Source organism: Zosterops lateralis (assembly GCF_965231275.1).
Source record: "Zosterops lateralis genome assembly, chromosome: 3".
In the NCBI taxonomy this organism is placed as follows: domain Eukaryota; kingdom Metazoa; phylum Chordata; class Aves; order Passeriformes; family Zosteropidae; genus Zosterops; species Zosterops lateralis.
The window spans coordinates 64,641,346-64,769,638 of record NC_139764.1 but is presented as its reverse complement, the minus strand read 5'-3'; the positions used below and the strand labels follow the sequence as shown (position 1 = coordinate 64,769,638).

Below are 128,293 nucleotides of genomic sequence, written 5' to 3'. Positions count from 1 at the left end.
ATCCAGTGAAGCTTAGTCTGACCACCAAACTGCTGCACTAACAAACGCTCTGTGTTATACTATCTCTTCTCTCTGCCTTATACCATCATCTAGACATTTTAGTCTAGATTTCAAACTCTCCTTTGAAAAGGGTAAGTCTCAAATACTAACAACGTGTGTTAAATACATATACCAAGAATATAATGTACTGGGTACATGGCAAAAAATATGCCTGATCACATATGGTGTCTGAAAAGTTAAAAAACAGACATTAACACTTACAAAACAAGTGCTCAATTAGAATAAAGGTTTACCAAACTCGACTCTTTCTAACATATTATAAAATCTAGCAATGTTGTCTCTGACATACAAGTTAATTCTGTACTTCCTCTTAGCACAGAGGCACAGTGTTCCTGACCTGCCAGCAGTGTGGATCCACCTGCCTCGCAGCAACCCATCCCAGAGGAGACTGTACAGAGACAGGCAGCCCACCTTCCATCCTCCAGCATACTTTTAAAAGGCAAACCACTGGAGCCTGCTTAACATTCGGGTCTCCTGCGGCTGCTGGCACTGTGTTCTCCATCGTGCATCTGCAACCCTCCCTGTGCCACAGGTTTCCTCACAGCCGGACAGCCGAGGTCGCACCCAGAGGGAGAGATGCCCACAGCACACTTTGGACAACTCCTATTTAATTCAGCCCGTAATTGTAACAAACAACGCTGGCACAGGTTACCCACATGGTTTGCAAACATGTGTGGAGATGCTTCCTCAGGAGCGAGCAGCGCGACCGCGTCCCCGGCTGTGCTGAAGGGCCGGACACTCCCGCCCGCCCCGCGCCCCTTCCCGCCCTGCCTGCGGGAGCGGCGCCGGGGAAAATAATCCTGTTTCCTCAGGAACATACATGTATATACGCCTGTGTGTATATATATATATGGGCACGTACACGGGGGCTCGCAGGCGATGCTGGGGGCCGCAGGGGTTTGGGGAAACGCCACGACCCCGGCTCAGCCCCCGGAGCAGCGGTGGGTGGGTGGGAGCGGCAGCCCCGGCGAAGGGAGGGGAGGGGAGGGGGCGGCGGGGCCGCGCCGGCCCCTCGGTCCACGGCAGGAGGAGGAGATACCCCGAGCGGCAGCCCAATGGGAATAGTGGCGCTTCCCCTTCTCCCGTTTCCTCTCTCCACCCCCAGCCCCAGGCCGGGGAGGCGGGAGGCGGCAGCGCGGGCACCGGCGGGGCAGGGGCAGGGTCCAGAGGCGGCCCCGCACGGCCCTTCTCCGCCTCCGCACAGACACCTGCGGGGGGAAGGATGCCGGGAGGGGGCCGCCCCCCTCCGCGGGAGCGCGGGCTGGCTCCGGAGCCGCCCCGCCGAGAAGGAGGAGGAGGAAGAGGAGAGGAAGAGAAAGGAGCAGGAGGGAAGTGGGGAAGTTGTGCCTCGCCCGCCCCGCCGAGAGCCGGAGCCATGGGCCGGGCCGGGGGGGCGCGGGCCGCCCCCTCGCTGCTGCTCTCGCTGCTGCTCGGAGCCTCGGCCCCGCTCTGGCTGCGGGCGGAGACGCTGGGTGAGTGCGGGGCCGGGCCGGGAGGGTCGGCGGGCGCGGCCCCCCGCGCCGGGGGCGAGCGGAGGGTACCCAGGGCTGCCCCCGCCGGGCTCGCCTCGCCGCTCTGCGGGAGCGTAGCCTGAGCTGCTCTCGGGGCTGTATATAGCTGACCTGGTTAATCCTCGCCGGGTTTATCCCTGTGTCTGAGTAGCTGCTAGATTAAAGTGGTAACCAGCCTTACGGTAGATGTATACTACGACTTTCTAGATTTTTTTTTTAATTGGGACTTTTTTTTTTTTTTTTTTTTTTTTTTTTTTTTGAAAAAGTCTTGGGCAAGTTGCGTGCAGGAGGCAGGGGGAGGCCACCTGGGCGCCGGCTGTGGCCGCGCCTCGCCAGCCCCGGCGGGAGCCCCGGGCGGCGCTCGGGCAGCGGCTGCTCCCGTCCCAGTGCTCCGGCCGGGCTGGGGCTCGGGCAGCCCCCGTCCCACAGCCGCGTACAGGCAGCTCTGCTCTCCCATCACCGAGGGGAGAAAGCAGAGTGCCCGTACTCGTGCCCGGACAAAGTTTCGTGGGAATCTCAAGGGGGTTTTTTTGTGATAGTGCAGTTGGTTGCAAATACAGTCGGGGTACCGCTCTCTTTGCCCTGTGTTTTTAAGCTCCCTGTGTAAATCAGCAGTACAGCTGACATCGGCCGCAGGCTTGCAGCCTCTTGGCTGTTGCATTGCGTGGCCTGATGCATCTGTCTTAGTAGACCTCGTTGGCAGCTACCGATAAAATAGCTAATACTGGAAACTAAGCATCATCATGAGGTTGACAGCGCATTCAGATAACTTAGAAGTCCCGTATAAATGTTGCGTCTCGGCTGCAAATTCCAGAAGCCAGCGCTGTGCATTAGCTGTATATAGGCATTGGCAGAAAGTACTTCGGCTTATTTATATCTGCTCTTCCTGTAACCTCCTATTAACAGAGATTTCTGATGTGCATCTCCACAAAAGGGAGAAGTTGGTATGAGACTCCACTTGGCAGCTTCGTGCTAGCTTTGCTGTTCTGTCCTCCATGTGCTGGGATTCCAATTTGATATGTTCCAGGAAACATATGTAGCAAAGAAAAAACATTCCCCTAATCCCCTCTTTTCATCAGTGTTTTGAGGGGGTGTTTTGTTTGTTTTCTCTTTCACCAATGCCTGTCCCTCACTCAATGGCGCCACGGAGAAATAAGTCGTTTGGGAAGCAAGTGAGTAATAGTAAATCTGCTGGGATTTCAGGGGGCTTTGGTGCATACAGTAACACAGCAGTAAGTATGGATGTCCCTTCTTGTCCATAATCCAAATTAATTGGTAAAAGCACTTTTGTCTTATTCACGTTAAAAATGTTTCTACTGTCAAATCAACAGAATGGAAGCAGAAGTATTATTTTGCCTAGTTGTCTTTGGACCAAACTCAGACTTATAAGATTATCTGTCCAGTGTCTAGAAAGCAGAATGATGTTGATCCCCCCCCACTTCATTTCTCCGCCGCGGAAGTTCTTTTTTGTTTGTTACTGTTACCCTATAAATTAGGGCCTAAGTGTTCTAAAGTCACACCAGTGGAGAATGGAGATAAGGATAAGTGGATACAAACTTCCTGTTACACAAGCTTCTTGACTTGATTTAAAAGTTGTAATGGAGCAGAAGTGCCAGAATGAATCAGGCTCGAGTTTCAGATAATTCTGTATCTCGTCATCACTGGTGTTTCCCCCCAGCTGGTTCAAAGAAAGATGCATTGGTTTAAGTATATTGATTTTAAGATATCCATTTTTAAAAAATGAAGCATTAAATTTTTCTGACTCCTCATAAGCTGACTGCCCAACATGCAGCTTTTACCTTCCTCTTAACTTTTTCTTGAGGGGCGCTACAGAACAAGGATGGAATGGCTGTTATATCTTCTGTTCTTTTACTTTGGCTTCAAATTAAGGGAAGACCCCTTTTTTCGGTATGGCTCAGTTTTTTCAGAAAATGACTCATATCTGATTTTGATTGTGTAGAGTCCAGGTGTAAGCTCTCTTTCTGTTCTTGAAAATGTGTCAAATGTGTGTGTTGTCTGAGGAATCTATGAACGTGGGATTTTGTTGTCCATAAATAGATAATAAGAAAGGCTGAGTGTTAAGGGAAACTATTTTAATTAAAAAATATTTATAGGCTGACTAGGTCTCACCTGAGAACAAATACTACATCTATGACTGCCCACGAGTAATAAATAGCTTTGGGATTTATAATAAAAGGTGGTTAATTTCTCTTTTTATTCTGCTGCACACTGATCTCTTGGGGTTTCTGTTGCCAGTTCTCCGCTGACAACTTCAAAATGTACCTTGTTCCCTGTCTGCCAACCTCACACAGCGATCCCGTATCCTGTTATCTCTTCTGAAAATCTCTTCCAGGGTTTAGAACCCAAGGCAGAAGGGAGGCAAACCTGAAAACTTTATCCTTGCCTTTCACCATTCCCTGTTTTTCCTTCTGGTGTTGTTGAGCAAGACCTTGAACCATGTAATTGTGGGCAGCAGGAATCAGAGTTGAATCTGAGTCTTTCAGAGTTTTGATTCATTTTCTATTGCATTTTGGCCAGTAGGACTTAAAACTGATCTGAAGGTTGTTTGTTTGTAGGAAGGCATAAAAGGAATGGGGATTTTAATCTATTAAGCACAAGATTTAAGCCACTGCTCTTTCTGTACCTCATTTTTCACTTCAAATAAAACACAGCAATGAAACTAGTTCATGTGGGATTTGCAGATCAGCATCCATGAGTGAGCTTTGCTTGCTGTATTCCTGGATCTGTTGGCAGTTGCACCCAATGCCCAGTTGGAAGAATCGATGGGGAGCAGACTTTTATATGTTTTGAGGAAAGACTGTTATTCAATGTGACAACAGTGTATCCAGTAATTACGAGAGATTATGCCTGTTCTCAGGGGCTTGCACAAAACCCTTGCTGAAGAATACTGGTGTGATCATGCTAATCCACTTTGTATGCCCATTTCCAGCAGTTTGAAATGCAGATTGAGATGAGTCTTTCTTGTACCCAAACCCCCTCCCCCTCACTTCAGTTTCTGAATATAAGTGATTGGTAAATTTTCAGTTTGTTTGCGTTTTGTCCTTATGTCTGTTTCCTTCCTTGGCTCCCTCTCTCTTGCCTTGGGATTGCTGACTAGAATTGCTAAAGAGAGAGGCAACAGTTTTCCAGTTGCAGTTCATAAGCAATGCATGCACCCACCACAAGAAAACTGCAATGTTTTCAGTCACACAGACTTTGCTATAAATAGCTCTAAGCTCTTCCTCAGTACTTCTCTTTAGGTTATCAGGGGATGTATTTCAAACAAAATCAAAGATAGGGAGGGCAGCAGGAGTCTCTCTGACAATGCAGGGAGAAAAAGATGCTTTGGGAAAGTTGTTACCTGCATGGCTGTTGAATCATATTTCATTAAAATTATTTGTTGATTTGCATATGCAAAAATATATTAATTTATATTTATCAAAACAGTGTCACCTTTAGTCCACTTAAGTTACATGAGTAGCACAGTAAGAATTAGTTTGAAAAAATACCAATTTCGAGGACAGTCATGCTACTGTATAGAGATACCTTAAGTGTAGGAGCATCCCATCTTTCCCAACATTTAAGATACCTATTTAAAAGTATCTTAGGTACCAGGACTAGTACAGTTTTGAAAGCCCATCTGAGCTCTCACAGCATGCTGAGAAGCGTGGTCCTGTAAGCACTGAAGTCCTCAGCACAGACATCACTGTAGTTTGGGGCTGGCTCTATCGGATCAGATGCTCTCCTGTGGCATGTACTCATCAACATATGGGTTTGCACCATCTGCTAAGAATAAAACAAGCCAGACAAAATCAAAATAAAATCCTTCTGACTGGATTCAGTGGAATGGTGTTGGATCCCAACTAACTGCAATAAAAAATATTAATAGCAATGCATAAGAATGAGCACACAACTTCCCCAAAAGGTTTAATTAGTGTTACAACTGGGAGTGGGAAACTTCAAACTGGGACAAGCTAATAGTGATGCTTAAATAAAAAATGGGTAGTGGTTTGACTAGTTTTAAGAGTGTACAGATACCTTCATTTTTGCTTTCAAAAGAAATTACAAACCATCTAATTAAACTGATTTTTGTCTGTGAAAATTGTGTGAGCGCTAAAGCCACATTTTTGAGGTTGGCTGTATGCTTATACATAGAGAGAGGCTGCCAGTAGCTTTGGTTAGGATTGTTGATCCTGTATAATTAGGCCTCGGAGCTGAGTGTTTTTAGGAGAGGAAGCATGTTGGTCTTTTATTGCCTCTTTCCCTGTCTCTTCTTTTGACAGAGCCAGGACTTGCCTCTCAGGAGTTTCCTTCCAAGACATGAAGGCTTAGTTTGGTGGTGGTGGTACTTTCTCATCCTCTTTGAGCAAGGTTTCCAGTCCCAGTGTGACCATATTCTTTATTTCCTTTTCCTCGATGGGACAGGATTGCTGTCTGGTGGCAGCTCCATTCTGCTCCCCCACATTGGCACAGAGAAGGACGAGTGCGCCTGTGCTGTGCAGTATTTGCCCATCTCTGAAGAGCTTCAGTGAAGGTGTTTTCAAGCCAACCATAATGAGTGGCAGGAGAATAAATGTGGAAAGCAGAGCTTTCCAGAGGCTAGAAACCCAGTCCCCAGGCCTCCTACAGGACCAGGATGTTAATTTTTATATTTAGTGTCACATATTTCAGCCCAAGCTACATCTGTAATTACATTAGTGTTCATCAGGCATTTAGTTAAGCTCTAAAACATTGTTTCTTCCCTCAGTTGCTGCAGAAACCTCATATCCATCACAGTTTTATTCCATGATGTTCAAGTTTCTGGCATTTCCACCACAAATTGTTCAACAATATTGGATTTCAGTCTAATGCTTTGACATTAAAGTTGAAGTCATGTTGATGTCATCTTCCAGATGTTCATGTCTACGGAATAAAAATTTTGTTTGTTTGTTTAATTTCAAATTACAAAAACACATGGGGAATTCTGGATGTGATCCCTCATGCTATACAAAGACCTATGTGTGTCCTGTCAGAAATCAAACAAAACTTTTCTTCATGGAGTAGCAGCAGAGACATCAAAAAGCTGGAAACATAGGTGGATTTCTTCACCCACCCGAACAGAATGGCTTTGTTACGTGCTGAGCCTTGTTGTTGCAGCTGCACTAACTGTGCAGAAAGGAGATGTGTGGCTTCTGCCTGAAATTACTCGTGCTTTGCTCTCGTACCACACCAGTTCTGTGTTAGTATGTTGTTTTGCCTCAATAATCACCAATGCCTCACTTGTAAAATGAACTCATAACAACAACAAAAGTCCACACTTTGTTGTCCAGGTCTGCAAAAATATATTTTTACTTGCAAAATAAATTCAGTTATCCTGTGGGTCTCCCTCTGCTGGGACACTTTAGCAGTAAGGTCCATGGCTCACATCTGAGCTGTTGCCTTCCCTGTTGTCTCAGTTTCCTCCCAAAGGCAGGGGTTTGTATTATCCCATGTTTCTTGTGTCAGCATGCTGCAGGGGAATTGAAGTTCAAATGCCTCAGCTACTGAAGGCTCTTTGAGTGGTCGTAAGTGTTAACATTTTCAAACACAAGGAATCAGCACTTACTGATCAAGTAGTATTTTAGCACAGACAGAAGAGACATGTTTAAACTTGTGGTCTTTGTTAATGCTTGTGTTTTGAAAATTAATCCACTATTTTTTTGAGATGAAAGTTGCTGTGTTTTGTAGGTGGAAAGCAAAATAAAACTATATCAAAATAAACTAAGCAGTTACACTGAGAGATTCACTCTTGAGTAAAAAACTCAGACCTTCTTGCCTGTATCCTGTTTCAAAAGTTGAGAATGTGATTGTTTAATACTACTGCTAATCAAAAACATCTGGTCAAAATGGAATTATGGAGTTTCAGTATAAGTGGTGTACACAGTGTGGCATAAAATATATTCCTCTCTGCTGTTTTCCACATCCATAAGCAAATACCTTTTATGCAGTCTCATTAATGTGTCACAGAAGACACAGAAATGGTGCTATGGGTCACTTGTGGTGCCACAACCAACACTGTAGTACTTAAGTAATGATGTAGCTGCTTTCCTTTTTTTTTTTTTTTTTTTTTTTTTTTTTTTTTAAATTTAAGACATCTTTCAGAGCAACTATATGTAACCGCAATGAATTGAGAGAATCAGAAAAGCTTATGGAGCTTATGCATGTACCATTTTGTTTAGTACCATGAGGATGAGTATCAAGCAGGCTGTGGTTGTGTGACAATACTTACAAAAGGCATTTCTTGCTTTCAGTGCATCAGGTTAGAGTAGTTCTTTGATTGTTTCTTCAAGAAAACTTTTGTTGCTAGTTTGCAGTTACCACAGAGGAAATAGTTTCTTAGACACTGGATTCACTGAGTCAAAAGACATTAATTTTTTTTTGTGCTGATAAATGACAATTATTGTTTCCATCACAAAACAATTTGTTTTCTCTTGAGATATTTGTTGATTTACACCTTGGGGATAATGGGGTGTTTGTACAATTCACTTTGAGAAAAGTAGCATCCTTTCTCTTGTCCTTTCTTATTAACAAATTACATATTCCACCTAGGTGTACAGGCATAAAAGGTGGATGCAGGATTTTTCAAGTAAGTCAGGGCAAGTTTGATTTCTAGAAAAAAAGACCATCCTCCATCATTGATAAATGTCTGTCTTGCTTGACTTGTAGCTCACTAACAAGGTAATTGCATATTAAAATAAGGGGAGTGTGTGGTTTCATTCTATCATGTTCAGCCATTTCCTCTTGCCCAAATTAAAACTGTTTTGAAATCTTGCCTTCCCACCTGCTACTGTAACTGGAACAGCTCTGCTCCAGCCTCTTCTTACCCTGGTGTCTCTGAATTTCCTGTCCCTGTGGGTTTGTCAGTCCTTAGCACTGCTGTGAATATTCCTATTCCTGTGCAACCCAATATTCAAGTCTGGCCTTGAGCTTGCAGCATATGTTTCCCACACAGTCCAAATTTGGTGCAATATACTGTAAGTTAATCTCCAGTAAAGCATAGCGCAGAGAAAAACCTGGGAAGAAAACAGATGGAGAAAGTAGAGCAAACAATTTGCATATATATGATATGACTCTTAGTTAAGATTAGCATTTCCTACTTTGCCTGAAAAGCCCTTAATAAAAATCCAACTTCATGTTTGCCTCAAGTCAGCAGAACTGGAGGAGATGTCCTAATGGCAAAATGTTCCCCAACCCAGAGACAGCCCAGCACAGGGTGGGAGGGAGCTCCATCTCCTCCAGCCCTGTATTGTTGACACATTTCTGGGATGTTGTAGGCAGGGAAGAAACTACTGCCTGTTGGATATTTGCCCCTTGTAGCCTTCATAGCTCTGAACCATCACCAGGGTCCTCCATTCTGCATGGAGGAATGGAGGAATGTGGCCATCTTCCCATTTATTTATAGTCCTTCACGGTTCTTTCTGAGCATGCAGGTACAAAAAGTGCTTGGCAATGGACTCGGTGCCTTCTCTGCACTTGAGGTGTGTAATATGGACATGTATCTCATAGTAATAATTTATTTATTTAGAAAACAAAAAATCAGTTTCTCTTTTGTGAAAATGAGACTCTGATTCCTCTGAAATTTCCATGCATGTGTAGTTCCATTCTCACATCTGTCCAAACCCACACAACAATAAGATGTTGAGGTGGTCAGTCACAGCAATATGCCACTTTCAAAAAAGGAAAGCACTGAAAAATATTTAAATGAAGCTATGCAGTAAGTGAATAAATTACAAATCTCTTTTGTTTCAGCAGTTAAAAAGGCATAGAAGTTTTCTCACACCCACAAGCTCAAGAGTGCTGTATTTAGAGTGCTGAAAAGCAAATTCCAGTACTGAAGCTTACTTCTGTGGCGGGCTACATTTGGGTATAGTGCCTAAGTCCTGGAAGCAGTGACTAAAACATACTTATTTTTGACATGTACTCTGGTGCTGCCTGTCTTTCACAGATTGCAATGGAACCAGATCGTGATTCACATTTGTGTCAGTGTAAGACTTTACTACTCGTTCAGGTTTCAAACCTGCATGCTGAGTGTAAAGTTCTCTCTTAGTGGACATGGCTTCCTGTTGGTACAAGAATTTGCTTTTAAGGAGATATCTTCTTTCTTTTGACCTTTTAGCAGCTAAATAAATAAAATCTCAGATGTTGGTACGTATTTGTCTTTGTGAACTTCTGCAAAAGTGAGAGTTTTCTGGGGTAGTAAAGGCTGCCCAGGTCAGTTGTAGCAATCCTGCAAAGTCACTGCCACGTAGCTGGAAAGATTTTCCTCACTACTCCCAGATGGCTGTGCTGCAATGGCTAAAAAACTCAGACTTTGAAAAAATGGTAGTATGGATGTAGCTATGTTTCTAGATAAGACATTCAGAGGGGTTGTCAGGGTTTGTTTTTTTTTTTTTTTCTTTACTCGATGATGGCAACCCAACTAGTTACCAAAATAACTTTTCATATGTTTGAGGCAGAGCATCTCCTGAGGCTGGCTGCAGGGGACATCCTGAGGAAAGCCAGTTCCCAGCCACAGTCTCTGAATGGCTGTGGGGGTGATTGCAATCGGGCGTGTGGTGGGAATTTGTGATTTATGGAACCGCCATGGAACCAATTGGAGGTCATTTGCTTCTTTCTCATTTTTGCTTTAAGAGGGACATTATAGTAAATAATGTCTGTGAAGAGGAGGGGAGAACATGCCATGTGGTTTGTTTGACCTCCTTCTCCTTTTGCATGCCTTTGAAGTTGGTAAGTAAATAATTTGGGTAACAAAATCAGCACTCCACAGTGTTCCTTTGTTTCTTCTGCTGCTCTACCTTTCCTTCCTGCTCTTGGCCCTCCTGCCAGCCACCACTTGGTTAGCTTGGGCAGCAAAATAAGTGTCCTTAGGAACTGCTGCAGCACAGAGGATGAAATGTTTCCTGACTTCCTAATGGAGTTAAATTAAAATGCAGCTCAAAGAAAATATTTATGTGCTATTTGTTTTTCCTTTTGCAATAGGGCATACTGTGATGTGGGAAACTTTTTCCCTTAAAAAGATATTAATACTAATTTGAAAGCCACAGAGGATGGCAGTCACTTTTTTTTTTTTTCATTATAGACTTGCCTTAATTTTTAATGGGTTTTTTCATTATTTGAAAATAGGTTTTTTTTCTGTATCCACAAAATATTGTGAAGAATGTAAAGCTGGACTTATGAAAAAATCCTACTGTGGATTTATATACTTTTGAAGCAGGGCTCAGCCAGTTGCTTGGCTGGTGTAAATGGCATCTGCCCTGAATCCAGGGGCTTGTGGAATCCTCAAATGTGTGGCCATTTCTCCCTTTACCTCCCCCATGGTTCCTATGGCTCTGGGCTCCAGCACTGCTGGGGAGGAGGACTGGGGTTTCTCACCTGCCCAGCAATGCCTCAGGGCTGTGGTGTTGCCCTTGTTTGAGCTCACTGCTAGGAAAAGCACAAAGCTCTGACATCTCACCATTCTTTGTGGAAAAGTTAGGTTTAGGTCCTCATTACATGGAAGTGTCTCCTCTGTTATAATGGCACAATCAAGAGCTGATGATCTTGACCCGGATTTGGCAGCAGAGAGGTTAGAGATGAAGCACTTAGCTCTGCATTTTACTCCATCACCACAGAAAGCAGTGAAGGCATGAACCCATTTGCGTTTGCAGTGTGCATGGTTCTGTTATTGATGAAGGTTTGAGTTGCTGTATGAAAACCTAAAGTGTTTTCAGACCACATCAGTGGATTTGGATGGCATCTGGCAAGAAAACGGATTTTCTCTCTCCTGTCCCACATGAGCAGAGAGGGCACAGGTTTGACTAGGAGTTGATTTATTTTTTAGATACTTGTCTGTTCTTATGCATAACTCAAATCTTATTTCAAGCACAGATGCAAAACTCCTTGACTCAGTTATTGTTGTAGCTTTTAATAAGCTGGAGCTATTACTTCAGTGAAAGCAATGTGGAAGATAAGACAAATCTCTTTTCTCCTTGTGGGGCTTTACATCAGAGCTCTCAGAGACATAGCCTTGTCTCAGTGGCATTCTCTTCCCTTTGACCGTACCCATTTGCTGCAGTGGCTCTTCAGAAAATGCCAGGGGCTTTGGCTGAATTCATAGTTTAGGTATTCAAACCCAACTTTCTGCTCTCCTCTCAAAGGAGTGGAAAGGAAGAAGGACAGGCCATGAGGTCCCAACAGCTCTGTTCCCTGTCCTCCATGTGGAGTAGGGGGAGCTTGCCTTCTCCCAAGCACCACCATGAAAATGACCTTCAAAAGGATGTCAGACTGGGAGAGGGGAGGCAGCGAGGGAAGTAAGGTTGCTTTGTGGGACTTCATCCTGGTGGAAAGAGCAGGTAGCCGAGGGACAGCAGGTAGCAGTGGTCTGTAACCAGGGAGACCAAGTGGGAAATGCTGGGGCCCCACAGGGCTCGTCCAATGGAATGGAAGAGGGCAGGGAGCCGCAGGCTGAGTGTGTGATCACGCCTAGGTATAACACATATTTAGCACTGGAGTGACTCCAAGGCTGTTGGGAATTGCTTCATGAGCGTGAATCAGGATGAAAAGGGCAGCTGTTTGCTGCCAGGATAGTGTAGCAATGCTTTTGAAAATGCTTTGATATCATACTCTGTAACTGTTTTGTAGCTGGCCGAATCAACATGTTTCTGAAAGGTGCAGCACTTGGAAACTTTTTACAGCACTTATTTGAAATACAGTATCCTTTTCCCTGTCTCAGAAAGGAGTGTGCTGAGTGGTTGGATGAAGGCACTGTGGGCATCCACATGTGTGTGCTGCCAAGGGGTGGAGATGCCCAGGGAGCAGAGGAGTGAGACACCATGGCTCAGCTTGTGTGCTGGGCCTAGGAAGGGATGGAAGGAGAGAGTCCAGTCAGGTGGTTCTGGGTGACAGGAAGGTACCTGAAGGAACCAGCATCATCTTCAGGAATCTCTGTGTTTCTTCTGGCACCACCAGCATTTTGCTAAAGCTCCAGTATTTCTCAGGGGCTGTGTCCCAGGCAGCTCACAGGATGGGGCCAGAGCTTGTTTGTGGACATTGATTTCACCACCTCTGTCCTTCCTGGGCAGGTGAGATCCTGAAGGGGGCCCTCCTGCCTGTGTGCCAGCAGCCATGGTCAGACCCAGCCCAGACACAGCTGCTGGAGATATTTCTCCACCTTGTCCCACATGCACCCATTACATGTGTGTCTGAGGGTGGGGATACCTGCCAGCCCCTTGGTATCTCCTCTTGCCCTCTCTACAGCCACAGGTACTGCTGTCTTCAGGTTTGGGTTTACAAACATGTGCTGCTCTTGGCAAGGACCGTGTGAGAGAGGGCAAGGTGTGAGTGGTGTGCCTGCTGCTGTGGCAGAAGGTGCCAGTTTTGGTTCTTTCTGCTTGGGGAGATGTTTCCATCATCTACCATGGGAGATTATTTTTATCTGTGGTAAACAGCCTTGATTCCAGTACTGTGTGATCTTTGGTACAAGCTGCATGTAGGCCAACAAGTGGTCGCCCACGATTCAGAGATCATGATCTTGGGCTTGATTCAAATGCCTGTGGGAACATGTTCTACAAAGCATGTTTGATGTGTTTTCAATAACTCCTGGTGCTGAGAAGAGGTTTTACTAAATCTGAGTAGGTTTAGATTCTCTGGTTGTTTAGTACCTTGTGTTCAAATATGTTGCTTTGCTCTGTCCAGTGGGAAGTGATGAAACCTGGATGTCTGGGGCAAGACTGCCAGCTTCTTGCCAAATGGGGTGATAGAAAACAGTTCTCAGAAGTAATGATAAGTGAAAATTCAGTGTCAGCAAGAAAGTCTGTGTCAAACTGACTCATTAAATAAACATATTTCCATGCAGAAGAGCTGTGCCTACAGTAAAAAGAGTGTGACATCAGGTGTTTAAACCAGTTTTCAACTCAGTGTATTTTAAGTTTGGCCAACACATTTCTACTGAAAATCAAAATTTCCTGTGGAAAATGATAAGAACAAAACTAATGGTAGTATTGTTCATATTTTACATTTGATAATGTGACTAGGGATATGCTTTGAATTCCTTACAACTTGCCTCTATTTCTGAGCCCTTGTTATACAGTGATATTATATTTGTGAGTTTTTTACTAATGTTTAGTCATTAATTCACTCTTTGACTTGTCAGATCCTGAGCTTTATTCTACCTTCCCTCTATACCCTCTTTAGGGTGTGTTTTCCAGCAAATTTCAGTGTACCAGAGCAAAGAAAAGTCTTAATCTTGCTGAGAAACTCAGAATTCAGAGCTGCCAGAGAGCCAGCCCTCTCTGTAAGAAGAAATAGTTACTGGGATTTGGTCTGACTTTTTGGACATTACTTTGGTTCCTGTGGCAAACAAGCTTTTATCATTAGCTTTTGCTTCATGGCAGGCAGGCAGAACTGAGGCAGCAAGGGATATTATAGGTGCAGACTGATGCTGAGCCTTCCTCTCCTCAGCTGGAGTGTTTGGGTGGCCATGCTCCACCATGGTTTAAACTTTCCACTGGAAAGTTTAACCTTTCCAGTGAAAAGTCAGAAAATAGCATTTATGCTTTCTTAGCTTGAAAGATGTTCTGGTGTTAATGCTCTCGCTCAAAGACAGATTTAAGGAAAAAAAAACAAAAACCCAACAAGTTTCCCTGGGAACAAGACCTTGTATAACCTCAACAGAGGAGGATGGCAGGCTGAGGTCTCTCATGCACAGTTTTGCCTGTACACTTCCTGCAGAAATATAAGGCTCTGTGATCTGGACAGTTGTGAGGGTCTTATCATGATAGCAAGGTCTTCACAGTTTTTTGAGCAGCATTTTGCACCACAAAAGATCCTTGGCGTTGAACAAAGGTGACAGAGGCGAGAACATAGCCCAGTGAGATGAAGTCTATGTGAACACTAGACTTTCCATTTTAAGGAGTTCATCCCCATGTGGTTCTGTAACTTTCCTTTTCTTTCCTAATAAGGATAAGTTGCAAACCAAACTCAAAAATTGTAGTTTCTTTATTCCAGATAAAATAAATGCTCACAGTTGGAAACATGCAGTTTAAATTAAAGGCCATGGGGAGTTCTTTTTACTGCACAGCAGTTTGCTACACGAGCCTCAAGGTTGTCCCATGTCCTGCTGGAAGTGATCTGGACCTCTGTGGACCCCTCTCTCTGTTCAGAAAGCTGACGGCTCATCTAGCATAATGTTCTTTATATCTTCATTCCTGTTGCCAAAAGTTTCCATTAAGAGGTGATTTGCTTATGAGGCCAGCTTGCCTTTCATCTTGAGTATTTTCCTAGGCATCCTAAAATCAATAGTGCTTGGTTAAAAAACTTGAACAACAGATGTTTTTTAAAGCATGTGAAAAAGGAGATCTGAAAAAAACCATATTGAATATGTTTTATGGTGATATGATTTTGGATCTATATCTCCTATTCACCTCTATTCCCAGCATGAACCTATGACAAAAATAAATAGCAGGCAACAAAGCTAGTAGTAATGCCAAAGCTTCAAAATAAATGTGGTTGCTTGTGAAAAAGCAGTTGAGTGAGTTGGATGAAATGGCAGTGTAATTATACGGTAGCAAGTCAAAGTTTGATAGCTTGGAGCTTATCTTAGCACAGCATGCCACTTCCCCCCCTTGGTATGGCATACTTCTTTTTCAACACTTTATTCCTAGTTGTTCCTTTTTAAATAATCCTATCAAACCTTAAGTTTTTTGTTAGTAATGATTTTGAAAGGAAATTCAGATAGTAATTAAAATGGCACAGACCAAAACAGTTTAACCAAAATATCTCCAAAAAGGAAAATTTTGAGTAGTTAAAATGAACATTGTGAATTTCCAGCTCTGCAGGATTCTTTATTTTTTAAACACTTCTTGGATTAGCTTCAGTTTTGCCAAGATAAAGGATAACAGTATGCAAGACTCCAATGGAAAGTGCGCCTATGTCCTAAACGATGTGAAACTGAGGACTGCCTGTTGGACGTGTGTATGATGCTAGTCCACTGTCACAAATGTCACTTCCATTATTTGAAAGATTGAGCAGAACCAAATGGCTTAAGTTTTAGTATACAAATTTAAAGTTACTAGTATGCTTTTAAATAGTTCAGTAAAAATTGCTTCCTTTAGTAGTCAAGGTCTCTTATCTGATACCTGCTTCCTTCCCCCTCTGTGAATGCTTCCTGTTTTCCATGTCAGTCCACACATCCCCCCGTGTATTTCCATGTGCCTTTTCCTGTTGTCCTCTGATCTGCTGCAGCTGCTCCTCAGATGCCTCTGCACCAAGGAGAGGTTCCAAAGCTGAGCTGGCTCCTATACAGTGCCACGAAGACACACTTTGAGGACTCCTATCCTCACCCCTTGAGCAAAGAGGCAGCAGCATGTACATTTCTGGGCATGCTGCAGCAAAGTAGCCTGTGTACCATTAGCAGTGCACACCCCACTTTGGAAGTCCCTCTTGTGTCTTCACCTTGTCTTCTGTACTGTTACTATTGTTCAAGTGGCACAAAAAAACCCAGCAGGAAAATAAGATGTGTCAGGTCTGTGATAGTACGCAGTTATATCATGTCTGTGCTTTCATGTATGACTCAGTTACCCTCTCTGTGATGGCTATTGCTATGGAAATAAAATGCTGACTGATAACTGGGAGAAAATTACTAAAGGAAGGATCCTCCTTCTTACATATGGAATTGCATCTTCAGGGATTTAGTAGGGTTTGGCTATAAAGCAGAAAGCCAGAGAGACACTGTCTGTACATTAGTGTCAAATACACCCTAGTTCATGAGTCTTTCCAACCCTTCTTTCTACTGCTTTACAAGAGAATTGTGACTGTATTTATTACAGTTACCTATGTTCCAGCAGCAGCAGAACTGAGGTGGAGTATTACAGAATACTTATTTAAAAGGGAAAAGTGCATGAGACATGATTATGTAGCCTGTATTTTCTTACATTTTTTTTCATTGAGTAATACCTTCTATTTCTCTTCCTTTCTGTTCTGCTACCACAGGGGATGGATGTGGGCACACAGTGATGTATCAAGACAGTGGGACACTGGCATCCAAGAACTATCCTGGGACATATCCAAACTACACTCTTTGTGAAAAGAAAATCCAAGTGCCTCCAGGAAAACGCCTGATCTTGAAAATTGGAGACCTGGATATTGAATCACAGAAGTGCGAGTCCAGCTACCTTACCATCCAGAGCTCTTCAACTTTGCATGGTATGTAAGAGACAAAGCCATGGTCAATGCATGAACTGGTAAAAGTGAGTAAAAGGCAGCTTAGCAAAATGCAAGAAATGTCAGCCTTTGTCCTCTCCTCCTTCTTTTTGTGTTCAAGTGTTTTGTTCTCCATGTGGGAAGCCACTGTCCCACTGTGTGCAGTTCTGTCAAGGCTGAGGGTACTGCCATGCTGTGCTGCACAGGGGCTGCTGGGGCCCTGGCACAGCAGTCCTGTGGGCTCTGCCTTCACACCTGCAGAGCTGGACCATCACAGTTTTAGTACAGCAAGTCCATAGACCTATATCAGCCCTGTCCCCTTCTTATGTGGGGAAAGAGCTTCCTCACAAACTAGACAAAGATGAGAAATTGGAGTCAATGATCCTGTGTGTCTCCATTCCTAGGCAGTCCATGGCTCAGAGAGGAGATGACCTTTACTATTGTTAGCTGTTAGCCACCTTACTAATGTACAGGCTTTAATACTTGCAGATATTAAATGCATCCAGCCAGACTGCGCTCTTGTGAGAGACTTGCTCAGGAAGATAAGCAAATAATCTGCTACAGCTGTGCACTTAAAACTAATCATAATGGCAACAGGATTCTCCCCAGGGGGAACCCTGAGGCCTTCCTCAAAACTGTTTTCCCAACCAGTTATCACTGAAACTTTTGATCTGTACTTTCTAGAATAGTCAAACTGCTTTCCAAGTCATGCACCCTTTTTCAGAAATCCAATTTAAATTCAAAGCTGCAAGGAGTTCTGCAATGTAGGAATAAACTCCTGAATTGACAGTTCATAAAATTTTGCCTGCTGAGAGTGGGCTGTGTAGCCCTTCAGTCAGCTGAGGCTAAATGTGCTGCACTGGACTTAACAAGCAGAATGGATTCAAGGGAAAAATGTGATGAAGATAAGAGCTGCACAGAGCCTCTGCAGGTTTTCCATCTCCCTGCTTGGCTCCAAAAAGTATGTGATCTCGTAGGATATCCTAGTAGTAAGGAGGGTTGATTGCCTTTCATTTGTCAGCATGATAGGCTTATCACTCATCTGGTAAGAGAAGATCAAGTGAGGTATTAAAGGCTTGCTCACAAAGGAAGGTAAAGGTAATTATTGTTCTTGTGGGGGAGGTATTACATTTTGAAACAACCTTCACTAGGAGTGGGCAGTGACATGCTGATATCTAAGCCGGCACAGAGCTTGATTTGAGGCATAAGGAACATCTCTGTTCATGTGTGCTGGAATTTTTTAATGTTATTCATTTCTTTCTTTACTATGAGAGTGGTGAGGCACTGGAGCAGATTGCCCAGAGAAGTTGTGGATGCCCCATCCCTGGAAGTGTTCAAGGCCTGGTTGGATGGAGACCTGGCCAACCTAATCTAATGGAAGTCCCTGCGCATGTCAGGGAGGGTTGGAATTAGATGTTCTTTAAGGTCCCCCTACAACCCAAGCCATTCTGTGGTCCTGTGATCCATTTCAAAGCTAAGTAATGAATTGTGTTCACCTGAAGCAGTCTGCCTGTACTCAGCAGTAAGAAATAGGTGGTTATTATTGCATTAGCATGTCTTTGAATAATTTTTATTGATACTGTCTTGACATTTCTAATCTGAGGATCTTCTTGAAAGCAGGGATAAATCAATATATTGTTTTTTGAAGTGAAAAATGAAGTTTGGATGTTGATTGAAATTCTGGCTCCTTGCAGATCAGCCTGAAGGCATCTTCACATCAATTATACTGTAGTTATTCAGCCTATACACACAGAATAGCTGTGTATTGTGCAATCAAGTGCACATAATTAATTTTTTTAAAGTATTCCCACACCCATTTTCAGATCTGATTGGTAATGTCTGATGCATGTTGGACTATAATTTGCATTCTCAGTAATGAACTGCACAATTAGCAGATTTTGGTCATATCTGATTAAAGCAGTTTCATAGTTTATGCAGACATACCATCTGTAATGGTTTTTGTGGTCTGCAGTTCACTGTAGACTTTCCCACCAGAATACCTACAGAGTGTCTATTCTACATCCAGGCAAATCCATGCAGAATGGATGTGGAAATAGTTCTATAGGCAAAAATTCATGATGTTGCTTATGTTTTAAAAGACACGTGAATTCTTAGATGAGATTAGAGCTTCTCTAAGTCATTCTTTTCAACAGTCTTGCTATAGCTTTGGGTTTCAATATGCATTTATGCAAGTGAAAGAAGCCCCGTGAATAAGCACTGCTACACTCATTCAATCAGTTAAGTGTCCTTTTAGACAGCTGTTTCTGAACTCACATCTCCTCTTTGCAACCCTTCCCTCTTCATGAACATCTTCAGGGAGGTCAACATCTTCCCTCTGGCCAAGGAGATACTGACCTTAGACATGGAAATTCTCTCATGGGATGATGGAGAGTTGAAAATATTTTGCAAGCACTGAAAACATCTGAGCAATTTAAGACTAATCTTTGTGTGTTTTCTGTATTTGACCTGAGTTTAAAAAGGAAAACCTAAAAAGCAAAGTATGAAAGCTGGGAGCGTGGATACTGTTCATGTTTCAAATTAGTCTGAGCAGCCTTTGCTCTTTATTTAGGAGGTTTGCAAGTACAAGACAATAAGGTCCAGAGGGAAATATGTTTTAAATATTGTGCTGATTTCTTCAGATCTACAGAAGACAACAGCATGAGTGTCAGTATGAGTACAAACATCTGTTGAGGAGTATATCTGAAACTTAGAAAATTGGTCAGAGGCAAAATACTAGATTATGCGTACAAATATAAAATTAGTGTGAAGAAGACTCCAGATGATAAAGTATTGTTTTCCTTTCAAATTTCTTCCAGTCTTTACATTTAACTGTGATTCATTCATGATTATAACCATTTGCAGGGATTCTTGCAATACAGAAAGGAGTAACTCAATTTGTCTTTGGGATATTTATGTTCCATACAGCAAAAGGAATCTGTTAAATACAAACGAAGCAATTAATTGATTTACGTTTGCGGGACCATTGATACTATTTTTGTACATTGGTGCCTGCAGATTAGAGCACTTACATGCAAATTTTATAGAAGTTCAGGACATTCCTTGAATCTGCAGACAGACAGAAGAGTATGATTCATTCCTAGGAAAGCATGCAGTGTTGTATGTGCTGATCTACTGAAGCCTTTCTCAGTCTCAGCTAATACACAAATGTGACATTAGAATTCTTCTCACCTTTGGTACTTCTCAGCTTTGATGGACCTGTGAAAGCAGCTATTGAATTTAGATTTCTGCAATATTGCAATTAAAAGATGATAGTTAAATAATCTTGATGCAGCTCTGAAACTGGAGTCATATGGCATCTGAACAATGTATCTCTCAGTTATTACTCTGCAAATGATTTTCTTTAGTGTTCACTGGAGAAAGAAACCTGTAGCAAGCCTTTTCTTTCAAGCTGTTAGCTCTGTATCCAGACATAGCTGTGAAAATATTAATCATCAGTCAGCAAAGGGAGTCTAACACCCGTTTTGGTGAAACTGAGTCACCTTTGTCTGACAAACATTTAAATATTAGCACAGCTTTGCACGGGTTGTCTCTATGAGAAATAAATAGATGATTGTGTTCTGTTTCAAAGGCACAGCTTTTGACCGGATTAAAATATGGTGGTTTTTGTCCCATAGAAAATTAATATGGGCATAATCTCACAGTGCAGACAAGGTGCAGCCTTTACCGAAATGCTTTTCTTCTCGAGTTAATTGCATTATCTGAGCATATTAAAAATACTGAGCTCTGAAGTAGAGCTTCTGATTTTTTAATTAGTTAAAGGGATATGTGAAAACAAGATTAACCATGTCAGCCCTGTAGTTCTCAAGAACTTGCGCTACTTGTGAAGGTGGATCATAAATGTTTTAAAAGTTTGACAGGAACTGCTTTTAGTCTGCTTCTTTTCATGTCTCTATCAGATTTCTGTACCTCTTTTGACCCCTTTTTTGCTATATTCTGTCTCTTCCCCATCTAATGGCTTGGTGTTTTTTTCCTTAATTTTGTGAGATGTTCATCAGTCTTGACTGGAGAGAAAGCCAAAAGAAGAGATAAGTGCCTACTTACTTCCTCATTCACTTGCAGTCAGTAGGAGGTTGATGTGTTCCTCTGGGGTAGATGTCAGAGCTGCTGAGTGACTAGTAATAATTTGGAGAGTTAGTGCAGTTGACTTGTTCTTGCATAATTTACAGCTGGTAACTAATGTGAAATAGAGAATTTACTGAAAATGCTTTTTTCTCCCCACACCCCACCACTAAAGGTACAGAGTGCCTTTGGATGCCTCCTACCTGTCATTGTGACTTGAGAGGATTCATCAAACCAGTCACTCCTTGCTATGTATTGACATAAATATCTTCTTTGAATAAAGGGTGTGTCCAGATTTCTTTTTCATCCCTCAAAGGAAACTTGTTATTACTGTATTGTTTCTGGTATTTCAGGAAACCCAGGGAAATGCCCAGACAAGTTGAGCAGTTTCTTAACAGTCAAAACACGTTTGACAGTTGGGTTTCACCTGAATGGTTGCAGTAGCCTGAGTCTTCAGCTTTGGAAGGATTGATGCAACAAAGAATGTCAGCATTTAATTTTATCAAATGAACCTTTTTTCCTGTTGGCTACCTACAGTGTATTAGTCTCTGGTTTTTGTTAAGCTACAGTTCTTCACTCATGATTCCTAGTTGTTGCTGTGTTTATGTCTTTGGATTTGGCTAAAACCACAACAATGTTGAAAGGTAGGATCTCACCTGAGGTCAAGCAGGCAGACCAGCCTGTGCAGGTGGCCCAGATGCTCCATTTTAAAGTTGTGATTACTTCCCCAACCTAACTCAGATGCCTTTCTCTTTCATTTATTGCAGTCTTTGGCAACCCTTTGGAAATGTTAACCAAATGTTATATTTGTTTTTCCTAAAACAAGAAATGCTTACCACTCAGTCTGAGGTCAGACTGTGTTGCACAGAGTTAAATGCTGAATAACCAGGCTGTCTCATCCTGACCACTCTGTCATCTCATATCTGCAGAGTGTTAAACACCACCTTCCCTGCCTCCTGCAGGGAAGGACATAGAGCAGCACTTTGTGTCCTTGCAGGGTCCTGCTGGTTCCCACTGCACCTGTGCATGTCAGGTTGGAGCAAAGAGGACCTCTCTTGGTAAGGGGGAGAGGAAGAGTTACTGCTTATCAGAGTATTTGTGTGAATGTGGGATGGAGATGAGTTTTGAGACTGAAGGCGTTTTCATACAACAGATCCTTGCTGGTTTTGTGAGCTATTTGTGAAAGACTTGCACTCTGGATGAGCTTTTAGCTCTGAAGTGAAACAAGTGTAATCTGTGTTCATCTTATCCCCTGTCCTTCCCCAGCTACAGAGGTAATTCCAAATTGATTTATTTGAGAAAAGGCAACAATTTAAAACATTGTTTTCCCCAAACAAATGCATTAAGACATGATAATCCTTTAAAGGCCCATCCATGGATTGCTGCTGCATTTTGTCTGCCAATCATGGCTTACTCTGCAAGTAAAGACTGAAAAAGATTCTCTGTTGAATAGAGGAAATCATTATTTAATATCCAAGCCAAGTTTCTTAAAGACATCTGCAAATGTCAAGCTGCAGATTTCAAATGAAGTTGAGGAATTTGAAAGCAGAATGAGCATATTGAACCGGCCATTCAATAGCTGAAGAAGGAAATAGTTGCTTCTAAAAGAGAGAAAAAGCCTTACAGAAGAGGCAGAAAATATTAAGAACTAGAGAAACAAGGAAGCATGTAGGCATTGCCAGCATGTGCATGAAAAAAGAAAATCCTCTGGGCACAGTACTTCTTAAGGGAAGTAGAAAAAAATAAAGGAACATAATTCAACAAAGTTCAGGAGCTGTGCCAGAGTCTGGTTGACAGTAGAAGTAAACTAGACCTCATAAAACCAGACAATGCTGTAAAGATCATCAGATTTGCAAAACAACACTATTATGAAAAAGACAAAAGCAGTAGGCTATTGCTAACATTTAAAAAATAAACAACATGTAAAATAGTCTCTTCAGTCTCCAGAGGGGCCAGCCAAAGGATATCCACAAGACAATTTACTGTGTATCTTGCAGGATGTTAATACTGCTTGGAGACAAAAGTGTTTTATTTAAGCCACCTAAACCATACCAACAGATCAAATGTTCTGTGTGAAGGGTATTAAAAGTTAGTTTAATTATGGAGAATATTAAAATTAGTGTACTTGAAATCCTTAGACCTCTAATATCTCTCCTGCAGAATTTTTATAAATATGTATTAAAGGAATCTGGAGTGAACAGACGGAACCTCAGTTGGGTCAACTTCTTAATGAGACACGGAAAGAACAGGCCCTGGCATCTAGATATAGTAATATTGAAATATGGAGAACACCTACTCAGCTTCATCACATGTAACACATCTGTTTATTAAATCAAACTCTTTCCTTTGTTCTTATAAACAAACAAAATCCTGCCTACTTACCCCAGCAGAGCTCCAGCCAAGTCACTTTAACAGGAAGCTGAGAGAGATCAGCATTCATGACTCGTTTTTCAAGCCGAATATGCAAAACAACCCACCTCACAACTAACATTAGAAGATGAAAAACTGATAACGTGATCTGGCAGTTCTCAAAAGGGATCTTAAAAAACTTCTGGCTAAGTCCCAGGTTTAGGAATTAAATATTTATCCAGAGTTAAGTCCAAATGCTGCAGTAGAGATTAACAGACCCCTATAAGCAAGTTTCTCATTTTCATACCAAGGCTTTCTCCATCATCCCTCATCTTCACTATGGTTGTACAGCCCAGGGAAATCAATGAATCTCAAGTGGCATGGACAGACAAGATGGTAAGCACATATGAATGAGTTTGAAATGTAAACAGTGAAAGTATTTTTGTCACCTCAATTGAAAATGGAAAATACGGAGTAGATTAAATACAGTTTTCAGATGAAGTCTAACCTGTACAGATTCTGGCTGGGTTTAGTCTTCTAATGTCTATAAATTCTCAAAATATATGTATTTGAGGTAATAGTGAGTCAATGGAGAGCAAGCCTACTGGGCACTTCTGTGTCTCTAGCAAGTGCATCTAACCAGGTATGCCACAAGCCAAAATGGAGAGAACCTGGAAGACTGTCCTGTCTTTACAACACGAAAGAAAATAGGAGGACTGATGTATGGGAGTGCATGCAAACAGAGTACATAAAACCAAAGATGTTACTTTTCTAAAGAAAATTTTAAAACAGATGAAAGTGTTATCTCTCATCAGTCAAAACTGAACCCAAAGCATTGTCTTGACCCTGAATCAGTTTTATTTTCGAACAATTGCTAGTTGTCCCCTTAGCAAGTTTCCTGGAAGACCATCAATATAAAGTAAATTGATTAGTGGAAAAATGAGAATTTGAAGTTAAAAAGGCCACTCCACAAAGACTTGGCAAAATGGAGAGAGACGCTGCTTAACCAAACCCAGTATTCTTGGGTAAATCAAATCAGAGGGGTGCTTTTACTCTGGTCATTTTAAACACAATAAGCACCAAAAAGGGTGGATTAACACCTTTTCCTAAAAACCAGACTGTACACATCTCTAGTTCTTTCAGGGAGTAAAGAACCTCGGAGTCCAACTGGTGTCTGATCAGTTTCTCAAAGAGCTGCAGTTTAGGGGTGAGATGAACCATCCCACTCAGTACTTATTTCTGTATTTGATAACATGGAAATAAACTCTGCTAGGTCCCAGGCAAGTCTGAGGACCTGACAGTGTAGTGCTGATATGGTATTACCTGAATTATTGAGAAGAAATATATTGAAATGTTTTGCAAGGCTTCCTCAGTTTGCAACAGAAGAACAAAGTGAGCATTTTGTAGTATTAATAAATTCCATCTGCCTGCCCCCTCCCCCCCATTTTTTCTTACAAATCTTTGCAGAAAACTTATAAACCTTTGGAAAATATTCCTTCCTTGAGTGTATACTCTCTTACTTCTACATCCTTTAAGGAATTAATCCTAGGCTCCCTTTATTTTGAGCTACCTATGGGAATCTCTTGGTATGCTAGAATTGCTCTCAGCAGAAGAGAGCTGGAGCCTGATAACCTTTTTGGATTTATTACTTAATAGAAGAAACTTGTCTTTAGACACTGAATGTTCATTTCTTAAGCTGATTGCTTCTGAATTTCTTGCTTTAATTTGGATTATACAGCTCTGTGTCTAGACTATTTTGTATTTTATTTTATTGGTTTTGCTCATGATGTATGATTTGTTTGTATAATTATCTGGAACGTATGTAGACTTGCTACTGGAGGAGACACTCATCCCCGATCCAGCTGATGTGTGGTTGCATGAATCAGCCATCTAAATTATACCTCCAGAGTAGAGAGGTCACTGCCAATCGCTGCGAGGGAAAAAAGCCAAAGAACACTTGTGAGAAAATATGTAGAGACAGTCCTTGAGAGAAGAAAAGGACTAAAGCTTTCCCAGGTGTTTTATTTTGAAGATATGCAATGCTCCCTGCTTTTTCCCCATTTCTCTCTCTTGAAAAAAAAAAATCTAAGTTAGCACTTCTCCCACTGCAACCTGACACAAAAGACCTTCTCAAATAAATCACTCGTGCAGTTGTCTGGTATGACACAGTGTCAGATGCTGTCTTTTTGATAAGTTCATTTCCTAAGCAATTTGTTTAACCCTTTTTATAGACATTGTTTTCTCTGACTAAGTCGTGAGTCATTTTTCAGCACATGAGTACTCCAGGGAAATGTCACACTTGTCGCTTGTTTCTCTGCCTGCCTGGCTTCACCATACGATTTTTATAAGCCAAAAGGACAAGAGTTTCTCCTTTTGTTTGTCCCATTCTGCTGACAGCTGGCTGTTGTTGGCTCTGATTGGGCTACCCTATAGGCTGACCTTAGAGTTGTTATAGGGCAAATGAAGGATTTGGAAAAGAGCCCCTTCCCTAACCCAGAGTATCAAGCAAAATGAAGAAGCTTTTAGGAGCCTGTTACAATGGGTATCTCTCATCAAATTTGTGTCATGATGTGAATGTAATTTCTTATGTCTCAGAAGTCAGTTCCAAGTTGCCCTAAAGTAGCCGCCACCACCAAGATGAGGTTGTCTAGGAAAAATCAACGTGACCATATTTCATCCCAAAGACTTGGTTTAGGACACAAAAGCTGTCATTCACCTCAACAGAACAGATGGGCTGAGGGCTTGTAAAGGGTCATTTGGATTTTTTTTCCTCTGGGGAAAAAGTCTGTTTGTCGTTTTACAAAAACCTCTTCTTTGCAGTTTATATTGTAAATAGACTTATAAATTTGAACAAGTATATGCAAACTGCTTTGAATTTTCTGTATTATCTCTGCCTGAGGGCAGCTAGGGACAAGTGTTTGCACCCAGGTACAGTGACAGAAGGCAGGCGCAAAGACTGTGGCAGTCTCAAAGGAACACTCCCCTCGAGAACTGACTTTTTGAGGAAGCAAATGTAATTACTAGGAGTCCTGGGCATGCCTGCTGTCACAAGAAAGGAGTGTCCCAAAGACTGTTCCAAGATACTGCAGTTGGTAGCTATAAACCCCTTATCTAATTCATTAAGCACAAGGCTGTTGTCTCCCTGTCCCACTCCCTTCATCTTCTCCTTTCTCTCCCCCTCTTTTTTTGTTTAAAGCTTCAAAGACTCGAACTGTATATTTCCATTGTCTAATGGTGTTTTCAAATGGAAAAATATTAGGAAATGTGATAAGGGAAGCATTACTGCCTTGTAGTACGATTTGGCTTGTGACATGCAGGTTCTTGAAAACCAGGTGCTTTGTTTCTGATCTTAATCCTTTCTGACTGGCTGCTGTGCCACAAGGCCATGAGCTGTGTGTGTTTGGAGGGTTTATCTTGGGGATCCTGCCTAGATTCCCTGGATTGCTTTTGAATGTAGTGTCATTTTCTCTAATGAGTTACTGCTGGTTGTAAGCGTGCTGTACTTCAAAGGTCAAAAGGCATTAATCTTTCTCTTAAGGCTTATGCAATGAGAAATGTGGATGCTGGAATTGCTGCCATGCACAGACAACTGGATCCTGGCCACTCTTTGTCAGGGTAGCTTTAGAGCTCATACCCGTAAAGGACTGAAGCCAAAACCCTTTTGTCAACATTCGGATTGATACTGAAAGAGAATGAGTGTGTTATGAAATTCTTTGCTAATCATGAGGCTTTTCCAGCCTAATTACATCATCCAAACTTTTGAAATCTTCTTTGTTCTGTAGGGCCATACTGTGGTAATGTGATGCCTGTCCCCAAAGAAATAATTCTAGATAGCAATGAGGCAACTATTCACTTTGAGAGCGGATCCCACGTGTCAGGACGAGGCTTTCTGTTGTCGTATGCCAGCAGTGATCATCCAGGTAAGGTGATATCCAAAAGCAGTAGAAGATTAGTGGCATAGTTCCCCCTATTTAATTATCATCTCTACACATATAGAGCTTTAGCCTAAATGTTTGTTCCTAAATATTTCCAGATTAGCATGAGCCATGGTATTTTTAATAGCATGTGTGCAAGGAACAGTTGTAACATTAACCAGATATAATAGCTGCTGAAATCTTTCTTAGACCATTTGCAATACAAGGCCAATTTTTCCCCAAGGAGGGGAAAACAGTGCCTTCTCCTTGAAGCTCCACTGTGCTTTGAGCTCCAGCATCCATCACATTGTGATAGAATGGAGGGGCAGAAGGGATTAAAGTTTTCCTTCCCACATTTAATGTTTAATGTTCTGGAGGTCTGTTCAACTTTGAAGAAGGTGTAAAGCGTAAGAAGAGTAGAAGAGGGAGTTGAAAAGAATTAAAGAAAACCAGAGCTGTTGCTTCCAGTCTAATAAAATTGCTTAAGTATTATACAGAGAGGTCTTTAAATGTAATTTCATGTTCTGGCAAATATTTGCCTGTATTTTTATATCCTACAATGGGAATTGATATTTGTAAACTTTTCACAGATCTAATCACCTGTTTGGAACGAGCAAATCACTACACAAAGGCTGAATTCAGGTAAAGAGAGTTTGCAGCTCTGCATTCTGGCTTTCTTTACAGTATCTGTCAACTGATTCAATTGTTAGAAAGTGTTAAACAGTCTTGGTTTTCTGGAGAAGTGAATTTTTTTGAGGCCCAGTGTTGTAATCATCTCACGCCTGGTTGTGAGAAGCAGTAGTGCAGAGTGAATGACTGTGGCCCAGAAAAATGATGGAATGGAGTTGCAGAGCTCTCAGCAATTCTCATTAAGTGCATACATATACATGGTATATGTAAAAAGAGTTTCCGCTTTGAAATTCAAAGTAGCCTCAAATTCCAGTGCTTCCTCTGGGAGCAGATCACCTCCCAGCTGATACAAGATAATCTGAGGACAAGCTATAATTTCTCGGTTCCTTGAACTTTGTGATAGGTTTGAAATGGTAATAAATTGTGCTCTTCTGGCTGCTGTCCGGATGTGCATATAGGCTTCTTATCTTACTCTGAAAACTTGTGTGGTAGCATTTCTAGAACAAGAGAATTTAACAGAAATAAATGCCCTTGCTAAACTGCTTTTCTGGTTCTTTGTGTGCTACTGTGTTCAGTCCACCTATGAACTCAAGGGCCCATTTACTTAGCTCCTAGACTCACTAACAGAGCATCAGCCAGAAATTACTGCTAAAATATTTATTGGTTTGAGAGCATTTCTTTTATAGGAGTTTGTGTGTATTGTCACTACAGTTCATCCCTTAAACAAGTCTTTATTCTCTCACTACAGCAGATACTGTCCTGCTGGCTGCAGAGACATAGCAGGTGACATTTCTGGGAATATTGAAGAAGGATACAGAGATGTAAGTACACAGGATAATGGGGGAAAATGTATAAAGACAAAAGAATAGAACAACTTGGTTACTTGACTTTTGTTAGTAATTCTTCTGGGCCATTTTGCTATACCTTCCATTATCAGTATATAAGTAAATTATCAGTATATAAGCACACAGAGACACTTTCCAAACAGACAAATCAATTGTGTGAGAACAAAGTCCACTGATTGTTAAATATACATACTGAGTTATGGTTTCTGGCTTTCTGGAAAAAACCTGCCTAGTGTTTGTCCTTCTTGAGGCAGTGCTCATCCAGGTATGAAATATTTCTATGATTTTAGCTTTTACTTGTGTGCTGTCCACATGTGAAAAAGATACATTTTAGTAACACATGGATTTTCTTTAAGATTATACCTGCACTGCCCTAGCAAATGCTCTGAGATGAAATAAGTATTACACACGGCCTAACCACGTCTCATTAGTAACTACCAACCTCCTGGGTTGTTTTAAATTCTTGTTCTTTAAACTGAAAAAGTTAAAGTGGTTGCATTTATCCACAGTTCATATCACTCGAGCTCTGCCCTCTCTGTGCCACTCACCCTGGACTTTTCTCCTGTCATGTGTGTGAAATCTTTACTTCTTTCAGAAAGTAGTAAGCCTAATAATACCACTGAAGAAAAATCCCACCCTATCATAGTCACTGAGTTTCCAAAAGTCAGTGCTCATGTTTAACCTGTTCATCCAGTTATTCAGGCATGCTGGCTCCAGCCTGGAAAGTGGCAGAGCTGAAGAAACAAAGAAATGCCACATTACATTCTCATTAGCTGGAGTTATTCTGCCCTTGGTTCCAATGATTAGGGCAGAAAAGCAGCACATGGCATGACCTCATGCAGATTTTATCTGCACTGAGGAATTTGCAAAAGAAATTTTCCCTCCACCATTAAGGAGTATTTTCTGATGGGAAGAACCTGCAGGGCTCCCCTGGAGATGTGCTGCCTTTGTGCCTCCACTCCCCCCACCCCTCCCCGGAGGGGCCAGCCCAGCACCCCAGCTTGTCAAGTAGCACAGCCCAAACTGGGCCAGTGTGAACCTGACCAACCTCTGCCTGCAGCCCCTAGGAAAGTCTCCTCTGTACCTTTCTCTGCCCCTTTCTTGCGTTGCCCTAGCCCTGTTATTGCCACCTAGCTGGCACATGAGTTGTCCTGCCTGTATTTTCCAGCACTATCCCACCCGAGATACTGGAAAATGGGCTGCACTTAAAACCCAGCAGCAGCTACTCAACACATAGCCAAATCCCCTAATGTACAGCATGACTCAAATCCTAAGGTGCAGTAATAGACAGGTCTGCTTTCAGGCAAGAACACCAAGGAATTATTGATTTATCTTCCCAAGGAAGTGTTGCCTTGCCTTTAACTTTTTTTTCCTGAGGAGTGACAATCTTAAAGCACCTTCTCAGAAGCAGATTATTTGTTTTTTCTTTTGAAAAGAAAAATCACTTCGGAGACATATATTTTTGAAAGATTACTGCTCTTCCTCCCTCCCCTGCCTCTTATTCCTCTGGAGCTTTTGCTGGATGTTATGAACTGTAACACCTGAACACTGGGAAGGGAAGGCATTAGTGGTTTGTCAGATGCATTTCCTGAGCCTTGGCTCTGCCTTTCAGACGTCTCTGCTGTGCAAGGCTGCGATCCACGCCGGCGTGGTGGCAGACGAGCTGGGCGGGCAGATCAGCGTCACCCAGCACAAGGGCATCAGCCGCTACCAGGGCGTGGTGGCCAACGGTGTCCCCTCACTTGAGTGAGTACCGGGGTGGGGCTGGCTCCGGGGCACAGCCCTGGCACGTGGGGCTGGCACTGGGGCACAGCCCGGGCACAGGGCACTGCCACCATTGGCACGAGCAGGTGGGGACACCCTTCTGGGGAGGAAAAGATGTCAGGCCTGCTTCTAGAGCTTTATTAAATTGGCAATGGAGATAGGAAGAGGATCCAGGTTTTCAGTGGCTCTATACCATGTTGGGTGGTACTCTTTTTTTTTTTTTTCACTTCTATTCCTTCCAAAACATATTTGGAAACCACTTTGCTAGCAGATAGATGAGAGTACAATGTTCTGCAACAAACGGCTTTAATCGGTGTACTAATAAATCATGATAAATTCATGTTGAAGTTTAAAGAAAGCTAGGAAAAATGAGTAAGTAAAAAGTGCCATTGAGCCATAGGGGATTTAATGAACAACTTCTTAAACATTGTACTTTTGACATGTTCAGAGTTCTTCTCTTTTTTAGAATATTTATAGCAAGGGTGTTATATTTACCGCTTATCTTCTGACTTTTAATTGTACTGCTGTTGAAGTAGAAATAAATCCTCTAATCTCTATCCAACACAGTAAGACCTTCCAGCAACTGCTTCTGTCATTCCTGTTGGTTTATAGTTTTTAATTTTCAAATGTTATCTGGATTTTACATGAGGCCTTTTTTTTTTTCTTTTTTAAGAAAGGAAATTTCCATCCCACAGCCTATGAGAGCTAAGGCAAAATGAATTTTTATACTATTTTTTCCTGTTTTCTCCATGATTTCTCACAACCTCCTGACAATTTTACAATCATGGTTTCATTCATTAAAAAAAAAGGCATTCATGTATTCAGTTGCTGTGCTTAAACTTCAGCACAGACTGAAATGCTTTATATACAATGGCACTGGAGTATACAAAGCTGGATAGTATGTAGATCATAGCCAAAGAAAATTATTATAAACTTGTCTCAAGCTAAGCAAGACTGAGAACTCTGGTCAGGCACCAAGCCTCTCCATAAAACAAATAATACAAATTCTTTCCATCCCATGTGCCAGCTTAGTGAAACCCTAAATTAAGTACTTTGTGCCTTATCTAAAGATGTTACAGAATATTCACATACACTGGCATGCTTGTGACCCTTGATAATCCCAGTGGAGTAACTCGGACAGTAGCACATAAAATTTTATAATGAAAGGGAATTGTGATTCCCATTTGTATTTTTTTTCCTAGGACAAGAGCCAGTGAGCAAAAAATGAAGTGTATAAGACTGCAAGTGTACAAATGCTGGGGGGTTTAGCCCATTTAATGTAAGGCCCCTGAGAGAGCACCCTAAGGAGGAGCAGACAGAGGCACTCCTAGAGCATAATGCACATCTCCAGGGGACAGAATTGCCCTGAGGAGACACCCTAGCCTTCTACAGGTTACACAGGAAGCCACAGCCTCACTCTGGGCTGTATGCCTAGAGACTAGATGGCACCGAGTTTGATAAAAATGGGAGTGTCAGCACAGCACTTCCTAGGATATGTCTGCCACACCTGGCAGCTGGGACAGTCTCTAGAACAGGTGAACTGTTGGTGTGAGCCCAGGAGAGGGAAGTTGGAGTATGTAGGGAAATGCTTTTGTTTCAAAACATGAAAAAGTGCTCCTATAAACAGTAGGCCTCTTTACTAAGCAAAGAAACCAATGCATTTTGTGTCTTTTATAAGAGGTATCTACAAAGCTGCATGGCTTCCCTGTTCTGCAGTACCTACATGCTGAAGTAAAATCCTGCAGATGAGCCAGTGCCCGCAAGAAAAAATAGTGCTTGAGCAGCAGTGCCTTAAGAGCTTTTTAGATGCTCTTAAATAAGAGCTTGCTCAAGCTTTTAAAATCTCATTTATAGTGGATTTCAGTATTAAAGGTTTAAATTATTTAGCGACTTTAGCCGAAATTGACCTCATCAAAAGCTGCTGCTGGAGCGCATCGAGCTGTTAAGTATCTGTGTTGTTAACGTAGAGTTATGTCTCACCCATCACCCTTCAAGAGCTGACCTTGGCCTCCTCACTTCACTTCTCAGTGTGTTTGTTACACTCCAGCATCTGTGAGGTTTTCACTTCCCATGATCCATGTGCAGACCTGAACCCCTAGATGCTGTAATGAAGACCAAGTGGCTGGATGTATTGGGCAGTGCTGATAACTGAGCTGAAATTCAAATACACAAGGTGTTTTAACATGGCCTGGCCTGTGACTATACATCTGCACACTTGGAATCATTTGCCTTTGAAAATGCAAGGGACTGCCTCCTTGTCAATAGTGAAAGATGAGATTCAGTGTTAACCTGCACTGCTTAGGAAAAGCTTGTGCAAGACCAGCTCTGGCAAAATAAATAAAAGGCAGGATCCTGAAGGTTGTCAGGCAAATGAGGAACATGGGGCAATACCCTTCCTTAAAGGATGAAATGGAACCCGAGTGACAAATTCCAGCAGTCACATTAGGAAACTGATGAATTACCACTTACTGAATTGGCTTGTTCTCTTGAGTGAATTACAGTGGAAATTTATCAGCTTGTTTTCATAGCTTTGTAGGCCTTAGAAATGCTAACCTCCTCTTTTTGCTAAATTTGCAACCCTCTGTTTGAAAGGGTTCTGGTTGACTTTTTTCATTATAAGTATTCAAGGAGCACTGTGATTGCTGTTTGGGGTAGGTTTTACTGATTACATAGGTATTTATTTTCTTCTTTTCTCTTGAAATGAATTGCTTTGCATTCACTAAGAAATCAAAAACTGTTTTGGCTGTGATGTCAAACTGGTTTGAAGTGAGCAGAGTGCATCTGATCGCCCCTGAGGATTGCCTGTGGGGAAGATGTGGGAGGGAGGGCTTGTGTTTCCCCTTCTAGCTACTCAGCCGCCTACATGCCCAAATAAATCAGCTCCCACCCCGAGCTCTGTTTGCCTGTAGTCATTAGTTTTCCCTCAATGACAAAAAAAGGCAGTGTTTTTATTGACCTTGACATGGGACTACTTTCCTATTCCCCATTTGCAGTGCTCTCAAAACATATAGCCCTGCACACCGTGGTAAGGCTGCAGACAGTACCTTGGGGGAAATTTTCCTGGCCAAAAACAAAGAAAGGGCAGCCTGAAAGGGAATTGTCTCTATGCTTAGTGCAGAAGTTGTTTTATTGCTTAGTCACGCTGGCCAAGGCTTTTCAAAAGGGGCCAGTGATGCGTGCAGCTAATTGAAGTGACAGTGGAGGGGGCAGATTTTCAAGAAATCCAAACTAATTTCATGTTAAAACCCTGGCTTTTGTTTTTTTAGGCAGCCAGTTGGAGTCATTGCTTCTGAAATGAAACCTCAGGGGCATCTCCATGGGAGTTAGAGAGCAGCTCCCTGAGAGGCCAAGGAAAACTCAGCTTTCCCTTAGACTGGTGATTTTATCTTGTCCTGCATTGTGCAGGGCTGTGTGGGGTGGCCCAAAAAATGGCTTTTCCCCTGAAGCAAAACAGTCCATGTCAGAAGGAGGAAGAAAAAGGGAGCCATAGATGTGGTTAATGGAGCATAAAGAACCATTCCTGATGGGAGATGTTGGCCGTGGTTATAGCAGAACTGGTTCCCACCCAGATTAAAACAAGGAGTAGTTTTCATCCCATTTTCATCCTATGACACACCTGTAGCCCAAGTAGGAATAGCCAGAGCTGGTGTGGTTTAGCCACCATCAAGTGTAACTCTTCCACAAGCATCAGGATAACAGGATGATGTCTAAGGTTTTAAAAAATGCTCAAAACCATTAAAAAATTACCTGAATTCATTCACAGTAAGAGACTATGTGCTCTTAAAGGGGTCACTATCCAGCCAGCAGACAAAGTGGCTGTCTGGCCAGAGATATTTTACTGGATAAACAGTGATTCTGAAGCTCTACCTCAACACTCCTGTGACCATCTCATGACCACCTTTTTCTTTTCTTGCAGTGGTTCTCTATCAGATAAGCGGTTTACATTTACTTCAAATGGTAAGAGAAATTGCTTTGTTTCTAGCTATTTAAATATTTTCTGTAAAAGTTTTAAAAAATAGTTAGGAGAATGTCAGGCTCTGTCTAGGAAGGATATTTTAGGACAGCAGTTTTTTAAAATTGGCAAGTGAATAAAAAAATTGAAGGGATGTGAAGTGAGCTAGAGAGAAAAACACAGAATATGTGTGGTCATACGCACATAGATGAGAAACAGAAATAGTATTCTGCTGTTACATTTCTGGTGCCAGCATATGAAAAATGACAATCAGATAATCCCATTTTTATGTACTTTAGGCCACAGAAAATGAAAGCAGTTTTTCTTCAGACATTTGTAATTTCCATCTTCATCATACAAGCAGAGAAAGAAAACATAGGAGAAATGAAAATATATTTATATTGCACTGATACAGAAGGAGTTTTTGTTTATGGCTTTCCAAGATGCAAAACCCTCTTTTAATCTGTCAAGCCATTCATTTGCATAAAACACAGCAAAGAGGGGGAAAAGTTCGCATTTGTTCATTTGAATTATATTTCGCTCATTTGAGATAAAATCATTTACTATTCTACTGAAAACTGTAGAGCATGTATAGGCCTTTGAATCTGCCAAGGAATTATTTTTAACTTCATTGAACCATATTCCACTGGCCTGTTTTCTCTGAAGAACCTTGATGTGCAGAGACTTTGTGGGTTCTTTGGTGGAGTTTGTAGTACTTACTCAGAGATATTATCTTCATGATATCACATCTTGGCAGCAGTATCAAGGAGCTTCTCTAATGAGTAACTTTCCTAGCCCTAATTGCAGGTGGGAATCATGAAATATTTACAGTAAAGTATTCCTCTCAGTACAGTGCCTTTATCTGTGAAATGTTTTGTACAGCAGAATTAGTTAATGCCAATCTCAAAACATAAATATTATGTTTCAGAAGGAAATATTTAAAAATAAAAATGTCTTCACAGGAATGAGACAAAAGTGCAGAGATTAAAAAACTAAATGGCAAAAATAGCAGATGTAGTCAGAAGGTGTCATGTATGTAGGAGTTAGACTGGTAAAGGATTGGGACTGCAGCACTCTGGTACTGGATCATACACTACAAATTGACTGGTAAACACCACAGCTAATGGAGAGCATCAGGCTAGCACTAGATTCAGCAACGTCTGACTTTACTGTTGTGGGTGGTCTTCAAATGTTGCTAGCCTAATATAAAAATATCCTGTGAAAATGCAAAATAACTCCTTCTGCCTGTCTGTGTGGGGACTCCTAGGCTGCAACAAATCTCTCAGTCTGGAAGAGGGATTCCTCTCCAAGAGCCAGGTTACTGCATCTTCCTACTGGGAGGAGACCAATGAGTTTGGACAACTAGTCCTGTGGTCCCCAGACAAGGCTTGGCTACAAGTCCCAGGGTGGTCTTGGGCCTCCAACCACAGCAGCAACCGTGAATGGCTGGAGATAGACCTGGGAGAGAAGAAGAGAATAACAGGTATGTCACTCTCTGGTTATCAGAAATGGGTGTTTTAGCTAGAGAAAAAAATGTATGCAGCTGAAAAGCTGATAGTGCACTAATGCAACATTACTTTTGTTAAAAGTAATGAAATGTTCTGCGCTCAGGAATATTATTTTCCTATTTATAATGTCAGCTATTTACAAGACTGGTCTTCCTATGGGGATATAGGATTGAACTCAACTGTCATGCATATCTGATCTGTAAACATGCTGATGGAACAAAATACTTACACAGGAAGCAGTAGAGTCTCTGTGTGGATGATCTGGAATCAGATGCCTTTTAAACAAGGCCTAGGTGAAAGAAATTCCTGTTTCCATCTCCTGGTTTAATTGTAAGAATGTAAATTACAGTTGCTGCTAAAGATGGCCAATACAGACCATAATATCAAAAAGCAATTTTCATTTTGGAGTCAAAGAATTACAGAATGAATTAAATTAGAAGGCACCACAGTGGGTCTAACATATGACCCTGATCACACAGGGTGATCCTAGAGCACACAGCACAGGATTGTGCCCAGGTAGTTCTTGGATATCTCCAGTGAGAGAGACTCTACAACCACTTTGGGCAACCCATTCCAGTGCTTGGCCACCTGCACAGTAAAGTTCTTCCTCATGTTCAGGTGGAACTTTCTGTGCATCAGTTTCTGTCCTATTGCTCAGCACTACCCAGCAGAGCCTGGCTCCATCCTCTTGGCATCCCCCTTCAGATACTGATAGACATTGATGAGTTCCCCTCAGTCTCTCTCCTCAAGGCTGAACAGACCCAGCTTCCCCAGCCTTTTATGCTCTGTTAAAAATATCCATTGCTCTAAGATTTCCATTCTTCACCCAACTTTTAACAAAATTTCAACAATTTAAATTTCAACACAGTTTGAAAAATAAACTAACACCTTCAAGACCAAGTTTTCCAAATTGTTTTGGCTTCTGTGTTTGCATTTGAAAATGTTCCCTTAAAACAGGCACATAGCGAATGAAAATGTTTCTTGTATTTTCCTAAAAGGGATTAAGACCACTGGTTCTGGATCCATGAATTTCAACTTTTATGTGAAGACATTTACAATGAACTATAAAAATAACAACTCAAAATGGAGAACTTACAAAGGGATTCTGAGCAATGAAGAAAAGGTAAGGGAAAGTGGGAAGGGTAGGAAAACACAAAACAATAATGTATATGCTGTCTTGACATTGAAGGGCAGGCTTTCACTGTCAAGAAAGATTAGGTGTTTCAAACTTGTCTAGACTTGGGCTGTCTTTGCCAGTGTAATTTATGGCTACAGAGTAGATAGTAAGCTTGTTGAAACAAGGAAGTTATCCAGGGATTGGTGAAGCTGTGGGACACACACAGGGAGGCATGTGTATGTCTGCACCCTTCTTTAAAAAAAGCTGTGTAATTGGAGCTGTACAGCAGCTGTTGGGGCAAGTCCTTAGCTCAGCTTGGTGTTTGCCTGTGCCAGGGACGCTGTTGGTGTGGCACCAGCAAAGCTGAGGGTCAGCTCCAAATGCATCGGGATAGTCAATCCACGTCCCCCTGCCAAATGAAACACCCCCTCAGGGGAAGGGCAAAGCTGCTGGTGGAGTTTGTCTGAAAACATTTCTCCTGAAAACCTCATTTTTCCTTTCAAACAAAAGAAATCCCAAAAGCCCTCCTCCCTGTCCTCACAGTGTTCAAAGTCAGACCTCCATTCATCATTCCCAAGGGATCTCAGCTTGCCTCAGGAGAAGGCTCTATCTGGTCCTCAGGCCTGATGGCAGCTTTTGAAAACTTGGCAGAGCTGAAGAGAGATTTCCTGCTAGCTCTGATTTTCTCAGCTTGCATGGCAAGGAATTTCACTGCTCAACATTAATGGGGTTAATATTTTTTTTAATGTTAAACTGAGGGGATGCTGGCCCAAAGAGTGACAAATCAGCCTAGTAGTGGGTGAACTGCAAAGGCTAGCACATTTAAAATGTGCAGGCTTGCAGTTTCCCACACTGACTTGTTATATACAAATATGCCTTGAAAGTACTATATATGATCTTAGTTTCAGCTAAGGTACATGACAGAACCTGTCCCATCAGAGCCCCATGTGGCCTGGCAATTTAGCTAAGATATGCTGAGCTCACTTCTCTATCTCATCAGACTTTTAAATTTTCCTATATCATGCTGAAAGATCTCCAAGAACTAATATTGCAAGGACAATTATTAGTGTTCTGCAGAAGGGGCTGAGCTGATCCTGGGAAATACTGTATAAGTGCAGTAACAACTGTGTAGTTAATAGTCATTCTTCAAGAATGACATTGAAAACAGAGCACTTTACTAAAATGTCTAGAAATGGTTCGCCTCTGTTCTTTTTGTTTTTATGTTTCTGTCCCCTTTTTCCAAGAAAGGGTGCTGCAGTGCTCTTAAATAAATAATTTTTAAAAATTATAGCATTTTACCAGCATACATTAACTGGAAATTACACAGTATTGAAACGGTGATAATCTTTCTCCTCTGAGCTAACAGAAAAATGTGATCATCTGGCACAACTAAAAAGATTATTTCTTTCCAGAACTCTCAATTCCTAAAATCTTGCGGCTGAATCCCAGGTTATCAATGTGTTAGGATGAAAATCTTTGAAGCTGGATGTCAGGAGCACTTTGAAGAAAGAAACTTTTAGAACAGGGCAAACCATGTGTGCACCTTTTGTTGCAGGTGTTCCAAGGCAACTCCAACTCTGTGGACATAGTGCGCAACAACTTCATCCCTCCAATAGTGGCCCGCTACGTGCGGATTATCCCTCAGACCTGGAACCAAAGAATTGCACTGAAGCTGGAGCTGATGGGCTGTCGAATAATGCCAGGTATGGGGTGAGCAGTGCATGGGGCCTCTAAAGCCCACTGTGCTGCCCCAGTGCTGCTGATGCCTCCTTCTCTCTTGCAGCTAACAGTTCCTTTACGCATTCCATGTGGCAGAAACCGAGTCAGAGCACAGAAACCTCCCTTGGAAAAGAAGACAGGACTGTTACAGAGCCCATCCCCTCTGAAGAAACTAACTTGGGTAACACTCCCTAGTGCTGCATTTTCTCTAGGATGCATCATGCCTTCAGCCCAGTCTGAGTGAACTTTAAACTTCCTTGCAAATCAAAACTTTTATTCTCCCTTCAGAATTTATTAATGACAGAGAGAAGAGGGAGGAGCAATAAGTTCTTTTTGTCTCATGGCACAGAAAGAGATTGAAAGCCTTAATTTTCCTTGATGTGTTAAACATTGGGCTTTGGTTTCCCTGTCATATTGGTTGATTTGCCATGCTTGGTGGGTGGCTCAAGGGAATACAGTGAGCACTCAGCAGCAATTTTTTGGGAGAGTTCTTCCTCAATCTCATCCTTTATTTTAGAATTTTTTAGTACGTCAAGTAGTTGTCTCACAAAAGTGTTATCGTCTCTCTACACAACCATGACTCTTTCCAGAGTGAGTTCCCAGCTGAAAGCAGCACAGAGTAGTGCCTGATTGTGTCACTAAACACTCTTCCATAATACCTGTGTTCATGGGGGCTCAGACAACCTTAATTTGTGTAATTCTCCCTGAATTTGCAGTCTTTGTCCTTTAATGTTGTGGAGCTACCTTCTTAGACCTTAAAAAGCAAACAAAGTTTGGTGCTTATACTGACTGTTTGGTGGGCTCATAGCCAGGCAGGAATTGCCAGACCCACTGTACCAAATGCTACTACCCATTAGGTAGCTGATAGTTGTAGAAATCCCTCTGTGAAAGAACTAGTTGTAAGAAGCAATCAGTGGAAGAAAAAAAATTCTGAAACTGCTTGCCAAGAGCAAGCAAGCTCAGTTCATCTGTGCAGCAGTATGAGTAAACCATATCCATGTTCACTGAAAATGAAATCTACTGAGATTTCATCTGCTGAATTGTAAATACCCTGTGGACACTTCTACTGCCTTATTCTCACAGCTGGCAAGTGTCTGTAGAAAGAGGGAATGGCACGCTCCTGACACAAGAGCCATCCCACTGCTAATTTTCAAATCCCTGCTGTAAAGCATGTTGTGTTAGAATTTAACAGTGGCTGAACAGATTTTTCCCTAGGTTCCCTCATGGAAATCTTTGAACCATTTTGAGCGGAATGTTTCAGCCAGTTCAGCATGAGCCAGATACTTGGCATGTAAAATTGCAGTCTCCTTTGGCAGATTTATAAGCAACAGCAAACAGAGTGTGTATGAGTGGCTTTTTAAGCGTCATCTAGTGTGTAATAAGAAAGAACTGCTCTTTGTAAGGATGCATATAGATGCCACGCCAAGTCAAGTGTAACCCTTGAGAAAGTATATTCAACTGTTTTGTTTCAACATTGTTCCACACAGGTACATGGCATTCAGCCATGGCTGAGGAGTGGTCTTTTAGTTTTACAGTTGTATATTTTCATGCTCTCTTCAAGAAGTATTCCTGCAACATTATCTACTTTTTGCTGTAGTAAAAATTACCAACTTTAGGGTAATTTACCTTGTAAACTTTTATTCCTTCTTTTTTCTCATGCAGGTTTAAAGCTTACAGCTATAATTGTCCCCATCGTTATTGTGCTGCTTCTGTTCTTGTTCTCTGCAATTTGTATCTGCGCAGCCCTACGCAAGTAAGATACTGGTTTTTGTCAAAGGAGGCATTTGTGGGTACCTAGTTAGCATGTCCAACTCCATGCCCTCTTTCCAGAGCCTCCTTGCCAGGGAGCTGGGAATCGATCATTTGTCAATCATTCTTTTAAGTAGAACTCACCTGTCTCTGTGAATTGTATCTCTTACTATATGCCTCCCCTAGTCAGAGAAAAATGAAGGTAAAGCAGGTCAGAATTGTGCATAACCAGGTGTTCTCTTCACCCTACATACACCCACAAGCATTGAGGTGTAAAGCAGTCAAAGACAGCATACTTTCCACACCAAACCCAAATAAAAATTCAGTGAAGGGAACATTTGAGCTGTTTATCTGTATAATTTTATTTTATTTCCTTCCTGTTGTGTTTGAGCACTTAACCTAGCAGGCTGAAAGCAGAGCTCAGCTCTGTAGAGTCACACACATACACTGGTGTAAGCAGCTAAATCTGAGCTATTTTATCTCACAAGACTAAGGACTGGAAGAAGTACTGCTAACTGTGCTAGATGCCCATTCCTATGAACCTGCACTTGTTGAATCAGGAAAAGCTTGTGTCAGCAGATGGGGATTTGGAAGTGTAAGCAATGCTCTGGTGATGCTGCCTCGTCACCAGTGATACTCAGCTCTGCCCTGGATTCCCAGTAAATCAATAAAATAGCCAAAGAATTCAGAAGAGCAGACCCAAACACAGCCAAGTGTGACACATATAGACACCAACGCATCAAACTGATGAGTGCCAGCCCCAGAAATTTGAACACCAGCACTCACAACTTGCACACAGACAGAGAAAAAGAAAATGTCGAAGTGCTGATTTGCATGCCTGATGTTCTAGTAAACAGCAACCTCCAGGAACTTGAAGTGTAGCCTTGTCCTCAGACACTAAGTAAAAAGGCTCTGCTGGAGCTAAGGCATGAAGCTGAAATGCTGTTAGTACTGATGTTTATAAATCCTTTCCTCTCCTTGCAGGCGAGAAGCCAAAGGACTTTCTTATGGATTATCCAGTACTCAGAAATCAGGTTAGTGGAGAATCATGCACTTTGTCCTGTCCTGTCCACTGGGTCAGCAGGAAGGGGTTTATGCAACTAAGCATTTAATGCTTGTGAAATAGCATTCACATCTCCTCATTCAAATTCACCTCTTCATACAAGGGAAACAGCAAATGATAGTCCCACTTGTGTCATCCTAGCACGGTGCCCTGAGAAACAATATAATTTGGTTTCTATGACAGAAAGGCAATTAACAAAAGATCTATTATACAGAGCGCATAAGTTAGCATGTAAGAGTGCTCCCAGGTGCCTTCCTTTTCTTTCCCACTTCCAAAATACCTATTTTGCACAAAATTGCTGCTTTTCTTTCTTTTCCTCACAGCAGAGGGGATTGCCTTTCTCTTAGAGAGCAAGGGATAATAATTTTTTATGGCTTTAATATTTTCCTCTCACTACCCTCCCTGGCTGAAACTGCATTTATAAAGCCTAACAACAGTGAATTGTATTGGTTGAGGGATTGGCTTGAGCACACTGCTTTAGGATATGACTGCAAATTCCCAATGAAGTATTTTCTTTGTCTCGCTCAATAACATTTTTTAGAGTGGGGTTCCCATCAGCTTGGCAGTTGGGGTGTTTTTCCTGGTCAACCAGTTCTGTAGAGGAATATCCTTCTGAAACTCGGCTTTCCATAAAAAACCCAAACCACTAAGCACTTCATATGTCTCTTGACAAGTCCCTTGCAATAGCTCAGCTCCAAAATTTCATCCCTCAGCAGGTGCTGACGTCAGTGAAAGGAATGCTGTTACCCACAGCAGCTCGCCCTCATTAGAAAATTAATTTGTACTTAACATCATATTTGCTAATATGATTTTTCAAGGTCACATCATAATCCTTTCTCACTTGCTAATGAGGACAAATCCCAAGAAATTGGAGGTAGCCTCTTACCCAGTCAATTCATTTGTTGTATGTCTGCTTCATAAATCAAGCTCCTAAGCCCTTGTGAACCAGGCTTGGGGCTCAGAAAGCTGTGAGTCAAACTCACCTCTCCACAGACCTTCTGGCACAGGCTCCAGCAAGTCCCTGACACTGTGGATTTTTTTTTTTCTTTTCTGTCTTACAAGGATGTTGTGAGAATAAGTCAATTGATGAGTGCAGGTGCTCAGATACCAGTGAAATGGAAGCCACACTAATCTACTGAAGAAAAGGAGAAATTTTAAGCATTCTTTTTGCCACATATTCAATGCCAAGACATAGCTGACTTAAAGTTGGTATTTTATCAATATACCAACTTGAAGCAACACTGTAGGCACCTACAGAGTTTCAGCCCTTCTTGCCAAAAAATCTTATATAAACTTGGAAATCCCAGTTGATGATTCACTTCTTCCTTCACCCTCCATATTTAGGGGGCTTTTTTTAAACAAACAGCCTATTTTAGTCATGTTTTTAAACTATTTCAGTATATTGACAGCAATGAGTATACCAAAAATTAAACTTTCTGGTAAGTCTCCTGATCCTAAGCATTTAACTTGCTGATAAGCCTTCTATTTTTATTTCTTTTTCATAGGTTGTTGGAAACAAATCAAGCAGCCCTTTACCAGACATCAGTCAACTGAATTTACCATCAGCTACAACAATGAGAAGGAGACACCACAAAAGCTGGATCTGGTCACCAGTGACATGGCAGGTAAGGTAACAGCTGCTTCCTCTCAGATGAATTCCCTTTGCTCTGTGTGCCGAGCCAGTAACAAGGAGAGGGATGGCCCAGCAATGTTACAAACTTCAGTTCTTATACAAGCTTAGGCCCAGGAACAGATTTCTTCATGTTCATCCCAAATGCATAGTGAAGCAGATAAATACATTAGGGAGGGAAAGACCCAATATTTTGGAATTTTGTTTTCTTGGAGTTATTGGAGAAATGTCCTGACTCTGAAATAGTTACAGCTGAAGGTAATGATGGAAGGTGCTCTGGCATGAATGAAGTGTAAGAATGTCACTAGGATAGGATTGGTTCCCTTTGCTGACTAATTTTTGTGTTTCTGTTTGAACACAAGTATCTCTGTAAATGGAACAAAATATGATGCCCCTTGCTTGCTGATCAAGTAGAAAAAATTCTTACTTGGTTTATGGTGGGATTTCATGCCTGCTGGAAGTTGTGCTGAGATCCCTGTGCAGCTTTCCTGAACTATCTGGGAGATGAGGCCTCCAGAAGAGGAGGCAGGTAGATGAGAGAGAAGATAAAAGCCAACCACAACATTCCTCTCCTGTGCTACCTTGGCTCCAGGTCACTGTTTGGATAGAGCAAATCCTGGTGAAAGAGCATCAGTACTATTTGCATCCCAAAGGGATGATTTTTTAATTCATCCTCTTAGCACATCTTATCCCAGCCTAGTCTAGTCTGTCTGGTTAGGCTACTGAGACCAGCCATTTCATGGGATCAGTGATCAGCACTCTTGAAGAAAGATTGGTTTGCTGTTTCCAGCCTCCAGACCTTAGAAATTCCTTAGAATTTCTTCATTGTGTTTGGCAGAGAAATACATTTAAAAACAAATGAATGGTTACTGTAATTCAATGTGGTGCTCCTCTCAATATCTTTCAAAGACAGTTTCAATCCTTTATAGAAACTTTCAATATAAATATGCAGAGACCTATAAAGCAGGAAAGAGAATGAATAAAGGTTGCTCACAAAATATGGTTACTTGGTCCCCTGACCATGCTTGGGAAGTCTTTGCTCTCTCCACCCTTCCCTCCTGCTGTGTTTGTGAGAAGTCTGAACTCCCAGCCTGGCTCAGGTATATTCCCAGCCTTAGTATTTCACCTGTAGTCTCCTTAAAAACAAAAAACATGAAATAAGAACGTGAATTCAACCTAGAAATGTGCCATTTAATAATTTAATTGCAGGGAGCACACCATTTGCATATAGGTTATCATGCTACATGAAATTCCTTCACTTCAGACCCCCAGCTGCCTGCTGGTCCCCAAAGGCAGCCAGGAGGATGCTCCATCCTGAGTGAGAGAGATTTCTGGGGATGGTGGCACCGATGCTGGGGAGAGCTGCACTACTTACTTAGTGAGATATCATAACACCTTCACCCTACATGCTGAAGTTTGGGATGCAGCCAGAAACTGCCAAAAAGATTCACAGGACATATGGGATCGAATTCGACGCTCATGTCAGATGAACCGCGATGCCAGAACAGAAACCGAGCTAACTTCTTCACGCCTGCATGGAAACACGATGCTTTAGCAGTGTCATTTACTAGAGCTGTTCAGGCCACCGTATGGATCTGCAGGAGATTGTCACCAGTGCCAAAGCGAGAAAGTTAGAACGTTCACTTGTCTCATAATAGTATTACTTGTTTTCTCAGAAAACCTTCTCGTTCAGATCCCCTCACACGGCAGCCTGGCACCTATCTTAACTAGAGGTGCACTTCTTGCGGCCGTATCTCCTCCATCTCCCTCCTTGCTCCTGCTCAGGCCCTTTGCCTTAGGCTGGCTCTATCCCTGCCATCCCCCTCGACCGTGTGACTGCCCAGTTCCTCTGGCAGCACCATTCCCACTTCTTCCCTCAAGCTCATCCCCCCTGGCATGCCTGCAGCCGTGCTGAGCTGGCTTAGCACATTTCACACTTCCATTGACTCTCTTGGCTGCCGTTTTGCCTAACTTCATCCTCCTTGTCAGTCAGCTACTGTGAGATGCCTTTTAAATAAAGCCGGCTTGTTAAGAATCCTCTGGGCATTTTAATTATTCCAAAAGTGGAACACTCATTTTGGAGAACTCGCTTGTGGATCTTCGTGCAATGTCCTTTGTCCAGTTTGTTGCTAATATTTTGTTGACCTCACTCTTTTTTAAGGCTTTCAAGTATACTCCAGAAATGTTAGTTTATTTGGGAGGGTAGGTAAGGAAAGGGAGGGAGGGAGTAGAAAAAGAGATGGCAGATTGGAGCTTCTCTGTGGAAGAGCTTCTGCCATGTTCTGCTCGCTGAACGAGGTTACAGGATTGGTGTTGGGGAAAGGTTTCCTCACATCCCCAGTAACCACACATTTGATCCAATAACAGAGTAGTTTTTCAACATAAAATGCCTATCTATGCATAGATACATAAGTATCTATGTATTGTATACATAAGATAACCAATCTATGCCTTATTAAGCATTTTGTGCTTCCTTTTAGATTATCAGCAGCCTCTCATGATTGGGACTGGGACGGTAACACGTAAAGGATCTACTTTTCGCCCCATGGACAGCAAAGAGGAGGGAAGAAGGGGGAGTTCTGAGTTCGAAAATCACTATCACTGCCCTCACAGAGCTAACAGGCACGAATATGCTCTGCCCCTGACCAGCCAAGAGCCTGAGTACGCCACCCCCATCATAGAGCGGCACATGGCAAGAGAAGGTAATTTCCCCTCTGAGAACGGCTACAACGTTCCTGTCGCCTCATCACAGATACATTCCCTTACTGCTGGCAGCTTCTCCAGTTCCTGTAAAGCCGACACCAGGAACGGAGACTATCAGACACCCCAGAGTGTCATAAACTACGACAAACCCAAAGTTAATGGTGTTCTGACCTCGGTGAGCTACAGCACAGACTACCAGAAACCCCAGCAAACTGCTCTCGGGGGCGAGGGTTATTCCACGCCCAGAGACTGCCTCAAGCCCATAAGCCAGACAGCAATGACAGCTCTCTTGTGATTTGCCGAGCAGGAGCGCACGGTGCGCAGGAACGTCACTGCACAGCTTTCTGAAGTGAAAACAGAGTTTGGAGGGACTCTGCTGTGGGAGGCAGAAGGCAAACAAGCCCTGTGTACATAATATTGCTGTCTTGCTGGGTTCTGACATCTGAAGAAAGCATATGCTGTTTATCACTGTTTATAGCAAGAGAGATGTTATCAGTGAAGACTGTACATCTTATTTTCTGTAACTGATCTCAGTGCTCCATTTGCAATGTGTGCAATCTGTACATAGCTTTTATTTAAGGAGAATTTCTTAGGTTTCCTTTTCACCTGGGGGTTTGAAAGGATTGCAGGAATGCCTATTTAAGAAAAACAGTCCTCTTTCTCTGTCTATCTTACCTGCTGCTGTACTGGCAGCTGTAAATGGTGTATCTTATGGTTGTGTTGATTCATCTCCTTTCCTATGATAACTAAAGATAGGGCTGTAGTTCTAACTGGGAGGATAGAAGTTAAACTACTTGCTGCATAATGTGCATGAGAGAAGGCAGCTGAGTATTTAAATACTGTGCTCAAACACAACTTCCCAGCTGCTTTTTTAGCAGCAATTCTCACATGCTTGAATTTGATCTAGCATACAAGCTGAGCCCATTTAACTTGCAATTCATGTTAGAAAACAGGTAGGAAGGCTGAAACTGGTTTTGGGTTCAAGCCATGGTTATCACTCCATGACAGGAAAAAAAAAAAAAAAAAGACCAAAAAACCAAACCAATATCCAATACCAGTTAATCTGGAGAAACTATTTTAATTTAATTTTTTTTTTTTGTTTAGGCAGTGTGTGTGTAACCAAAATGTGAATTTACAGCTGAGAATTCAATGCTATTCAAGCCCTAGCTGATTCTTTTGCTGCTAAACTATAAGGAAATTTGTTCCTTGGCACAAAGCAGCAAACTTTCTGAACTCTTCATTTCTCCACTAGGTATTTTTCTGTCTTACAAATTTAGTGTAATATTTCTGTTAGAAGTATTTCAACTAACTAAAACACAGTGTGTGTATGGGTTACTGTTGAAGTTAAATTTGCAAGACAGCAGATCAGCACTGTTGTTTTCTAATAGTTTTTCTTTTGCAGCTAACTTGGCAGTTCCGTTTTCAGACAAACTTGAAAAAGCTTGGGATTGGGTGCAATGTATCGCACAGTAGCTGGCTCCTCTTCCAGCAGGAGCAGCTTTGGAGCAGAACAGCTTCTGGTCGTGACTGGGACCATCCACTGCCCTTCTACCTCCAGTGCTTGGGGCATTTCTTTCAATTCAAAAGCTTGTCCTAAAATGTCAAGAAGCTATATACTTCTGTGAAGAAAGAATGGTGCTATACTTAGAGCACAAGGTTGGGAAACGAGACCAGTAAAACCTGAGCTCTGGGAAAGTCGCTCTTTGAAGGCCCTCCCTTTATTTCCTTGTATATAAACGGGATGATTTGCAAAGGATGCAACAAGGATTGATCAGTCTGTTTGCGGAGTGCTTTCAGATCTCTGGGTGCTGTCAGAGGACGGGCTGGTTGCAGTGGTACTGCTCACAAATACTGCTCACTCCAGCCAGACCTGAACTCACGGCAAGCTGGGAGTGGGTTCTCTGCATCCCCCAGTTTTGCAGCCTCAGGTGGTGCCGTTCCCCGCACTGCTGCACCGTGCATGCGATTCCCGTGCAAAGGAGGAAGAGTCAAGGTAACCTCGTAGCCTTCCTGTGTTTGCTGTCAATACAGTTTCTGTGAAATGTCTAAAACACCTCAGGTCCTGAAGTGAAACAGCAGCAGCCTGTTTGTTAGACCGAGCTGGGCGGTGTTGTTTACCTTCTGTTGTTTACATGTCTGTGTAAATAAAGAACACTGGTATTTGTAAATCAGCCACTCAGGCCTGCCACTTCACTCTGTGACTCGATCATCACTGCACGCCCACTCCCGCCACATACCCTGCAGGGTGAGAAGGAAGTGTTCCTTACGCCCTGCAAAAGTGCCAGTTGCGCTGCTGCAATTCACGGCCCCCTGTGTGACAGGCTAAAAAAAGATTCTCTCAGTGCCCCATTTAGCCCAGATTTTCGGTCCATAAACTCTTGAGAAGAAGAACCCATAAACAAACTCCTGCACCCAATCCCCACTGCTGGATGCATATGATTGAGGAAAGGATGAGGATGCCCTTCTGATGAGCTTGAAACCAATCCTCCACCCACACAACTAATTAGCCTGACTTGTCAGTTGACAAACAAGTCAGTAATCAGGCCTACTCCCCACCTAATGAGGTAGCTAAGTAAGACAGCAGTGCAAGGGGACCAGGCAGCAGATGACACTACTTGTATTATAATGAACTTTTTGCATATTTCTGCCACATGCTTGGCACATCTGCAGTGTGGTACAAGTGTCAAAAGCTTCTTGGCAGCATCTGCTTATTTCTGCTGTCATTCAAACCCATCTTAACAGCTAGTTTAGCCTAATGGTAAGTCTGGTCTCAATTTGCACCTTGCCTTCATCCCCACACCCCTCAAAAGAAGCCCAACAAACCTGCAAAGGTGGCATAAAATAGATCCCCAAACATCTTCAGCCTTCCTTCACAGTGGCTTAATGCTGACAGGGACAGAGGCAGCAAATGTCCTGGTCACTGCCATGGTGCTCCATGGTTCACATTGAGGGATTGCTGAGTGTGGTTAACAATAAAAGCTTTGGGCCTCTCCACCTTGGCCTAGGAAATTTTTAGCAACCCTAGCAGCAGATACTCAAGAGAACTTCCTACCCTAAGTCTCTGTATCTAATTAATGGTGGTAGAGATACAAAACCCTGGTGTAGGAATGGAAGAAGATTGCCTTAATCTTACTAGTGCCTGTGCCATCCTCATGTCCCTCCTCTGAATGGTTTTTTACATACTGATACATCAAACTGCAGCTTGTCTGCACCAGCTTGTCCTCACTGCCAAAGCCAGATGCAGGTATAACACAGGCAGCCTTATAAAACATCACAGGTTTAAAAGTCTTTGTTCCACAGTGAAGGTTAGAGTGAATGCACCATTTTGGGATATTTCCACACTCAGAAGGCCTGTTAGCTCTGGATCTCTCAGCAGCATCTCTAGAGATTGGATGAGAGCAGAGTCTGATCCTCTGGTCAAGGGAGACTTTCAGTGGTGTTTTGGTACCAAACTTCCTCCCCAGGCAGGCACTCCCAGTGGGTTGGAACAGAAAAGCCAAGTCAGAGTCCACAGGAAGGTTAAATATTAACTGCTCCTGGCACTTGGGACCTGCCTGTCTCATTGCTATTGACAGCAGGTGGCTGACTTTGCTGGGAACAGGGGCAGGTCTGTAACTTCATGTCTGACCGAGGGAACTGAAGGAAGTGGCTCTTGAGGTAAGTGTGAAAAATGGTGTCAGCTACCTACAACTCAAACTAAAAATGACAGCATGCATTTCCAGCTGGTGCCTTACATTTAAAACACAGAAATTTTACAAAAGAAAAAAAAAAAAAAAACAAATCCACCAAAACCCCAACTACAATAAAGGTCCCAAAAATACCACAGCAAACCCACAAATTTTCTTTGCCCTGACCTCCTTAGACCAGCAAATAGATCACAAATTCTTATTTCTTCTATCAAGTACCTTTCTAATGCATACAAAAGCATTTTTTCCTATCAAGTGTAATTGTAAAGAGTATTTTTCTATTTCTTTTAGTTGCTAAACATCAGATATTTATCTTAGTACCTACCACAATCTTTACATCCAACAGGCAATAGATTAAAATTAGCCCTAGACTAGAATTAGAATTTCCTGACTCAGGGTATGTCCTGCTCTCTTTTTATGATCTTTGGATCAACAATCTGGCCTCACCTCCCTCTCCAGACACCATCCACAGGGTGGGTTCAAGTAGCTCAGTAGCCCACTCATTACAGCAGTCTGCAGAGAGAGGCAGGCAGGGAAAGACCTGAGGCTGATCTGCCCCCCTGGCATGTGAGGAGTATTGTGAGCACTGAGCTAAAACGCATCAGTCACAGCAGTGTTTCTAGCACCTGTGTGTAAATGACAGATCACCTTATTTTGAAAAAACACAGGAGGTTGGATCCCAATCATTCGAAGCAGCTTGTGAATCCCATGGCTGGTCTGCATTATTGGCATGGCTAAAACCTGGGAAGATTAAGTTTTTAATACAGACTTCCTTCAGATTTTTCCCACTGACTGCCAGAGAACAGTCCTTCACTCCATGGGCAGATTTTAGTGGAACACTGTCTGAAGCACAAAATATTCCCTACCCAGGATGGGAATATCAGGCTATAGGTCCCATTACAGGAGCAGATACCTAACTGTGCTTACCAAACTGTGCAGATACCAAACTGTGTTTGGTAGACGACTATCATTAAAACAAAAAGTGAAAAAATAAAGAGAGTTCTAAGAAGGGAGTCTGTGGTCTCACAGCAGTCCTGCAGGATCAGATGTCCACTGAAAAGTAACCTTATAGAAATCCATCTGTATTCTTCTGTTCACCCTCTCTCCTAAATCAGGTTAGCTTTGTTCAGCAAGTGGGCCTCTTAAAGGCTCCCCAGGCTGTAATCAGGCCAGATCAAAAAGGAATGGCAAGGTTATGTTGTTGCATTCCTTTTTCCTTATTATTTTCCATAATAAAAATTGTGTACTGCCCTTTTCTTTCCAATGTCAGCTATGATGTAAGTTTGTAGTGACCTCCAGCCTCTGCTGGGATTAGTACAGTGTGAAAGCAGAATTTACCATTTAATTTGAAACTCATCAGTGTTGTTGATACCTACACTGAAAATTACCCTGTCATAGCTGTGTGGGGTTAACAAGACTACCAGTGCAATGCCTATGAATTATTGAATATAGAGTCAGTTTCACAGAACATACTAATTTAAAAGGAAGGTGCCATTTCTGCACAATCAGTTTCAAATTTAAAATAGAAACCTCTCTTGAGGGCTTCCTTTTTTTGAAGCCCCCTTCCTCCCCCCGGTACAGTCCTACAATCCATTAAGGACACGCGACAAGGAGTCAGATAAAGTATTTCTAAGCTAGATAAAGACAAGAGGGAAGACATCCTTAGTTGGAGCAAATTCATGCTACCCATGATAAGGAGGATGCCTCACATCTGACTTTCTGTGCTATCACATTGTATAGTCTAGACATGAGAATTTGGAGACTTTTTCATTCAAACATCACCAATTTGTTTAGGCTTCACCTTATATTAAGTGGCTGTAAGTCCTGAAAAACCTTTGCCATCTACAGTAGGCAAAGGTTATTCAGTAACCTCTTGTCCTGGGCTGAGTTAATTCATTACTTTGACACTCACAACACAGCTACTGCTCTGCCATGTGACATCCAAGAGATTATGCTGTTTATTTTTGTATAGTCACAAGTATAAAAAAGAGAAATCCAGGAAGAAGACAACTTAATCAAGTTAAAGCACAACATAATTTTTACCATAGTAAAAAACACAAGTCAACAAATATGACATAGTAGTGTTACTAAGGCATTTGTGCCCCAAATAATCACCCTGAACAGACCTCAAGAATCCATAATTTTGACTAGACACAAATTTTTAGCAGACTTTACTGGAAAAGCTCCCTTAGTGTATTAATAATCTGCATTATTGGCTAACCCAAAGAGGAACAGTACCCTGAATACCCAGCATTTCCTCCTCCCAAATCTGAGCTACCAAAAAGAATGAGAAAACTTACAAACATAACAAATTATTCAAAGCTTGTAACATTCTCTCAGCCAAATCAGATGACAACAGACAATAATAAACCTTAAAAACACATGTATGCTGCCTACTAGAAGGCAGGCAAAAAGGTAGGGAGGGAGCCAAAATTCTAGGCTTAAAAGAAACAGCAAGACCAATTTAAAACAAACAATACAGAAACACCCAGCAATGGGTGATGCCTGAGCCATGACAGAGAGCTTATCAGAAGTCCTCCTTCCTTGAGGAGTGCCAGATAGCAGAGAAGATGGCAATGCTTGCCATAAAACAAGGGGAGAAAAGACCCAGAAAGACAGTAATGCTACCCATCACCCCACCCTTGGTCTGAATAATTTAACCCCCTAAGCATACACTAGAAAACAGTCTTTGCAAATGTGTTTTGTGCATCTTAATATCTCTGGCCCAGGCAAACACCATTTGGCAGATGGGCGAACTGAGATAGACAGATATGCTGCCACCTGTCCAGACCTGTAGCAACAAATCAAACCTATCCAAAAATGCAAAGGCCTCTGAAAACACCAACCACAAACCTGTGAAAAGTCCTCTGTTGAGCAGGGAAAGACAGGGGCGATAAAGACTAAGACGAGCTAGCAGACCTCACTTGAAGAGGCAGCTTTTCTTCACATCTATGGCTAAGCTTTTTATCCTTAAGTGACACCATCTGTTCTGACAGACAGTTTTATAAAATTTGAATAAGGTGACCTGGATAAAGCATGCCTGTTATATGGAAATGCCAGTGTCATACGTGGATGTGGAAAGGTTGTGGATGGTTCATGCACCAAGTGCTTTCAGTGTCTCATAATAAAAGGCAACACAAGCCTTTTCTGATACGCCTCAACACAAAGCAAGCCATGCTTTTGATAACAATGCTGCAGTAAGTTTTCTAGTATCTCACAAGGACCTTGCAGATGGCATTCATACTCCTTTAAGGTAAGTATTCAGGTATATAGGTAACTTTTTAACATATGAAGTCATGGTCCATCCTCCCCTCTTTATAATACAACTGCATCACTGGACAAGGACCAGCAGCAGGGACATAAAATATGTCTCTGCTGACAGGTCTATTGATCACCTGGTTAATGACAACAAAACAAGGTCTGCAGACTGGACTATCATTTGGTGGTCTCTGGAAAGGAGCATCAGTAGAGAAAAGACAATGGTGAGTCAACATGAACTGACATTCCTTTCTCCAACCAAGAGGCTTTTGTCTGAGCCTGGACTAGAGCAAAACACAGTTGTCATCTCCTTTTTTTCCTGCTTCTCCTCACCTGACATGGCCATGGGTAGTCTCTGTTCCAGCAAAGATTCCACATTCAAAAGATTCCAATGTCACAAGGCTGGTTCTGTACCATGCTTGAAGGGCACTGGCAAAGTGCAGGCAGGAGTATTTATGAACCTACCTGGAATCTCGCTTCATGTTTGATCAGTGCATTCAGTCCCTGCTTTTGGAAAGCCTTAACCCATCCACAAACAAGAGCTAAAACATTTCACTCCTTGTCTCTGAGCTTGTAAGAGAGCAGAGCACTCATTTTTTAAAGTAATTGATGGGGTAATCAAGCGGTTTTTAGCAAGTCATGAATGCAGAGCTGTAAGTAATTATACATGTCTGTGTTTATGTGTGTTTGGACATTTGCTTCACTGATACATAGAGAGGACAATTTTTAACTGTAATATGTGCCATCTGCAAACTACTTGCTACAGGATGTCAATTAGACTGGATGTTAATTATTTTAAGATTACATGTTTCTAGAAATAGTTCTAATAAGTAAAGTTTTTCTATTCTTTTTAAATTAAAAACCACAACCAACCAACCAAACCACAAAAAACTAACCTATGAAACAAAAGGCTCTGTTTCTCAGAGTCGTTAATGCTGAAGATTGAAAGGAAGCTGCTGCCCCCTCTTGGCACCACATACAAATGCAAATACTTTGCACGAAAAAGGAAGACTGGTCACAAATTGCAATTACTAAGTAATAGACAAGTTTGGACGTGGAAAACAGCATAAAAACTGACACAGCCCCAAGTACACTTGCCTACTTACCCAGACCACTCAAGACAACCCCATTAACTTAGTAAGATGTGGGGTCATAATACACAGAACTGCCATGTCTTTCATTTTTAAATAACTGTTAGTAATATGTGACCTGAACTTAAAATAACACTTCATATAATACTTAAAGGACCACCCTAATTCTGCTAGCTTCATGAACTGCCTTATAACACCCCACATCTCTCACAAATTAGGAGAACACCTAAACTGCCACACTGGATAAAAAAGGAAGATCAAATAAACAGGAAAGACTGGAGCAGCACTCCATCTACAGCTATACAGCTGTCATTTTTCATATATAAAAAGTCTATTTCTCATATATAAAAAGTCAATTTTTCAGTTCCAAGCCCAAAACTGCCACCCTCACAAGCTGAGGGTACCCACTGCAGGATTTAAATTGTAGCATCCATGGGGAATCCCTTGTCACAGAACTGCAGACTACCAAGCAAACTATAAAGTAAACCAAGAAATGGTGTATTTATGGACATAACTCAAAGGCTTCCCTTCTACAAGAGGATCAGCATGGGCAAAATCTAGCAATCTTTTTCCCTAACCTTTAGGAGAAGAGTCAACAGTAGCAAACTCTGTACAGTTTGTTCCAGCAGGGATTGAATAGGGACACTCCTTTTCTTATTTGGAGGGAAGACCTTATTCAAAACCTTATCCAGCAGTGTAAGCGCAGTGGACCAAATATGTAACTATTCCAGTTCAGCAGCATGACTCTGAATGCTTCCATTCCCCTAAAGAAATTGATGAGAGACAGAAACCCTTGGACAACAGCAAGTAGAGTAGCATTAGAAAAAATATTTTCATGGGAATCTGACTTACTTCATTTGACAGAAGTAATATCGATGCAAATATTTAGACAGTTCATAGGCAAATTAAGATTTAATCAACAGGATTTACAGAGATTTGCAGATATATTTGAAGACTTGCAGTCTTAACAGAAAAGTTACCAGCTGTCTCCCAAGCACCCCTGACTTCCAGCACTACAGGCAATCAAAACATGTCTGTGAATGCCTGTAATTTCACTTTACTTGTATTTACATTTTCCTAACCTCCTCACTGAGACTCAGCCATTGAAAACCAGGCAGCCAGAGCTGATGGCCCCACAACTGATGCAGGAGAAGCTGGGGAGCCTGCTAAGGCTCCAGTGCTTTTGCATTTCAAAAAGGAAATTTGAAGAAATATAGAGTGCCAAAAACTCTGAGGGGAATTGTGATCGCTATATATATTTGTTTTAACTCCAGTAAAAAGTTACAAAGAAAAACTATAATCAGTTCTCCTGGAATCAATACACGGACTTTTAACATGGAACTGGAAGAGCATGCTTCTGCAGGGCTTTCAAAACATTGGCAGCTCCAACGCTTCCCTAGGTACAGCTGGGAAACACAAGCCTTAGCACACGAGGCAGAAGGCTGACAAAGAGACACCAAATTATTCAGACAGCTGATTGAACCAAACACTACTGTACAGAGTGTGGAAAATTTACCCAAGTGACTTAAAAGTTTTCACCTAGGAATTGGAAATCCTTGAAAAGTACTACTTGGTCTTTTTCAACCATTTGGCTAAGAAGCGTCACATCCTGCACAGGAGCAGGCACCACGAGCAGATTCCAAGTGCTTCTGTGGGAAGGGAACACCAGGTGAACAGAGTTGCTGGGACAAGACTATTCTGAAGCATTAAAAGCAGCATGAGAAAAGAAAATCTATGAGAAAAGAAAATCCAAAGAACTTGAGTATCTCTCTTTCAAAGTCAGTATGTTTTCCACTTCTCAGCTCCTCACTTCCCTTAGAACTGCAAAACTTCTAAAGAATTGGGTCCTGTTGGAAAAGACACGCTGGACACGATAATATTTTCCGATTGCAGTGTAAATTCAAGCTTATAAAGGCAAGCTTGAAATATGTTAGCCCATTTTTATTCAGGCCATTGAGCTGAGGTTTTAATCAGCAAAAACAGACCTCTTACACATTTCAAAAGTAAGGATGCATTTCTTTTCTGTCACATGTGGGTCTCTGGAAAAAAAAAAAGCAGAGGACTGTTCAGTGACCACTGTCACTGGGAGCAGCCTCTGAGCCCCTTCAGCACCACACTAGAACACCAAGACATTTGAATTATCTTTGACTTCGGGTAACAAAAGTAATTTTGTTTCTCTTCTTTCTATCATCTTCATTCACAGCTGCCTCTATTCCTCTGTTTGTTTTACAACTCAAGCTAGATCTCCCTCCTTTTCCTCTTCCTTCCATCTGCTGAAAGTCACCCATATCTAAACCCTCCTAAAAATTTTAGAGCTAAAAAATAAATAGTTAACAGTTTCAGCCCTCACCAATTGTACATTCTACATCTTTTCATCCAACGTGACTCAGCCTTGTCTATTGAGACAGTTCCTACGCTCACAGTTTTCTGCCCTCTGCTTACACACTCCCAATAAATGCTTAAACACTACCATAATTATACTACTACCAGTTACCACACCATTGCCTTTCCCTTGAGCTCTCTGCTCATTCAGATGAGTGAGCTTCATGCTTTAGGGTGAGATGATCACTCAAGTATAGGTGAGAGATTATTTTTTTTTAAATATAATTTAAAACACAAAACAGTCTGAACAAAAGGACTTAAATATCAGGACTAAAAGTTGTAACTTGAAGGGAAGCATTTTGTAACTTCAGAGGAAAACTTAGAATATTTCAAAATGCATGGAAAACAAACAAACACCAACCAAAAAAACAGAGAGATAAAGGGCAGTTTCCACAATTTTAGCCAGGTGACTTAACCCTTTGACAGGTCTAAGTCTTTACAGCTCTTCCTAGTCAAGGCCTTCAGAATATTTATGGTATTATTATACAGTGAGACACTGCAAATATTTTTAAACTGAAAAACATTCAAGCAGAAAATGCATCTCAATGAAACTTGAGATATGTCCGGTAACTCTATCTTTCAAAACATATATTTTGCTCTTAACTGTTGCCAGCCAAGACCAGATTAGAGTCAAACTTCACATGATGCTGTTTTGGTTTCCCCCATATTAGCTTTTTGGCCAGGTGTGGACTACACACTTAACAGACAAAAAACACACACAGGGTTGGGTCTTTTTTATATATAAAAAGAGAAGAAAATAAAATACAACTCTGAACTGGGTGCAGAAATCACTGCAATGCAGAAGAGTATATTTATTTACAGGCTAAGAAAAATATATTATAATCAGCTTAGCTAGGTGTATACATATTTTGCAAAATGTTCTATGCGCTACAGAAATGAGAGTAACCCATGATGTAATTATGTTTGGACAAATACAATAAATATCTGTATTCTGTTTGACACAACTGTGGATTAACATATATTGAAACGGATACAAACCCTCTTCACTGCCAAGAATACACTTCTACAAAGGAAATACTACATACAACCTTTGATCAGAGTTAAATTTATTGCCATAAAGCACTTTCCTTATCTTACATGCTTTTCATTAACATTGGTCCCAGATGCCAACAAACACTGTCCACCTTTAGCTTAAAATACAATTGTCTTACTGAAGATTTTAATAGGAAAGGAATTAATTATATACCAAAAGAATTGCAAAATTATCTTTAGAATATTATTTTATTTTTTTAAGTAAAAATATATATACACACGCAAGTAAACTGTTTTACACTTTAAAAAATAAAAATGAAGTCTGAACACTGACTTTCCTCAGAAATTCTTCCAAGTCTAACTCACTCAACCTCTGGGAATCAGCAGGACTGAGTCTTCCAGTTACTGACAAAGGGGAGAATACACATTTGTCCATTGAACCTGGAAATCTCAACTTGCAAAACTTTTCTCAGTTTAAATATTAATCTCTAAGCATTTCAGTATGATTGCAAATAAACCAGTACGTTAAATCAGCTGGTAACAAGTACAGTGTATGTGGAGACAGACTGTAAGTGTCTGAGCAAAATCCTCCCATCCACAGCTTCCTAAACAAAGATTATAAAAACTGCTGGGAAGGAAATCTGGTGATAATTTACTGCTACCTGATATGTCTACTCCCAGTCATTTTCCTCAGCAATTGTTCCTTCTGTTGATCTCATATAGAGATAAAAATGAAGAAGGTAAGAGCAGAGAAAAGGTCCAGCAGATGAAGAAGAGAGCACAGCATCATGTGAAACTGGCAGACGAGGAATGTTAGCAAAATAACTCTAGAAACCTTCTTCCACTTCAGGCTAAAACTGATCAACTGTATTGAGCATGAAATACAGTGCACCATGAAGTAAGGAAGAAAAAATAAATTAAAAATTTCACCTTTCCCTCAAATAAAGGGAAACTGTACAGGAAAATTGAATGTCTTTTAAAAAAGTTACAAGACTAGTTGGACAAGTCTAATTTCTAAGAACTGCAAGAAGATTTCATACAGTAATGATTTTCAAAGACAAGATGACCACAACTTAGCTTTGAACTGTTCCTTCCTGACAGAGAGGACACTGAGTGTTCCACAGAGGCCACAGACAGTTTCAGAGTGCACTCTGCCTGAGTAGCTCTGGGAAAAACACAAATCTGGATGCAAAAGTTCTGGCAGTGCATTCATCTGCTAACACAGAGCCAATGTGTCCTCAAGTTTCTGAAGCTTCAGAAAAAGAAACATGCCTGGGGACCTGTTTCTTCTTCACACAGCTTTATTTTTAAATACTCGTTTCTGTTCGGTGAAAACTGTACAGCCTTGACTATTTTAAAAACCTTCAACAGTATGCTGTACGACAAACACTACTATAAAAAATGAACCAAATAATGTTACTCCACTGAGAAAGTGGAACTCATGCACACGCACACACACACACAAAATGATCGTGTAAATAGCGAAGTTAAGGGATTTATAAATAGCAAAATCTTTGAATAAAGTATATACATTTTTAGGCTTTTTCTATAAACATATATATAGTGCTCCTAGGAGAGACAAGGTAACTGTGTTCTACATCACAACTTAGAACATAAGATTAATTGATGTTACTCTAAAGGCCTTTGAGGTTTCTTCTTACGTATTTATACCCTACACAGTTAACACTTGCAAAGATGTCTTTTCAAATTAGTTCCTCTTTCAATGTATAAAATCATCTTACATTATAGTTCAACAGCCTGCAGAGCAGGAACAGGAAAGATGGCACTGCATGCTGAAATAGTAAGTGCGAAGACAACGTAGAGCTTGTCTGTGGAGTGTGCAGCACTTCACCAAGAGAGCTACAAATGGAGCATCAGAAACTGCTCGAGACATCATCCTCAACCTCCCCATCTGCAGCCATGCTAGGGGCCTTTAGATCCACACCAATAAAAAACTATTTTAAGATACGCTGCTCTCACAAAGGGAGTAACATTTTGTTTCAACAGTAAGACAATTATAGGTTAATAGACTACCATAACATAACACAGATAGGGCCAGGCACCGTATCATTCTGAGAACCTTCTGTAAAGTACTGTGCACTCAATTTCTATTTCTTTAAGGATTATTTTCATGTGAAATGGGTATGTTCAGTACCTATCAAAAGCACTCATTTCATAAGGTCAAGCTAACAGCTAACAATGACCAACTCAAACAACTCTGCATTAGCAGTAACCATATCCATTCAAAAAAACCCTGCTAAATTGATGATGCTCAGAAAAAAAATACCAAAGGGCTCACATTAATTGTGAGTAATTTTTCAACTAATTTCACTTTTAAAACCCCATACTACTCTGTTTAACTACTTTTGAAGCAGGTTTCACATGGAACAAATGGTAGTGAATTTAAATAGAAACAACAAATCCAAAAACCTCACTCATAAAATTACATGGGCTGGATGATCATGATTAGCAAGCACTCCACTGCTTACATGGGTTTTGATAGTCTTTGCTCAAATAAAAGCTCTCATCTTTACTATTCTGAGGAAAAAAAAAAGAAAAAAAAAGGAAAAAAAAAAAAAAAAAAGAGGTGAAAGAGGTGTTTTTTAAAGTTACAGTTCAGAAATCCTGAATACAAAACACCTGGATGCAATGGAACTAGTGTCCCCCCCAACCTGTCTAAGGTTAAAGCATGTTTCGCACCAAACTGAACATCAGTTGTCCCTTTAAAACATCCAAGGGTCAAAATTAGGCTGGTCACACATTATTCTGCTTCCTTAGGGACATCAGTGAGATTAAAAGTGGAACATACTGAGGTTATCCACTTTAAAAATCCCATGCTTTGGTGGGACTACCCTTTTATTATTAGAAGAAATTCATTTCACATGCTGCGTGTTCGATAACTACTGCGCGTCACGCAAAAGACAGTTTTCCACATTTAGAATTGCTCACAATGAAGCCCTGAGGTAACCGCCTTTTTTCCAGGCAACAGTAATACAGTTCCTTTTGACAATTAATCATCTTTTTACAACCTACACTAGTATATGTAACTTTAAGCAGTCAATATTGATTAACAGCTGTTCCCAAAGATGGAATCTGTCCAGGTTTTGTTGTTGTTTGTTTTTAGGATAAAGACTCAGCAGAACGGGCTAATTTGGGTGCAGTGTCTTCTAAAGAAGCTTGAACTGAATTCCCCAGGTCGCCATTTTCATGTCCATCAATACTTGGCTTCTTATCAAACACTGCAAGTTAAAAAGAAAATTGATTTAAGGAAAGAAGGAATCTTGAGGACAGATCAGTGATCCTTGTCTCAAAAGCTGAAATGTTTGCTGAAATGACTACTAAAATTAAAGCAGATAGGTTTTTAGAACATAGTATGGCAGGAAAATAGGAACTGTTTCTTTGCTTTTCTGATTTAAAAAAATGTATCTGAAGAAACCACGAACATGAAGTGTGAAGGGGAATTAACAACTCCTAATCAGAGGTAGGAAAAGATAAGAATAAATTTGAATTTCAACCTTTGGGAAAAGATGACCATGAAAAGAGTTCATAAGTTAATTCAGTTAATTTAGTTGTATCTAAGTAAACCAGGGCAAACAGTGAGGGACCAACTAGATGAATTGACAGTCTATTAGTAGGTTAATTGAATTGTCAGCAGATTAATTTTACCATGAATATAAAAACAGTATTTTCCAGAAATTGGTTTGCATATTGAGACTTCAGAATTAAACTCCACGTAACACATTTTAGAAGGTTTACCTTGTGAAGGTTTGACATCCACATTTGCATCCTTCCTATTAGAATTTGAATTTGCACCTTCTTCCAATTCATCAAGGTATAAACGGTAACGGTGTCCACTCTCATCCTCATATTCTACGTTTTCATCATCCGAATCAACCTCTGGAGCAACGTACACTACTTCAAATTCGATTTCACCTCTCTAAAATACAGCCAAAAATACAAATTTACTTACTACTGCACAGCAACCCAAGATGAGCTAGGTCACTAAAACAAATACTTTTTACTGTTGTAAACACACTTACAGTTGTGTTGAATATTTTGGATAGGTATCTGCGTTAAGTTCTTACTGACTAAAGTAGAACAGCCCTATAGCTAAGCTTTGCCAAAACTACCCATATTTCTTATATGCCAGTATATTTCAAACAGTGATAAAGAGGAGGTTTTCTGATAAATTACGCACACCTGTTAACTGTCTAAAAATGGGAAGCAAACGAGGAAGAAGATTCCAGACCACAAAGCATATGAGAAATATTGTTGGGCTGGAGCTATTCAGTCATAAGACTAAAGCATATGTCACTAAATAGTTATTTCTGTGGGGCAATGTAATAAATTGATTTTCCTCAGCCGCACTGAATAATGAATTAGCCAATACATGTTTAACCGAACCACTACTGACACAGCATTTTTGTCCTTAAATTGCAAAACATAAGAGGATTAAGTGTAAGGTGATAGAGCCTCAAGAATCACTGTAACTTAGCATTACACTGTACTTAACAGGAAACATTAAAATTCAAGGTTATTCAACGGGCAGAACGCAGGAAGCACCTAAATGTGCCTATGGATAACAGGTCCAAACTGACCTGTTGGGAAAGAATAGTTACAGCTTCTTTATGCTTGGCATCTCTTAGATTAACTCCATTTACTGCCAGAATAGCATCACCAACATGCAGTCCTCCACATCGATCAGCAGGCTGCCCAGGATGAATTTCAGAGATCAGTATTGGAACACCATGCTCCTTCCCACCCTATTTTAGAAAAAATAAAGCAAATTTTAATTAACTGAGATGCCTTTTAATGTAAATTGACATTCAGATAGTAGTTCCTGAAGTGCTTATTTCAACTTCTATTTTAGAAAATTAGAAATCATTCTTCAAACAAAGAATGTTTAAGAATGTGTGAGCTGCTTCCCTTAATTCTTCTCCCCACAGAAGAATGGAAAATTTTGAATACGTACTCAAAGTCAAAGCACATAATTTTGAATACAAATAAAACTATAAAATCATATACAAACCAATGAAAAGCTGAAAACCTCACTAAAAAAAGCATATCACGCACCACATTGACTTGCAAGAAACAGTATTCATATTTAGAATAAAAGTGTAATAGTCAAAATTTTCAAATTTTGTTGCAAAAAGTATACACAGCTTTTGTTAGGTGAGAGATGCCAATACAGATACTTTAAAAACAGTTATAATCACAACAGCTGAGCTTTGGAAGTCAGGTCTCAGATTGTCTCTTCTAAATACTTACACCTGGAATGACCACTGGCTAATCTGTTAACATGTCTATACCCTACACAGAAGTCAAAATCCTAAGTTTAACATAAAGTAGCAATTATCTATTTCCTAATCTATCAAAACAAGTCTCAGTGTTCTATGACCAGAATTATGGATTGGTGTATGCTTTTTTCTTTTGTTCTAACCACACATTTACTGATCCATGTATTTTACAGAAAAAGAAATACAAAATTGAATTGCTGCTTCTGTGTCATAGAAAATAAATGGAAATATTTACTGTGATAGAAATTCCTAATCCTTCATGGTCTTCTTTAACTAGCAAAACTTTTCTGATTGGACCAACACCTTGACTCTTCTTTAAGGCATCAGGATCCTAGTTTGATAAAAGACAAACACGGCATAAACATAAATGTGTGACCAAAAACTGATGCATTTCAACATTCTGGGTTCTTGTAATTATATACAGGCAGGGTTATGAGCAACAGAGTTTTAAACTAGCTCCAGCCAGGACAAACTTAAGAGTGCCCCTTTACAGAAAGGGAACGAAATCAGAAAAGATTCCTCATTATGCACCCCTTATGAGAATAATTATTTCAACTACTTCACTGCTGATTAAGTTCTGCACAACACAGAACTTAACTTCAAAAGAAGGAAATCAGTCTCATATTAAAAATACTAAGGGACTACACAAAGAAGTGCTGATCACTGCAGAAATGTTATATGATGTAAACTCATCTTAAAAGTAACAAAAGGACAGAAGATGATGTCATATACTCCCAAGGAAGAGGTTGCTTGCTTGAGTTTATTTTTACTGTAATAAAAATAAACCACACCAAAAGCCATTGAATATAAATCTAAAAGAGAGACTAAATAAATCAAGGTTTGTTTTTTCCTTTTGTTAAGTCACTGACGCCATTATGCATACCTTTAAAACCACAAATACATATATTTGTCCACCAGTGTTTTATATGCAATTAGCAACACAAGCAGGAAGACCCATCTGACCAAATAAGGTATTTAGAACATATCAAAGTAAAGCACTTTGCTGAAAATGTCTGGGTTTCTGTACTGAACACTGGGGTGATTAACAGGACTGTGCCAAGCTGGGTGAGTTCTACCAAAGATACCCAGAGTGAAATGCTGTTTAAAGGTTTTGTTTTAAAAAGTACCTTTAGGAGGAAAAAAACTAACTTACAAATAATCATTTTACAGAGTGTAAATTTATCTAGCCTTTCAAAAGAAGAAATTAAAATCAATTTCAGTTCAATCTAATGCTACAAACTTTATTCTTGGTTTTTGTAAATAAGTTAGATTACATTGTGAAACCTAAGTTACAAAATTCTGCTGTTAAATTTGTGTTCCTAGGTAAGTCAAATGAATTGTATCATTTTCCGTGGTCATTTAGAGGGATATGCTATTCAGCATGGAACAGTCCTTCAGCATACAAAAGAACAACATATATACAAGTGATGTATGAAAAAAACACAACACTGAAGTGAAAACAATCACAGAGATGAAGAAGTAACTCATGCCTGGAAATCATGGAGGAATGGCTCATCTTTTCAACTTACATGTCCTGGTGGTGCTTGCATTGGCCGTTTGAGATCATTGCGACCTCGACACGCCCTAATAACAGTTTTGTGGCGGTGAAGGTGTATTTCTGCTTCCAGCTGATTCCACAGCTTGTCGTGAGCCGGTCCTTTCATATCCCGGCCCAGTAACTGAATCTGCTGGACCCTACATAGTGACAAAGAGAGGAAAACAATGAAAAAGCAATGCACTGTAGGACTGACACACTGTGTGGCTACAGTATATGATCACATAGCAACCAGAGCAAGAACCCTGGGGATTTTTGTTCTTCCTTTTGTTAATTAACTGGAAACACAAGACTTTTCCTACTTAGTCTTAACCTTGAACCTGCCTCTGGGGATGCAAAGGAAGGAAACAACAACAGCAAACATCTTATTCTAGGGGACATGGACTGACTTCACATACCTTCCAGCTAGCTCCTTATCTAAATACTTGGCTGCCAATCTTGCTCCATAAACCTCAGCCTGAAGCACAGCTATGTGTCTACGGAGGGCTTCATTCTCCTTCCTCAGCAACTTCACCTCAGCTTCCAGCTGAGCTTCTTTCACTTTTTCCTTCTTGTTAGCTTCAAGTTCTCTCTCCTTTACAATGAGAAAAAAACCAAAACAAACCATCAAACAAGAAAAGAATGTTAAAAAGCTTTTATCCAAGTTAATAATGAAAGAACACTTACTGTTTCTGCATATACAATCTGAATTTATTTTCCTGTGTACAAGACACGCATGCAGGAAAAGAAATTAAAAAAAAAAAAAAAAAAAAAAAAAAGAAAGAAAGCAGGGGTTCGGGCACTACAGCTAGTGGTTTGCATACTAACCTACACAAAGGTGGCAAAATTTAAATAGCCTGAATATCATCCTTGCATTTTCTTGTCTTGCAAATAGGAGATTCAAAGTTAAGCAATACTACTTTTAAAATTAAAGAGTATCTATGAAGCTACTAAATATTTCAATTTAACTAAATTCTTAAACTATTATTATGATGATGATAACATGGAAACGTCAGTCCGTATGGCCTTAAAATGACAATGATTTTCATGCAAACAACCAAGAAATGTCCAGCCAGAGACATTTCCAGATTAGAGTCTGAAGACCACATAAATAAAGCCAAGGATTCTACACATGAAGATGCCCACCCTGACAAAACTAAAAGAAAATTAGTGCAAAATTAAAAAAAAACCCAACAAACAACAACCAAACAAAACAAAGCCAAAACCCACACTAAAACAACACTTTAAGCAAGCTATCTCCCTGTGCCTCACTCCCTGAAAAAGGAATTATGGACATATAAATTAGTCCCACATTGCTCCATCCCAAACGTACAGAAACTGCATGGTCATTACCTTTTCTAATACCAGGGTACTGGTGCAAAAAGAATTAGATTGCCGATCTACAAAACCTACTTTAAGGAGAGTGTGCCTGATAACTTGTATCTTTTATATCTTGCTCTGCATCCCCTTTACAAAGTAGGGGAAAACTCCCACCACAAACCAGGAAAATAGTAAAGGGTCTAATACTGTTTCCTTTTAAAATGGCTGTCAACTGAAACAGCAATAAAAATTAAGTTCACCATAATGCATTTTTGAAGACATCTGGAGTACCCAAAAAACCCATTCTCTGTACCTCTACCAATTACATTGTTAAACAAATAAAACCAAGGAGTGCTACTAAAGAAGCAACAGGACAGATACAAAATTTTACAGAACTGGCAAGACAAATCTGTTATCAAATTGTGCATTTGCCATTCACTATTCCAAGCCTGGATATAAAACCATTAATATGGTTGATATTATCACATTTGAGAAATGACACAACATTGGTCCTTTCAAATGGAGTTACTTTCACAACAGATATATGGAAGCATTTACTGACTTTGCCAGAAAGTAAACTCTGAATTTGATAGACTCTGCTACCTCTCTCATCTGTTAAATACTTTTATCAGTTTAGAAGAAGAGAGTACACACCTATGTACATGTTGGTCAAGAATTGCCCAGCACAGTGCTCAGGAGAAGCAGCTCAAAGATTGCTTGAAATCACTGGCATCTCACTTCCTGCAATTCCCATGATGACCCACCTTCAGATCAAGTTTGGCTCTATAGGCATGTTAGAAAACATGTCACACAATGCCACTTCTCCTCTCTGGCCTTTGGGTTGGAGTTGTCATGTGAGAATGACTCTGCAGCAAACCTCTTTCTGAACTGCAGGATCACTCCTAAGCCAAGAATTATGACTAATCTTACATTTCAAGAACAAGAGTTTCTAAGATTATACCAGTTTTTATATTATTATTTTGGTCTTGGGCTATTTTCATTACAAGAATCCAAGAGCGCCACCATGCTGTGTTGTCTCTGCCACACACTTGAGGAGTAGAAGGGTCACAGTTCAGATCGAACGCCTGTTTTACAGCAGCTACAAAGTCTGTATACAAATACAGTGTTCCTGTTAGCTCTGTTCCTATTGTCAATATTGCATTAAGGTGATCGAAATAGGAATATAGGCTCCCTGTTTGTCCACTTCTAGAACATCTTTTATTTGACAAATATAAAAAGACAAAGACTAGAATTTAAGATAAGCATATTCCAACCTCCCTCAGAAAAGTAAACTGCTGAAGTGATCAAAGATTCTTGATTACAACAGCAAATTTCATGCAGGAAGCCAAATGTTAGTTTCTATGTAGGGTCACTTTTAGTCATGCATTTTAAATGTCACACCTAAAATACAAGGCAAATGCAATCCCACAGAAGTGTTTTCTTCCTATTTTCTCAATTATTATGACTACTCTTTTGTGACAGAGGTGCAAAATTACACCCAGAAGCCAATCTTCTACGGACTGTCTCTCCAACTAATCACCACACAAATTTTAACACACACAAAAAAAAAAAAAAAAAAAAAAAAAAAAAAAAAAAAAAAAAAAAAAAAAAAAAAAATTTTAATAAAAAAAAAAAAAATTTAAAAGGTTTGCAATACAGAATCTCTGAAGATGTCCTGAAAGAGTATGTCCTGTTTTGAATGACTGTCAAAAGATTTGAAAAAAGTCTCAAAAATGTTTAAAGAAATCAAGGAAGTTAAATTAAAGAACAGTTTCATGTTTTTTAGTGTTCATAATATGGCATAGGTTCTGATAACAGAAAATGTATTTATGTATTTTCTGATGGCAATATTAAAAAAAAAAAGTTACAGCAAGGTTGAAGACTAAAGTTTACAGTTACCAGCTATCCTGTGGCTTTTCAAAAAACCAAATACTGAGTAATGATAACAAACCATGTAACATAATAAATGTAGAAAAGTTGTTTAAAAACCTTTCAAATCTATCACTGTGAAAAGATAAAAGTCATGTTTGCTTCACTTTTTCTTTATATCTATGTACTATTGAGTTCATATGCTTTTTGGCTGTTACACCAGCCAGTAAACCATATTAAATCATGCTCATGAAAAAAATATGAGGAAAAAAAGAGAAGCTGACAGGATTTTTAAAAAATACAACATGCAGAATACTTCATATTACACTCATAGATGTGCACAGTGTTTATCTTTTAGCAATTGTATAAAACCTCAACATTTTTTGAGATACTGCCAGAACAATGTTTCAGAACGTCAAGTTGCCAAAGTTGCCAGATATCACCCCAAACTAGCTGTAGCAATAATAAATAGAACACATACAGAATTAGGAAAGAGGGCATCACATCTAGAAAAGAAAAATTAAAATGCAAAGGAAATTCTTTACACAGCATCTTGCCAACTGTTGGGAAGAAGGAACAAGCCAGATCTGTTTTGCCAGTTTCTGAGGCCAACATATATATAAGTTGTTGCACAAAACAAAAGCACTGTTTAAACATTAAAAAAAAAAAAAGGCAATCAACATACTTACCATTTCATCCACAGAAAGGACAGACTTAAGACAGAAGAAAAGAGTTCCATAATTAGAGAAACAGGCAATAGGAACTTCGAGAAAATGCAAAAACATGAATTACTTACGCCAAAAGGACTCAAGTACACTGCAACAATTCTATTTAGCAACAATTTAGGTATTTTGCAGTGAAAATCATTAAAAAACTTATTAAAACTTAATTTTAGTGTAGTATTTAAAACAACACCTTCTCCTAAAATACCAAAAATACCAAGAATCTCTATAAAGAATAGCAAGATATACAATATACATGAAAGAAACAGAAAATCCATTCTGTCATATAAGAATTTACAGGTAATAGATTTTTTCCCTTTCAGAAAGAACATAATATGAGTTACAAGAGGGATATAAAGGACAGGCAGAAGTATCACAAAGGCAGCAAGTGCAAAAATGCAAAAAAACCCAAAAAACCAACTAGGCAACTTCATACTCTCACAAAAAGTTATTATGATTGCACTAAGAAGATTCTCCACTCCTAAAAACAGATCTGGCCTAAACTACACAATTATCAATTGCTTAGCAATCTAAACATTTCAAATGTCCCAGCTCACCACTATGTACAGTTTTACAGATTACAGAGTATACATTTATGCTAAGAGTCTAAAGAGTCTACATACAAAACAAGAGTGTCTGTCCCTCAAGAAAGCAGGAAGTCAGCTAGTAGAGCTTTATTTCCCCATTGCACATTCTGTTGACACAATTCTTCTTTGCCCTCAGAGACTTTCTGGGTGCCAGAAGGTCAGCACGAGTTCCATTTACCCAAACATCAGAGGTCCCATTTTATTGTCATTTAAGCAGCCTCAGCTTTGCTTGTTCTAGCTTTGCAAACTTTCATAGCTCTCTTTATCTAGAAGAGTTTAAATTGAGCTTCTGTCCCTTAAAGCTATGAATTCCCTAAAGACAAAGTAAAACAAACTCAAAACACTAGTCCTCACACTTATAAAAAGGAAAAACTAAAGGAAATTAAGCAGAGAATATCAGTCTAAGGTGTTAAGTTCAATTTGAACACAGATAAACCTGAACCAATGCATGTAAAATGTATTTAATGGTCACCTGTGGGAAAAGGACTGCTGTCAATAGCTTGGAAATTTAATATACCTTTAGAAACCATTTATAACAAGGTAACAAGAAACTTAAAATGCTTTGAAGTATTAATCTCTGTGTTAGTCAGAAGTTAAGTCTAACTAAGAAAATTTGGGGACCAAACTCATTCACAGTGATGTGTTAACTTAAAAATTTTTCTACATGTAAACCTGCAGCTTAAAACTTACAAAATGCTGATGATATTTAACTAATTTATTTAAAAGCCATGAGAATTATTCAGAGCTCTAAATAATAATTTAACCATAATTCAATACAGTATAAATTATGTGTGAACAATCCAGAAAACGCTGCTCTTATACTGAATATACAACTATGTAGCCCTAGGAAGACAGCTCTAATCAATAACAGCTTTTAAATCTGAAACACAAAGAATTCGGGCTACTCCTGTTGTTCAGTGATTAGCCTAGATATCCTTTAAAACTTATAGTCTACTACTGTGTTTTACTGTACATTAATTAATGGGACAAAATAGCAAAAGAGACTAACTTAATGTTCCACATATGTTGGGAGTAGATATTTACAACAAAACTGTGAAGCAATTTTAGAAAGTCAGAGATGACTTTGATTCATACCACCAGTTAGAAACTCCAGGTATGCAACACTACATTTTTAATTTACAAAGTCACAGTATTAGAGCCTGATGTGGTGTGGCCAGTAACAAGGCAGTCTGTGCTTGGGCTATCAGTCAATGTCAACTAACTGCAGAGATTAATTGTTGTTAACTTCTGATCAGCTTTGTCAAGGTCTGAGTTTTAAAAAAACATGTGGTTTATTGAATGCTTCCATTACAGTCTTCTTCTGCTATCTCTTGCAACTTCAGTCTTCAGAAAAGCTTTATAATCAAAAAAACATTTTCTTTTTTACTTTCAGAAACCACTAAAAATGGTTTATTTTTTAAAAACTTCTTAAATCATTATTTTTTATTCTGCTATTACTTATCTTATTTTTAACGGCTGCTAACAACCAACTCTAAATGTTATTTAAAAGCAAAAAAGTTGATATTTTTAACATGAAAATATGTAATCAGCTTATTCACACCTTCCAAGGAAGAACTCCAGCCAGGAGTGGGAGAAGATTAATATAATCCCATACTCAAGTTGCCACACTCACCAGTTTTGCCTTAATAGCCCCAGAGTCAACATTCTGACCAGTCTTGGCATGTAGCTGAAGCTGAACAGCGTGGAGCTGCAAAAGCTGATCGTGCACTTCCTTCTCCAACACTGCTTTCTCTGCCTGAGTTTCTGTCAGTTCAGACTTCAGATCAACCAGCTGCGCCTGTGAAGACACAATCCATCACAGAAATGAGAGCAAGGATTAAATGGGGTCACCACAACTGGGACACGTAATAGCATTTGCTGGTACATGAATGCTACACATGGTGTAATACAGGTTAAGAACACCTGCTGTCACTCATTCCTCTGTAGCACAGCTAAAACACTGGATCATTTGTAGTATTTTCTCCTCACCTTGAACAAAATTCATACAGCCACAGAACCAGCATCAAATGACCATACTGCCAAGAGTAGCAAGAGCTGAGCTTTCCCTCATGCAGACAATGGCATGTGATGCTCATGTCCACTCTAAAACAAGGCAATGGCATTAAACCTAAGTAGAATTTACACCCATAGCAATGTAAATACAATTTTAAATGGTAAAATTATTAAATCTTACTGAAAAAAATTGCTCAAAGTAATGACAATTATTTACCCAATGTCAAAGTCAAATAATCCTATTTACATCTGTTATATTTTCAACAGTTTAATTGAAATAGCAAATTAGTTAGGTAAACCAGGAGCCATGAAATGCCCCTAAATGCGTATGTAGAAAACAAGAAGTAGTTATTAACTCCTGAAAAAAGTGTTTTGAAACATTTTTAAAAGAGTTTTCATATAGAGTTTATGTTACAAAGCAGAAATCTGTAATGACAGAACAAATTCTAACATGTTTACAAAGTTACTTGTTATCCACCTTCACTTAGCATTTTATAAGATAAGTTACATTTAGATAAGCTTTAAAGCTACTAATTGCCAAAAAAACCCACAGAATATGATTTCAGGGGGTTTTTTAGGTAAATTCCCAGAGTGTGTTTTTGCATCCAGAAGATTTGGAACTGAAGACGAAAATGAAAAAGTGACTAATTCTTTAAAAATGCCTTCTCATATTAAAGCCGGGTATTTTAGGTACTTTAACAACATTATACTAACATTCAAATTAACAGTGAAACTCAAGTTGCAAGGCAACTTAGTATAAAATGTTTGTATCTGTTAATGAAAAAAAGGCAAGAAGGATTTGACTATCAGTGGGGAGGACTTACTGGGTCTAACTTCAGGTAGGTATTTTAGATGGAAAGCCTCCTCAAGCTTCCACAGTAATTCAGAGATAAGCAGGGACTTCCAGAGGTGATTCAGAGGACCCAGAGCACAACTGATGAGATGGATCAAGCCAAGCTCCAGCGTGGGGCTGCCAAGAACAATCTCCCTCCCTGCCTCTTGGTTATGCCCTTTAGTCCCACATCTCTGGGACTGAGCAGAGCAGAACTCCCTCCCCCCGGCCCTTGAGGCAGAGCCTCAGCAGATGAGGACAGCACTCACTTTTTGCCAAAAAAATGGAGCTGCATGCATTTTCACCTTCCAACTGCCAGAATGGCAAAAAAAACCTTGAAAAATTTGCAAACCCTTGCAGAACTCTAAAGCAGAAATTGCCTTTTACAGTAAGATGACATTTAAAATACTATAAAGCCAAATAATTTCAGAGAAATAAGTTGCTTACAAAGCTGCATTGTTGTCCTCAGTGACCAGCCACAGTTCAAGTCTCTGCTGTGGTTTACCCACCCTCTAACAAAAGCAGACACACCTGAACTAAGACAGCAAATGAAAATATCACCAGTATAAAAGCTGATGACACAGTACAGAGCAGGTAACAAAGACCTTAATAATGAAGGCACAGTTTGACCCAGTCATAATTTCACATTACAATAACAATATTTTGTTATTATTACATACTGAATATATTGAGCCTACTTTTTAAAAGAAGTACTGTCTTTCTCCTTTCTAACAGCTAACGTGCTGACTTTTATTGCTTTTTTATACACACACACATGCTCTCTCATCTACTCTAATTCAAAAGACCTGTAGAATGGCAAAGTGGCAGAACAGCTAAATGAGACCAATTTAATATTGTCCAGCCTCATCTAATAGAGAAGGGCAATCAGAGTTCCAGTGGAAAGAAAAAACAAGTTTATTTCCCTGTGCAAATAACAAAGCTGCAAGAATGATGACCACCAGATTTGCAGGGTGAATGATGCCCTGAGAGTACAAAAAAACTTGTCAAATGCATAATAAAAATTAAAAATAGTACTCTGCATATAACCTAACATTTAAATTCATATCCTGCTGTTTTAATCACAGAATCATTGAATTACATGGGTTGAGAATGGCCTGGGTTGAGAAGGACCTTAAAGACCTGGTTCCAACCCCTCTGTTTTGGACAGGGACACCTTGCACTAGACCAGGTTGCCCAGAGCTCCATCCAACGTGGCCGTGAAGACTTCCAGGAATGGGGCACTCTAGACAACCTGTTCCAGTGCATCACCACCCTCACAATAAAGATTTTTTTTCCTATTATCTAATCTAAACATACTCTCAGTTTGAAACCACTCCCCCTCATTCTGTCACTACATGTTCTTGTAAAAATTCCCTCTCCCACCTTCCTTGTCGCCTCCCTCCAGGTACTGCAAAGCCTGGATAAATAAACAGCACAAAATTTAAAAAAAAAAAAAAAAAAAAAAAAAGAGCAAAATGAGAAATGGTAAGAGCATATATCATGGAATTAATCTGTTTACACATTATGAAAAGTCATATATCTATCCCCAGGAACAGATGCAGGCACAAGAGTCACACCAAAATGCAAGCACAAGCTGCTTTCATATCCTGTGATCTACTATGAAAGCTGACAAATCTTTATATAACTTCACAGAAGTCCTGCCATTCTCAGCTTGGCCAGCTGACTTAATTTTCCTTTATATTACTCTTACCAGCACTGTTTTTTTTATCCAAATTCCCCCAATTTGTTATAAAGAAAACATATGAAAAGACTGTTGGAAATTCAACCTCTCTCTTCAATTTTGGAAGGTATTCAGTAAAAATCAGGGATGGGGCAGAGAGAGCAGATGAAATGATGAGCACAAACGAGGACTATCAGTAAGGCATTCCTTCCCATACCATTCACTGCACAAGGCAGGGCTCTGCAGGAAAAGATGGTGCCAGATAATATTATATTTCAATTTCCATAAACTTAATAGGATAAAATTTAGGATAAATCAATGCTGCACAAGCAACTGTACTCATCCTTTTATGTGGATGAACTCTCCAATAAGACTGTCAGAGAGAGATGCCATGTATTTTGCTGGTCACCTGCAACTACCCTAGAATTTGCAGAAAAGTCAGCTGAGGCAGAAGTTACAAACATCCACCCACAGGAGACCACCGAGCTTCATGGTTAGGTGAGTTCAGGAGGAGCCACCAAACGACAGAAACAGAAGAGAAACTTTGAACAGGGGACAATGAGGGGCAGAGGTTGAAGAGAAGGTAGTGTGTTCACTTTGATAGCGTCCTCTTAACTGTAACTTGCTGATTCAGCCAAAAAAGGAACCCTTCTGGGCAGAATATCACTGTGCAGATCAGCAATTACCACTCATTAGCAAGAACCACACTGCAAGGTAACACCTTCATTTCTCCCTGCTCCCTCGTCTGTGTCTCTGTCCCAGCCAAAGCACAGCAAAGAGCACGACCAGACTGTGGTCATGGAAGCAGCATTTCATCATGAAAACCTACTCCTAGACCTACATGTATCAAGCAGGCAGGACATGAAGCCACTGCTTCAGATTATCGCCACAAGCTATTTCTAAATTCTAAATAAAAGTGTACAATTCAAGTAAACTAGAGATCTTGATCAAATTCACCAAACAGCAAAACTCAGCATTTATCTTCCACACAATCTAACACCCAGATGATACCAGAAAAATGGTTTAGAAAGGCTAACTAGACATTTAGTCAATTTTGGGACACATTTTTGCCATTCAGCATGTATTCTGTATTTCTCAAAGGTCTTAGAGCAATGAAAATTAAACACCTGTTTCAACTGAAATACCTCAAGAATTTTTAAACTACTCTTTTTATTCCCATAGGAGATAAAAGAAAAGAAATAATGGCATTAGGTAATTAATACTTCTTCCACAGAACATATCAAAATTAAAAAGAAAAACAAAAATCTCTAGGCAAAAGAGTCCAGACAATTTTTAAGCAACAGTTCTTATTTCCTGTTCAAGCAGTTACGAATAATCAAAAAAACATAAAATTAGTTTGTCACAATTATCTTATACTGAATATGTATTTTAAAGTGGCAATAAAATAAATGTCATCTTAAAGGCTGGGGTCAATTTCATTTATAGTCATGGAGTTTTTAGTCTTAACTAGTGTTTTTCATCAGGAGTCTTAGAACAAAATATTAGCATTTAAGCCTCTCTCAATTTATTTTTATAATATTTTTCATATGATGGTCTGAACTCTCATCTGTATATTTTTCACAGAAAAGTGACCATTAGTTATTCTAACAGAGTAGTTAGAATAACTAACCAAAAATAATTTATTTCTATTGGATCTCAGAGACACACGCAAAGATCTTATACTAAGTTTATACATTGTAAAGAACAATGTAGACCTTCCCTGAACAACTTACAATATAAATACATCAAGGGAAGGATGAGTAAATGTAACAGAGAAGTATAATTACAGAGGGACTTTTGCATAGAAGTGAAGAACAGGAAGCAGACATGCTAAAACCACAAGTTACACACGACTGCTCAGAAGCATCACTGCTTGAATGAGGCACTAGAAGATGCCAATACTACAACCTCTGAAGAGCTAAACCATGAGGGAGAACACACAGACACTGAGAAAACTTCAGAAAGTGGGATGATGCTGACTTACATGCCATGGTGACAGGAAATAAGCTCCACCACTGATAGGGAAAGCAGTTGCAGGGGGTGAGGGGCAAACTGAGAGAGATGGCATCATTAGATAAAGTAACGACGAGTTTAGCTCTGGACAAAGCTTTTTCATTTTCTGAGCTATCACTGCAGTAATTTCTGCTACATGGACAAGAGTTTCATTTGAGCAAATAGATATAAAAGATATCTGTGATTTACACATTGCCCAGATGTGAGCACTGAAAGTGGAGCCAAGCTGAAACTGGGAAGCGGGGCCACAGGCCTGCACACTACTAGGGGAAGACCACGGCATTATTCACCACACCGAATAAAAATGAGGAAGACCTGAACTACCTCAAAGTTTAATGGATGCACTTCTCGGTACATGAATTTCTAGCTCAAAAAAAAGTCTAAGCATAATTCAAACATAATAAAAAACCCAGATTTTTCAGCAAAGGGAAGCTAGAAAGTATCCATTACCAGCCTCAAGTGACTGAAAGTCGTAAGTCAAGTACTCATCAAATGCCTTCCGTTTTTGTTTCATTTCAGGCCTTTAGGGTACACCTAATTTATTCTTATGCCAAGCCTTCTAAACTAATAAAGGTGTGAAAACTGTCTTACTAAAGATTTTTTTTTCCACCATATAATCTCTGCCAGAAGCTAAGACTTACTTTCAGAATTTTTTAGTTACCTAAACAAGGCCATCTAGTGCCATCTTTTTATCTGTATGTCTACATTTCTCCCTATTTCACCTTCCTTCCCTCATTTGAACTGAATTAATTTTCAAGATACAAATGAATCTATTAAAGGGGTAGAGGTGTGTATCATTGAAGTTTCTATGACATACAACTTTTACACTAAACAGCTGCTAGTAGAGTGACAGATTAGAGCCCTTTCAGAGGGAGAAGTGGCAAGAGTCAGATCTTTAGCTAATTTGTTTAATCCACACAGAGAGAGAAGCCGACAGCCTGGTGTACAGGCAGCACACGTGCTGTTCTGAGCTAAAGACTGAGCTGCTGTCTCGTGTCCAGACAACTAACCAAAAAATGTAGGGATGAAAAGGCAAAGGAAAGGATGCTGTGATGTGGGAACTCCCAGATCATGCAAGGGAACAGGAACTGCCTGAATCAGAAGGTCTTAGCGACTTGAGAAAGCGCTCAAGCACTTCCTATCCCCAAAATCATGAGACTTCCAAGCTCCATTGATTCTGCTACTAATAAAACACCTCTGGTGTGTATATATATATTTAATAGCTAATTTTAAAGGACAGGTCCTTATGTATCTTGCTATGGGATCAAATCAAAATTCACAGACAAATCAAGTTTATGAGGTGCTTTTATTTCCTCAGTGCCACGTCCTTATGTAATTTATACAAGACTCTATAAATTTTACCCACATATGCATTTATGTATTTCAATATTCACTCCTGATCAGGACTATTAACCTCCTGATTTAAAGGCTGCAGGACCCAGGATCATGAAACACAACAGAACACACTACAATGCTGCAAATACCCTGTGCCTTCTGTCCCAGCATATGCACAAAAAAGCAGTATAAATATCAAGGTATGACACTAGAATATTTGCTTACCATTTCATTCTGATGGCATTTTTTTTGAAGACAGAAATGTCATTTAAAGGCAAACGCAGGTAAAAAATTTAAAATCTTTAATTATGCTTTACAAACAATAAGATCATTATTCCTTAGTGTTCCCATAACATTACACAAGTGCAGGACAGAAAACAATTTTTCAGAACACGACAGCTGCAGCTCCTACAGCCTGCAGATACACACACACTCAGACATCAGATCCACAACAGAGCCTGGCCTGCACAGCCCAAATACTGCCAAGATTTCATCAGGTCCCCTAACTTGGCATCAGCCCCTTGATGTGAAGTAGCCAGAGCTCTTAATTATTACATTTCACTAATTCCTTGAAGAAAGGATTGTCTCCATTATCTCACCAGTATCACTTCACCACTCTGCCTACAGCTCTCCAAAAGACAAGAACATTCTACTCTTCCTCAGCCTCGACTATTTGATTCTTCCTGTCTACTACTAAGCAGCATTTGCTGCAATTTGTCACACAACCCTATTAAGTTTAATGGACTGCTCCGAATGAGAAACCAAGGAACCGAGCAGAGCCTGTTTTATCTCATGGTGCTCCCCACAAAACTAAACAATGTGACAGCGCTGCACAAAACGAGAGTCTGAATAGATGACACATCTGGAAATTGTATTTTTTTATGATAACGCCCTCCCTCAGTTTCACCACAGTGCTTACCACTTGTCAAAGATGAAAATATTTCAAGATATTATTGGAAAAGACTGTACTTACAGATTATTAGATTATATTAAAAGCCTTTATTTTGTTATTATTGTGACCCGAAAAAGGACCTTTGTGACTTCAATTTTTTAGCTAATGCTAAATTTAACAAAACAGTCTTTTTATCATGTGGCTAGTAAGAACATGAACAACAAAATTTATGACTAATGACTCCCTAAATAAACAGTATGGTAGTGCAGCTATGTAAGTAGTCTTAGTAAAAATGCAGTGCATGACACTGAAGACACAAATAAATCACATATCAATTTAATCCACTTTTCTTATGTCCCATACAGAAGACAAAGGAATAAGACAAATGAGTTGCTCCATTTCTCAGGCTCTATTCTAGTCCTGACAGAACATTCAGGGTCAGCAAATTAAAAGGCTGCAAAGCAACACTCCTACATTTTTATCTTCTCTCTTGAAGATCATTCTGGACATTTAATTATCTGCACACTTTTCCTCCCAACAATTAAAGGATAAATAATAATACCACGCTTTAAATAAAGCATCTTAAAATTTTGGTTTCCATTACATAAATGAATACATCCACCAACATTCTTACACCTGCGACTGACCTTTTTCACCTCTATCATTAAAATACCAGCTACTGTTTCTTGTGACTGTTTTACTTTGTGCTTGACTCTTATTCTGTTTAGACCTACTTACAGAAGAACAACTTTTTCTTTTAAATTTTGCTGACAGGGACAAAATTCTGACTTCCTCACAATGACTATTTTTGTCAGGTTGCTCATGCTTCTAGCTGCCTATCAGGAAGACATAAATCTGTTCTTAGAAGTCATATTGATAGTTTTATTATTGTCATTATTTTGAAATCCATACTACCTATGCAATGTAACTCAGTAAAAAAACCTAAGAAATATAAACTAATATACTGATTTCCTTTCACTTTCTCTTTGGCAGCTCCCAACAAATGAGACAGAAAAGGAAAACACTTTGCCACATACATACTGAAAATTAAGTAGGCTAGTTAAATTTGTATAGAAGTATATAAGCTTCTGATATGGGAAATATGAATTAAGTACAGGCATAATTATAATTAGAAAGGGCATAATGATTCTGATAGAAGTTATATGTATCACACTAATGACAACTTAGTATATAAGCTGACTGGAAAAATGCATGTAAATCTATATTTCCTGAATATGTGAAAAATGCTCACATTTTAGGATATCAAATTAGCTGGACCAAATCTTACTCCACTGATATTTCAAAATAACATACTCTATCTAGTTCCAACAGATTTCCATTCCAAAAGAGAGAAAGTATTAAAAGTCCAATAAATAAAACAATGCTTCAGCAACTACTGGAAATATTAATGACATTTGAAAAAAGCAAATTAGCTATTTCAACTATTGTACATGTACATATATACATACCTCACATGGACAAAAATAGATCTTGGTCTTCAACAAGTTCATTTCTCACTACAAAATAAAGGAGAGAGGCAAAAAAAAAAAAAATCCAGACAGACCTTCCTAAGAAGGTGTCTGGTCCTACCCTGATTAAAGCACTGCCAAACAACAGAGCAGGACTGTACATCTGCAGTGTGTCCCATAGGACGGAGTTGGATACTTATGGAAAGTCCCCATACACATAAAGCCACTGCATTTAGCTTTTCTAATTTGCAACTGGGGCTTTGTATATATACACCTTCATATTACCCACATCATTCTATATGTGCTTTAACTGAATAGGTTACAAGTTACGTACAGAAGAATTAGCTTATAGAAACATGCTGATTCCAACCTAATCATGGACATAAAACTAGATTTAACTTCTCAGACATACATGTTTTCCTTAGCTTTAGCACACACGCAGGCTTAACACATCTGCCAAGACACAGGGTGTGCTCCACCAAACATTCCTTTCCAGCTTGTTCATTTAAAATTGCAGAATCAGATTGGCAAAGCACCAGAGTTAAAGTCAAGCTCAGTTTTCACTGGCACATTGACCTATTTCTTCTATTTCTACAAAACTGAAGATACACAGAACTTTTATTTTTTTGAAATGGACATTTAGACAATGTCATAGTCAAGTGACAGTCAAACAGGAAAAACAAAACCTATGAACTGCTTCTCAGTTAAACATTTTCTAAAATCTCACACACTGACCACCAGCCTGCACCTGCTGATTTATATGGTTTTCCAACAGAGAGTCACAAAAAAAATCTCCTTTAAAATGTCTGCCACCAGTTCTAAAACTGAGATCCTCACTATCCTACTAACAAGATACACTTCTCCATTTGTTCACAGTGAATTGAGGCTGATCTCAGAAAAGACAGTGCCTTGTATTGCCAAACACCTTTTTTTCCTCCTCTTTGACAAGCTACTTAATTCAACTCTGTCCTACTGTGACCAGCAGGAAAATGATGAAAACAAATCCTCCCCCCAACACATCATTAGCTTAATTTAAGACTGCAAATATCATTATCACAGTAGTGGATTTATAAACTTTCACCACCCTAAGCACAAGTAAATTTATTTGCATACATCCCTGTGCATCTGAAATACCTTCAGGCTCCTTCTAAAAATAACCTGGCCCAGAAGTGCCAACAGAGAGCTGCCTCTTTGGTAACTACTGTCTTTGTGGAGCACTTCTTTCACTATCCAAGAACATCCTTCCTGCAATATTTTACCTAGACTCCTCTCTCTGGCAGTAGATATACAGCAAGATGGCAACAATTTTTTTTTGGGAAGCCCTAAAGCAGGAGCTTCCATCCACCAAACTTCAAGCTGTGCCTCTTAAAAGTGACTGTACCAATCACTTTATATGTATGAAGCTGACAAAGTGGATAAATCAAAACCTGAACTGCATTTCTTTATTCTTGCCTGCAATGTTATAATAAGACTCAATGATTTTGGTTGAGGAAATGGTATCTTCATACAGCAGAATGACATTCATAACTTTTTGTTGTTTTCCTTTATGAAATAATATTCTTTATTCAGTAATAGTCCAGTCAAATGCAGCTTCAGGAGTAAGCTTAGACAAACTTAGATTCAGTCCAAGTATTATTTTAATCCAAATAAAGGATTTATTTGTAGCATTTCAGTATTTCTAAAGATGGATCTACTTTATTGGCTTGAGTAAGTGTACCTAAGTAAACTATTAGAGAGGACATTTTTGTGACTGTGACAAAAGTTTTGTATTAAAATGTACAAGCAGTATAAAGTTACAATGGTGAGTTATTAAGAAACGATTGCAATCCGAAAAGTTATATGAAACACAATAACTTGCATTATAAAAAATAAGTAAAATCACCAATCACATCCTAAATGCCAGTATTGATGTTAGTGATTTCTTTCAAAATACATAATTGTTCTCTTTTCTATTGGTCACTGGGGCTTTTGACCAGAAATCTGTGCACGTAAGAAGACAAGACACTCATTTTCAACAGAGCAGCTCCATCTTTTGGAGATTTTAAATGGCAGCTTTCAAGTTTATGATTCCAATAAATATGAGGTCCTAAAATTAACAACCTTCAAGGCAATACTAGAGTCTTCTAAAGGTCTATTTGAAAGATAAAAACTCCTTTATATGTATGAGGCCTAATACTACTCACAGTAATAAAAATACTTTGCAAAGTTAGATTTTTATTCACTTCCAAAGCACTCAGTCTAGACTATCAGTACCATTTTTATCAAATAATTACCTCAAGCATGTAGATATACACAATATTTATGCCAATTATTGACAACTGTTAACTGGGCTCCTTTGCTCTTCAATTTCTAAGACATTTAGGCAGAGATCTTCAGTTCTTTAGGTGCTCCTGATGATTTCAATTAGATACAAAAAACCTTTCAGGATCTGAGTTATATAATTTCCTTTCTAAATATTTAAGCTTGAAACAGCTTTTCAAAGAAATCCATTCTCTTAAAATAACCTGAAAACTCACTTGGTTTACAGGCCTGTACACAACAACCCTCCACGCCTGTGCAATATGCAATTAATTCTGATTATCTACCAGAAACTCATAGATGTCATTTTACTATACCCATACTTAAGGAAGCCTACATTATAGGTTGGTACTGTATGTGTGTGTGTGTGTGTATATATATATATATATATATATCTTACCCCAATATTGAAACATATAAGACAGCATATCAACATAAACAGAGGAACATAAACATCACTACAGTAAACATTCTGGGGAAATAAAGAATGAGATGAAAAAAACTCCTAGTTTGACGAGATCTTTGTTCTACTCTGAAAAATCCTGCTCCTCTGTAAAATTCCACAGGTTCTTTTGCATAACAATGTCTTCATACCAGGAAGAAACCTGATTAAAACCAAAGACAATCTACTTTACTTCCTATTGAAAGGCACGCCTTCAGAAGAGCACATTACTGCCTGAAGACTCTAAAATTCTCTTCTTATAGTAAGTGCAACACAAAGGACTGAAAGAAGGGAATTCTGTCTATTGTAGCTCTTACAAAGCCCATATTTTCACGGTGTCTCAGAATTTCCCTTCTTACTCCTATACCCTTACGAGTTAAAAGAACAAACAATGGAAGTCTAAAAAGTATGGCCTACAAGAGACAAGGAAGAAAATGGAAGGCTTTAGTCCAGGGAAAACGTAACTGAGGAAGAAACATGAAAAGCCTTCTAATTGTAATTAAAAGACAAGAGGGCAGCTCACGTTCACACCTGCTGAGGACCCCACAAATAACACCTACTAAACCAGAGACACTCGGGTTGGACAGATATAAAATAACCATGAAGTTCTCCAGTCTCCTTCCAGAGCACTCCAGCTCCTCCACAGGCCCAAGGACCTGCAGCCGCCTCTCTGCAGCATCAGGAGCAGATAACTTGGCTCTGGCTTCTTTTCTCCCAGCTGGACTGAAACTCCCTATCAGGCATGAAGAAAATCTTCCAACAGGAAGGCCAGTTATTATTCTCCTCACAGAATATGTGACCCCTGCCATTATTTTCAGTTACTAAGCTTGGCAAAGAGCTATTTGATCCGCTTTGAAGTGTGAAGGAACAAGAGGACCTGTCAAAGTCCATCCCCAATCCACTTTTCTGTTTCCTTTACAAGGAAAAGAGGAGAAAAAAGAAGGAACAATGTCCCATTTTGACCACTGACTCTAAGCTTTAAGTACCTCGATCTCGTCTTTGTCCCTTCTTTTACAAGTTTTTCCAAATCCAAGGACCCTAGGAATCAATTAGGCTGGAAAAGAACTCTGGGATCACCAAATCCAACCTGTGGCCAAACACCACCATGGCAACCAGACTAAGTCTTTCCTTAAGCACCTCCAGAGACGGTGACTCCATCACCACCTTCGACAGCACATCGCAACGCCCCACCAGCCTTCCTGGGAAGAACTTTTCCTAACGTCCAACCTAAACCTCCCCTGGCACAGCCCAAGACTCTGTCCTCTCGTCCTGGCTCACTGCAAAGAGAAGAGCAGCCAGCAGCATCTCTTGCCCAAGACTCCTGCTTTCAACACCACCGAGAATCCTCTGGCACGCATCGCTCCACGCCAGAGCTGGAATTATCTAACCCAGAGGGAGGATGGCCGCGGCCAGGCCCCAATCCTAAAACGCGGGGCCTGGCGAACCCTCCCCAGACGCTCCGCGACAGGGAAGGAGCAGGAGGAAAGCGGAGGAGGTCCCCCTGTCCCCGGGGCAGGGCAGGGCAGGGCAGGGCCCCTCCCGGCGCCAGGGCAGCCCCTCACCTCCAGCTTGTGGTTGATCTGGGACACGGTCTGAGCCTTGTGGCACAGCTGGGCGAAGCACGAGCTCAGGCTCGTCATCTTCTGCCGCCCCTCGTAGGTGATGTCGGCCTGGTCGGGGTCGATCTCGCCCATCAGCAGGTCCACGTCTACGAACGCCTTGTCGAACTCCTTCTCCAGCACCTCCAGCCAGCGGAACATGGACACGCCGCCGCCCGCCGCCGAGCCGGCCGCGCCCGGATCGCAGGGACCGCCGCCCGCCGCCGACATGGTGCTGCCGCCGCTGCCGCTGCTCCCCTCACCCGGCACTGCCCGCGCCGCTACCGCTCCGGCTCCGCTCCCGCCCCGCAGGACGCGGCCCGGCCCCGCTCCGGCCCCGCTCCCGGGGCAGACACGCAGCGACGCGCGTGCGCCGCAGCCGCGGGGCCGCCTGGCGGTGTGGCAGGCAGCGCCGGCCGAGCGCCGAGCCACCGAGCGGGCCGCCCGCGCCGGCAGGGGGCGCTGCGGGCCGGCAGGAGCTGCGTGTGAGGGGATGGGGTCGGCAATGTCCCCGTGTCCTCCCCGTGTCCTTCCTGCGCCCCCTGGGTGTGCAGGGATGGGGTCGGGAATGTCCCCGTGTCCTCCCCGTGTCCTTCCTGCGCCCCCTGGGTGTGCAGGGATGGGGTCGGGAATGTCCCCCTGTCCTCCCTGCGCCCCCGGCCCGGCCACTGGGAGCGTATCACTGTGTATCCTCGGGCATAGATTATCGCAATCATGGCCATTTTTATGTTGGCCACACAGTCCACCCAGCCCTGTGCTAAATCGGCCCGTAGTAAAGAATGAGGATATGTACGTGGTAAAGAAAAGGAATGCGGGCCTTGCCCTGAACAATTTACAAGGTAAATACGTCAAGGGAAGCGTGAATAAATGTTGCAGAGAGTACAATTACAGAGGTATCTGTGCACAGAAGTGCGCAACAGGAAGCAGACAGGTGCTAAAACCACAACTTGGCTCAGAAGCATCACTGCTTGAATGAGGCACTAGAAGATGCCAGTACTGCAACCTCTGAAGAGCTAAACCATGAGGGAGAACACACAGACACTGAGAAAACTTCAGAAAGTGGGATGATGCTGACTTACATGCCATGGTGACAGGAAATAAGCTCCACCACTGATAGGGAAAGCAGTTGCAGGGGGTGAGGGGCAAACTGAGAGAGATGGCATCATTAGATAAAGTAATGACAGCGAGTTTAGCTCTGGACAAAGCTTTTTCATTTTCTGAGCTATCACTGCAGTGATTTCTGCTACATGGACAAGAGTTTCATTTGAGCAAATAGGTATAAAAATTATCTTTGGCTTACACATTTCCCAGACATGAGGACTTAAAGTGGAGCCAAGCTGAGTTGGAAAGCTGGCTCATTTCTGAGTATAAGTGATCATTTTTATGTATAAGGGAAGGGGAGAGGAAAGAGGAGTCTGCACTACTGTATGCAGCAATGTGCTAAGCATGTGCAAACCACACAGCAGGATTTGCAGTGGCACACCCATTGCTTGTGCTCAGAAAAGTTGCAAGTTTGCAAATATTGTATAAAATCATAGAACCATAGAACATTAAGAGTTGAAAGGGACCTTAAGTATCACCCAGCCCTAATCCCTCTGCCATGTGCAGGAACAGCTCCCACTATAAAACAGGTTGCTCGAGGTCTAATTCAGCCTGGCCTTGAACACTGCCAGGGATGGAGCATCCACAACTTCACTGGGCAACGTGTCCTAGTGTCTCACCAACCACAGGGTAAAAAATTCCTTCTTAATATCTAACCTAGTCCCAAATGGACTGCCGCCAGCACCGTCACATCTCTAGAAGCACCAATAAATGCGGTCGTAACCATATAAAATGTATTTGCTTTTTTTAAGCTCATTCTGGTTCTGAAAATAAAAACAAATTTCAGGGAATAAGCACAAGTGCTTTCTCCATGGCACTCTCCTTGGTTACAGCTCATCTCCTTTGAAATGCTGCAACTCTGCTGTTGATTTCAGTGGGAGCTTTATTACGTTTGTTTCTCTTGTGGAGAACACATGCAGGTTATTTTTATTGCACTGAAATTGTAATTCCACCTCAAAAGAGAAAGCAAATCACATCAACCCAGACCAGGACCCTAATCCTGCCTACACAAACTCTGCCAGCACCAGAGAGGGAGAGCACAGGGAGCCTCCAGTCAGCAGAGGGGATATCAAAATAATGGTGAGGGCACTAGCACCCCTCACACACAGCCCTGGGGCTGAAGGGCATCCCGGTGTGAGCTTCTTTCCTTGCTCCACTTTGCATAAATAATTGATTGGAACATATTGGATTGACAGAAAGGTACCACTTTACAGCTCAGTGCTTAGACCAGTCACCTGGAATGCAAAGAGATATGTCAGAGCAGGAAGCAATTGTACTTCCATCAATCCGTGCTTTCATAAGAGCTTGATAAAAGCAAACTCCACTAGCACTGGGTATCACATTTCCTCTGGGACATGCTATTGTAGGCTTGACAAGGAGCTGACAGAGTTACAAACCTGTAAGTGACAAACCCGTTCACTTGCCCTTTCCTGTTTATTGTGGTTTCCCCACAGCCCCACGCAGCCACTCACTCACTGCCCCAGCAGCAGGACTGGGGACAGAATCAGGAGGGTGAAAGGTAGAGAGCTTGTGGGTTGAGACAAAGACAGTTTAATAGGGAAAGCAAAAGCTGAGTAAGCAAACAAAAGATTAATTCACTGTTTCCCATGGGCAGGCAGGTGGTCAGCCATCTCCAGAGGAGCAGGGCCCCATCACCCATAATTGTTGCTTGGGGATGACAAACACCATCACTCCAAACATCCCCCACTTTCTCCTTCTTCCCCCCACTTTATATACTGAACATGATGTCATATGGTCTGGAATATCCCTTTGATCAGTTGCGGTTAGCTATCCTTGTTGTGTCTCCTCCCAACTTCCCATGTACTCCCAACTTTCCTTGCCAGCATGACAGTACAAAAAGCAGAGAAGGCCTTGACTAGGTGTAAGCCCTGCTCAGCAAGAACAAAAAAAAAATCTACATTATCAACTCAGTGCTCAGCACAAATCCAAAACACAGTCCCACACTAACCACTGTGAAAAAATTACCCCAGAAAAACTAGCACACTGCTCAAATTGTCTGCACTCCAATTGAAGGTAGGTAGTAACAAAATGGGCAACTAATGGGGAATTCTCTTACTTCCACATCCATGGTGGAAACAAAAGCTACAGACGCCTTTACATACCTACAGAAAACATTCTAGCTTTGTAAACCAGTGTATTCAGGAATAGGAGCAGCTGAGAAAAGGCTGTAAGTGCTTTGGAGGGAGCCCAGCTGCACAGAGCATTTGCCTGACCTTCATCCTGATTTTCATTCTTCACAGCTGTATCAACTGCCTTTTTTTGCACAACAGCATCCAACAGAAAATCAAAGTATTTGCTGGATCAAAAGCCAAACTAATTTTATTGTTTAAATTAGTTCACCCACACAGGAGAATTAATTATTTCAGGACTATCAGTTTTTGTGTTAGCTTTGACTTTGAGTCTGATACTGCACTGGAGAAGTGTCTACAGAATTCTGTTACAGTTTTTGCCTTTTTTTAAGGGAACAGTAATGTATCACTTAGCCAAAAATTGGCAGTTTCTGCTCATATATATCTATCATTCATTTGAACAATATCTCCTTATCTTGACAGAGAAGTTTCCTGTAATTACTGTGTAACATATCTATAGCAAATACTGCCTTCAAAAACTTAGACATGTCATTTATATATGACTTCTGCTTTTTAAAGAATCACTTATTCTCAGGATTTTAGTGTCCTTATCCTTTAGCTTAAAGGTTAGTCCCACTCTACCTTCAATTGACTTTATCTACAGTGGTATCAGAGTTCTGTGGTCATTACTTTCAATTCTTTCATCCCTTATCAGTGCTAACTTTGCTTTGCATGTCCTTACATTTCACCACTCAAACAAGGTTTTGTCTCTACTTATTCCACTCAAAGATTAGCTTCTCAAATACAATCCTTTTAGAAGCTTACCTGCAGCATAATATCTGTCTAATATGTGCTGGCTTATAAAATGATAAATGAGAAGAAATGCTTTATATTAAAAAAATCAGTAAACTTAGCTATCATGAGCTACTATTTATATTCCTCACCAGAAATACTGTGTAAAAGAGAGGTTGAAAGTAAAAGCAAGTATCACTTGTTTTTAAGGTTAATTCACATGAATAATTTAGTTATCTCAAAACTATGCTTGCAGGTCCCCTAGAAAATTCTGATAAATTCCAGTTACCCTTGAAATTCCCTCCCAAAATCCCCTAGAGCAACCATAGCTCTGTTCTGTAAGGAAGCTGTGCAGTAATTATGGAATTGAACCTAGAAAAGGTTAGTAGTTTTGGTCTTCAATTAGATTAAATCAATTTAGAGTAAACTGTAGCATATGACACCCTGATAACATCGACAAAGTAATTGAAGAACATTTAAAGAACAGCAGTAGTCTGAGTCAGCTGGTCTAGCAGTAAGAGTCCTTTCTATGAGGAACATTTCTAACAATCAAATAGTTGAAGCAAGTTATTCGTCAAGAAGAATTTGGATTTGCTGCCTTTAATGTCAGAAATGTCACGGAAAGCTTTGTGATCTGCTCCTTTGACCTTATGTATGAAGTGACAGAGCTGGTGAAGCTAATCACTAGATAATTCCTCTACATATAATTTATGTACATAATTTCAGTAATTTTAGACAAGGTATAGAGAACATGAGATCTCCTTATTACACTGCTATTAAGTACTTTTAAGTACAAACAGTCCTTCATAAATTTAAACCTGCATACTTTAACTGATTACTGGAGTACCTAATTAATCATCTGAAAACTTACTTTGCTTAGAGTAAATGACCTTAAGCATGAGGAGGACATATTTTCAGACAAAAGAAAAATCCAAAGTAATACCTGAATCAAATTTAAAAATAAATTACTTGGATCGACATCTCCACTGCTGTAGATTTGGTATCTAGTGTCCATGCCTAGACTGGGAAAATGTTGTGTGAGATACAATGCAAACCTTTGGTTAGCCCCAGCCTCTGCACAAAGAATTTACAATATAAACATGTGTGTTTGCACACGAGGGTCAGTTCACCCTCTGTAATTCCAGCTGCCCAGCTGTGCGTGCCAGGCTGCAGCGCCTGCACATGTCAAGGCCACTTCCTGTGTGGTTTGTGCTGAAGCATCTTGCGTGGTCTGATTGCCTGGGTGGTTGTGCAGTCACAAGTGGGGGCACCAAAGGGGAAGAAGAGAGAAAACAGGTAATATCTAACAGTATCAAAGTATGGGAGAAAATAAGAGATGGTAAAGCAAGATTTTCATATTCTAGAAGAAAGAGTTAGAGAAGATGATTAGAATGTACCTGTCTAAAGCACACTCCTTTTTGAAAGAGAGGAAGAAATTGTCCACTTGTACTGATACTTGAAGGGGCATACATTTTCAGTTGGAAAATATCTGCTTACAAACTCCAAAGATTTTAGTTTTCATATTTTAGGTGATACCTGTCTTGCAGGCTTAGCTAGTTCATAGTTGGCTGCATTTTACAGTCCATGGGTGAGTCCATGGGTGCAAGAGTTTACTGACTACTGTTCTGAATATCCACTCCATATTGGTCTCACAAGTCACTTTTCAGACCAGCTTTTCTATTTTAGAGTGTTGTTGTGATCTTAGTCTCATGCTTATTTCTATTCATACACTTACGCTTAACTATTTTCATTTTGAATTTTTGTTTTGTTTTAACAAATGGACAAAAGACATGTCAAAAACATTCAGCTTTACAGCATGCAAGAATGAAACCCTTTTTCTATGCACACAGTGTGTATAATTTAGAAAATTGCTGTTTTAGAGTCCTGTGCCTTGCAGTTTGAACAGCAGACAATTTTTACAGTTTAATCTCCATTCTGATTCTGTTGGATGCTCGGTTACAATCAGGCTGCTTTAAAAGCTAAAGATATTCACAGGAAATGGAAGGGCAATGTAACTTGCTTCCTACAGGACTAACAAAGTTCCATTGATTTTTTTGGTTCCCTTATTGACTAGATAATCCTTCCCTGCCACTTTACTTTTAGGTGGTACTGCACAAGACATGATCTCACATAGATTAATTACAGATTTTATATAACTGTTCACATACAAAAGACCTCTGTGTTTAATTCTAGGCTGAGAAGAGACTCAGCCACCAGATCTACCCTCTATTTCCTCCATTTCTTTTTGGGAATTACTTGTAACGTCATTAATAGGAAACTGTCATTATACCATACCCTAGTCTCTGGTTTCATGGGCAGAGCTCTCTGTGGCTCAATTAATGAAAAACATTCCTCCATCAAGTGGATGCCCTTGCCTACAACACTTTGAAGGCCAGTTACAGCATCATTAGTGGCACATGTGTATGAAATTATTTAAATTGACCTCCTTCAGGTGGGTTGTTTTTTTGTGGGGTGCCTGCCCCAGCTGCATCTGATCTGGGCTAGAATCCCTTAGCAGTCATAAAACTGGCAATAAGTAAAACTCCACAATATGTGAATTTCCATTTAACAAAATTTCATTCCTTTCAATCTGTTTCACCATGCTAGTTCCTCTGGAATGCAAATGTGCCCTGGACAAGCAAAATGTGAGAAATTCCAAAGGGGTTATCACTTGCATCTCCTCTATGTTGCCAGCCTGGAGGAAGAAAAGGAAACCTACCTTTTTGTGTGGATGAAAAATCTGCTTTAACTCATCCAGCAGCTGTTTCCAGTTTATGAAGGTGACCTTGCCTGGAGTTAGAACAATCTTCTCCACATACTATGAAAATGGATAAAAATAGTTCTACAAAATCCTTGGCTTAAGAGAATTGAGACACTTTTTTTTTTTTCCAGACAGGTGTCTGATTTGTCTTGTGAAACTCTGCTTTGTAGGATTAAAATGCAAAAAATTTTTTTAGAAATTTATAATCTCTATATTAATTAGGTCTTATTAATTGGCCTAGAATCCATTTGCTGACATTCTTGATTCATTGTAACCCTCTGAGGCTCTTTGTTTAGGAAACATTTCTGTAAAGCATTTCAGGATATTTCAACAGATGATTAAGGGAAGCCTAACATTTTGAAAAACAATGCTATGAGTGTGTTTCCCTTAGCAGCCTGATCCACTCTGAAGAGAAGTGCTTGATTGGAAGTAACCTTTGCAGCAGACAAATGCCATTTGCTGTCCCTATGAAAAACTGGTCCAAATCCAAATTAAAAACCTCCAGCAAAAAATAATTATAAATTCACATGTACTCAGTGGCAGGCACTTGATAGCATATGGCACCTAAATATGCCAAGGATTCTTTAGAGCATACGCCATCACTTAGCAGTTCCTACTTGCCAAACTGCTTCTGCTTGTGACATCCCTCAGGGATCAAGCTCCTCTCCGTGCCCTGTGCAAGCCCTGAGCTGGTCTTTTGCTGTAATTTTTCCCTTCCATAGGCAAGGGACACCTATACTGCAAAAGCTCAGCTTCTCCATATCTTCTGTGATAAGACAGCATCTTCCCTTGTGTGGTCTGTGCCATCAGTACATTATAAGGGATCCACCTGCCAGTTTTATGGGCTTTCTTCAGACATCTCTGAACACTCCATACCTAGAGTTTTGCAGGTTCATTCTTCCCATTTTAATGTCATCTTACTTTTATGTCATTTTCTAAATCCTAGGTTAAAAAGTTTTGTCTTGACCTAAATACGTGTGCTATCATCAAACCTGTGACTTTGGTGAAGAAAGGCCCAATCACTAGTACTGCTGAAATATTGTGTGAGGCAAGGCTTGTACAAAAATAGCATGGTTTTATTTGGCTATCTGATATATTTGGAAAAAAACCACCAAACTTTACAGTCCTTTATGAGCCTTACTTCCAATTTGAAATAAAAGCAGCAATCCTGAAAGATCTAAATTCCAGCAAATCAAGCTTATGTTTTATCCAAATTTGTCCAATATATTTAATCAATGTCCTTATTAGATGCCAACAAGACAATGTCTGACACAAACTTGGGATTTTGCAGGTTTTGATCAGAAGTGTTTACCTTTGGCTAAAGCACACACCCTGTAGGATGTCCCTGGGACTTCTCACATGGGCAGGTTCAGATGCTATTGCTTGTTCTTTCTGACACAAAAGTGATGGAGTGCTATATCATGCCTTTAGTCCTGCACAGGTATCCCCATCAAAAACTGGGGAGAGTTTGCATAAAAACCACTGGCAGGAAATGGCCACAGTGATTCACCTTCCTAATGGTGTGCTGTGAGGTTGTGCAATTCATGGGCCAGCAGGACTATGTCCAGTGCAGAGATTCTGGAATGTTTATAAATATTTTTGTTTGGGGTTTTGTTTCTTTTGGTTTGGTTTTGGTTCTTATTGTTGCATAGCTCACATGTTCCTCACACAGTCCTGGGACTCTTTGTCTGTTCTGTTGGCATCAGGTCTCCTGAAGCCAATAAAATGCCCACAGGTCATAATTATATGCAAAAGTAAAGTCATCAGCTCTGGTGTGAGAATTTGTACAGAATATGTTTAATAAAACATCATCTTTTATAGCTATCACTTTAAATTACCTAGCTGCCAAAAGCAGACATATATGAGAAATTAATGGATACATAACAGAATTCTCAATTAAATTATCATTGTAAATATAATGGAAATGAACTATTAAACCAATAATGTTTCCTCTCATTAGTTTGAAAAGACCAAGGATAGAGACATTACACAAAAATGCCAAGAGCCAAGAATATTGCACCTTACTATGGTGCAATTACCTTGTAACCACAGCTGGGAATTCTGACATCGGCTGACTGACCTAAAATTTGACAAATGACAAAATAGGGAAGGATGCAAGCTATGGTTCTTACAGGGATTTGCAGACTGACTGCAGTACTCTGGAGCTCCCAACTCCAAACCACAGGGCTGGATCTTCATTTCTTTTGACCCGCCAGGGGCAGAAAGCAGTTGTTTTTGATGACATTTTTAAGGAAGACAAATCCCTACACAGGATGCTGAGCATTACTGTCTTAGTTGCACCAGAATGTAAATCCAAGTAAGTGAAAAGATGGAATCAAAGAAATATACCACAAGTAGCTGTCAGTATGCAGAAAGAATTTACACTTTTGTCTGAATACTTTGACTCTTGTAGGGGAAAAAAATAGTTAAAGCCACAAGACAAGTATCAAACCCTAGACTAAGATACATTTAAATACTTATTTTAATGCACAGTTGCTAAAGCTGCCCACTCACTCATTTTTGCTTAAGTGATCACTATGCCATAAGTCAGGCAAGATTTTTCTGCAGAGTTTGTTAAACATGCCAATTTCACAGGCTGCTTTTGGAAAAGGTTTCTGCTCTTGCTGCTTGGTTTAGCAAATGCTGGCTTGCAGTTCTGCACTCACAGTATAGAGGATTAAGGAGACAGAAGGATCTTCAGGAAGGAATATGGCAGTTGTCCAGTGTAAGCCCAGCTGCATCCAATAGGCATTCCCATCAAGGACTGCCCCCAGTTCTGTTATCCATTTGTCAAATCAACTTGACATTATCTTCTGCTTGGAAAAATAACTAGCCTAGTCTGCATGTAAGGAATAGGATTAGCTGCTTCTGAAGATATGATGGAGAGGATGGAGGCAAGCAAGTAACGGCGCAAAGCACATCAGTGTGTGAAGATACAAAGGTTTCAAAAGCACACTGGTTTGTATGTTGTAAACCGCTTGAGTGCAAAGGAAAATGATCACAACCAAAACCGTATGCCTTTCAAAGCTTTACATCTCCAGCTGGCACAGCTAGCAGATATGTCAGAGAAGCACTAATAAGCAGAGAGAGCTCTAGGGGAAATCTTTCTGTTCTCCATCTGTCATGGAGTAAATAGGTCTTATTGATTATCTACCACTTGATTTATACTAAATGCTTTCAAGCATTTCGCATTTATAATTTTCAAATACAAGAATAATTAAATTTTGATTTATGGGAATTACACAATAAGAGGTGGGTTTTTTGTCTAATCAGCAGCACTCAGCTGTACCACAGATACTAAAAAAACTAATAGAATGTTTCAGCTTTAAAACAGTAGCAGCCTGAGTTTTAAGGTTTTGTGGGGTAGCCTGAATAATGCAAGAGGAAGAGCAAAAAAGCTTCAATGTTGGCTGTAGTTGTGTTTTTACAGTTTCTAATACTGGGTCACAGAAGATACAAAGGTTTTACAGCCCCACTATAAAACAGCTCTTTATCTTTTCTCCACTAATTCCGTGGTGTCACATTTAACAAAACTAGGAAACTGAAGATAATATGGATGTTTGCAGATTAGCTGTCAGGTAATAAATAACACTAATTTCACATACCTACAAATGTAAAGGCACCTTATCACTGTTTAAGTTTCTCACTCTTTGTAATGCCTGCCAACATTTTAACCCAGGCAAATTACAGTATTGTTTTTGCTGTTTTTTCACTGGGATAAAATACACAGTCATAATATCCTTTTATCAGATCTCATGGTATAAAAGGGCTTTGGTGCTTAATTCAAGCTGTATGTTGCTGAGGCAATTCCAGAGTTCCTGTTTTGGAAGATGTATTTGTCTTACCTTTTAGTTGCCTTGTCTTTTCACAGTGCTCTAAGTACCACTTGCCCAAGAAGATGCAGCTGTGACCCTGCCCAGTCAGTGCAATGCTACAGGGCTACAGAGATCCCCAGAGAGATTCCTTTTACCACCAGGAGACTCTACATCAGCCACAGCAAAATTAAACAACTCCAGGTAAGAAAACCCAGAAAAAGTACTTCTTGTCGTGCACCGTAACTACAAGTTGGAATTCCCAGATGGTGGTGGCATCTAGTGAGGAGAGAATCTTATTCCATGTCCTAAAAACTGACAAAGTGCTGCCAGAACTGGTTTTATTTTTACTTACTCTTTAAGGATATGTAAATATATTCCTGTCGTGTTTCCATGTTCCTGCAGTCTCCAAGCACTAGTTCACACTGTCACAATGATATTTTGTATGAAACTCAAAAAAATAGTCTTTTACAATTAGCAGCCAAAGGTTGACTTCTTTTATATATGGTCAAATAACCATTGACTTTCAGAGTAATTTTTTAATCTGTTAAAAGCTTTTTCTATTTTTGATACCATATAATACTTTTTCACAGTAAAATGAAAGGGTTTATGTCATTAGAATAATTTCCCTAATGAAAGATATGGAAGCTCTTTTTCCCCTCTGGACCTGCAGGTGTCAGGTACAGCTGCTATTAGAAATGGCAGAGGAAGTAAATCTGAGTCTAAGGAACAGCTTGAGATGTTTCTAAAAGCAAGGCCAGGTCTAATTACTAATCTACATAAATGGGAGCAGCTCCTAACCAAAGCTGCCAGCTATTTGTGCTATTGAAAAAGTTTATTCTGGGTTTCTTGAGGCACCACTGGTTCGCATTATTAAAGGCATCAGCTTATGCTCATCTTGCACTGTACCCTGGAATGGTGCTTCTTTGTTCCCTACCCTGAAATGCCTTTATTTAATAAATTCACCTTGTATAGATGGGAAATATAACCTTGTATAGATGGGAAATATACAAGGGAAATATAACCACCTGTATAACACAGGCTTGCTGTGCATCAATTTACTACAAATAATAATAAGTGTACAATTCAAATGAGATACATTTTCTCTTACAAAGAATTTTAACTGCTCTGAAATGCATCTTTGATTTCACTCTCAGGACTAAATGAAATAGTCTGGAAGGCAGCTTAGAGCAGCATCTAGAATACCTGTTGCCCACTGAGAAATAGTGATTGTTCAGTTTTCCTCTGAGAAAGTTTACTCTTTTAGCTGCTCCTAAGAGCTCTGGTTTTCTTGTTTTATCTCTCACACCCATAAGAATCGAACATTGGTGTGATTAATCTATACTTGGAGTAAACAAAAGATTGGTTAAATGAATTCTCTATTAGGAAATACGTTTTCTGTGCAAACTCTTCCCTCCTCCCCATTATTTTCTTTCCAAGATAAGTAAGATGAGCCATTTTCCACGTCTTAGTCTAGTTGTCCATACCTGTCAGCAACTCCTCAGTTATAAGTAAAGTGGCCTTAGTTTCTGACTAGAGCAAAAGACAGGTGTCATAAAAGCATTTAAATGTTGGATATAAGTGAATGGAGTGGTGGGATAAATGTTTTATGACTGATCACAGCAAATGGTGTGTGAAACCATCTAGGAAGGGAATTTTTCACTTTATTCATTAATTCCACTGGCTATGACTCTGCCTTACTGCTACTACTAACTTTGCACTGAAAGGGAAGAAGTCCTTTCACTATGCCCTTGTAGTTATGTAGGCTGTTTCCTTGAAATTATACTGGGTCTTTGGATATATTTTTTACTTTTTTTTCCTCATGCAACAAATTATATTTCTGAGGTCTTGACATCATAAATACCTATGCCTAATTTTACACAGTTGAGCAATTCCACTGGCACATATTATAGTGCTTAGGGAAACATTTCTGCTTGTAAAGTACATGTCTGCAAGCACTGAAATAACTCTGTAGGATTTTAGGGCTTCGGTGTGGGATTTCTGTTTGTTTGGCTGGTTTGATTTGGGTTTTTTATTTGCTTGATTTTTGAAATTCCTTTATTTACCTAGTTATAGAGAAAATAACCTATTTTCGTAAAGAAGTTGAATGAAAGCCTAGAGTTCCCACAGTTGATTTCTGAGAGACATTTATATGTAAGCATTCACAAATATAGTTTAGCAATTAGGTTCCTCAGAAGAATAAAAAATATTCCATGTTTTGATTACTTCTGCATCTTAATTTGCATTATTATTAAAATTGTGAAGAAATAATAATTTAAAAAATGATATACATTTGTATGCTAAATCCAGTATGATTAAAAACAAAACAAAAAAAACCCCACGGAAAAATAGTAGATTTTTTTTTTTAACCCAGGTCAAATTTGTATTTGTTCTGACAGGGCTGATCAGCATTAAAAGCAGTGGCTGGAATTTTTGCTTTTGGTAATTTTGTAACCTGGGGGCTGTTATAAACAGACTTTATAATAACAAAACTAGATTAATTTTAGCATCTTTTTGCAATATCTTCTGCTTCCTCCTTGATTTTAAACCTGTTTACTCTCAATTTAAAAATTAGTTTATTTCTAACTGTAGAACTAACTATAAACTAAGGGGGTTTATCTGCTAAAAGAAAATAATCTACCTTACCTCCAGGATAGGGGACTGTTTTAAGAAAGCTGCTTGTAACATATCCCAGGTCACAGCAACTCAAAACTCAAAACTCAAAAAAAAAAAAAAAGAAAAAAAGTATTTAAAATGACAAATTCCTTAAAACATTTGTATTAAATATCAGCATATTAGATCCACTTTCAGAATATCAATGTTTTAAAATATAAAACTATAACAGTATAATTTTACAGGCAATCCAGTTAGAGAATAAAACACTGCTTCCTAGGGGAAAGAAAAAGCTGATGGGCTTTCAAATGTGTTTTGGTTTGTATTAGAAAGACTGGGTGGTTTATAAAAGCACAGATAGATAAATATTTAAGTCTCAAAACAGCATGGTCACAAAGCTTAGCAACGCATACTAAATAGGTGGAAAATAGAAATAATAATAATCTACATTAAGAAGCCTAACATCATTACAGAGCAAATGTCTGTACATTGACCTTCACAACTCTCTGAAACATAATAAGATGAAAATTAAGCCTCGTAGAGGCATACAGAAATCAAATGAGGAAAAGCAGGAAACATTGCTTTGGAACTTATTGAGAAAATGTGTTGAATTGTGAAGGTTCATAATTGTTTCAATTTCCATAAGATGGCTTTATAATTACATGTGATTATGTTTTTGTGCTCTAGACTAATGCAGCTCATTCCTATATACAAGATCACCTTCCTAATCATGACCAAAACTGGACATCAGCAGTTCTGATATTGCTATATAGCTATATACACACAAAACACTGATTTATAGAAAAATCAAATTATATAATTTGGACAACTGTTGTTTACTGTTGAGAATATAAGGTTTTTAATGGAGGTACATTCCCTCATTGGATTTAAATATAATTGATGGACAAACCTGTTTCAATAGAGGTTCCATATCTATTACACTTTCTCAGTAATTGCATCAAATTTTGCAATTCAGAAATTGCTTTGCAAGACAGAATATAGTTAATCAGAAATATAAACTAAGGATACCTCAGCAAAATGAAATCTGACTTGTCTTTCACAGCTGTGCAGGCTTTAATTTTAACAAAAGTTAAAACACAGAGTTTGTAGCCAGATAAAAAGATTAAAAGATAAGGCCAAAAATATCCAAGAGTTGGACAAATGAAGCTGTAAGACACCTTTTAACAGTCACTGTTATGAGCTGATTTCACTTATGCAAGTATGATAGTTAAATGTATCCAACCAGGATTATGGAACAAAACTACTACGCAGCACCTGTACTGCAAAAGGACTTGTACTGCCCTCCATACAGATTCCTGACTGGAATGAGGGGTTATGCTGTAGAACAGGCTGTATAGCTTCCCCCACTGAGAGTAAAATGTGCTGGGAGCTACCAAGCCCTGGGGAGAATAGCAGGAAGAATCTACTGTTACTTTAGCATATCTAACTGGTGTGGTCCCTGAGACCTGTAGTGAGATGGTTTTGGACATGGGAAGGGAAAACAGATGAGAACACTCCTCACCACTCCTGTGCAGAACACCTGCTCACGTTGCTTTTTGGGGGGGATTCCTATATAAATGATTTTTTAAGACTCAGTCACTGAGGTCAATGGGAAGCATATCTGGTAATTTCAGAAAACCAAGGTTGTAGCAACTGGTGTGCTTGGAGAACACCCTGGCTCATCCTCCTACATGTTTCCTCCTATCTCAGCTTAGAGAAAGCTGCCAGATTCACTTAGGTTTGCTGCTTAACTTGAGACACAAGATGGCAACAAGCACGTTCTAACAGGGCAGAAAAATAATGAGACAATTGTGTGCCTCTCGATATTATAGTCATAGACAACATCTAAGTACCATTTACCACTGCAAAGCATCTGTTTATTACTAACTAATAAAAACTAAGTTTCTGTGACAACACTCTGTTCCAGAGGTGATTTTTCAGGCCAGGCTGATCTGACACTTTTGGTTTGATCATATTAATATGTGAGGTTTTTATTAAAAAAAAAAAAAAAAGGAAAAAAAAAAGAAGGTAGTGGGGAAAAGAGTTGAATTTCAGTTTTTCTTCCAAAACAGTAGCAAGAGGTAAAGACATCTGTTCCTCTGGGGAATACATGCTGCAGGGCCAGTGCTGTTGATATATGGAAATGGCTGTATCATGAACTCAAAAGTGCTCTAGCAAGCACCATGGAGCACAATGAACATTAACAACCATCCACTCTCTGCAAAGATTCTGCCACTGGTGATGTTAGCTTTCCATTTTATATAGGCTATCCACCAGGAGGAAACAAAAGGAATATTCCTCCTTCAAATGTATGTGCTTGCTCAAAACCTGACACAGCATAGATTTAAACCACAAAATTCTAGAAATGCAAGTAAATATTGGGAAACCACAGGTACCTATAGCAATATTTCTACTTTTATCACTTATTTTAGTTTCTCATTTTAAATATAATGTTTTTCAGCAACTGTCCAAGCATCCAGAAGCAGTAATCCAGTGAGGATACCTATACCTATAAATGTACTACCACAATTTTTTTTTTTTCTCTTTAAGCTTACTGACTTCAGGAGAATGCCAGTCCTCGAAGAGCTGGTCCTGTCATGCAGTGGCACAGAATCAATAGAAAACAACACTTTCAAAGATCTGAGCACCTTGAAGTCCCTGGAACTCTGCAAAAATCAGCTAAAGCAAATACCCATCTTTCTCCCATCTAGCCTTGAAATTTTAAAACTTGCTGATAACTCCATCAACACTCTGCATGAATCTGATTTTGCAGGTTTGATAAAACTAAGGGTGCTCGATCTTCGGAACAACTTGATTGCAACTCTACCTCCAAGTGCATTTTCTTCCCTTTACAATTTACAAACTCTGATCCTAGATGGCAACAACATGGAATCTGTGTCTGCACCACTTAGGCTTCCTAGGCTGATGTATTTGAGCATGGATGATAATAAACTGAATTCATTCCCAACCAACTTCTTCGCATCTTTCCAAAGTCTACATTTTCTCAGCTTAAGTGGCAACTTTCTGATAAAAGTGCCTCTTGACCTACCTAAATCCCTACTGTCTCTAAAATTAGAGAAAAACCAACTTAAAATTGTGAGACTGCGAGATGTGAAACACCTAGAAAATCTGTCTGAGTTCCTTCTGTCAGAAAATCAGCTGACATCAATAGATGGTGCCCAGCTTCTCCCTAACTTAACAACACTGGAGCTGTCTAAGAACCAGCTCCACGCTGTGCCCCTCAGGCTGCCCGGCAGGCTGCAGAAACTCGACTGCAGCAATAACCTGATCCAAAGGGTGACAGCACAGGACTTTCAAGGACTCCAAGACCTGAAGCACCTGTTTCTCGACAACAACGCTGTCAGCACGTTTGAGGCGGGAGCTCTCCAGCAGTGCACGCAGCTTTCCAATCTGGCGCTGGAACAGAATCTCCTCAGTTCTATTCCGCTGAGGCAAGTGAATCGCAGGACAGTCGGTTCCAAGGTGTCATCTCTCCATCCTTGCATTACGAGAATGAGAGGCAAAAATTGGTGTTTAGACCAAGTCATGGCAGAAGTCTGTCCATACCATAAACCCATTGCTGTAACTAGCACTAATTAGCACTCCAGTTAGCAGCCTCAGAGTAGAGCTACTTTCATTACATCTGTGGCCCCAAATGAATCTGCTCAATTTGTATCTCTCCCTGCCAGTGAGACCACTTTATTTAATTAGCACACCAATAAGAAGAACCTGCTGGGAGAATGCAACAAACTTACTACCAAGGTTATACTGCTACTTAGTTTGCCCCACAAAAGAAAAATAATAGAGCATTTGATAAAAAGGATAGATAGCAATTTTAAAGCTGCTGTTTCCACCAAGCCACACCAAGTTTATTATTGTTAAAATATTAAGATTTCGGGAGCTGAATCTGATCAAAAAGAATGTGCTTTTTTAGTGATATTGGCATTCCCAACTTCATTAAATTCACATGTTACAAGGTATTTAGGATGCATATAAAGTCTCCAGCTTCAGGCTATAAGAAAAATTCCAGTCAACAGAGCACAGAAGAAACATCCCTTGGGCAACCTGTGTTCATTAATGCTCTGCTTAGAGGATCTATCACATTCATCTGAATGTTGGAACTGGCCATTATCAGAGATAGCATATTAAGCCAAATGGAGGCTGTTCTGATATAAAGTGGCAATTTTATATTACAGAAGGCTGTGCAATAAGATGGCATAAAAATAGTGAAGTAATTTCATTAACATCAACTTCCTTAACAAAACTGGACTGTTAAACTTTATTTTTATGGTTTGTAGACAGGTTTAACTAACCTAAATAAATAACACAGTAAAATTCAATTCATTTAGCATCATGTCCTTTAGCATTTGAATATATTTGGCAACAGCTTTATAATCAGAAAGTGATTTAGTGGTGTATAAATATTTGATTTCAGTCTAGCTTGACAGGAATGTTTAATGCTTTGTAGTTACTTTAGTATTGTCTAATCCATCTTATTTTACAACCTTTGTAGTCAAGAGAATTAACAGGAAGGTGTTCTCTACTAGCCTGTAAACAGTATATAACTTTTAAGGAGATATTGGGGACCTTTCATTCCAACAGTAAATACAGATTCCCAGGGAGGACTGTAAACATAAAAGAGGTGAAAAAAAAGACAAGAAATAAAATTTATGTACTTAATTTAATTGTTTGATGATGACCAGGTACTCGTGGATATACAGAAAAAAATATTATTACTTTTGACTTTTATCTGAGAACTCTGTCAGGTGTAAAAGGTTAAAAGATATGACTGATATGCTAAAGTGAATAGGTCTTAGCAGGTTTTTCGCAGAAATGAGAAAAAAGAAAGCTTTTTTTCTTTTCTTTTCTGAAAAGAAAATAATCCACAAGTCCAAGTATTTTCAGGACTTTTAGAGAAAAGCCGTACTTCATAAAATCCTACAGGGCGTGGTGAAAATGCAGGAAAGAATCTGATGATATTCCTTAGAGTGGCAATAGCACGGTGTGGCTGCCTTGGTCAGCTCCCAAGTGCGCACAGTTCCTTTTCCAGCTGCAGGGCACTCAATCATGTACTAAGTGGCATTATTTCTCTAGATCAACACAGCCTGAAGTCAAACAGTATAGCCATAAAGTTTAAGTCTAACATTACTACAATAAGAGTCTTCACAGGTTTAAGGACTTGCTGGTCAGGCTTTGGACTGTAATCACTCTGGGTAAACCTCTTGGGTGATTTCCCAGTGCCCTTGACATCTGTGGCACTAGGATTTTACCCCAGACTACCCTTCTGATATTAGAGTGTCATATCGGGCAACTAGAATTGTCTGTAGTTAGGTTTCAAAGCTGATTTATTGCAGTCACAAGCATTTGGTAATGTCAGATTTTGTGATGTGAATCACCATATCAATACGTGAAATCTCCCCAGGAAGAACAGAACTGAACACAATACAGAACTGCCCTAGTCTTGAAATAGTAACATTGGACTCGTCAGGTTTTCACAAATCTGGAAACTATCTTTCAGCTTAAGAGGTTCAAACTTGGCTTCACAAAAAACAGTGAGTGAGGGTCACCGACTATCCCATAACTTTCCCAGTTGCAGTATAATGCTGTTCTATTCTAAATAGATCTTGGTAATATGATCATCATTTCCCTGAGAGTTTCAGTTAAGTTTCCTTAAAATCTGTAACCTTGATCTTTCATCACCTTGCATTCTACCATAGAAGGTGATTTTTAAGATACTTTCAAATTAATTTTATTAAAGAAATTCCATGCCTATGCTTTTCTGTTAAGCGCTTGTCACTAACTATATCAGAGGGAAATTACAATATCATAAATTTTCATAAATGAGCAAGACTTTTGAAATTAAGGTCTTTTCATATAAATTTGTAATGTATATGAAAATAACAATTATACTGACCTGTTCAGTATCATATCCAGAAATTATCAGATTTTTCTCTTCTAAATGTAATCAGTTCTAAGTCTTGAAATTACTATTTTAAAAGCATTTATATTTTCCCTGTTGCTGATTTCTTAACAGCTGATCATCAGATGGATTACTGCTGTGATGATTAATGTTTGAGTCTGATGGGAGCAGGAGAACAAAATGGAAAAATTCTAATTCTTTATGAATGAAAAAGCATTTTTAAACAAATCATATATAGAAGTAGTTGAAGGAGCAGTGTTGCCATGATTGTCTAAACTTTTGATCTTTCATGGTGCTATAGTTTGGTCATTGGCATTGAAGAGTACAAAAAGCATTTTTAAACTTGACAGTCAAATAAGCAGCTAATTTTTTTCATAGCACAGCACAGGACTGCTGTTCAGTTCAGCTGCATGAACAGTCAGTACTGGTCAGAACTGCAGTAATTTGGGAAAACAGTTCAAGGGTGCACAGTCAGTACACCTATAACATAAAAACAGAGAGCAAACAAGGAAACAAAGAAACCCAACCCAAACCCAATACGAACATCTGCTTTTGCAGAAGATTGCATTTTTTTAGTGATAGCTTTATTTTAGTACATCAGATGTGCCTGGACAAACACCCACCACCAAATACCACTTACAAAAACAGTATGATGAACATAACAACTTTGTGTTGTTTTATTTTTGTTCAGACTTCCAGATACCCTTGCTAGATTGGATCTAAAAGGAAACGACATAGAGGATGTTGGGGAACAAGAACTGAAGGACTTGAAACAGCTTCAGGTTTTAAATTTACGGAATAACAAGATATCTGTCTTGGATCGCAAAGTTTTGGAGTATTTACCTCGTCTTCGTCATCTGTACTTAGATGGAAACCCTTGGAACTGCACCTGTGACCTTCTCAGAACCAGAAGAGCACTGGTGGCCAAAGGGACGGATGTCCGGGGAGGGCAGTGTGCAGCGCCAGCACAAAGCCGAGGGGAAAGTTGGATGTCTTCCAAAAAGATTCTGCAGCAGTGTGAAGACAATTTGTCTTCCATGGAAAGAGGCAAAGAGGACAGAAAGAAAATTAAACCCAATGAGGCCTCCAGCGTTGGAGTGAACACAGATGATGATTACTACGATTATGAATTAGATTAATGACACTGTTTATCTGTAGTGAACCTTGAAATTGTCTAGAGCTGCCCACTGCCACCAGTGTCTCTACTGACAAGCAGTCTTCTCATTTGTCATTAGCTTTTCCTGCCCTACTTGTATTACAAGAAGTAATAGCCGGTACAGTGAGGGTGCCATTGTGAACTTAATATTGTAAAAAAAAAAAAAAAAAAAGTTTTTTTATACCATTAATACTATGTAGTTTGAGGGAAGCTAGAATACAATTATTATCTCTTAGAAAAGCAGTCTGTAACTTTGTATGGACCTTTTTATAGTACAATATTTCTTACAGTCACATAAAACCCCCACAAATAAAATTCTGCAATAACACAAGACACTATTGCTAGAAGTCAGGCATTCAACATGTTCAAACTCATGGGTCTGAAGATTGACATGGAGAGTTACATTGATATGAGCAATTTCTTGGGATTGTTCAGAAATTCTTGCTTTTGAGAAATTGATTTCTGTTTTCCTGAAACATTTCCATTTTTTGTTTATTTTGGACTATTTTAAATTACATTAGACTAAATTAGCTGAGTTGCAGGCAAAATACAGAAGACATCTTCATCACTGCAAGTGAAATAAACAGAAGAATCAGTGTGCTGGTTAATGGGATTTGATAGTAGTTCTGAAGTTAATTAATAGTGAGGAATGAAAACACTGGGGTCGAGTTGACCTAATTCTGTTGTTGTAAACAAAAGATGGGAGATTCTCAGGAAATACATCCTGGCAAATATTAGGATAAGATGAAGTGAGGTGAAGCTTTTATAAGAGTTTATTTTGGTAGCTGAATAGCTGATTTGCTACAATATAGGTCAAGATACCATGTGTATACTTTTAGGTTAAGTATACTTAATGTGCAAGTGCACACTGCAAGTGTCCCCCTTCACTGACCACATCTTTCCAGACTTTTGTGCACATACACACAAAAAAGGACTAAATGCTACATAATTAATGCATTAACTCTGATATATGTACAAATTTTATCAAGCACTTCCCAAAGTGCTTGAAAACTAAACAAAACTGTATTAGTGAGACCAATAAAACCAGAGACTTACAAACAGTCTAGTTAGTTCATGATCTCAGGTGATAACTGATGAGTAATTACATCAGCAAATTACTTTTCAAAGCAAACAGTTTTTATTTTTTATCTTCTGTTGCCATTCAGTAACTGAGTAATCACTCCACAGAGGGTGATTTGTCAGGTGTCAAAGTGCAGCTATTTCATTCTGTCTCCTATGCAAATGTGATTGACACGTGCGTTTCTGAGGTCTCCCAACCCATTAAGCTATGCAATTGGAAGAGAGAGACCTAAGCTCATTTTTCTTTACATTCCCTTATCCTCGGACTCTGCAGTTGGATCTGCACAGGTTGGATCAATGGGCTGAGGCCAACTCTGTGAGACTGAACAAGGCCAAGTGGCACACCCTGTCCTCTGGTCACAACAACCCCCTGCAGCGATACAGGCTGGGGCAGAGGGGCTGGAAAGCTGCCCAGCAGAAAAGGACCTGGGGTTGATGGTCAACAGCTGCCTGGGGAGCAGCCAGTGTGTGCCCAGCTGGCCAAGAAGGCCGATGGCACCTGACCTGTGTCAGCAATAGTGTGGCCAGAAGGACCACCCCAGCATTGGTGAGGCCACACCTCGAATGCCATGCCCAGTTTGGGCCCCTCACCACAAGAAAGACACTGAGGACCTGGAGCCTGTCCAGAGAAGGGAAATGGAGCTGGTGAAGGGACTAGAGAGTGAGTCCTGTGAGGTGGAGCTGAAGGAGCTGGGGTTCTTTAGCCTGGAGGAGACTCCAGGGGGACCTGATCATTCCCTGCAACTTCCAGAAAGGATGTGGTAGCAAGACTGGGGTCAGTCTCAGGAAACAAGTGATAAGGACCAGAGGAGATGACCTCAAGCTGCACGAGGGGAGGTTTAAATTGGATAGTATGAGACATTTCTTCATGGAAAGCATTGTCAAGCATTGTCACAGACTTCCCAGGGAAGTGGTGAAATCACCACCCTGGATGTGTTCACAAGATGTGGATTTGGCACTTAAGGACATGGTTAAGCAGAGGACTTGGCAGTGCTGGGTTAACAATGGGATCTTAGAGGTCTTTTCCAACCTTAATGGTTCTATGATTCTAAGGTCAGTCAGCCAAATTTTTGGTAGCTAAAGATTTAGATACTAATGAAATAGCACAATCCTTCCTTGCAATGTGACTGTGGGTTTTTTTTTTTTTTTTTGCTGGCCAATGCTGGTCTGTATTAGAAGCCAGGAAAGTAGTTATTTTCCGTGCAAGAGAAATATTTTCGTGATAAAAAATTCTTCATTCAATTTTACATTGGCAGATTCCTTTAACAGAGTGCTTTAAACATCTCCGCGCCATCTCTGCCCACCGATCTGTCTGACAGTATGGGGCTAGCATTAGGTCTCACTTCATCTTTCACCTGCGGCGGTGTTTCCAAGCCAAGGCAGCCAAGCCCGGGAGCGGCGGTTTTTGTGGCAGGCCGGAACCCGAGTGTGCAGCCCCAGGCCGCGCTACGGGAGCGCCCGGCGAGCCCTCGCTCCGCGCTCTGAGGGGAAACCCGCATCTCAGTACAGACACCCCTGAGGCCCGGCTGCTTCTGTGGCGCTCATATGCTTCCTCCTCCACCTCTGCTTCACACACCAGCGCGAACGAGGCGCTGCGGACGCCAGGAGGAGGAAGGCTGGGATGGGCAGAGGGATGGGCTGCATATGGGTCGCTGAAACAGCGAGGAAGTTGGGCAGAGCCCGCCTGTGGGGGGAATCCCGCCCGCCGCCTTCCCTCCCTCCCTCCCCGCCCGGCACCGCAGGGCCTTGGCCAGCAGCGGCCGCCAGGGGGCGCGGCCCCGCCCCTTCCCGCGGGCGCTCCCGCCCCGGGCCGCTCCCGGCCCCGCCTCCCGCCCCGGCCCCGCCTTCCCCTTCCCCGGCGGCCACGTCATTCGCGCTCCGCGGCCGGAAGCGACGTCATCCCGCCCGGCGACCAACGGGCGACTCGCGTGTGGCGGGTTGAGAGGTGAAAGATCAGGCGGGGCGGCGGGAAGATGGCGGCGCCGGCGGTTGCCGGGCGGAGGACGCGGGCTCCGTGAGGGGATGGCGAGGCGGGCGGCGCGCAGCGGCTGAGGCACCCCCGCCGCTCCCCCGCGCGCTGCTGTCGGTCGGTCGCTCCCATGAGCGGGGCGGGCGGTCTGGCGTGGCGCGCGCTGCACGCGCTGGTGCGCGCCTTGCTCTGCCTGCAGCGCGCGCTGCTCGCGTGCCTGCGCGGGCGCGCGGCCGCCGCCGCCGCCACCTCCTGCGCGCTCCTGGCGCCCGCCGCCCGCGCCCTCGGGTTCCGCCCGGCGCGCGCGGCCTGGCGGCGGCGGGGACCCGCGCGCGGCGGGGCAGCGCGCGGGCGACAGCGGTGGCGCGCGGACGGGCGCGCCCTGCGGAAGCTGCCGGTGCACGTGGGGCTGGTGGTGACCGAGGAGGAGCCGAGCTACGCGGACATGGCCAGCCTGGTGGTGTGGTGCATGGCCGTGGGCATCTCCTACGTCAGCGTCTACGACCATAACGGTGAGCGGCCGCCGCGGGGCCCCGACTTCCCATCCCGGGCGGGGCCCGCCCCGGGAGCGCCTCCTGGCGTGGAGCCAGAGCGCCGCGCTGTTCTGGGGTCTTCCCAAGTCCCGTGCTAAAATCTGCTGGCAGCCCCTTTCCCATCCGCTGGAGCTGCTTGGCTGCTGCAGAGCTTCTATGCCTGGGGAATGGCCCGGTTGCCCTTCTGGCCCAGCTCCTGTGTCGAGATGACCCGGTCCTGCCTGCTTTCTAGAGCCGTGTCCACAGCCTTGGGCTGACTGAACTGCTGACATCTGAAAGTGTAGGGCAGGGAATGCTAGTAGGGAAGGGCTTTAGGCTACCTGCTCTTATGAGTGCTGTTTATGAGCTAGGGCTGAACTTCCAGAAGTGGATGAATGAAAGTAGCCTTCTATTTTCAAGTTACTCCTGTGTGAAGAAACAGGATGGACGAGTAGTTAACATAAGCACGTATGTTCTGTGTGCTGTCTGTATTGTGAAATTAAATTACCTCATCTGCTTCTTGTGCTGCTTGGCATTTGAGTTAACTCTGAGCCAGTGCTTATGGAAGCTCTGGGTTTTTTTCATATCTGCTGGTAATTTTATTTATTACTGGGTCTCAGGTGTAAGATCATTGAACCCTGGCTCTTGCGTGTATGTTGGTCCCACGTCAACGACTATCATAAAGATAAGCTCAGAGTTTGGATTTAACATACTATGAGGAAGTCATGGAGCAAATCTGACTTCCTCATACGTTTCCTTTCTTAGTGGGAAGCTAAAACCAGCCATATTCCAGATATTCTTCGGTGAAGCCTTCTGTCCAGCTGTTGAGAGATGATCTCTAACTTTACTGGACAAGCTGTCAGCTCAGAAGTCCTGACAATACATGACACGGACTGTCTTGTTTCTGTCCTGTGAAGACGAAAAAACTTCATTCTGAAGATGCCTGTGCTCTTGCTGTTAGGAGTGAGACTGTAGGAGACCAGGGTTTAACTTGTTTTGAGCCATTTCCACTGGCTGTTTAGAGGTGTTATGGAGGTCAGGTGAACTGTGTAGAGTTATGCCAGGTTAGAGGTACAGTTGTCTTCTAGTGCTCTTTCAGGAAATGCCCAGCAGTGCCTCCCACATAAGTACGTGAAATCTTTTGTCATCAAGTGTGCAAAAGCATCTGAAGTATGCAGGTCTTTCCTTGAGCATAGGCATTTGTGATTTCTTTAAATTTTTTGCTTTATTTTAAACCATCACCATTTATAGTTCTGTTTCATGGTTGATCCTTCCTATGTGATAAAAGAGTCAGAAGACTTGACTTTCACTAAATTCTTTAAGATCATTATAAGAAACTGGGCTTAATACCAGTCACTTTTAAACTGGCCATCTGTGCAGGGCTGTTGTGGAACTTGGTTATGTTGTATTTCAGAGGGAGAATGTTTCCTCATTTGGAAGTCAAAGAATGGTATTTGCAAAACATCACAAGCACACAGAGAACAGCACCTTCTGAAAAGTCATTTATGTGTTGACAGTTTTTACTCCCAACTTGGAAAGCATTCAATCAGGTGAAATGCTGTAGAGCAAACAGTACCAAGGAAGAAAGAGTTTCCCTCACAACTTGGAGAGAGACATTTTTATTGTACGGGATCTTTAACTATGTCAACCTCCAAGTGAACTATGGGCAGTATTGCCTAATATGTTACATGTGCTCAGTTCCTTTTTCTGATTCCAGTACTGTGCTCCACAAATTATATGTATGAGAACTGAACTGAGAAACAGATCAAGCTGAGAGTCGTGTTTCTTGGTCATCTTGGTTTTCATCTTGCTTCCTGTGCAGCACTGAGGAGGGAGAAGGCACCAGCCAATGTTTCAGTAGCCACTGTTGCTGAGCTCCTGTCTCACAGTAAGGAGCCAGAGCTGTAGCAGTGTCTGAAACATTATTTTTTGAGAACCTGCTCCTGCTTCTCTAGCATGTGTTGAAATTGTCAGATCTAAGATTGACTGTTAGCAGACTAAATATGACCAGAAATTATAAGGGTTTTGTCTTCTGAAGAGCTGAAATAACTTTGCAGAACAATTGTTATTGATAGCAGTTCAGATAAAAAAAAAATAAATCTTGGGTTATTTGCTGTTGTATCCATGTATTGTTTCATTCATTCTAAAGTTACATATGTAAATTGTTCAATTTTGTTCTGTGTTGTGATGATGTTATTTTTTGTTTTGGTGTTGTGAGTTGTTTGTTTAGTTTGGCTGGTTTTGTTGTTTTAAGTAATAGGTGTGGATTTTAATTTTTCATTCTAAAGTTACATGTTAAGAGGTTTTGCTGCCACTTCTGAGATCTGAAAATATAGTTATCTCATGATTTCAGTATCATATTTTTCAGTAGCTTGTTCTTCTCTGATACCTGAATATGCTAGTTTAATTGTTTAACTTGATTTCCAATTTGTTGGAGCAAAATCAAAGAAGGGAGAGCAACTAAAACGTTTTAGATCTGTGGCTTTTGCCAAACTTCCAGCCTGCCATTACACATCGTGTCCCACACGATGTTCAGTGGGTTGTCCAGGATAGGAGCCACAACTGTTTGTGCACAGCTGAGCTTTTTAGACTGACTTCAGCTTCAGAGAGTGAACAAATAGTCATTCATACATGTAGCTCTAGTGTATGCTCACTGCTGGTAATAGCACATATGCTGCCTTTCTTTTGGTGCTAAGCTCCTTAGAGTGTCTTGATTGAGCATACACCATTTCCAGATAGACTTGTCATTAAGTAGGATGTTGCAGCTGTTGCTAAATCCGGTGCTCAGTGGTGGTGGAGTCTGGAACCCTCAGCACTAACACTGATGATAGCAAACGTGAATAAAGTCAGGTACAGCTTTTTCTTATCAGTAGCAGAGGGTGACCCTTAATTACAGTGTGTGCACTTGTTTCCATCCACTCAAATGGTGAGTGGTGTTTTTGGACTGCTGAGCTGCTTCTGTGAGGATTTGTGTTCATACAGTTGTACCAACTATGGATTTGTCAAAGTTCCCACTGGTGCTGGCTGTGGTGGAGAAGGAAAACTAATTATGAGTGCTCTGGATCAGTCTTAGCTGTGGTGAGAGTATACATAAATCTGTTTCTTTTCCTCTATTGCATAACTGTAGTACTGAGATTCTTTTGATTGCAACAGGAAACCTTGTTTAGAAGTGTGGTCTTCCACAGTTGCCTTCTCTGCAAGAAAAGTGTATCAGCTTCCTGCAGAAGGATTAAATTTAAAATACATTCTTAATTGTCCCTTCTATAGGAAGAAAGGGAAGCATGAAGTTCTTGGCAGAAGAAGTGCTGCCTATTTGTTTGTAGTAGCAAACTTCTGTATTTTTTTACAAAATTGCTAAATGGAAGGTTGTTCATGTATTCTTCAGTGTCAAAAAATAAGTAGCTGCATTCCACCTGACTGTTACAGCAGCTGCACCAGTAACTGGAAAGGCAACTTGGCTGGAGATGTGCAGAGCTCAGAACTGAGACCTCCTCTTTGCCTCAGCATGTTTGGTGGCCCAAGGTGGCCTGGCTTTACTGCCCCTGGTGTGTGGACACCCTTTCTCTCAGTTTTCATTGATGTGCAGCATGACAAAACCATAATAAAGTTAATGCTATTGTGTGCATCTGGGTTAAATAATGCGAACTAAAGTTTCAGGCTTTTGATCAAGAATTTATTTCCGTTGACTTTGGTATTGCCAGTCCTATCACTTGGTAGAAATCCAGCCATGCTTTTCAAGACCTTATCTGTGAGGAAATACTGCAGCCTTGTTGCAGTCAGAAGGCATTGATAATGCAATAATGTAATAGCACTTAAAACACCTGCTGGGGAGCAGAAGCCTTTTACTAGTGCTATATACCTTAACTTCCTTTTGGTAGTTGTTTTGCTTGATTGAGTGTTACTTCTGTGAAGCTTTTCTGACACAGTTTAGGACAAGTCTAGAATGCTTTCTGAGAGCTTGCTGAATCTTAGCACTTGGGTACTCCGGACTCCTAGATAGATGCTTCACACTGAAAGTTTCTTAAATCCCACAGTGTGACTGTATTGAAAATTTGGAGTCATTCATCCTGGATTTGGCTTTCTAGTGAACTGCTTTGCTTCTGACCACTTTTCTCTTAGAAGCTCTTTGGAAGGATAGAGTATGAAAAATAAATTATTTCATTAGCCCCAAAGTAGGCCTCTAGTCTCTTCTAGATTACTTGGTAGTTTAGCTGATTTGATCAATCCATAAAGCCTTCTGGGTGTGCAGTGTGTTCATTTCACTGGGCAAGATAAATATGTTGTGGTTTTATGTCACTTGGGATGCCAGTGTCACAGGGCATCTGCTGTGGGCTTTCACCCACATGCAATTTCACATTCAACAATTGCATTCTGGTGTCGAGTTGAGAGGAGTTCTCAGACCACGTTTATTAAAAGGGATAACACTAATCTGTAGAAGGTAATCTTACAAGAATGAGAAATACAAAAGAGGTATCTTTTCTTTCAATTGCTGATGAGCTCCTGTTCTCTTAGTGCAGAATGTCCCTTCAAGAAGAAATGTGGGAGGAATGGTCACCTATGAAGTTCTCAGTTCTAAGTCAAACTGTTTGTTTGGTTGGTGCTGTCTTAAGTGGCCTTAATCTGAAATTCTAGTGACTTCAGCTACATTCAAACTTGGATTACTTTTTCCTAGACTCTTGGAATAAAGGAGGTATTTGTTTTGTAGCTTTCCATGTCTTGTGAGGTCCAGTGTAATGGCCATGCTTTCCTCCGTTATGAACCAGTGTGATCCAACAGGATGTAGGCAGAAGTTCTTCCTGTATTAAAACAGTTTCTTGCATTTGATTTCTTTGAAGTGGCTTATTATTTGATGTTCTCAAAATGTTAACAGCTGATAACAATTACAACTTTTGATTACTCTTTCCTTGTTAGCACTAGAAAGAAGTTGAGAAAGCAAATAGCTGAAATGTTTTTGAGGTATGTTCTTTACTAGACTCCACTTTGGTAATGTGTTACCTTGCAACACCTTATTCTGTGTTTTACCAGATTCTGCTGCTTTTAAAAGCAGGGCAATTAAGAATGTTGAACTTTGAGATGCCATTAAGGCATTAACAGGTGGTGGCTGTGATGGTCTAGTGAGACAAACAAATGGTTGACATCACTTGGTGATTCTCTGTGCCAATTTTTCAATTCCAGATCAAGATTCTTGTCACTTCTACACCTGCTGAACTTGCAGCCTCTTAATTACAAACTTCATTTGTCAATATCTAACCCTAAAATATTGCAACACCATGGTTGCGAGCAAAAGGGCTTGGCTGATCTGAGCCATGATCATCTGAGCAAAAGGTGCATGCCTTGGAACAGACCTGTGTAATGGAGGATTACTGCAGGCAGCTAAAACACTTCTGGTTTGCCTCAGCTCTAACAGCAATAAATGACTGACAGCATGCTTGCAGCTGGTGTTGTAAAAACAAGTAGCATCCCTGAAAACAGCTCACAAGTTCTCAGTAATTAAGAGAAACAAACCAGGACAGGGAGTTTTATACTATTTTTCTTTAGGAATTTTAGTGCTTAAATACATGTAATTCTCAGAACACTTCATTTTCAGGAATATACACATTTGCACCAGCTTGCAAAGGTTCCACAGTTCTGACGGAAAAAATGTTTCTGCTTTTCAAAATCAGAAAATCTTCTGATGACAAATAATAGTGACAATTTCATGTTTGTGTTCCATATCAGAAACATGAGTAGTGCTGGATTTTTTTTTCATTTCACAGCAAACAGCTGTTGTATTGCTAAAGTTTATTAGACCTTTGTCAAACTGTAATTTTTTTATAATGTTAAAATTACATTATGGAATTCCTTTAACTTGTGTGGAGGACTGTGAACAAAATTGGAGGGTTGCAGTAAATCAAGAGTTAAGTTTCACTGCCTAGGAACACATAATTCTGTTACTGAGTTGGCCTACTCATGCACTTGTTGGCTATATTTGTCATGTTTAAATTAAGCAGCAGCATCTCCTAGAACTAACTTGAGTATATTTACGAAGTTTAGAAAAATGAGCCTTGTAGATAAATGGGGTTTGAGATACTGTAAGGGAAAGGAGAATATAGCTGAGTCATGACCCTGTAAAATTCTTGAAGTTGAATATGAATTTGGCCTGTGAACATTGCATTTGGCAGGACTGTTTGCAGTGATGAGCATTCATATGCCTCTTGTGCACTGACTGAGAGACAAATATTGAAGGAGTATTCCCAGATGCCGCTGGTTTTTAATTAAGATCGGAGTTAGTTTGAATTTTTACTACTTTCTGCTGTGCTTCCGGTTCTCTTCAGGAAAACTGACTATGTGTCAAGGTTGATGGATCAGTGGGAATGTAGCTGTGGAGGCCTTTCCAAGGAAGGCATACTGCAACTACATGGTGCAACTACATGGTACAACTACAGTCGCTTCCTATTTGTTAAACTGCTGCTCCAAGAGCCCTGCAGTCCCCAGGTTTGAACAACTGAGGGGGTGGGTGAGATAAATGAGCAGAACACAAGTGTGATACTCAGATAAATCCTAAGAACACGTTTATGTAGCAAGTCTCCTGTATCTGTTATGTGTGTTAAGGACCTTCACTGGAGCTGGACCAGTTTCATAATCTTATCTCTTTTTACTGAGAAGCAAACACCTTGGTCAGTTCTTCTACCTGTTGGTCCTCAATGTCTTAATTTACTTTAGAACTGGAGTATGGAGTCTGTAATTAATTCTTCCAGTCTTTGGCAGGAATAGGCCAAAGACTGCCATGAGAAAGGATTTGATATCATTAGTGTTGGGTGGGAAACGGGAAGAAGAGCAGCAGTTTATTTCCCAGATTAGGAGCCTTTCCTAATTATGATGTGGATATTGAACATAGTTTTGTTTCTCATATCTAAAGGTGCATGAAAGCCAAGTGACTCTTAAAGGTGAGCCTTGTACAGATCTTCCTTGAAGAGGGTGCAGGATTAGCAGTTGCAGTGGATGCACTGCTGCTGACCTTGAGAGTAAGGAAGACAATCTGTGCTAACCCTAGCACGAAACAGACTGAGCCAAGCAGAGTTGTATCAAACTGTATTATTTAAAGCAGCATTGTCTATTTCTGTTATGTGTAAGTATACACTAGAAAGTGGGAGCACAAAGAGCAACAATTTAACTTTAGGGTAAACTTAGCAGAAGTATTCTAACACACTTTTTTTCTGTACAGGTTTGTGCTTTACAACTTGCTTTTATGTAAACACATGAAATCAATTATAAGCATCACTAACACTTCTATAATGAAATAGTTTATTTTTACAGGAAGCTCTAGGATGAGAGGAAAAATAAGTACTTTGCCACCTATTAAAGCCTCTAATGAAACCTGTAGAAAAGTTCTAATTCATTAGGCCTAAAGACTAGCATATTAAATCAATGCATTGTATCACTTCATATTGCAAACTAACTCCTAAGTGTATTACGATATTAATCCAGTGTTTATACACTGTTTGACCAATGTGAGAAATGTTGTAGCAGTTCCAGATCCTATAGTCAGGTTGTGGTGCTGAATCCTAAGCCTGATCGTAAAGTTGCATGTCTTACATTGTCTTTTGCACTGTCTACATTGTAAGATTAGTGTGTGGAAATTTTTAGACTGGTCAACAGAAGTGCTTGACACGAGGTTTCTGAATGAAGCTCAGTAAAAACCTCTGAATACCATGTGATAAAAACATTATGCAGTTCCTGAGTGAATATGCCTAGCCATGGTTTTGGATTGTAAATATTTAAGCTGTAACATTTAGTTTTTACTGTGGCATTTAATTAGAAATGATTGAGTTATGTTTCTCAAAAACTAGAATTTATTTTAGTACAGAAAGCCAAGTAAGTTTGAAGTGGGCTTTTGTGATTTCCTGCATTCAATATGTGTCTGCCTTAAATCTATAAGTATAAAAAGGCCTCGGGAACTGCATGAACTCCTTGAAACATACAGCTTATGAAATTCTCTTATTTGGAAATCCATGCTGTTGGATGGCTTAAGAGTGGACAGTTACTGAGACCTGATTTAGTGATGAGTTGCTTTGCTTTCCTGCAGCCTGAGGGATGTGGCAATAAGTGGTAGCAGACTTAAGCAGCATGGGCATTGAAGAAATTTGGTGTTAATCTGACTTGGTTGTTCTTTGCTGATTATTGCTTTCTCTATTTCTAGCAAGGACAATGAAGTAAGTCTTAAGCTGTCCCTTACACAGTTGTGACTTGCTGCTTAAATCAGGCTGGGTGAAAGAAGAACAAAAGCACATGAGTTGTCTTTCCAAGGTCACTCAAGTTTGTCATGTGCAGTAGCATTTGCTTTGAATTCTTACCTGCACTTGTGAATTCCAGTCTGAAACCAGTACTGACTAATTTCTTCTTGGCTTGTGTCAGATTTGTTTTGTAACTCCCTTTATAGGAGTTGGCTGACATGCAGCTCTTTTTTAATAGGCATTTTCAAGAGGAATAATTCAAGATTAATGGATGAAATTTTAAAACAGCAGCAAGAACTCTTGGGACTAGATTGCTCCAAGTACACCGTGGAATTTGCAAATCACGACAAAACTGGTCAAGGTAAGATGAACTACTAGAGGGGCTTGGTATGACTATAAATAGCTGTATATCTGTCATAAATCTGCTTTTACTTAAACACATTCCTATGTACAGTGACCTTTTTCTTCATTAAGAATTGATTATCAGAAAATATGCAACCTTCCTGGGCTAGTATTAAATTTCCATTGTGCATATTTGTTCTTAAGTAACAGCAGGGCATTGCTCTCTCCTTGCTGCAGTAATCATTACTGGGTGGTCTGATCTTTCCTTCAGCCTGAGTGTTGTGCCACAACCCCTTCAATGCATCAGTGTGCCTCCACTCCCCAGTGTTTCAGTGAAATGAATTCCTTTGCTGAGAGTTGAAAAAGCACTAAAGTGTAAGGTGTTTGATGTTAAGTTAACAGTGTGTGTGCTTCCATCTTTCCAAACATACACCTCAAAGTGGGAAGGAGAAAGGGAAAGAGCAAGACTGCTGGTTGTCATGGCAAGGTATAATGCCATCAGGAGGGTAAAGGGCATAAGTTGAAACAATTAATTTGGTAATAATAGCTTTTGCACATAGTTAGATGTGGAAAGCAGGAGCAGGTTTCCAGGTTGGTGTTCCTTATACAGTAGTATTTGCCTAAGACAGATGCTAGAAATCTGTTCAAAATATAATAAATCACAGGCATGTACTTGAATCAGGCTATTGTCTTAAAGGGATGGGCTGATACAGCTCTCCTAACTATGACTCATAATATTTAAGTAGGTCTTGTAAAAAATACCGAAAAAAACCCTTATGTTTTAAGATCATCATAGTTCCAAGACTTATGAAAAGACTACACAAGCTGTGGTATGTTTAGCTGTGTTTGAAATACTGCTTGTAAGTTTTGCCTCCCCTGTGAGAGCTGACCAGATACCAAAATCCCTTATGCCAGCTTTCCAGTTTAATATTGTAATGTGAACATGTCTTATGAACTACTGAGCCTAAGATGCTAGCATTTGTGTAGAAGACCCCAGGTTTCATGTTATTTTTTTTCTTCATGTGAAGGTTGAAATAACCAGCAGAAAATGGGGTAGACAGGCTATTAATGTCTTAAACTCCAGCATACTTAGCTACATTTACCTAAGTTGGGATATTTATCTTCACACCAAACAAACTACTGAAAGACTTCTCAGACTTGCTGATGGAAAGAGTGTGTTTAAATCTCAGGAACCTTTTGTGCTGGAAACTGTGAAAAGCAGAGGTGTTTTGTGTTCTTTTTTTAAGTTCTTCATTTTTTTTAGGAGGCTTTACAGTCAGATCAGATGCTTCATGTTTTCAGCTGAACAAACTGACATCTATCCAGTTTATTATCATCTGCAAATTTTCACTTCTGGAAAATAAATGTGCATGTATTACATTTAGGGATACTGTTAAATATTTTTTAATGTAGGACATTTGATGCAAATTTGCAAATCAAGCAATATTAAGGAACAATTATTTTCATTGTGGTGCCTTTGGATAGATGAACTGAGAGGTTTTAGGTGTTCTTATGAATCTTGATTGTGCTATGTGGTCCTTTGAAGTCAGATTCTGAAGTTTTAAAAAAATGTTATTTTTAAGTATCTGGTTATAACTATCATAAGTTTGGTATCAGCCTAAAGTGTTGACACTTCGGTATTTAACCCACTTAACTTCAGGCCAGCTATAGTGCACCATCTGTGGCCTTCAGCTTCCTTGGCAAGTTTGGTATCTTCCCAGAACTGAAAATGATGCAAGTCATGTAGTTTGAGAAGACTTTTTGCATTTCAATAGTGTAGGATTAAGATAATTATCATTGTGAAATGTCCTCTTAAGTCACAGACATAGTTACAGATGGATAGATGAATTCTGGACTATTATCTTGTTCCAAGCTTCAGTGTAACTCTTGCATCAAGATGCTGTGATCAGATTGAGGGAGGCCCCAGCTTAATCATTCTGTCTTTTGTAGGGTAGAAATTAATTTGTTGGGTTTTTTTTCTCTTTCCCTGAACCCTTTAAGTTACTATCTGAGTGCTTTTCTTCTCAGTTCTTTGCCTGACAGTGTAAGAAACAATCCAAATTTCCTGGAAAACTACATTTCAAGACTGAATTAAACCCCTTCTCACAAGACTTCTCAAAATAGTTGTTTTAAGCTTGTTTTTTAGTAACACAGCAAATCCAGAAAACTCTTACCCACTTCTCTAAGAGATAGGTGAGGTATATCTGTGACTAGTTGTAAGATATGAATTAAACTACAAGTTACTTTCAACTGTATCTGTGACTGTCTAAAGCACATGCAAAATAATTGTATTTCTGTTGCTTTTAAACTATGTTTTGTACTTTCAGTTTTAAATTGCCAATCTACATTGAAGGTGCTGTCTCCGGAAGATGGAAAAGCAGACATAGTCAAAGCTGCTCAGAACTTCTGTCAGTTGGTAGCACAGCAGCAAAGAACACATTCAGACCTGGATGTGAATATGTTAGACAACTTATTAAGTAGTAAGTATAATATGGAGGGGAAAGAGTGCTTAATTCATAACTATTTGGTTACTAGTATATTTATTGCTTGGAATGTATACTTCTTGATGCTTAGTCTATTGGAGTAAGTTGTGATTATTGCTTTTAGGCTTCTGTTAAAAATGTCTTAGTTGTTTATTGCCTTTTGAGCTGTTTTTTTAAGCAGAAAATTTTTTTAGCTGCAATAATAAACCAAATTGCAGAGTTTTGGCTTTTCAGAGTTCACAGTCTCTGTGGTATGTTCTGCAATGAGCTTTTTGAAAAAAGTACTGTTGGAATTACTTAAAACTAGACTATTCTAACTTAGTTAACTTCCTGGAAGTTGCAAGCTGGAAACATGGATGGGCAGAGTCTTTTCCAGATCTGGTTACAGCAATTAAAGCTGCTCCTGCTGCCTGACTACTACCCTGAGTAAAAATGATAGAGCACTTTCTGTTCTCTTGCTGCTGGATAACCCACACTAGCTTAGTTGTCTTCATTACTAATTCATGCAGATTACTGACTCTGCACTGAGATGTGTGGCTACATGCAATAGCTATGAAAAGGGCAGGACTGCCCTAATATTACACATGGGAGAAGAGGTTTAGAATTAGCATCCACTTTTTCCAGTGGTACTATGGAGCTATAATGAGTTGGTCACCTCGTCTAGGTGATCCGTGCATGTTAATTGCAGCTGTAATTAGCTTGGCAGGGTTCAGGTTTCAGATTGCACACTTGAACTTGGATGCCTTTAGGCACGTTATTGTAGTGTGGTTCCCATTAATTGGACTTTAGAGAGTGATTTCTTCTTTTTCATATGGGTGGTCAGCTGAATTGTTCTGCAGACAGACTTCCATGGCAGTTTGGCTACTTAAATTCAAACTGAATTTCATCCCTGTTGTCAGCATCCTCTTATAATGGAACTATTAAATGTATTTAATAAGGCACCTGAAGAAGAACTTAGGACATCTATTCTGTTATACCCCAAAGGCAATTAAAGGAAATTAACAATCACTTCTTCAGAACAGTCACTAATTTAATGGAGAACTGTTGACAGTCGTTACCCATTGTGTGTATTTTGGCCAGTGATACTTAACTGGAGCTTTTCAAACTCGTTGGATCTTCTGTATGGATATATTGAAAGTATTAGGTCCAGTCTTAAAATTAGCGGATTCAGTTTTGAAGTATTGCATGCTAGCTGACCACAGAAAGAGAGATCTAATCTGTCAAAAGAATGAAATTTGAAACAGACTGCTTCCTGGATGTGGCTAATAATGAAGAATAATATCTGTAACTAGTCCTACTTATTAATTTGTTTACTTAATGCTTAAGACACTCTTGGAGGTGAAGTATTTGTTTGGATTTGTTTAGCAGCAGCTTTTGAAACTTTACTTGTAGGCAAATTTAGTCTGTGTGCATTTTTAATGAACGGTATTGGAAGTAAGCATCTGTGCATTACTGATTCGAGAGCATGTTCTGGAAAGCAATACTTGAGTACTTATATTTTTAGAGTTTGCATTCATGGTGTCTTATGTAAATCTCTGGGGTTTTACATTTTGATTTAAATATCTGTTAATATAGTTTTTAAACTTTTTGTTCATGTTTAGGGTGCAGTTCTTGAAGCCTAGTCCTAAAATGGTATGATTCCAGCTTGTCATGTGCCTTTTCTTGTTCTTAATTCAGTCATGCACTAAATTCTTACAGCTTGAGTTTTCTGCAGTGTCAGAGTACTTTCTTCTGAGCAATGCCTCAGCTAACCAGCTTGTTTTGAGAAAAGTAGGTGCCAGCTGCATTTTAATATTGTCTCTGCTGTCTGTCTGTCTGCCTGCCAGCAAAGAACATGACTATCAATTAAGGCTACTCAAGTTGCCCTGTAAAATCTATGTGGAGAAGGGTAGAGTTATCAGCTCTAAAATTCCTTCATGTTCCCCTTGTAGAACTCCTGCCCTAGAAGGGATGTTGCCAAATTCCCATCCTTTCAGTGTGCAAGTCTTTTGGCCTCTTTCATTTTTTAAAGTCTACTCCTAAATCATTGTATCTTGTGTTTACTAAACTTGACTTCTGTAACTCTAGCAGCTCTGAGGGAGCTTCCACATGTAAATTATCTGTAGTGCTGCTACATTCAGGTAGAGAAATGGATACAGAGTGGAAAACACAGTACTCTGTTTTTTTAGTAGGCTGTCCTGACAGTAATACTGCAGTGTGCATTTTCATTTTCCTTCAGATAGGAACCAGAAGGAGATGTTAGCATTAACTGGGCTCTCTGAAGGTCTTTTCCTCTTTGAAAAGCCATTGCAGTGTTGGAAGATCCTGCTGCTGTACCAGCTGAGGCGTGCTCAGCTACTGAATCAGCTGATGAGTAAAGCTGTCCACTTCCTCCAGAGTCCCCACTTCTAAGTATTCACTGCTTTCCCGCAAAACTCTTTCATACTAACCTGCTAGCTTCTGTCACATAAGTGACTTTTGCTTTGCAATTTTTTTCTTAACTTTGAGATAAGATTTGGACTGCAGCATAAGACACTCCTATCTAAAAATATCATCCTTCCTTAGAAATGCACATGTTTTAGAAAATAGCTCCTTTACCTGTGGTAAAAGGTCTCATCACTATTGTGGTATTCAGTGGGGAGGGAGGATGTGAACTTTTTGAAAAATCTCCAGCTTCAGTTTCAAAACCTGGAGGGAGGAAAATCTGACCTTAGTTTTCTTTTCTGTTATTCCTGAAGTTAAGTTCCTCTACAACTAATCTGAAGTATAAAAGGCTCTTGACTGCTTTTGTGTAGTGGAGTTCTTTTATTTAAGCACACAAGGAAAGAATTGAGAAATACCATTGGAGGTTTGGAGCAAGTATGCTGTGTTAAACTTTATCTGCTAAGGGTAGTCATTACCCAGTATAAGCATTCTTGCACTTAACCTGCAAAATTGGTGGATAGTGAACGGGGTGGCAAGAAATTAGCTGCAATAATCATGACTAATTGCAGCATTATAGCAAAATAGGGTTATGGCTGCTGGAATGCTTTTCAGATGAGCTAGGTAGGTGCAAGAGGAACAGTTTGGCTTCTTAGGTCCCCTTGGGGTGCTCTACTGGTTTTCACATGTTGCTCTAATCAACTTGCTAGAATTAGCAGGGAAAGCTGGACTCAGACTGCTCCTTCTAAGCCAATTTCCTGTCTGTCAGTTTTAGCCTGGAGTAGCTTAGGCACTGGAGAAGTATATTGAAGGGAGACAGAGGCAGCTGTGCTTGGTCACTAATTGTCTTCAGTCTCAGAAGATGAGTAGGATGCTCTCACGAGGAAAATGACTGGCTGAGGTTTTAAGGTATGGGTAGTAGGAGTGTGGGCACCTAGTGAAATTCATCAGTATTATCTAGCTCTGCCCTAGAATGGGTCAAGTTGTCCACATAGTAACAGAAAAAGACACACTGCTCTGTTCTTCCTCACTCATCTAACCAGAAAGATGCCAGCTGCAATAGTTTCCTTGAAATTTTATAGTAAATTGGTTTTAAAATTTCTGTCTAGTCTCATACTGAGAAAGAGACAAGTCATCTAACAAGGCTGTGTTCTTTCTTGATGGTCTGTAGTACCAAGGTGTTCTTCAGTGAAACTTCCTTCAACTTTTTTTTTGTGTTAATAGTCCTTTTACTCTACTTGTCTGCAGCTCCACATAGTTAAGTAAGGACTATAGTTTGTAGAGTCAGGGTACAGTGTGTTCTGTGCTACTGAAATCAAGTTTGCCAAGACAAAACTAGAACAAGTCAGATGAAGCAGCATTGTTAGGGTTTGTTGTTACTCAAAACAATGTAACTATTCCTGTTACCTCCATTAAAAGTCTTTGAAAACTACCTGACATAAAAATAACAGTCCAGCTGGGCTTGCAGTGGCTGCCTAAGCTTTTGCTCAGTTGGGCATTCAGGTGTTGCAAGACCAGTCTGTCCTCTTGGGCTTTTAATTGTTAACTTGTCCTTGGGACCTTCATTTAAAAAATAAGGCTTTTAGTGAAAAAGCAGATGCCTTAGGGTTTAGAACTAAAACAAATCCTCTGATGAATTTAGTAAAACCTAGTGTAATTTGTTATTACAGGTACAAATGGATTTCCTGATCCTGATTTAGTCTTGAAGTTTGGTCCTGTGGACAGCACATTAGGATTCCTTCCATGGCACATCAGACTGACAGAAATCATGTGAGTTGCTTATAAATGCTGTAAAACACACTGGAATGAAAAATATCTAGCTAAACAAGTCTATATGATGTAACTTGTGGAACTGGCCAAAAGAGGAGATCAGCTAAAAACATGTCTGGATACTGATTTGAGGGTATTCTAAAATTATTAAATGAAACCTGTCAAACATTCATTGTTGGTTTTTTAGCCCTGACTAGACAACAGCAGGCTTCATGCCTCAGGTTTAAGGAACAACTTCTGCCACCACCTAGTCTGTGGTCTAGTCCCATTTGACAGTGTTCCTTACATCAGTGTTGATTTTCCATGGCTTACAAGTTTCTGACAGGGAGACTAAGAATATAAGGAAAATGGGATAATACAAGAAGATCGCACTTACGGATTATTTTTCAATTTTAGTAATAACTGCCCTGACTAGATTTGCTGAACCTCTTAAATCTGAGCACATTTATAGCACACTGAAATGTGTGGGCACACCTGTGCTGCTCCAGCTTTTCATTGATTTGAAGAGCCCTGTGTGCTCTAATGGGAGGCTTTGGTTTGGAGGGTGACTGGTTTAGTTGCTCGAGTTGAGTGCCAATAATGTTGGGAGCAACTTCACAAGGTTGCTCAGACAATAGCTTGCTTTTAGTGATATTCCTGAGTGGCTGTATGAATAGTGTGGTGTTTATAGAAGCTTATTTTAATGTTTCTAACTTGCTTTCTCAGTTCTTTGCCTTCCCACCTAAACATCAGCTATGAAGACTTTTTCTCTGCCCTCCATCACTATGCAGCCTGTGAGCAACGCTGGGGAAAGTGACTTCGGGCTGAGTGCATGGAGTCAGGCTTTCTGTGGGAAGGAATTGATGTCTGTTTACAAGCACCTGCGACCCATAAGTCTGGTTCATAGTCCTTTCTTAATTTATCAAAAAAATTCAATAAAGTGTCTTACCTTTCTAGAGAGTCTGTGTGAATGCGTGAGAATCTGTGGGGAGGGGAATTCACAGATTTTCTCTTTGAAAAAGACAGTTACTAAAAACAAAGCTGAATTGCCCTCACTTTGACATTCAAGTGTCAAAATGAATGTGCAAGAATTAAATGTTGTGAAATCTACAGGACAATATAGGTAGGAGTTCCGTGTCCTGAAGGTCCTTAAAACCAAGAAAGAACTACCATCTTTGTTTCTTAATTCTTCCTGGTTAGGCATTTCAGAGCTAATGGTTTATCTTCAGATATATGTTCTATGTAATTTGTGAATTCCAGAGAAGTTGGTTTTGTTAACTGAAAATAGAGACTGCAACTTGGCTGAGATGACTAAGCTAGCTGTAGGTGTCAAGTTCTAGAAATACTGAGAAGATTCCATAAAAAGGGATGGAAGCTTCTATGGTAAGTGGATTATGCAGTCTGTGTTGCACTATCCAGATTTTTTTTTTTTTTTTTTTTTTTTTTTTTTTTTTTTTTTTTTTTTAGTGGTGGAATGAAGGTATTCCTACAGCCCTGGGTGAATGCCCATCTCTCAGCATCAAGTCAGTTTTCCATTGGGAATAAGCATAAACAGTACTATGTATTGTTTGTATACCTGTTCTCCCCATAACATGCTCACTCAAGGTAATAAGCAAGAAAAGGCTCTGGCATCATTTGCTGAAAGAAAATGGGCTTAGTCAACTTCCATGGCTAAATGTGATTTTCTGCTTGTACTTGTGTGCCCAGCAAGGGAATCTGCTTAAGCCTTTTTTGATTTGTTCTGAACTGAGCATTAGAAGTCTGAAGTGGACAAAAAAGGAAGATGAAGTGAAGCTACCATACAGTATTTCAGCACTGAGATAACTAAGTAGAGACACTGGCTAAATGGTCTTCATCCTGTTTGAGTTGCATTCCTATTGTTGGAAGCAGTTAAAAATTGCAAGTTGATGGCTGCATTTGGACGAAGCAATATCTTTAGATCTGTATTACTGGAGACAAACATTAATACTGCAGCCTTCTGCCCTGCAGGCTGCAGAACTGTTGAATGCTTCATTCTGGAAGTGTTTCCTGTTTCCCCCTCCCCCCAGTCTTCAAACTGAGCCTGGCTTTATCTTCTTTGGGATAGCCATGTCAATAGAAGGGAAAACTGTTTTTAAAAGGGAATTTCCAAATTTTAAATGAATGTTTGCCTCATTGTGAAATGGTGTATTTTAACTTCTTGTTGCTTGATGTAATGTTATAAAGCAGATTGCATAAACTCTTAGCTGCAGTTTTTCATCATACTAAGGTTAGATTGCAGTAAGAGAAAGAGACCTGTGGTCTACTTTATCTCAGAAAAGAGCAGGGGATATTCTATAAATTAACTAAGATTTTTGACATACAATAGCTTTCCATAGGAACTGGAATACTTTAGAATACACTTTGTAGACTGGTCTCTTGTGTGTGCCGGGTCCTGTATTGCAGAGAAGGTAAACAGTTGTGTGAAGTTTCCTGGGCTCTGTTGTTGACATGGGCAAGTTTTCTCACTGAGTGTTAAGTTCAGCTTTTTTTGTGGGGGGTAGGTAGCCTGTTGAAGGATATCTGGAATATTGACATTCATCTGTAATAGGAATTTTACAAGGTTGTGTTTACGTTCTGATATGTAAGTGTTACTGTGTCACTAAAGCAGTTCTGGTGCTGGCAGTAATGGGAAAAGCTTAGTTTAGCCCTCAAAAATAATGTATTTTTTATATTTGTATTAAACTGCCAAAGAATACTACTCATACCTGAGTTCTCTCAGTCCTCAAACTTCTCCATATCTCAGCTAAAAAGGTATGTTTAATATTGGAGACAGATCTCAAGGCCTAGAATTTCTCTATAGAGAGTTACTTAATAAAACTAAAATGATTAGTTCAGCTGCATTTGATACAAGTTAAATCTCTTCTGATGGCTAGTTTAATTGTGAATTAAGTGTTCCTCCTGGAATTAATGTAGTTGAACTAATCCACGTTATCACTTAGTTGGGATTATTTTACTGTCCCTGTGTGGGCAATCTTTAGTGAGGTGTGCCAAAAGCACTGTGCATATCCACGACCTGATCTCTGAATGTATGTCCTTGCCCTTAGCGCCTCTCTCCAGCTTGTTCTGTGTGAAGGTCTGTGCTATCGCTGTGACATGTTTGGGTACCTGTACATAACGTGTAAAATGAGTTTTTATTATTAGGGAATCGATTTATTGAACTTTATTATTGAAAGTTGAATCTGTAAAACAATAAATCAATAAAAGTCTATAATCTTTCTACAGGCTATGGTGATACATGAATACTTTTGGAAGTTTGACTGGGGCACTGTAGCCTGATTCATGTTACTACATCACGCTGGGGAAATACAGAACTTCAAGTGTTGTCTTATGTGTTCTTTTTTAATTGCTTTCTGGAATGTATGAACTGGGCAAGCTTTTTATCTACTACTTCCGACTTCTTAAGATGCTTTTATGAAAGCTTTCATAGTAAAGCATTTACTGTAAAAATATATTTTTTTTATAGTCCTGGGAACTTGCTAAACTTGTTCCTGGCTAATAAAAAGCTCGCTTCCTTTCCCTGCTGTTGAGTCAGTCCTGGGCCTGAGCTGTGCTGGGCCTCCTGCCAGCCCTGTTGTGGGGCAGAGTGAAGTAAGAGTGTGTGGAAGAAGCCTCTGCAATCTGAGTGATGCCTGGATACTGAGCAGGAAAGAGGAAGCTTGTGTTCAGGTGAGTTTTGAAAAATGCACTGGGAATCATGGTGCCAAGCCTACAACCAAGTCCAGCAGTCCCAGGCTGTGTTAGGAACAGTGTTGCCGGCACATCAGGCCGGGAAGGTGATCCTTTCCTCAGATCTGGTGAGACATCTGAAGTGCTGCATTCTGAGCTGGGCTTCCTTGGTACAAGAGAGACGCAGATTTAGTGAACCTAGTCCACCAAAAGGCTGTGATGATTAGGATGTGGAGCATCTGTTGTACAAGGAGAGGCTGAGAGTTGGGACTGCTCAGACTGGAGAAGGCTGAGAAGAGACCAACACACAAATGCATGATGGAAGGGAGAGTAAACCCAGCCAGGCTCTTCCTGGTGGCGCTTAGTAGCGGGCTGAGAGGCAACAGGCATAAATTGAAGTACCGGAGAAGGTTGAAACATCAGAAAGACTTTTTGATCAGACGGTGGAGCAGGTTGCCCTAAAAGCTGTGCAGTCTCCTTCAAAACCAGTGTGTGCTTGGGGATGAGTGTAGGATTAGATCACATCCAGAGATGCCTTCCAACCTCAGCTGGAGCTGGCTGTAGGGCAGTGTTAGGTGTGCTGCTGGGTTCTCCTACCTCAGCTGGTTTTTAATAGCACTGGAGGCTTGCTGCAGTTAATGTGCCATTTCAATAGCAAAGAATATTGGAACTTTCTGTATGGTGAAAAATTCTTCATTTGCACCAGTGTGAGAGCTCCCTTTCACAGTAACTGCTCCTCATTAACATGCTATGCACATTTCCATATATTTCCTCTTTTTTTCCTCTTCCAATTGTGCTTGGTAGTTGATCTGGTAAAGGAGCTAGATGAGATTCTGAAATAGTTGCTTTGCAGCAGGGAATTTGGGGACATGGACAATAATCCAGCTGTTTCAGAAAATAGGCCTACAAAGCAGTTCTTGAAATTAGTGCTTTTTAGAATTTCTTGTATGAACATGCATTAAGCAACTGTATGGCATAGTATGCTGCACTGAGTTGAAAACTGGTGAGTGAGTAGAAGGTAAAGTAAAGGTCATTCTTTATAGAAGAGAAAATGCTCTTACACATTTGCACATCTGTAAGTGGTTCCTACAGTACTTCACAAAAATGACAAGAAAATATAACCTGCTGGTTTGATTTCCCGTGGATTTCATGAATTCAGTTTTTATGTGAAATCATAACTGCCCTGAATAGTCCCATATGTTTAAGAAAATGACATATTTTTTGTCTTTACTGTTGAAATAAGGTTTCACTATTATTCATGCTTATTCACTGGTAGTGAGAGATGGGTATACCTATAAAATCAGAGGGTAGGTGCAGACAGTTTTGGTCTTTGCTGATCCTGAAGTACCAGCTGCCTTGCAGGTAGGCTTTGTCCTGCATTGCCAGCTGCACTGTGCTACCCAGCCAGGCTTGTGCAGGAGTTTTGGGGGGACAGGGGCAGGTGCTTACTTCCACCCTCAGTAGCTGCTTCTTGGAAAGATGTTCTCTTTGCTGCTCCCAAGCACTTAATGCAACAACAGCAGCTGCAGCTCGGAGGTGAGGAAAGGATGGGAGAAGAAGGCTGAGTTGTCACCCATCCTATGCAAAACATTCTAACCAGTGTTGCCGTGAAGGTTACTATTTGTCCATTTTTCAGCACACCATGGATGAGTGCAAACAATTCCTAGCTGTCCTCTATGAGCTAAGCTACTTTGATAAGCTTGAAATGTTCAAGCAAATGGATCAAATGCCATGCTTTAAAGCCCACTTTTTTTTTCCTCAGATCTGCCAAATTAAAAGGGAGAGAGACTTGAAGCCCTTCCTCTTCTGTATGTTTGTCTGTGTTAAATGGTGTGAGACCTCCTTGAATTCCATTGAATCGCTGCTGAGCGCTGTAGGATTATTCCCTAATTGCATCCAAAACAACTTTTTTAGATGATAAATAATATCATGTATTATACAGAAGCACGCCTTGGCCTAAACTTTGAAGTGCTTCACAAATTAATGTTTAATGAAACTGTTCGCCTGGAGGTTTTTGCTGTACTATGTAACTGGCTGAATACACACAAGCCAGGGCTCTTTCATCTCCCTGACAAGCCTTACTGCTTTAATATAGCATGTTTTCTCCAACTGTGTGCACTCAGTCAGTTCTCAGTTTTCTGCAGATCCCCCTGGCCTGCAAAAATACTACCTTGTTCCCCCCAAAAAGCCAACACATAGCAGGAGACCTTAATGGGTGGATCATATAGAAACCACAGTTTTGGGGCAATGTTTAACTGAACAAAACGTGACCCTTAAATGGTTTCGTAATATAGTTCATTGTGGTGTTCTATACTATGTTATTGTATAGTGGGGGTGCTGGCTCACAGCTGGCTAAACGTGAGCCAGCAGTGTGCACAGGTGGCCAAGAAGGCCTGTGGCTTCCTGGCTTGTATTAAAAATAGTCTGACTAGCTAGACCAGGGGAGTGATTGTCACCCTGTACTCAGCACCTCAAATCCTGTGTTCAGTTCTGGGCCCCTCACTACAAGAAA

The 128,293-nt window shown here is 40.3% G+C and overlaps 4 protein-coding genes across 7 annotated transcripts; 3 read left to right on the top strand and 1 right to left on the bottom strand.

The window, feature by feature from the left end:
* Positions 1 to 1,240: 1,240 nt before the first annotated feature.
* Positions 1,241 to 47,940, top strand: DCBLD1 (discoidin, CUB and LCCL domain containing 1). Of its 3 annotated transcripts, none has more exons than XM_083857355.1 (15): positions 1,241 to 1,532; positions 16,557 to 16,769; positions 26,978 to 27,115; positions 27,700 to 27,751; positions 28,488 to 28,560; positions 30,197 to 30,330; positions 34,265 to 34,305; positions 35,568 to 35,783; positions 36,807 to 36,931; positions 38,481 to 38,628; positions 38,709 to 38,825; positions 40,307 to 40,397; positions 41,378 to 41,427; positions 42,962 to 43,081; positions 45,567 to 47,940. In XM_083857355.1, exons 1-15 carry the CDS (start codon positions 1,283 to 1,285, stop codon positions 46,082 to 46,084), a joined length of 2,286 nt encoding a protein of 761 aa, XP_083713481.1. In that variant the 5' UTR covers positions 1,241 to 1,282; the 3' UTR covers positions 46,085 to 47,940. The 3 variants fall into 3 exon arrangements, with proteins under 3 accessions (XP_083713481.1, XP_083713483.1, XP_083713482.1); XM_083857357.1 differs by lacking the exon at positions 1,241 to 1,532 and adding an exon at positions 2,660 to 2,743; XM_083857356.1 differs by lacking the exon at positions 1,241 to 1,532 and adding an exon at positions 2,706 to 2,803.
* An 11,788-nt stretch (positions 47,941 to 59,728) lies between these two features.
* GOPC (golgi associated PDZ and coiled-coil motif containing) lies at positions 59,729 to 83,484 on the bottom strand. 2 transcript variants are annotated; one of them, XM_083857361.1, is made up of 8 exons: positions 83,066 to 83,484; positions 70,162 to 70,326; positions 64,450 to 64,625; positions 64,026 to 64,191; positions 62,732 to 62,827; positions 61,798 to 61,962; positions 60,956 to 61,136; positions 59,729 to 60,438 (listed from the first exon to the last, which is right to left on the bottom strand). In XM_083857361.1, exons 1-8 carry the CDS (start codon positions 83,330 to 83,332, stop codon positions 60,320 to 60,322), a joined length of 1,335 nt encoding a protein of 444 aa, XP_083713487.1. In that variant the 5' UTR covers positions 83,333 to 83,484; the 3' UTR covers positions 59,729 to 60,319. The 2 variants fall into 2 exon arrangements, with proteins under 2 accessions (XP_083713487.1, XP_083713488.1); XM_083857362.1 differs by lacking the exon at positions 83,066 to 83,484 and adding an exon at positions 78,764 to 78,820.
* Positions 83,485 to 83,888: 404 nt separating this feature from the next.
* Positions 83,889 to 103,329, top strand: LOC310907413 (nephrocan-like; the record flags this gene model as incomplete). The annotated part of the gene is made up of 5 exons (XM_083857630.1): positions 83,889 to 83,960; positions 85,657 to 85,721; positions 93,717 to 93,861; positions 98,821 to 99,722; positions 102,882 to 103,329. 5 exons carry the CDS (start codon positions 83,889 to 83,891, stop codon positions 103,327 to 103,329), a joined length of 1,632 nt encoding a protein of 543 aa, XP_083713756.1.
* Positions 103,330 to 106,494: 3,165 nt separating this feature from the next.
* NUS1 (NUS1 dehydrodolichyl diphosphate synthase subunit) lies at positions 106,495 to 123,054 on the top strand. The gene is made up of 5 exons (XM_083858206.1): positions 106,495 to 106,907; positions 115,359 to 115,481; positions 117,790 to 117,942; positions 122,016 to 122,115; positions 122,821 to 123,054. Exons 1-5 carry the CDS (start codon positions 106,526 to 106,528, stop codon positions 122,909 to 122,911), a joined length of 849 nt encoding a protein of 282 aa, XP_083714332.1. The 5' UTR covers positions 106,495 to 106,525; the 3' UTR covers positions 122,912 to 123,054.
* Positions 123,055 to 128,293: the final 5,239 nt, after the last annotated feature.

Bases quoted from the DNA above. Each gene is read 5' to 3' on its own strand.
- GOPC (XM_083857361.1), bottom strand. From the start codon at position 83,332: ATGTCGGCGGCGGGCGGCGGTCCCTGCGATCCGGGCGCGGCCGGCTCG. The intron at 70,327-83,065 runs GTGAGGGGCTGC...GTGTCTTCACAG, and splicing joins AGATCAACCACAAGCTGGAG to GCGCAGCTGGTTGATCTGAA. The intron at 64,192-64,449 runs GTATGTGAAGTC...GTCACTATGTAG, and splicing joins GATAAGGAGCTAGCTGGAAG to GGTCCAGCAGATTCAGTTAC.
- DCBLD1 (XM_083857355.1), top strand. From the start codon at position 1,283: ATGCCGGGAGGGGGCCGCCCCCCTCCGCGGGAGCGCGGGCTGGCTCCG. The intron at 28,561-30,196 runs GTAAGTACACAG...TCTGCCTTTCAG, and splicing joins TTGAAGAAGGATACAGAGAT to ACGTCTCTGCTGTGCAAGGC. The intron at 30,331-34,264 runs GTGAGTACCGGG...CTTTTCTTGCAG, and splicing joins AACGGTGTCCCCTCACTTGA to TGGTTCTCTATCAGATAAGC.
- NUS1 (XM_083858206.1), top strand. From the start codon at position 106,526: ATGAGCGGGGCGGGCGGTCTGGCGTGGCGCGCGCTGCACGCGCTGGTG. The intron at 115,482-117,789 runs GTAAGATGAACT...TTGTACTTTCAG, and splicing joins TCACGACAAAACTGGTCAAG to TTTTAAATTGCCAATCTACA. The intron at 122,116-122,820 runs GTGAGTTGCTTA...TTGCTTTCTCAG, and splicing joins ATCAGACTGACAGAAATCAT to TTCTTTGCCTTCCCACCTAA.